The sequence below is a fragment of the Calypte anna genome, chromosome 3 (genome assembly GCF_003957555.1).
Source record: "Calypte anna isolate BGI_N300 chromosome 3, bCalAnn1_v1.p, whole genome shotgun sequence".
Classification (NCBI taxonomy): Eukaryota; Metazoa; Chordata; class Aves; order Apodiformes; family Trochilidae; genus Calypte; species Calypte anna.
In genome coordinates this window covers 22,658,021-22,802,199 of record NC_044246.1, presented here as the reverse complement: position 1 = coordinate 22,802,199, position 144,179 = coordinate 22,658,021, and the positions used below count along the sequence as shown (strand labels likewise).

The 144,179-nt window shown below is 40.2% G+C and overlaps 3 protein-coding genes across 6 annotated transcripts; 1 reads left to right on the top strand and 2 right to left on the bottom strand.

The window, feature by feature from the left end:
• Positions 1 to 26,493: 26,493 nt before the first annotated feature.
• NENF (neudesin neurotrophic factor) lies at positions 26,494 to 30,191 on the bottom strand. The gene is made up of 4 exons (XM_030447714.1): positions 30,029 to 30,191; positions 28,786 to 28,846; positions 27,543 to 27,646; positions 26,494 to 26,897 (listed from the first exon to the last, which is right to left on the bottom strand). Exons 1-4 carry the CDS (start codon positions 30,173 to 30,175, stop codon positions 26,721 to 26,723), a joined length of 489 nt encoding a protein of 162 aa, XP_030303574.1. The 5' UTR covers positions 30,176 to 30,191; the 3' UTR covers positions 26,494 to 26,720.
• Positions 30,192 to 33,030: 2,839 nt separating this feature from the next.
• On the top strand, positions 33,031 to 72,450 carry PACC1 (proton activated chloride channel 1). 3 transcript variants are annotated; one of them, XM_030448730.1, is made up of 9 exons: positions 33,034 to 33,184; positions 37,049 to 37,145; positions 38,754 to 38,963; positions 41,098 to 41,252; positions 42,755 to 42,897; positions 49,051 to 49,195; positions 52,229 to 52,333; positions 53,570 to 53,813; positions 72,381 to 72,450. In XM_030448730.1, the coding sequence occupies exons 1-8, from the start codon at positions 33,149 to 33,151 to the stop codon at positions 53,729 to 53,731; spliced, it is 1,053 nt and encodes a 350-aa protein (XP_030304590.1). In that variant the 5' UTR covers positions 33,034 to 33,148; the 3' UTR covers positions 53,732 to 53,813; positions 72,381 to 72,450. The 3 variants fall into 3 exon arrangements, with proteins under 3 accessions (XP_030304589.1, XP_030304590.1, XP_030304591.1); XM_030448729.1 differs by lacking the exon at positions 72,381 to 72,450 and having other exon boundaries at positions 33,031 to 33,184; positions 53,570 to 57,084; XM_030448731.1 differs by lacking the exon at positions 72,381 to 72,450 and having other exon boundaries at positions 38,862 to 38,963; positions 53,570 to 54,276.
• PPP2R5A (protein phosphatase 2 regulatory subunit B'alpha) lies at positions 56,838 to 103,640 on the bottom strand. Of its 2 annotated transcripts, XM_008496555.2 has the most exons (13): positions 102,613 to 103,637; positions 84,826 to 85,022; positions 79,624 to 79,725; positions 73,390 to 73,482; positions 71,054 to 71,184; positions 70,804 to 70,863; positions 69,477 to 69,585; positions 67,192 to 67,245; positions 62,352 to 62,402; positions 61,310 to 61,429; positions 61,096 to 61,223; positions 58,879 to 58,980; positions 56,842 to 58,082 (listed from the first exon to the last, which is right to left on the bottom strand). In XM_008496555.2, the coding sequence occupies exons 1-13, from the start codon at positions 102,761 to 102,763 to the stop codon at positions 57,950 to 57,952; spliced, it is 1,431 nt and encodes a 476-aa protein (XP_008494777.1). In that variant the 5' UTR covers positions 102,764 to 103,637; the 3' UTR covers positions 56,842 to 57,949. The 2 variants fall into 2 exon arrangements, with proteins under 2 accessions (XP_030304588.1, XP_008494777.1); XM_030448728.1 differs by lacking the exon at positions 84,826 to 85,022 and having other exon boundaries at positions 56,838 to 58,082; positions 102,613 to 103,640.
• Between the last annotated feature and the right edge of the window lie 40,539 nt (positions 103,641 to 144,179).

Below are 144,179 nucleotides of genomic sequence, written 5' to 3'. Positions count from 1 at the left end.
GATCTCTTTGCCTCAAAACTGGGTTGACTGATACTCATAATATTCTGGTACTTTGATTCTTTATTAATTTTATAACAGCTTTATTACCTGGAAGTAACATCAGACTAACTATCCATTAGGTCTCTGAGTCATCCTGCTGCCCTTTGTTATTATTGGCACAACATTAGCACTTTTCCAGTCAAATGGAATTTCCCTAGAATGCCTTAATTTATTAAAATAAACATGATTAGTTCTCGGGCCTTTTTAGTCTTAGCTCTGAAGTGTGAGGTGGATGAATTGGCTGATCTTAAAATGTTTATTTCTTGTACCTGTTGTATAATATTCTGCTTGGTTACTGAGGGACTGGAAAATAGCTCACCATAATCATGTGACATAAGAACATCTGTCCAAACAGGGGATAGGAATATTTCTAAAATCTACTGTTTCTCCTGTATTACTATTAAAATTTTTATCATTTCCATCCAGCAAAGGGCTTATATAACTGCTAGGACAGCTTTAGTCTTGATACTTTTTTCTTCATTCTTTATCTTACATTGGTCCTGTCAGCTGTGGACTTTCAACTAATATTTCCAGCTTGCCTTAGTGATTTTTTTCCCCTTCATAAATCCTAATTAATATGGATTATCAATATTTTTTATTATCTTCATTTATTATATAGTACTTTTTGTTATGAACTACTGCTCACTCCTGAGTAATGAAAGACACCATTTTTAGCCAAAATTATCTTCTCCTTGACTGTGCCATTACAATTTATCATCCTAAGATTTCTTCTTAAAGAAACTTGTCACTTTTGACTTCCCCACTCAAATTTCAATCATAATTTTAATTACTCTGCTAGGCTACTGAAGTTGCAGGTTACTGACGACAGTAACACATGTACCACATTAATGGCTTTATGCAGCAGTGTCTCCCTCATCTCTCCTACTCATTCTGCCCTCCTGAGGCTGCGGTTTTTTCAGCTTTTTAATCAGGTGAATCATTGCACAATGTTCACTAATCATAACGGTGTCACTCTTTTGCAGAGGTGGTAATTACATAGTCTCTGGCTGATTACCTCTTTCAAGCTTAATAAATAAAGGCCTGGAAGATGTCATCTATTAACACTCTTTGCCATGCACTGTATTTGCCTTCTTGCCAGCTTCCTCAGGTGTTACTATTTTGAACTTCTCCTGCCTACTCCATCTAAACTCCAGATCAGAAAGAGGTAACACTTGCACAGTCCTCTTAAAAAGTTTTTCTAAGAGGTAAGATTACCATGGTGAGTGGATTTTCATAAAAGCCCTGTTCAGAACATCTTACCAAGTCATGTATTTGTTTGTCCATCTGACCATACTTACTCTGAAGATAATCCCATCTGTTCCAAAAGTAATACTGCAAAAAGGAGATTTCGGATATATTTCATCACAACATTATGTTCTCTATGCAAAAATTTTCACTATCTTGCCTCCCACACCACTATACCAGCAGAAGACAAAAGTAAATATATATATATATAATTTTTAATTGGTTTTATACAACAGGCTCTCCTTCTAATTTTGTGCATTTTTCCTCTGTGAATCAGTCTTGCATTTGGAGGATGCATGACGTGTCAGTTTTTATTCCAAACTAGCATGCATTTTTTTTGTTTTAAAATCGTGTAAATTCAATGGGATGATTTAAAGGATGTTGAGGGAATTACAGCATCTGGCTGACTTGTTAGTGGTATTAACAGATGCTCTCCAGGAGCAGAGTGCACTGCATATTTTGCAGTGAGTGTTCAGATTTGGTCAGCATTCAGAAATAGTAGCAACTGGGAGGTGATAAACAAAAAAATGTGGCTTGGACATACCTCTTTCCTTTAGTATTTTAAATCAAATGCCTTCCAAGGGCAGGGCCCTAAGCAGAGCTCTTCCCTCCAACTTCCTCTTTCCTTCCTGAAATAAAATAATCATCACTGCAGGGTCTCCTGTCTGCAGCAGCTACTCCCAGCAAAAACTGTTCCTTTAACACATAAATGCTGCAACTGATCATTTCAAAAATTATTTTAATAATATTTCTGCTTAAACCTGCCAATAAGCACAGACTAGAGAGGAAATGAGGAAGATAATTGTTTTTCTAGGTTTTCTTATCTGAGAACAGATGTTTGGTAGATAATGAGCAGAGAGGAAAAGAGAGCTGACAAAGTTCAGCTGCATCTCTTCCTTCATAGGCTTGGTCTGTAACTCAGGTAGGAGAGGAACAATAAGAAAGCTTAATTAGAACACAGAAATAATTTTAAATGCAGGCTTTTCTTTTCCTAATTTCTAGCTATTTTGTACTCTGTTTAAATGGTCTTAATAAACAGATTTCATCTGATATTTTCCAGTAATAGAGACTCAAAACTTAATTATGCCTGAGTGTCAAACATTTAACCTGTGGCCTTGATATGATTTGACCAGATCATGTTGCTAGAGAAATCTTTAGATCTCATGAGTACATAAGAATATTGATTTCTTTCCTGAATGAAGATCACACAGGTACTTTCTCTGAAACCAGTACAGTCATACCGTGGCAGCAGTGTTACAGTTGACATGATAAATACAGAAAAAAGTCCTAAGAAAGAGCTGTAGCAGCTGACCAGCACAGTCTTTCTGAATCTACACTTGTTCGGATGTTTTGAAAGAGAAAAGGAAATTGTCACATGGCTGCTGATTACATAGTGACCGAATTGTTTCACATTATGTGTGCTTTGGGAGATAAGAGCCTGCAGCTGGGAAATCCCCAGCATGTGACTGGTACAGCTGTATTTGATAGTGTGATTAAGCTTTCCTGCAGACCTGAGTATTTCACTGTGTTGCATCTGTACCTGTGGGCGTCTGCCCATTGCAGCAGTCATGTAACTGCTAAACATTCCTGGTCTGTCAGAATTTGCTTCAGTATGTCAACACCTGAGCTGCTTGATCTGTGCTAGGTTTTTGTGCTGAAAAAAGCAGTGGGAAAACAATAGCAGCTGCAGCTGAGAAGAAAATGTCTCTGTAAGGGTGAATTTGGTAGCTTTAAGTCATTTACATTGACATCCTGTCAATGGACCATAAAAATGGTTAGGAAAAGGGGAAGATCGGACTTCTGTGTTTCTTCAAGGTATTTTTGTGCATGTCAATCTCCCCCTTGTTCCTATGTTTCCTCCTTCTGTGGCATCTTGTCAGCACCTGAGATGGTGAGATGTCTGGGACCGGAGCTCTTGGTTACTCTGGTACTGTAGCAGGATTTATAGGGCTCAGTTCCCTAGGGGGAGTTGTAATACTTTTTTGAAATATAAATCTGTGGTTTCGATTAATTGTTTGTTAATTGACACAATTTGGCCCCCTGCATTGTGTAAAATGTGGATGCATTAGGTCACATGAACTGTCACTGCATCCATGTGGGATACGGGAGATGCTGCACGATGGCATTGAAATGATGCCTTGGGGAGCTGCAGAACAGACATCTTGCTACGTGCTTGGAAATTTGGATCTATAACAATTGCAAAGCATCACTGTGATGACTTCACCTGGTTAGCACTCAACTTTCTCACAATTCTGCCACTCCCTGGAGATTTGCTAGCACGCTGTGGTCTCTCCTGTCTCTCCCAGTTAGCTGACAGTGAACAGCAAGCTCCATGACATTCTAAGAAATGATGTCCCTCAGTTTTAGGGTACTTAGTATATGGTCCCTAGAATACAATGATCTCTGACCAGAGTGAGCTACTGAGAAATACTTTAACTGATTTAGAAATAAAAATGCTCTGAAGCATCAGTTTACAAAGCTTTGTGTAATGTGAGAAAAATGCAATAGTTTTTACAGTGTGTGAAGTATTTGAAGGATCATGTCCCTTGAAAATATATTTAGCCTTTGCTTTTGATTATATCCTGTTAGAATCCATTGTAGCTCTGATTTTCCTCCTCTCACTCAACACCTGTGGCTTTGGGTTTGGATAATAATGGTACTTCTTCATTCATTCTTCCTGACAAAGCTTTACAATACTTTACAACACTTTACTTAAAATTTAAGGTACATTTTGCTCTTCATATGTGTCACTTTATGTTTCTAGTCATGAAGTAGGGCTTTTTCTTTAACATTTAATTAGTTGCTTCAAAGTGCCTGATGTAGTGAGATAGTAGTAGTAGATATTACTAGTAGGTAGGGGATTTTGGTCTGTTTTATTTTATACCTTTGATTTTTCACACTCCGATGAAAATATGTTTGTTGAAATGCTGTTAATCTTACCTTCCCTATTTCTGAATGAAAACATTGTGGATAAAAGTTGATGTTAGTGCTCAAGGTTGCTACTTACTAGCTTAACATTGTGAGTGGCAGATAGAAAAGTTAGTTGTACAAATAAATGTCACTTGTAAAATACAGAACTAGATTGTCTATCTGTAGATACAGATGCAATATGATTTATTTTTATAATTTTTTTTTAACTCTTTGCAAGACCTCCAGGGCCTGATCCTTCAAAAAGTGATGCCTTCACTCATTCCATAATGAAGAGCAGCTTATGCCTTAGTTGATGTGGTTAATTAGTCAAGGGATGGCAAGAGGTGACACGAGTGTGTGATAGAGTGAATAGTAAGGTTTAGTACAACAGCAAAAAAATCATGAGATGAGCTATTATTATTCCCCTGATTTGCTGGTTCCTGATTTCCATATGTTACATATATTTCTCTGTATCATGTTTGAGGAACTAGTCAGATGAAAGGTCACAAATGTTTTATGAAAGTAGGTGAATCATAGACTGATTCACTGGGTACAGGCAGTGGATGCTCAGATTATTTGGGCTGTGCATTCCTTTCTTAGTTTTCCATCTGTTCTACTGTGGGAACTGAAATTAAAATAGACAAATGGGGCTGCAGATCAGTTAAAGAGAAATGGTGCTGCAATATATGGGCTTGAATGGGAAGTTACATAGTTTAAGTTGCATTCTCCGTACAAATTTATGCCACATCCCCAAAATCTTTGAGATGTAACTTAGATGAGCAGGTGTTTGCTTGAGCAAGGTAGGATGTGGGGAGCAAGCCCCTTGCTTTGGTCATGGGAGGGAGAATGAGCTCCCTGCACTGACTTTTGGACTGGTATGCAAGTGTTGTAGCTTAAGGACATGTTGCCTCCCCAGATTCACATTAAGATACAGTGAAGTTGAGGCTGGGGACAGGATCTTTATGACAGCTTGTGTGTCCCAGGGCAGCAATTTTGCTCTTGCTTTCCCATCATTGGCACTGGAGATGGGAAAACTCCCACAGCTGGGGTTTGAGGAGGACAGAGAGAGAAAATCACGGCCCAGACAAAAATTTGGAGTAAAATAATCAGAAAAGATTGTAATCAGGATGATGGAAGAGTATGGATTAGTTAGTTTGACTTTAAGATTTCCAGGACAAAGTTGAGAAGTTTTTAGATGCTGTATCTGCCTAGTTATTTCCCTGGTGTGCCTAGTTCTCTGTTATGAGCAAATCACATAGCATGGTGGGATCTAGCCAACCTCACAGGCTTCACCACAGTGTGGTGGGTCACTTGAAAGTATGAAGAGCACAGTATGATAGATAAGAAATCTCGTCTTTCTACTTTCTCTCCCCCTGCCCCTTCAAAACAGACAATTTCATGATTGTGGGAAGATATGGTGCCAGCAGTTCTGGACAGCAACACTTTCCAGAACAGAAAACAGATACGTGTGGTTACACTGCAGACTTCCTGTGTGCTGGCATGGCAGCGTCTCCATTCTCATATGGAAAGGAAACCTTTAGGGCTGAAAAAGTAGTTCAGGCCTGCTCAGGCATTTAGCCCATTATCATTACATTGCTTAGACTAGTGAGATTTTAACACCTGAGAATACTGTGTAACTTCAGCAAGAGCAGGCAGGAGCCCAGGCCAGTGGTACTCATGTACACATGAAGCTTTGTCTGCTAGAAATATTCTAATTTGAAACAACCAATGTCCTCCTCACAAATCACACAGTCTTTAGAACTGACTAATAGAGCTCTAGGCCCAGATTTGATATAGAAAGGGGTTTGCATGTGCATTAAGTGATTGTGTCACCAGGTACTGCTATGTGGAGTACAGTAAAGAGGGAGATAGTCCTATTTCCAGTACTGGTAAATCATAGAATCATAGAATTGGCTGGGTTGGAAGGGACCTCAGAGATCATCAAGTCCAACCCTTGATCCACTACCGCTGCAGTTACCAGACCATGGCACTGAGTGCCACATCCAGTCTCTTTTGAAATATCTCCAGGGATGGAGAAGGCACTACTTCCCTGGGCAGCCCATTCCAATGCCGGATCACTCTCTCAGTAAAGAAATTCTTTCTAATATCTAACCTAAACTTCCCCTGGCACAACTTGAGACCGTGCCCTCTTGTCTTGCTGAGAGTTGCCTGGGAGAAGAGCCCAACCCCCACCTGGCTCCAACCTCCTTTCAGGGAGTTGTAGAGAGTGATGAGGTCTCCTCTGAGCCTCCTCTTCTCCAGGCTGAACACCCCCAGCTCCCTCAGCCTCTCCTCACAGGATCTGTGCTCGAGTCCCTTCACCAGCCTGGTTGCCCTCCTTTGGACCCGCTCCAGGACCTCAATCTCCTTCCTAAACTGAGGGGCCCGGAACTGGACACAGGACTCGAGGTGTGGCCTCACCAGGGCTGAGTACTATAAAGTACTTGGAAACTCAGTTTGTATTTGGGATCCTACCTAGGGAAGTGCCACTGAACTCTGGTATGACATTTGGCCACTGAAAGCTCAGCAATTTAATTGATACATTTTTGGACCAAGGCCTCGGGTTTCTTCTAACGGTGAATATAATTGCAGCTCCTCTGGTTTGACCTTTTGCTGGCTTTATGTAGGCATACATTTCAAGTTTGAAATGTATGAAAGTTGTACATTGTACAAAGGGAATTTGAGTTTGGTTTTTTCTTACTACACCTACAAGTGGAATGCCAGTGTGATGTGCTCAGAAGTGAAAATAAATGCTGGTTAGAACAAATAGTAGCACTGTTGGGCAGAAGGGTTTAGTTTAAACTTGGCACCATAACTTAATTCCTATAATGTCATCTCAAAGGTTGGTTGTTTATTTTTTTGGTTTTTTGTGGGGTGTTTTTAGCAAAAATAAATCTAAAGAAATCTGTTTCTCAGCTTTTCCTTTTCAGGTCATATAAGCTTAATGTATATTGAATCGAACAAACTTTCTAAGTTTGTACATCTTTGGAATTGCTACACAGCTTCCTTATTGAGTACTATTTCATTCTAGCAGCCAATGTGGTTTATTGAGCTAAAAGAAGATACTAAAACCTGAGCTGGAATATGAACTGACAACAGTAGGAAGAGAAAGCATGTCTCTCTGCAACATTTGTAATTATTTACCTTCAAATATGCAGCTGTTAGCCAAGACAGGATCTTAAAAGTGATCTTATCCCCTTTTCATAGACATGGAGCTTATCTCTTTGTGATCAAAATTAACAGTATTCCAGGGGGGAAATTAGGACTACTGATTCCCCTTAGATTTGTTTTTTCCCACTTAGTTGTATAAATTCTCTTTTCCTATGACCAGTTTAAGCTCTTTATTTCGTGTGTTATCGTATGCAAGGGGAAAATACAGATGAGTTAAGGATATGTGTTTGTAGAGGTGCTTGAATACTCCATTATTAACTAGCAAGGAGATTTTCTGAAATCAGAAGGTTTTACTGATGCCCTTTATTTTATGTAATTTTATGACACTCTAGCACATGAGCAGTTCTGGAGGAAAAAAAAAAGCTCAAGCTTCTTGGATGTTTGAACAACTTGGGCTAATGGGCAATACTAAGTAGTCTTGAGAAGGGAAGGAAGCACACGTACAGAAGAAAAAAAGCTGAGTTTGAGAACTAAAAGAAACAGAGCAGAGTGAGTAGGAAGCTTATCTTGGGTAAGAGGAAAGAAAAGCTGAGCAAGAGCTCTTGGGGCAGCATCCTCCTGCTTTGCCAGCTGTTTCATTTCTTTGATTCTTGCACATCTGGGAAAGACCTGACCCTGTAAAAGGGCTTTTCTTGGTTTTATCTTGAAAGTATAGCTGATAAATAAATTAGGGGTAGGGTAAAAAAAAAAAAAAAGTAAAGTCAGTTGTTGTTTCTGCCTTCTCTCTGTGGGGATTTTCTACCCTTTCTACCCCTCTTTTCTTCCCCTTCAGCTAGAGCACAGCTGAGTGGCTGAAATTGCAGTGAAGGGTGTAACAAGTGTCAAACAGTGACAAAAGTCTCCTAAAAACGACCTGGCATTGACAATGAAAGTTTCTGTGCTCTCAGCAGCAAAGATGCTACAGAAGAGTCCCATTCCTCCCTGGTTGCTCCCTCCTGTCCCCCAGCCCTGGAAAAGGCTGATCCAGCAACCTCTGCAGCAGTGCTGAGGCTGATGGGGTGAGAACTGAAGGTGGAAGTGGGTAACAGGCACGAGAGGATGGATGAATGCCTCTAAATGATACATTAATAGCAATTGTTAAAGCTAACAGTTAAAATTCATTATTATTTCTGAACTTGATTATAATTAAGCCAGTTAGTACTTAGAGTAAAATTCTATACCAGCATCTTCTGTGCAATGCTGCAGGCTTGGGGTAAAGTGGCTGGAAAGATGCACAGAGAAGAGAGCCAGTGCTGTTGCTGAAAGAGTTGTCTGTGAAACTACACCTTGTTTTGATGCAGAGAAGCAGGGAAAAAAAGGTGTAACTAACTCCTCTGGGTATTGCTGGGTTATATGAGGTCATTTTGGTCAGAACAGAGCTCTTACTCTGAGTGCTTGCAGCCCCCCATTCAGATCCCCCTTTTCTGTAGCAGGCTGAACAGGTATCTAGTTTCTTCTAAACTCTGGAAGAGTGTTCTCTGCAAGGCTGGAATGGGTGTAAATTTATTCACTGACAGAAAGGAAAAGAGCAAATATCAAAAACAACCAGTCTGAAACTGTCTATATAATACTATTGTTCTGTTTAATACTATTGCAGTCACCTCATTGTCCTGTTCTCCATTGTGCCCTGGGCACTGCTGCAAATGGCCCATCATCTGCACAGATGTTTCTCCCTTCCAGGTATTCAACTCAAACCTGCTGTTCCTTGTGTCCTCCTCGCCTGCAGTAGCTGCACAGTCTGTTCACTCCTTTCCTGAGTATCTCATGACTTCTGAACCATAATTCCCTCAGGTACAGATGTTCTTTGTCTTCTTTTTCCCAGATGTAATACAGTAAGGTTTTGCTCTGTATCCAGTGATTTGTACTTACAGTTCTCACAGCTAGGTAAGCACCTTCTCTTTTCTTTCACAGAAAAATAGACATAGGTGATCACAGCAGGTTGGCCAAAGTCACAGCCAGGCCTCCATCAGTGTGAATAGTTAAATAGCTCTCTTCAGGCCATGGCTCAAGTCATCTGCATCTTAACCATTCCTTCTGGCAACTTGATTTGCTTATTTTCATAGCTGCATGTTATGCTTCCGTGGTACGTATTTTTCACTGGATCATTAAATAATGTTAATGAGAGAAAATCAAGGTCTGCTCTATGTCTGCATGCATCTCTCATCTCAAACCTGAGACCATGCTTACCTGTCTCTTATTCAAGTCCCAAATCCTTGTGGTGCTGTTATTGATAAAATACCCAGTGCTATCCTTGTGCAGTGTAGATAGATGTCTGCTAAACCCCTTTGACTTTGTGAAGCTCACTTCATCTAGGCCCTAGGGAAAGAGGCTCATCACAGATTCAGAAACTCAGAAGAGCCTGCACTTTGACATCAGTGACTTGATTCAAAACCTTAACAGGATTAGAGTTCTGTTGTGACACAGTGAGAAGGTAATGATATCAAAGAATAAAGAACACTAATTACCCTCTGACATTTTCTTTATTATATTTATTATCAGTTTTATTACAAACACTTGTTGATCTTTCCCGTGCATACTCTGTTAATGGGACAACTACTCAAAACCTTTCTCCAGTTTTTACTCAGTTCTCAGCTGAGCAACTTTCCCACCAAAGCTGATGCCATTTTGCCTGAGTAAGAGGACGAGTAAAAAGGAGAGAGCACTTTAGGATTTGTGCCACATAGCAGTGTTAAGTCTTCAAGCGTTGGCTCTGCCTGGGGCTTGCAAGTATGCTCACACCCAAAGTTATCATTGCTGTGTCTCTATGAGGACTCTCCTGTCTATGTCCCAGTAAATGAGGAATGTGTCATTTTTTTTTTTCCTCCTCACTACAGAGTCCTTTATCTTCAGGTTGTACAAAGGCTTGAAGCCAGGAATCTCTGCCAAGTGAGGAAGCCTGGTACCTTACATTGTACTGTCCTCTAGTGGTAACATCTTCTGCTTGCAATCTTCTCTCAAAAGCAGGGTGCTTTCAGGCGTTCTCTTCTCTGTGTAATTCACACGCTAATACTGTTCTTGAAGAACCATCTGGATTTGAAAAGGTTGCCTAATATTAACAAACACATTTAGGAAGAAGGTTTTAACGGTTTTGTTTGGCTGTCTCAGCCATTCTTCTGTGTTGTTCCTTGAACAGACATGTGGAAGAATACTTGTTAGAGAAGTGCAAAACAAGATGAGGAATTAGAATTATTGCTCTATTTCAACTGGGAAGTGTTGATGAAACTTTGGATATCGGTTTTCCCTACCATTTTCTGTGTAGAGAGTGGAGTGACAAGAAAAGCTATTTCATCACAGTGTTTTATGGCTGTTGATAGAAGCAAGGTCCTCATTACAAAGAATATGCCATGTAAAACCAGTAATACATTGCTTGTTACAATAGGACCAAACTTAGCAAGAATCCTGTCTCAGGAGTGGTATTTTTTTTAATATGTTTGCATAAATTCAAGGTGAGGTCTTGCCAAATGTAGATCACTATTTTTCAGTTCTTTGCTTTTCAGTGAATTGCTATCTAGTATCCCAGACTCCAACACAAAATGAAGACTTTGTATGTTTAGGCCTAAATGATTAAGTTATTGATTAGTAAGTGTTAATCATTGGTTTAACCTGTAAAGAAAAAAAGATATTAATTGTTTTGACACAATTTGAAAGTAATAATAATTTCAAGTACTTATTTGGTCTCCATATAACTAGAGATATACAGGTGAAAAATTGACCAATTATTCTGCCACTAATAAGACTCCTATTAGAAGAAAATTCACATGCAGTTTTCTGCATGGGAAAAAAAGCATAGGAAGGAACTGTTCAGAAACTTGAGTATCACATCTAGCTGGTGTTACTTTTTTCCCTCAAAGGAGCAGTGATCTGAGAGACATTTAATCTCCAGAGTGCAGCAATTAGGTAAGACTTTATGATTTCAGGCATCCAGGCTGATGAAAAGGTGACAGTGTACAAAAGAAAAATCATTGTTCACATTGTTAACTCTTGGAAAGTTTTCATCTATAAGTTCCAGAAGGAGCTGCTGCTGACTAATTATAGCTCAGATCAGTCCAGTTTGGTTTATTTAACCATGAACATTAATTGTCCTGTGGCCATCAGATCGCCAGAAATTCAGTTGCCATTTCCCCATCACTTAACACTGACCCAAAATCTACCTGTAGACAAAGCTGCCTCATGGAAGACATATCCTGAATATCTTGCTGAACTGCATGACCTTGCCAAGAAGCACTAGTGCCAGGGTTGGAATATGCAAAGAGTCTGTGTTTCATTACCGAATTGTTACCTAGCAAAACCCAAATCATTGCTACAGTGTAATTTTGACATACAACAGACTGGATTTTAAAACGTGCTAGATGTGTTGTCCCCTAATACCTGTGTGCATGATACAGCTTTTTTTCTGTGCTTAGGCAAAAAGCCTGGGATTTGCCTTTAAGTACTTTGAAACTGAAGTGGGTTTTGTCTCTGTTTTCTGAGGCCACTGTTCAGGACAAAGCCTCAATTTAGGTCTTTTGGGAGAGGCAACTGGGCAGTTAATTTAACACTGATCAAAGCTGATGTGAGGGGTGACAGATGTATGCTAGATAGGCTGTAGCTCAGTGTGCCACTGTCGTTGCTATAAAGGCATCAGTGAAGGATTTTCTGCGGAGGAAATAGGAGTCACGTAAGTCTGTGATCTGTCAGACAAACCACAGTCTCCTGTGCCAGTGCCCTGTATTAAATTGCTGTTTTCTTAGGTGGCTTGCTTTGTATGCAATAGCTTTTTGACAGATGGGTTTTTAAGGCACTGACATGTTGCTTAGGCTGGAGTTACCTAACAACAGTTGTTCAGCTCAACATCCCTTCCAAGACTGGTAAAGGATTGAGGCTTGCTGACAAGTGGCTTGCTGCTGCTGAGGAGGTTTGAGATGAAGCTGAACATCTCACATCAGTGCCATGGACCTCCACCTGCATAAATGAATTGTAGGTAATGTTCACCAACAGCTGATTTTGTTTGATCACTTTCAAACACAAGACCCAGTATTGAAACCAAATAGCCCTCATGTACATCGTTAGCAGGGAGAATAGAAGCTGCACTGTTAGGTACCCCTGTGGGTGGAGGTGAGTGGGTGCTGACTGGGGTGTGCTAAATGGGTACCCAGATAGGTCCCCAAGGTCAGACAACATAAACAACTCTGCCTTGCAGCAAGTCCAAGGTGCATCGTCTTTAAAAAAAATTTCAAACTGAAAAATAGGTGTACTGCATGGCTAATAATTCTCCAAATGTCATCTTCTCTGCCTTCCTTAGATACCTCCTTTAAAAACATGAGAAGAGGAGCAATGTGTTGATAAAATATTTAAAAACTAGATCCTTGTCCAAAGGTGATTGGTAAAGAAGCTGCACTTGATTTTCAGAGCCTGAGATTCTGATTTCTGATTTCAGCTTTCAATTTCTCTTGATCCAGTTGCTTCAATAGAGCCTGCCTGGCTTTTCAATGACACCAAATACGATGTGAAATCATAAGGGAAAACTACTTGCTCTCATTTTTGAGTTGCAGTAAGGTAAATGCAGAAGTCTACAAATATGCTGATTTACAGCCTTTTTGAAAGTAGATTCTAATAATGTTAGTAAATGAAATTAACCCCCTTGGACATTTGGTAGTCAAGACATTTAGTTGTTTTGTTTAATTCAAACATAGAATTAATGTTGATGTGAAAGCTATACCAAGCAGTTCTTACTAAACAGCAGTAAGAAGTGCCTTGTGGACATTTCTTTCTTTACTTTTATTTATTTATTGTTTGTTTGAGTAGTTTTGCTGCAGCACAACCTTGCAAGGAAGTGCACAGTATTGTGAAATACTTTTGCAGGGTGCATGGTACAAGACTTGAGGCTTCCTCTGGTTGTTTTTTTTCTGCTTTATTTGGGGGGGTGATATATAATATACATATGTAACATATATATATATATATTACAGTTTGATATGTTGTTTGTCTTATATGTGATAGATCTTCCATGAATTTATATAGTAGAGAAGGAACCTAAATTCTTATACTCGATATGTCAGTTTTTTCATAAGAGGCATATCTTGATAATTTGGGGTCATCATTTCATACCTGTTTTCTACCTCATTTGAATACATGCAGTTTTCTCTTTAGAAACTGGGAAATTTGCTCATATCCCTTAACTGTATGCTTAGGACCTCATCCTGCATTGTTGTAAGTGAAGTCAACAAGCACCCACCTTTGTTTCTTCACTAAAGACAGAAGACTCCACCTACTCCTTACTTTCTTATTTTTTATACAGGTCTTTCAAGTTTGTAAGAGTCGAGCTCTTTAAAAAAAAATCATATAATTTAACTTGTAGCTGTGACAAAGTTAATTTTTGCAAATACATGATTTATAAATTAATATTGATAGTACCTTGTCCAAAAGTTCATCCCTATGTTTCTCTTCTATTTATTCATCCTGTCTTCAGATTTTTGAGTTTCTAAGCTCTTTTTTGCTGATTTATTTTTGCAAATAAACTGTATTTATATGTACAAGAAATGGTATAGATGTGACAGTAAAGACATTTTTTTTAAGTAAATATTGTGGATAATAATAATAATTTATATTACTAAATTTAAGCTTTTTCTCTGTTTTTGCATGAAGATCAAGGCACATAATACCAGGCTTTACCACTGATTCTCTTTAGTGCTGTATTAGTAATGACTGGGAAGTATGTTTACTGTGCAGATAAAAATAAGTAGGACAAATAGAGTGAAGGTTAGAGAAAAATATTTGAATAGAAGATAGTAGATGTGAATAAGATTCTGCATTGACACAAACCAGTATAACACCCTGGAAGTCAGACCTATGCCAGTTGACATGAATTGGCAATAAAATAATAAATTTAAGCTTAAGAGAAAATGAGAGAACTGCAGATGGGACTTGGAACATATAATGAGGAGGTCTTCAGGTTGCAGGGAAAATACAGAGCAGAGGTGACAGCAGTTCTTCAGCGCATGGAATCATTTTTTTTGCCTAGCCCTGTATGGCTGGTAGTTGGCACACACAGGGGTTCTTACACATGCAAGAACATAGGAACAGGTAAGAATGTCACTGAATTTCTCTCATCAGCTGAAAAACACTTGCACGTTCCAGCCACTTGGTGTCTCTCGTGTCCTGCCCACACGAGTGAGTGCTGGCTCTCCAGAGTGAAAAGCTACATCTGGGGAGGGTGAGTGGGTCAGATGGAGAGCCATCTGCCCACTGCTGGGCAGCAGTCAGCACTCTCTGACACCAGCAGGCAGTGGGAGAGCATCAGGTAGGTTTTCTCCATTCCTGCCAGGGGTTGCTGGCTCAGGTCACTCGCAGCTGCTATTAGCTATAGCTAGACAAGAAACAGGTTTGTTTTTCTTCTGGATAAGTCTACACCTTCTGTTCATTTCTCTGTTCCGAGACAGAATTGAGAGAGACACATGTAGATCTTCCTCTGGAATCCTTTTGTGCTCTGGAAAAATAAACACTAGGGGAGAATTCTGGTTACCGTGAGTCAAGGGTATAGGACCAGATCTTTATTTTGCTCAGCTTCATTGCTTAAGCAATGGAAATCTTTCTGTATATGTGTTATTGCCTCTTGTTTGTTTGATGTGTCAAAAATACAGGAGTGCAGGAAAATAAGAAATCTTTTTGAGATTAAGGACTTCAAGGTCTCTGACTTGTGTAGAACCAGAGTTTCACACTGCTTTGTAGCACAGAGCTTTCAAGTGATGTGTAATATGGGGAAGAACAGAGTGAAGCCTCAGGCAGTCATTTTGGAAGGACTTGTGAAGGTGAGTGCTGAGAAGTTGGGGCTTCAGTGATTTAGCTAGGATAATACAAGAATTTGGAGGTAAAGAGGAATGTAACACAGATCTTTACATTTCAAGGTAATGTGATAAGTAGATAATTTTTTCCATTCTTAAATTATCCATACTATTTTCAGAAAGATTAGTTTGTATATTGTGAGATAATATGTTTCCTTATTTTAGTAGTATTTGTTTAATTCTTTGAGTTAAAGCCAACTTAGCTTACAAATTCTGTATGCTAGAAGTCTAATATCTTTCAGAATTTTGCTGGATTTTGTTTGTATCTTTCAGTATCTACAAGGAAGCTACAAAACTTTTTACTTCAGTGGTTGGCCAGTGCTTGAGCTCCTCTAGTTTATTTCTGTTACAAATGTTGATATGAATTGATATATCTTTGTGTACATTTGTTGTAATCAAAGTGGGATTAAGCTGAGGTCCTGTTTCCCTGAATGTAGCAGGAAAAAAAAGACAAGAGGAAGCAGCTCCTTTGGCAGTAACCCAAGCCTCTGTTTCCCATCAGCACTGCACTCAGGAAAACTCGTTTCCTTTTTCTCTCTCTGAACAAATTCAGGTTCATTCTACAAAGTGTTTCGCTATTGTTCTGGGGGCTTTTGGGAGTGGGGTTGCATGCATATGTGACAGTTCTGGCTGGATCACTTCCACAGTTCTGCTAAAATAATATTTGCACCTTTATGTTTGCATTCGCATGGCTCAGATTAATTTTTTTTTAGTTGCCTGACTCGTGGCTAGTGCTTGGGAGCTAGTACCTATTTTCTGGTTGCCCACAATTGAATTTCAAAACCATTTCCCTATCTAGTACTGCAAACTGTTTTCATTCTACTCTGTTACCTGTTGGTTTTCTCTGTAGCCGTTGAGGAAAGCAGGCAGGGAAAGCATGCATCCACTTCTTTGTAAAAGAGAGGGGCTGATGAGCCAGTCTGTTACAGTATTTTGAAATGTGCTATTATCAATTCTTTTGAGCTTCACTTCTTTTTAAGGACCTAAAAGGCATTTGTCATCCAAAAAGTGTTGCTCTCTCTTATTTTGTACTGGGAAATTTTAAGAATATCAGAAATGTTAACAGTCTAAACTGAACCTTAAACAGGGCATGTGGTCATTGCCATGTTCTTAAAATCTAGGGCAGGCAAACCTGCATTTTGCTATACTAAATACTTCAAGGTCTCCACTCTTGGATTTTAGCTTTTCAAGGTTAGTATTGGAAATGATCTTTCCCTAATCCTGATTGCGTACAAAACCAATAATCAGAAGAGGTTATTTAGTGCAAGAGCCAAATTGTATGGGTCTTATCTTAGACTGACAGTGAAACCCCTGGAGAGTTATTTGATTTTGTAAATTAGCATGAAATTAGAAAAGGAGTTCTGCTTTCAGTGGTTAGAGGGTGTGTGTGTGTGTGTTGGGTTTTTTCTGCAGCAGCAAGATCAAGAATAAGCAGTGTTATAATGTACAGTTTCTTGCTCTAGCTTTCAGGTAGATTTAATGATTTCTTCAGAGTTAATCATTAATTATCCTATACTGTACCTTGCAGAAATATTTGTTGTCAAAACTTCCTGTTGTGTGGATCCATTAAAACCCTGCAAAAGGAGGCACAAGGGGAAGGGGATAATAATGGACATGGATGACTGCAGTACAGAGCTCTGGAGTTCTAGTGTGTTTTTAAGTCAAAAGCAAATGTCTGTCTAATTCAATCATTATGGAAGAAGAGTGGATCTGTAACTATGTTCATAATTTGAGAAGTCCTTTTTTGGTGTTTAATCCAAACAGTGTAAAATATGTAGGTTTCCAAGCACCACAGAAAATATAAAAACTAATAATGTAGAAAGTTATTGTGGTCCAGGGAAAGGAGGGGGAACTGGATTCTAAAATAGTGAAAATCAGTGTAGCTCAGTTGGAGCTCTTCATTTCTAATGATGCACAATAGTTAAAAATTGGTTTATGACTTCACGTTGCATAGAAACAAAGCAAACCAAAGAAACTGCTATGAAAACAACCATCTAGGAAAACACTGGAGGGAGAAAAATACAGTGAAACAGAACTCTTTCTAAATTTAATTTACTATTAAATTTAATAAGGTTGCCTAGTGGGGAGTTCCTGGAAAATGTGGACTGAAATGTGAAGCAAACTTTGCTTGCTCTTTTAGCTGCCTTGATGGTATATTTACAAGAACTGAATTTCTTTTTTTTTTTTTCATTACTTCTAAAGAAGCCTTCTAGAGAAAAATACCCGTGCTTCATAATAACCATGAGAAGCATTTGCTATGGATGTTACCAAAGGAATAGCTTAATAGTTTCACAGGCTCCTAAAACCAAGGAAAATTGCCTGTAGGTAATTTCTGTTTATAAAGAAATAGCTACTCTCTGAACTGAAATTTTCTCTAAACTTTTTCTCCAGGCCTGTTACATATTACTGTGTGCTTTGCTGTTCTGTTCCTGCTTCCTTTAGCTGTTTTGAATCAACAGTGGCTACAGCAACGTGTAATGAAATGTACTTGAGGGTAAAACATGACCTAACAAATTATAGAAAATAAACAATATTAAGTGTAGCTTGTGTCTGTAAGGAGATCAGAAACAGTCTAATAGGGACAAAGCTATTTTGAAAATGCAACAGCTATGGCACATCATCATAAAGCCATACTTATGGCTGGCTTTGAAGAAAAGATAAAATCATTCCAAAAATGGCTTCCAGAAAGGAGTCTGAGAAAAAATATTTTTTTATTGTATTGAGTTGCTATTTAGTATGCAGAAAGAGCTGCTTGTCCTTTATTTTTGCTGCATTTTTCCCCTTAATTTTAATGGTGCTAAAGAACCTGACAGTCTTTAAGTTGTTTTTTTCTAAAAAAATAAAATCACTAATAATTTTCTGCATAGACTTGGTAATGTGTACAAGCCACATAACAATCCTACCTAAACAGTTGCTCTTTCCTCCCCTTAGAAGTGCAGTAAAACCCAGCTGATAGCAAATTAATTTACGTTATGCTTTACTCTTCTTGCATATAGTATTTGTGTCATATTTGGGGGTGGTGCTTATTATTATTAAACACGACATACGATGGAGCTTATGAAAGGAAAGGAAACAGGCAGCATGAGCAGACATGCTAGAAAATTTGGTCTTTCTGTTAGTATTTCATAACAGGTTTTGAGTCCTGGTGAATTCTCTTCTTGTTAAAACTGATTTTACAAAAGGCAGCAGGAGATTGAAACAAGGTTGAGCAATGCTGGTTTATGGCATGGGAACAGCTTGGTGAAAGCTGTTGGTAAATGCCATATCACAAATGACCTTTTTATACCCAGAAAGTGCAGCTGAACTGTGGTTTAGTTTGGGATATCTGTTACCCCCTTTTAGGGGTGCCCACTAGGTGGTAACTAAGGGGTCACTGCCCCACTCATCTTTACTGTTCCTGGTTTTGGTAATTTCATTTTATGTGTAGACAGCTGTTCAGCATGTTAGATATTCGTATTTCACATTCCTCAAGTCTTCTAAATTCTTTGTCAGTGAGAAAGAAACATTCATAAAATTGTTTTTCTACTGGTAAGCTTTTGAAATCTGTTACCTGAAGTTTCATGAAGGAGCTTTTATCAAAACCTTTACTTTGGAAAGGTAATTTTAGAAGTACCTTGTTACTAGTAACACCCTTGGCAGAGTGGTTGCCTTAGGAAAATGTATACCTCCTGATGATAGAATCACAGAATCATAGAGTGGCTAGGGTTGGAAGGGACCATAAAGATCACCCAATTTCAGCCCCCCTGCATGGGCAAGGACACCTTCCACTAAATCAGGTTGCTCAAGGCCCCATCCAACCTGGCCTTGAACATTTCCAGGAGGAGGGCACCCACAACTTCCTTGGGCAACCTGTTCCAGTGTCTCACCACCCTCACAGGAAAGAATTTCTTCCTAATGTCTAACCTAAGCCTTCCCTCAAGTTTTAAACCATTTCCCCTTGTCATCTCATTACACACCCATGTAAAAATCCCTTTCCCAGTTTTCTTGTAGGCCCCCTTCAGATATTGGAAAACTGCTACAAGGTCACCTCAGAGCTTTCTCTTCTCCAGGCTGAACAACCCAAACTTTTTCATCCTGTCTTCATAGGGAAGGTGCTCCAGCCCCCTGGTCAGTTTAGTGGCTCTCCTCTGCCCACACTCCAGGAGCTCTGTGTCCTTCTTATGTTGGGGACTCCAGAACTGGACACAGTGCTCCAGGTGGGGTCTCACAAGAGCAGAGCAGAGGGGGAGAATCACCTCCCTTGACCAACTGTCTGTGCTTCCTTTGATGCAGCCCAGGACACAGTTGGCTTTCTGGGCTGCAAGTGTACACTAACAGCTTGTGTTAGCCTTCTGGTCCACCAGCACCCCCAAGTCCTTCTCCTCAGGGCTGTCCTCAGTCCTTTCTCCTCCAATGAATCATGAGATGTCACAATCTTAAGAGTGACTCCTTAATCACCTCAGCTGCTTTTGTTTTGACAAACCCATCCCTGATGCTCCTTTGCAGGGTGTAGTGTACAATAAGGAAATATCTTTTCTCCTTCGGGCAACAAGCCTCTCCTCCTTTCCCTCTGTTAAACTGTAGTTAAACAAAAGCATCATAGAAACTTAGAAACAGTACAAAGTATTTTTCTTCTAATCACTAGGTACAATATAAAACAAAACCTCTTTTTAAAAGGTTCATATTTTCTTTCTCCATATGCTAGTCTGAAAGAATAAGGCAGGAACTAACCATACAGTTAGGCTGGCTCTGGTCTGCTCTTAATCCCCTGCAGCTGTCAGCATAAAAATTTCTGTTCCCTCTCTCTTGCTTAATTTGGAGGGTCCTTTTATGCTCTTATTCTCCTACTTTCATTGATGAGTCCATCCTCCTCACGCCACTCTTTCCTCTTCTTAATTCTCTAACAGCTTCTCAGTTTGTTCCAGTGGGCAGGACTGGACCTACTGCATGTTTTGTTCTGTCTGACTGAGGGAGCTGAAACCCAGTATCCCTTGGATTTCCTCGGGTGTTGTGGAATTGAATTGCTTAGAGTGTTAATCATCATTTGATCATTCTGACATTCTTGATGAAAAAATATATACATTAAAATCATAATGCAATTACAGAATTTGCTTTTAGCATGAATATATTTCTTCTCGGTGACACTGAAATTATTTACTACTCCCAATATTTATATATTATTTTGACAGAGATGCAGTGGGCTATGAGTAATTTTAAGGTGGCACAGTTTACTCCATGCAGCTTAAAAGCAAGGATTTTCCCTCTCCCCTTTTGGCCCATCACATTTTATTATTAATGGACACATTTGAATTGTCAGCTTTCCCAAAGCATTGGTGTACAGGCTGAAATGATCAAATTAGTTTAATTGCTTAACCATGTTGTTGCTAACTAGGAGAACTGAACACCCTCTCATTCTTGCTTTGTCTTTTCCCCATCAGTTCTGAGTTTTGGGGTTTTTTATTCATCTTGTTTAAATATAAGAATTCCACACCAAAATAGTGTGCAATGTGGAAATGTAGGTTTCCAGGAGCTCTGTGGGCTAGGAATAAACTTCTGACTTTGTCTGGAGGCGTGATGCTAACACAGCTCAGCAGGCAGGTTAATGATGACTGTCATGAATATTAAATGATAAAACCAAAACAAAACTCCCAGAGAGACACTTGTGCACAAATCTTACATAGCAACACAACCAGCCCAGACAGCTGGCTCTCTGTAGACTTTCTTGAAAGAAAACAGTGCTGAGGCATATTAGGATGATTCTTATAAACCGGAAAGCTGATTTGTTTGAACTGTTTGAAAGTTACAGGTCTTCATGATTTGTAGCTCAAAGCAGAAATCTGTTCTCTGAAGTAGATAAATAATAGGTAAATTATATTAGTGCTGCTCTCCATTGTATGAAGTGTTTTAGAGTGTTTTTTAACTTTGTAATAGCTAAAAATGTGTATGAGGGGTAAATCTTCCTCTGAAGTTCTCATACCTTCATTGTCGGTTTGTCTTTTGTTCCTGCCTAAAAAGACCAAACTGCAGGGCACAGAATAATAAACTACAGTTGGTTTTGTTTCTTTCTCGTGAATTGTTCCAGACAGGGTGAGAGCTTGCTATTCACAGAGTTCCTTCTTCAGCCTCAGCTAACTCTTGCTACATGGAAAAACATTGCCCCCATACATGCAAAATATTAGCATTCAAGAAGTTTGAGTTTATTTGAAGTAACACCAACACAGACCTGGGATGATTCCAGTAACACAGCACTGCAGTCATGCTGTTTCTAAAATGGTATTTAAAGGTGAGACATTCTCTATGGCCCAGAAAGTAATCTTCATTCAACTACGTAAGTTGGAGTCAGATCGCTGTAATTTCCTTGATTTTTATGGTTATGTAAATGTGTATCAACTTAATATGTGGTTCAGTGATTTTCAGACACCAAAAGGAATGAGCTGAAATAACAGAGGAGGTTTTCTCAGGCAACTGCATATAGGCACGATCCATTTTGTGATGTTATTCTGAGTATAGAAATATAAGTAAAACTAAACTATTTTTAGGTATGATGAGTCAGTCTAAATCAGTTGATGGAAAAAGATAAAAATGAAAGGGCAAGGCAGTTAGAGGAAGTTATGGAGAGCAATGCTTTCATGGAAACATTCTGCAGAATTCATTTGGCTTTCCAAACACCATCTGCAAATCAAGAAGTGCTTTCCAGTGGCTCATGGAGACCTCTCTAGTTATGTGCTGCCAGCTGTGTTTGTTTAAAGTTCAATTGCATTAAAAACAGATTATCTATTTTTAAGGTAGAATTATTTATGTAAATTATTTATGTGGTTATTCCAGTGATATGCTTATGAACAGTGTGTGCAACCACAACTAAAATTGTAGAATCATAGAATTGGCTGGGTTGGAAGGGACCTCAGAGATCAACAAGTCCAACCCTTGAAGCACTACCACTGCAGTCACCAGACCATGGCACTGAGTGCCACATCCAGTCTCTTTTTAAACATCCCCAGGGATGGAGAATCAACTACTTCCCTGGGCAGCCCATTCCAATGTCTGATCACCCTCTCCATAAAGAAATTCTTTCTAATGTCCAACCTAAACTTCCCCTGGCACAACTTAAGACCGTGTCCTCTTGTCTTGCTGAGAGTTGCCTGGGAAAAGAGACCAACCCCCCCCTGGCTACACCCTCCTTTCAGGGAGTTGTAGAGAGTGATGAGGTCTCCCCTGAGCCTCCTCTTCTCCAGGCTGAACACCCCCAGCTCCCTCAGTCTCTCCTCATAGGACTTGTGCTGGATCCCTTCACCAGCCTGGTTGCCCTCCTTTGGACCTGCTCCAGGACCTCAATATCCTTCCTGAACTGAGGGGGCCAGAACTGGACACAGTACTCAAGGTGTGGCCTCACTAGGGCTGAGTACAGGGACAATGTTGTGAAGCACCTTTTATACAACCTCTTTGAGTGGCTAAAACAGAAGTACTGTTGGGGTCATCATGGTTTCTACCAGTATTTCAAGAAACAAATGGCCAGTGGACATGTAGGCAAATCCCATGTGATGACAGATGAACACGGCTAAAATATACTCACTTCAGCTGAAAGATGCACAACCAAGTGGTACCTCTTTGGAGTAAAGAATTAAAGCTAAAGCTTCAGAAAGTTGCATTCTTGGTATTAGGGTCTTGTGAGCCTAAACATTCAACCAACATTACCTTCTTCAAATGACTGAAAGTCCCAACAGGGATGAATGACAAAGGTAATTCAGGGGCAGCATCAGCTCATTTAGCAGCCAGGAAACACAGCATTAAGGAGTGCAAAGTTGTAGCGAAGCTGAGGATTGCACCATCATCTCTGTGTTACCAGGTCACCTCTCCAGCAGCAAAACTCCAGCCTTCTTTCTTAACATGAAAAAAATTGCTATGCTATGGACTACATAAGGGATTTGCTGTGAATCCAGACACCTGCAAGGTGTCAAAGCAAAAGGCATCAGCATTTTTGGAAAACAAGGTTGAGGATGTCAAGCAAGGAGCCAGAAGTCATGAACTGTTTAATTCATGCTGATTTTCCCAGAACTGTATCCAAGGAGGATGTCACACTTTTCCGTTCTCAAGTTCAACCTTTTCTCTGAGTGCATCAGCAAGTTTCACCTCTTCTGAAACTGTACTCTCCTGTGAGTTATTTATAATCTCCTGCTGCTTCCTGTAAGTAGGACTACACTTACCTTCCTTCTCTCTGCAGTGGATATTTCACTGATACGCTGCTGCTTCACATGCAAGCCTTTCAGCAGACTGTTTCCTTCCAGCTCCAAGACATGCTAAATTCAGAAGAGATCATTCAGAGAAATGGGATGTGTTTACCATTGGCAGCAGCAGTTTAGGGCCATTTGTAATATTTAATGTGTAGAATCACAGAGGTTCAGCACATACCCAAACATCCCTCCTAAGCATATGTCCTTAAAATCCTTTCAAGTTCACTAAAATCAATAGGTTACATCCCTCCTAAGCATATGTCCTTAAAATCCTTTCAAGTTCACTAAAATCAATAGGTTGGTCTTTTGCACTCTAATACTAAGATCTTCCCAGATATCCTTGTAAGATGCCACTATCATTTCATTTCTGTTGACAATTTTTGTTGTGTCAGAGATCAAAACTGCAGGGTGTTATTTCTGACCTGTTCGGTTTAAGAAATACATAGAGTAGAACACGTTTTAGAAAGACTGTAGGACTGTTGCCTTTGTGTAAACTGCTAGATCTGTCTGTTGTGTATGTCAGACACAGATGTACCTCTGTCTTTCTGTAACACAAAAAAAAGAAACCATCACAAATGCCTTGAAGGGTCCCTACCATTCTATTCTTTAAAAATATTGCATAACTATTTTGAAATACAGAGGTTGGTTAAACAATAAATAAAGAAAAATCAGTGATATTCTTGACACACTTCCAGGCATAATGATGGACACAGACCTGTTACTTAAGAATATAATCTCAAGATATAAGTGTAATCACTTCCATTACACTTCTACTCTAAGTATAGTTAGGTCTGGTGCATGGCTGCACAGCTCTGCAGTTCAGAATTAACACTTTGGTTTTTTGGGATCTATATTTCTTCTTTTTAATGAGACTATGGTTTTAGAGACTTTGCTCAAACATAAAAATTAATAAAAGGTTAAAAATAATAAATAAATTAATCATTACCAAAACGGAACTGCAGTTTAAAGTAACAGGTGTATGTATAGGCGTAGCCTCCAAGAGAAGAAGAGCATCCTAGGATATTCGTGGTCTGCCACAGCTATATTGAACCATTTATATTTAATCTATAAAGTTATCCTCTAGGCAGCTAATTGCTCAGTAGCTGAGACCTGCATATCCAATACAACTGATTTCAGTATCTCCACAAGTGAGCATACAACTAGGGATGGGCAAGTTTCCACTTGACACTTAATTCAGTTTGCCCAAGGGCCAGAAAATGAAGTTCCCTTTCCTCTAATGGCTGAAAAAAATGCTACCTGTAAGGTGGGTTGGAGTTTGGGGGGTTTTGGTTTTTTTTTTTCATTCAGAGTTTCTGTTGTCCATAAAAGAAGGCTGCAAGGCTGTAAATTCACCTCTGCATTCAAACATTCTTACAAGTTTAGGCCTGTTTGGGTTCAGTTCATGTGTTTGACTGTCATCACTGTTATCTCTGTTGCCATAATCTCCAAAGCCCAAGTATATATGCCACAAACTGGACTCAGATTTCCACAAGGTGAGAGCTCAAGCTCCGCTCTATATGCTGCTTTTGCACAATGTAAGAGAACTTTCAACAAAATCTGGAAGGTAAAATATGGACATTGGGACATCAATTTAAGTTGACATAAAATTATGTCGTATTTTGACTTTTCTTGGGTGGCTTGCAATGAGATTCTTATAAGTTTTCATGTTACAGAAAGATAATGTTCTTTTCCTTCACATCAGAAGGATAAAGGCTTATATCAAGGAGTGCTGAACAACACAGTAATCTGAATATTCTGTAACAGTGCAACATTCCTGATTGCAACAGCTACAAATAACCTATGGGCAATGTAATAGGAATTGTTTATTCAAGAGTACTTCCTGTGGTTCTGCAGGTCTTCCAGGTGCACAAGCTCTGTTTTTTCACAGAAAGTTAATCTCTGTTTCGACCTGTTATTTTGGATTTCTTGTCAACAAAGAACCCAAGCCAAGAAGATCTAAGTTTTGTAAACAAGTAAATTAGGACTCATACTTGTTTCTGAGCAGGAAGAAAAAAGCCCAAACAGGTGTAACATAAAGACCAAAAGATATATTTGACAGAAGCAAAAATAGGAAGCACTGTCTGTTACCAGACCTGCATGTACTGCTCTGCCAAATCTACCTTACCAGTATAAATTGTCCCAATACCACACTAAGATACATTCCCATTTCCCACTTATTCTGTTTCCTGGGTTAGGTTTTTTTCTTTTGTTGTTGTTATGCAAAGATCAAAATCATACCTCTGCTATCAGAGTGCTTGCAGCAGGGATGCCCACCTATCATACACCTTGTTCTTTGAGACTCTGATTTGAATAGAGTGGGGAACAAAGAACCATTTGTTACAGCAGTGATTTATGACAGCTATCTGAATAAGCATTCATATTTAGGGTTCTGAGTGAAGTAATTCTTAAAAATCTAAAAGCTAAGGGTATTTTTGTTTTAATCAAAGCATTCACAGACAACAACTGATTTTATTTGGAAACAGCCATTCTGTGTATGATGTAAGTAGTTTTCAGGCTATAGGTACATGTGTATTTATCTGAATATTAAACATGGTGCATGGATTTGTCGTCCAAGTTGCATAGTTTGTTTCTCTGTGGACAGAAAAACATTAAGCAAAAACATAAATTGATGATGGATAATAAAGTGTGTCAATCACGTCATCAGTATCTTGATGATAGTGTTCATAGTGCTCATCTGAAAATATACAAATCCTAATCAGAGCTACTTAGCACATCTTATTGATCTGCAGCTGAATGGCAGGCTTTTCACTCACAGAAGTAGTCTAAAGGTCTAAAAGTTTTTTCTCTCATTTTAACCAGATTAGCTGAAAAAAAAATAGTGTTGGAGTTCTTACATGGAACTTTTCCATTTTATCTTGAGCAGATGCAAACTACACCAAACACTTGAAGCAGAGAACTGATGTTAGCTCATCCAGATAATGCATTCACACTTTTCCAAGGAGTGGGAAACAATTTAGGATTTACAGAAATTCAACTATTAAAAACTTTATCTCTTCCAAGAAATGTAATTTTACGTTACACACTTGTAAACAGAGAAATCCAAACAGAACTAAATTTCCCATGAAAAACTGTCATAATTCAGAGAAAACAGTGCAAGTGTATGACACTAATACAGATCTGTTTATTTACACTTTGTAAAATGTGTATACATATATACATATTTTCTAAAAAAAGAAAAAGTTGTCATGAACTCCAGAAAACATGTGCTCTAATATTGCAATATAATAATTAATTTAATAATTATAATTATTAAAATAGGTACTCTAAGAATATAATCTAATATTCTATCTTGCCTCTCCCCAGGCATTCTATAGGTACAAAAATGTAATCAAAACTCATCTTTAATGTTGAAATGTGGCTGATCTTCAGGTTTAAAATCTAGATTGGGGCTGCCATCCTCATTCAGAATTCGTCGAGAAGTATAGCCAACAATTGGATATTTGGCCTTATAAACATTATTGAAGATATCATCCAGGGACTTCAGTTCCTCTTCTGTGAGCCCTGTCTAAAGGAAATATGGAAATAAAAGTCTTGTCACAAAGGAATAAAAATATAGGTATTTACATGCGTTTTTCTTTTTTATTGATTACTGTAAAACCTTAGGGTCAGCTTTTGGGTTTCCTTTGCAGAGCATGTTTAACAAAATTGGTAGTAGAAGCTGTAATTTTATTATTTCCATTCAAATTCAGCCTTTTCAAAACTTTTAATATATTCAGGTCAAACAAACTGTTAATCTCTCCTAATTTTCCCTGCATAAGTAACTCACTCCCCAAACAAATAGCAGCTCCCCTGCCACAGTTAGCATCCATTCCATGTCAATGCCACAGGATACATTAAATCAATTGACAAAGAAAGTAATTTCCTGCCTTTGGAAGCACCATTTTAAGCAGCAGGTAACTTCCTTTTTACCCAATTGTGTAAATTGCACAGATCACATCAGATCAAAAACTTTTAAAGGCTGTTAGCACTGCACTTTCCATGAGCAGTAAATAGAGACCCATTTCATGTACATACAAAACAGTAATGCATTTTGTTTTTAAAAGTGTGAATCGACTTCAATGTATTCACATGAACAATTTAATATTACCATTCATCACCTTGCAAAAGAATAAAACTTTGAAAAATAGAAGCAAACTAATACTTTTCTTACTATGTCATGTGTAAGATCTGCTGGATCCAGAGACATCTTTGCAACTCCTCTTGTTGAATCTTTTCCAACCAAAGCATTATATGGGGCTCCTTTTCCATAAAATTCTGTCAGATTAAAAAATAAAATCCAGTGACGATCTGACAATGTGCAGGGTATGTTCAGGCTCTACTTTTCACCAGCCCGCTACACTTGTCTTTAAAAGAAAGCAACGACTCAAATCTAAGACTCCTCTTTCCAAAACTGATTTTTGATTTGCTAATTTTTGATAATATATCCCATTTCTTAAAAAACAAAAAACCTACAAAACAGAGGTGGGGTTATACAATTCAACTGTTGGAACTCCTCACTGCAGCCATTATCTATTATTTAGGGAGCTATACCCATTCTCGTGAGAGGTTTGAAGACTCCAGAATTTGCAGTGGCAAGCCCTGTCTAACTTAGGATTTGAAGATCAGCCTATGTGTACATCCAGACAAGCTGCACTAACGAGCTTAGTACAAACAAAGCACCAAGACATTAGTTTGTTTATGATGATATTAAGGCAAGTATGCAGGATCCCCTTGGTCTCTTCAACCATTTTACTGCAAATCTGGATTAAGTAGCAGGAGTTCAAATGAAAACATCTGTAGTTCTTAGGGAAAGCACAAACAGCAAATACAGCAATAAATGGATTAGGTATAACAGATGACACAAGAAGCCTCATAAAATAAGAAAACTTAAAAGAATAAAAAAAAATTACTTAGCCCCTCGCTCTCATTATGCCATCACAGGCAGCTCTTTTTGATCAGGCCACTGGACAGCACAAAGGGAAAGATGAAGCTGCAGCAATGCTGATACTGTGTAGTGCAATCTGGGTAATTCAAGTTATCTTTAATCTGGTCACTTCATGTACCCAGTGCAATAAAATCCTATAGCAGCAGCTTCTGTGTGGCCTAGCCCCACATCTGGTGGGGGCCCAGGGGCCTTGGCTGGTGCCTTCAGTGATTCTGTTGTCAGTGCCCAAGCTAACTGAACTACTCTGGCTTCTGTGGTCTGTAATCTCAAACCAGTGTAAATTTTATACAAAACCTTAGTGGGGGAGGTGATAGGGGAGGAACATTGAGGGTTGTTTTAAAAAAGGGAAAAGTACATTCTTTTTGCTGCAGTCGAAGCACAGGCTTTTAATACACTGGGCATGTTTAGAAACAAATTACTTATTAATAGCATGACAACAAAGCAGACAGCAGAGGAGAAGCAAACTCACCTTTACCAGAAGTGACATCAAATACTACTCCCTTCACTGCCAGGTAAATGGGCTGCCCTTCCTGGAAAGAAATTCACCAAAGTATCATCGTTTAAAAGTAAGCAAATGGCAAGTAGTATTAGCTATAAAATCCATGAGCAATCATGACACAATATGATAATTTAATTAGGTTCTATGTTTTTTCTTGTTTACGTGTGTAAACAAGAATACGTATCTTTCTTTTCTCAAATTTGCTTACTTGTGCTTTCAGTAGTCCCCAAGATGTGTTTTGAGGATTTAAGCATGTGGAATTAGAGAATCTTATTAATGAAAACACCACAATCATAGAACACGTCTTTCTTCCAAGTCACCTCTTGTCAGCACACTTCTGTGCTTGAAGACAATCAAGGGCATGTTCCTATTCCTAATACAAATGGATATTTCTCAAGACAAAAGGGTTTACGGCCAACAGCATTCCTTATTTAAAGAGAGCTGCAGAGAAATACATAAACACACACAAATCTGATGTGTTGCCATCTATTTTAGTTAGCAAGCCACTGCTGCTGCTTTGTCTTTTACATAAGATATATTTTTAGTCAGATGCTGGTTAGTTTCTTGGAAATATCTAGAGAAGACCCTGCGAAGGTCAGCCAGCAAGTTTTTCAAAAGAGAAGACTGATGTATATCAATGGAGGATTTTCAAATGTGGAGTTCTGTGGAGATTTCTGCATCACAGAAAGCTGGAAACTCTTAAGTTGAAGTGGCTTTGTTACTTCTGTGATCTTGTAGAGGAACAAAAGGTCCAAATACATGGTTTAATTTATTATTGCCAGAAAATTACTTTGTCTCCAATTTACGGTAATCTGAAATTCACTGGCATGAGTACGTTGTCAAGCAAGCAACAAATAAAATAGGAGCGTGCCATCGAATTATCCGTACACAACTTCAACAGACCAAACCCAGCACCTGCCAGCAGGACAACTGAATAGCACGGTAGCAACACGCAAATGCCAACAACCGTCTCACGAATACCTAATAAAGCAACTTATCCTCTAATTGCTGGGAGGAATAGCACAGCAGCAGAGTACAAGAAAACCAAATTTTAACGTGGCTTCGGGGCACCGAGCAGCACGGAAGGTGACAAAGTTGGGGGCTGTGCGGGGCCAGGCCGGGACGCCCCTCCGACGCCCACCCCGGAAAGAACCGACCGGAGAAGCTCGGTTGCCCGGGCCCCGCGGCAGCTCTGCTCCCCGCCCGCCCCTACCTGTTGCCCGTCGTATCTGGCGAGCTCGGGCTCAGTGAAGAGCCGGACGGGGGCCTCAGCCGGCGGCCTGAAGCGCAGCTCTCGCTCGGCCGCAACCAGCAGGGCCGCCAGGAGCAGCAGCAGCAGCCGGGCCCCACAGCCCGCCATGCCGCGCAGCAGCGGCAGCGGCCCCTCCCGCCCGGCCCCGCCTCCCGGGCCCGCCGCAGCCAGACCCGGTCCTTGCTCCTGCGGTCGCGTTGGTTTGTTAAATCGAAGTAGGTGAAAAGAGTTCATGAAATGAAATAACGACTTATAAAGAGGCCGGAGCCGCTCGGAGGAAGATCCCATGCAGGCTCAGAGCTCAGCCGGCACACTAACGAGCAGCTGCTCATCGAAGATTGCTCCATTTCCATCACCCTTCCTCTCCGAAGTTTTTCTGCTTGCTGCTTTATATGTTAATCCACAAAATCAGCACTCGTCTGACAGGCTTCGTCGTTAAGAATAAAACAAAACCAAAAAACAAACCAAACCAACCAAACAAAAAAACCCAAATTACCATAAAAAAGCAAACTTATATTTTTAGCCTAAGGAAGAAGAAAATAAGTAGGAAAATTTCAAATGACGTGATTTCCTCATGCTATAAATACAGCACGGGGAAACATTCTGGGCTGGCAGAAGAATAAGCGGTTTGATGTTTGTGATTCTATATAGAAAGAACAAAACTAGAAACTTTTTACAATTTTGATACATACCTTGCATCCCTCACTGTAGTTCTGGCAAGCGAGGACTGAAGGAATTAAAGCCTGGATGTTTGATGCTGCAGAACCCAGTCTTCCTGACTACCGTGCTGTATTTCCAACTCCTGTTTGATACGTCTCTTCCTTGCACTGTGTGTTGTGAAAGCTGAACAAATTGAAGGATCCTTCTATCCTTGAAGAAGGATAGAAGTGGGTTTGATCTTTGCTTTAAGAATTGTTTTATAAACAATTCTTGAACTCCTCTTGAACAAAATCCAGAGGTTCACCTTGGAGAGTACCTGTTTCACGTTGCCTCAGGTAACATCTTTTTCCACAGGCTGTTCAAAGTTATGAAGTTCAAAGAACGCAGTTCTGTGCATTGTTGTAAGCAGAGCTGAAGTAGTTAGTCCAAAGCAACATCTCCATAATTCTCTTTTGGTTGACAAAAGCAGCACAAGATGAGAAGCACAGGGGAGAGAGGGCATGTTACCACCATGTAGGCATGATGACCAACCAGCGGGGCACATCCCTGGGTGAGGAGCTGGGCCAAGCCTGCAGGGCCAGCACATGGGGAAGGCGAGTTCCTGTGGAGACCTGGAAGCTGATTGCAGGAGGCTTCTTTCAGGTGTGGTAAGCTGAGCATGTTATGGTGATGGTTCACAAGATTGTTACTGTAATTCTCCATAGGCAGTGAAGTTATCCTGCACTTCCTGAACAACACCTGAGCTTCAGAACAGGGTTCATCCTGGCTATCATGTCCAATTGGTAACTCCACACACCAGAAGACAGACACGAAGTGTCAACTAGAAAAGAGACCTTTGGTAGGGCTTTGGACTAAACATTTAGCTCCTCAACAACGGTGCAAGAAACAGCTCTGGAATTGGCCTGGTTGCTCTGCCTGCAAATACCCTGCATGTCTTGCTGCAGAGACCCATGTTGTTAGGAAAAATGAAGAAGTCTAATTGGTCAGTTTGGTTGAAGTCACATAATAGATTTACCTTTTATTCTGAAATAATTATTTATTGGTGTCTCCCCAGGGGAAGGCTGCAAGTACTGAATACTAGCTATCATCTGTCTGATGTGTTATTGATTTGGGAGTTAGAGCCTGTCTTTGAATTGCAAACATCTGAGAAATTAATAATGACAACTAAAATATTTTCTTTCTGAAAGGAAAAGCTGCATATTAGGGTTGTTGTTATCAGAGGACTTGGACCTTGGCTGTTAACTTCCTAGGTTAAGGAAGTTATCCTGCTGTGCAGGGACTCCACTACAACTACAAGTGTTGCATCTCAATGCAAGAAATGTTGTGCATGTTTTTTCTTGATGATGAAACATTAACCACTACTTCCATGCTGGGGGAGAAAAATAGCTGTGTAAGTATTTGTGGGTGTATGGCCCCTGAGTCAGCTCTTACGTGGTTTTGGCTTTTATCCTCCAGGAGTGCCCTATTGCAGCTACTCCTCTGGTGAAGCAGCACGGGCGGGTGTTTGTAGGAGTCCTGGAGAAGTTCTGTCTGATTGCAAAATGAGTCTGTTGTTTTCATGTTCTGTTATCAGCCGCGAGCAGCAAAAAATAATTTATAAAAGAAAAAAGTAATAACTGGGTGCATCCTGGGGAGCCCTGGCAAAGTTGTGTAAAATTACTTTTCCAATCTTAGTTCAGTCTCACATCGCGGAGTTTGTGCTGGGAAGCGTGTGCTGTAGAAAGGACTCATTTCCTCATCACTACACAGGACTCAGTAGAAAACGTTCCAATAAAACCTTATAAAAAAACCCAAACAAACAAAACAACAAAACAACCAACCAACCAAAGAAACAAAACTACAAACAAAAAATAACAAACAAAAGCCCCCAACATTTGCTTACAGACGTGATAAGCAGCAGCCCTGCAGGGGACGGCTTCACGCTGCCGAGAGCGAGAGAGCTCGGCAGAACCTGCTAACCTAGCTCTGGGAGCTGAAACAAGCCCTGGCTCCTCGATGGCGTTGCAGTCCTGGTAGAACCCGATGCGCTTTTACAGCCAGGACGTGTAAACAGAGGTGAGGTCAGGTCAGGTCAGGTCAGGTCGGGTCGGGTCGGTCCGGTCCGGGCGGGCAGTCCCCAGTTGTCCGCTCACCGCAGAGCTACAGCCCCGACACCAACGGTCGCGCTGGGGCCGTTACAGCGGCTCGCGCTGGACTACGCCTCCCAGCAGCACCCGCGCTGCTGTGGCGAGGCCGCGGCGGGAAGCAGCGAGCGAGCGAGCGAGCGAGCGGGCGGGCGGGTGGGTGGGTGGGAGGGGGGTCCCGGCGCCTGCGTGGCCCTGCCCGGGCCGGGCGGCTCGGCTCGGTTCCGTTCGGTTCGGCAGCGGAGCTGTCATCCCCGGTGTGGTGTGGCGTGGCTGCGTCCCCGTCCCCGCCGATGCCATGCTAAGACCAGAGATCTCCGCATCCTACCAGGAGGTACGGGGGGAGCCGGGGGAGGGCCGGTGAGCTGCGGGCCCCAGCTGGCTGGGTGTGACTGAGGCAACTGCTCGGACGGGGATGACTGACCCGGGGCTTGCCGCTTGCCAAGCCGTTACACTCAGCGTCGCCGTCGTGAGCTCATTTCAGCTCTGGACCCTGGCTCTGCGGCTCGGCAGCGCTGGCCGCGTCGCTGCTGGGGGTATAGACCCGCGACGAAGCGGGTCGGCTGCTGCACGGAGCCCTCCGCAGCTTGAGGTGCCCCTTCTAGCCCGTCTGCATCTGCCCAAGCGCGGCCGAGCGGGTGGGTGCCGCCGTCAGGCCGTGTCCCTTCACCTGCCTGGTGCAGCCCCCAGGCCGCCTCCTTGCTGCCGGGAGACGGGGGTGTCAGGTCGCAGCCGCACTCATCTGAAAAACGGGTGTTTTGGGTGTGCTTCGTTTCATCTTTTACCTTTACAAGCGTTTAAAATGATCGGCAGCAGCTCTTTTTTTTTTTTTTTGGAAGTTGATGAGCTCGGCACAGCTGGCCGGTGAGCTCTCTCGCTGGGGCTTTTCTAACAAGGAGATAGTGTATCGGGCGTGAGAAGCTGATGTGGTACCAGAGCTCTCACGTGTGAAACTGAAAGCCTCATTATCACCCTGCCAAGAGCCCTAAGCAGCGCCTGGTTTGCATATCAATCCACAGTTCCAGTTCCGCAGCGGTGCAGGCTTGCAGCAGGTCACTTTTTTTTGCATATCGCAGGCGAGACGAATGGAGATGTTTGCCTTTCTCTGCTTGTGATGGGTAGTTTGGGGCTCAGTTTTAATACGTTCTAATTTAGTTTGGTTTCAGCTTCTGATTTTCCTGCCACGCCAGAAAGAATTGGAATGCAGTGGATCAGTGGCTAGCAAATGGCCTGTATGGACAAGTTCTCCTTTTATTTAAGAGGGCTTTATCCAGTAGGAAGGTTTTATCCTGTGATTACCAGGATGAAGTTAACTCATGTAAGAGCTTGCATTTAGAGGAGATACTTGAGAGAGTTAATGAAGTCGCAGTGGTACCTGCAGTACGGACTGGGCTGTGCATGTTACGTTTCTGCTGTGTGTGTCCGGCACCCCTGACACTACTCCATAAGTTTGGGATTGTCCCAAGCTCTTGTGGCACAAGTCTAGATAGTGTGTAAGTGGAGCATCTGTGTTTCTGTCCCTTTTCTGGCACCTGGGGCAATCCATGATTCTCCTGGCCTTGGCCAAAGTGCATGGAATTGCCTTTTTGAGCTTCTGTGTGTCCAGTGCCTTGCCGTGTGCAAGACTGAAAGACTGCTGGGGCATGGGCAGGCTCCTGTAATTGTTCCTCATTCAGCTGCACATGCAGAGCTCGGAGGAATGTGGGACAACGGTCTGTTCCATTCCCTTCCTGCTCTTGACACCCCATCCTATCTCTGCATCCTATTTCAAGGTTAACCACTTTGCAAGTTTGCATTCCTTCTTTGTTCACACCCTGCCTCGCTATTTTATCAAAAATAAGCTGTAGAAAGAGCTGGCCAGTAAGGGTGAATACTCTTTGCATATGCCAGGTTTACTGTTGTAATTTGTCTTGACTTGGGTCAAGTGTAGAGAATCCAGAATCCATAAGTTTCCTAGCTGTTGGATTTGCAGGTTTGTGCTGCCATGCTGACTCTACAGTCGGTGTGCTGCTTGCTGTGTGCTCACATGGTGGCTGAGCCATGCTCTTGATGGCTTCAGTGGGTTTATGCAGCTTTACCTCTTGTAAAATTAGGTGTTTAGAAGTTGCAGTGAAATAAATTGGTTTAGTTTAGGTGGTGTTACATAGCATCTCAACCTACTAACTGGACCTGAGACAGTGTCAGTACTCTTGCTTCTGACTTGCTGTCTTTCTCTGGTTTTATGTGTGAAAAGCTTATAAAATTACATCTGCCTTGTAAGCACAGTTAAGAAAACATAGTTGCATATTGTTTGTGGGTTTTGTTTTGTATCTAGGGAATACCGAACAGTTACATTTTATGAGTTTTTCTTCACTTCTACCTGTTGAAGAGTTGCTATAGGGCCTCTTGAGAGATTAAAGGTGCATACTGTGTCCTTGTTTAAACTTGTGTCAGAGATCTCCTTGCTATCAGGAACAGAATTTGTTTATCCTGCATAACCTCAGTCGATAAGGTGCCTGTACCTGGGGAGCCTTGTCTGAACCAGAGAGCTTCAGGGAGTCAGCTGAGAAACTGCAGTGACTTTGTAACTTACTAGACTTTTGGGATCAGCTTTGGTATAAAGAATTTGCATGAGTATAATTTGAACTGGTATAGCTGATTTAGCTTAACCAGTATAAGAAGTTCAGTGAATACTCTTCTGGTGTTAAAACATCTTATTTTGGGTCAAGTAAACAAATGGAACTGGTGTGTTTCTACAAAAAGGATCAGAGCACTACTTTTGTTTTATGTTGTTTTGTTTAAGATAATTGGAAAAAAAAACCAAAAAACACTTTGATTTGGTAAGTCTCATGCCAATGAGGCAGAGTTTAGCCTATTACCTGTTCACTCCATGCCTCACACCATAGGAAGTCGAGCTTTATTTATGTTCAAAGCATTTAAAAACAACTGTGTAACTGCTTTCAACTTGCTTTGCATGGTGGAAATGAATACAGAAATACAGCAGGAGGAGATGGTGACTTTACGTCAGACTTTGAAGACGTAAAATGAGTAAATGCCTTCCTAGTAGGTGCAAATGATGATCTATTAATGGTGTAATGATGATAATTTTAAGGTTGGGTGAAAGAAAAGCACTTCCTTATGGGTCCATGCACATAACTGTTGAGTAAGTTGAGAGTGTAAACCTTAATAACATTCAGTATGGCTGCTGTATTTACTGTGCACCCATTTTCCCTGAAATAGGAAAAAAAGCTGATCTCCCTTACCTAACTAGGTAGGTGATGCTGAGTGTTTAATTTGAACAGTTACTGTGCAACACATGATACGTTGTCAGCCTATGCCCCAGTTTGCCTTGCTGTAATTTGTGTGTTGCTCCTGGCCATAAAGGCAATTTGGCAAACATACATGAGACTTTTTATACATCTATATATTTTTTAAAAGTAAAATCTAATGATTCACTGTCTCTTGTGATGCTTACCTGATGTGACAAGCTTTTGTCTCTGATAGAAGTGTCTTGGCAGCAAGGGCCCAGAGCTCTGGATGGCAAACAAAAAAATATCTGATCTCTGTTGCTGTTTTAAAAGCACTTGAAGACTAATTAGTTGCATAATCACCAATATAAAATAATATGTACAGTGAGCTCAAGTAAGTATCAGATTGTAGTGATGTTTGACTGTTGTCTGGGGATTACCTACTTACCTGTGTGGCTGAGACTACATTTGCCCTAGTACCTGTCAAAATGCAAATCACTCTTTGTACACCTCTTTATTAAGAAGTGCTAATGCATTTTTTTTTTCCTGTATGTGCTGTGGTTTGTTTATGCCTAAAAATACATTCTTGAGTGACAGGATGAAGTTCCTGCGTATTTCAGAGGGCATTGCCCTAATTGGGGGTTTAAAGTGAGCTGAAGCTGCCAGGGTAACAACTACTTTGGTCTTGAAAGAAAAGATGATGTTATTGTTGAAGCAGCAGGGTAGAAGTAGGTTAAATTTAATGTGCCATCTTTCTTTTTTTGCAGCATACAAGTCTTTTAGTTTTTAGCTCTCCATGAATGTGGCTCTTGTGTTGTGAACAAGTGGAACAGATATTGGGTGCTCTTGGGTTGGGGGTGTGTCTTTGTGTGTTTGGTTAGTTGGAGCTTCTTTTATTTGTACCATAGAAATTCCAGCAATTGCAAGTTGAGAGCATGTTTGGAAATTGAACCACTGTTTTAACTATACAGCTGAGTGAAGATGTGGAGCGAGCATCTGGAAACCCAACGGATGAGAGAGAAGGAGAGATGGAAGTTCATGAAGATGCCAGCTCTATTATTTTACCAGGTGAGAACCAAAAAATTGCCAATTTCAAGTGCCTGATAAGCTGCTTCTGTGTCAGGGTTTTGTTGGGTGAATTTTTGTATTGCACTGCTTAAAGCAAGCAAAATGGTAAACTTTGGGGGGGGGTAAGTGCTAATGGAAAGCCAAGGAGTTTTTCCAAGGATGGAGATGAGAACATTGCTTTCTATAAGTTGTGCTCAATTAAAGAATATTCAGCACATCTGGTTCTGAGATAGCTTAGTACCTCATTTTCCTTGACATTGTATCATATCTGAGTTACAGTGTCTGAGAACAGTGGATTGCAAGGAAAGTCGGTGCCAGATTTATATGAGCAAGGTTCAACCCTGAACAGTTGTGCTTTTAGACTGATTTTAGTTAGACTCTTTGGACCTGCTTTTAAGAGGTGTAGGGCAGTGTTAAAAGGGCTTATCGCAGCTCAGATGTAGGCATTAAGGTAAACCAACCTGAAATGAGTATCCTCTGAAAGCTCTGCAGCTGTTCAAGATGTGCTCATTTCAGTTATGCATATTCATGCATATTAGTGTCCTAATTTTCTTGACTGCTGTCTCCTAGCAATGGGGGAGCTTGGGTACATGTGTGTGACTATGGACTTCTGTAAGGGGCTATTTGTTCACTAAGATTCACTAAAAGGCAAGTGATTGCTGTGGCAAGGAACAAACACCAAACCATGCTTTTATAGTTGAAAAGCAGAGCGTGGCATGGCCTGAAGGGGCCTGACTCATTAGATTACACCACAAGGAAAAGGCAGCATAAAATATGCCAACTTATCTATTTCCTTTCACGTGTTGGGTTTTAATGTGCTTTTTACATCTTCAGCTAAATGTCTTTCACAAGCAAAACATGACAACTCCAGAGTACACAAACTTCTTCCTTACAAGTATTGCCAAAAGAAACAGCAAATGCAAGGAGTATGAGGAAGGCAGTGCAAGTGAGGCAAGTGTGAGCTGCAGGGAATAAGCTTTCAAGGCAAGGAGACTGAGAGAATTGGATCAGTCTTTTTCTAGATGTAATTGGAAGAATCCTGTTGTGAAACTTTATGTAGTATGCACAAGAAGTTATGAACTGGAGTCCAAAAATGGGTCCAAAACCTAGTGACTTCTACCATGATGGAAATGCAAGGCAGATAGCTTTGTTACGAGCATTAGAATATTGCATCACTTCTGATGTGTATGCTGAGTCTGTAAGAATCGCTTCAGACTGGGAGGGGGAAGGAGTTGTTTTTTTCCAGGAGGAAAGATTGACCATCAACAGACTTTTTTTCTTAAGAACTTTGAACTTTGTTTCTAAGTTTTCCTTCTTCTTTCCTTCCTTTATTTTCTTCTTGAAAATAAATCTTATTTCCTGCCTGCCCTGTCCTTAAGTAAAGTGCCAAAATCAATATGGGAAAGAGAGGCGCAGTCTCTCTGCTTGAGAAAGAAGCATTTGTCTGACTGATCATCAAAACCAGATATAGTTGTGCATTTTTTTTTAATCAAGCTGAGTTTGAGGCTTACTTTCCTCTCAAGTGATTGATCTTTGAATGAACACTACATAAATTCAGCCCAAATATCTGTATTTTAAAGTCCTAATCCATATTCTGTTTGGTTCCAGATAGTGAACTGGGTACCACTGCCCCTTCTTTGCGTTTCAGCAAGACCTGCCTAAAGAATGTTTTTTCAGTAATTCTCCTGTTTATTTATCTGCTGCTCATGGCTGTAGCTGTTTTCCTTGTGTACCAAACCATCAGTGACTTCAGGGAGAAGCTCAAGTACCCAGTGATGTCTGTCTCTTACAAGGAAGTGTCCTTTTATGATGCACCTGGTAAGACTGGTAACAAACAAAATGGGTAAAGTTGTTGTTCACATTTATCTTGGATTGTTTTATATTTTTCTGTTGGTTGGCCCAGAATGCACATAATGCTTTGAAGCAGGTCTTTCACTTTTTCTTTTCTAATCTATGTTGTGTTAACTTTGCATGGCAATGTTAATATTGTAGGGCAAAATTTGGGGAGATTTTTGAGTTTTTCATGCCAATAACACGAATGACAGATAAATTAGTATTGTGCAACATTTGGTAGGTCAAGGTTTGCAGACTCCAGAAAGAGCCCTCTTACAGGGAAATCAGAAACTTCCCTATGGAAATACTCAAAAAACTGTATTGTTTAACAGAGTAGTACATAGGATGTGTTTCAGGACCTCAGTGCTGCACTGGACAGTAAGATGCTGTGGTCAGTAACTAAGGTGAATTTCTCAGAGCAACCACAAAGTAACCACAATGCTACTTTCTGCTTCTGTTCTGCATTGTTTACAACTTGGTATTACATCAGTAGGCAATGAAAATGTGGTGTGACTGCAGGGAAAATGTTGGCAAAAATGCAGCACAGCATCAGAAAATTGTTGCAGTTTGCAGGAGGGTTTAAGCCAAAGAAGCTTTTTTGAATAGTGCATTGTGTAATAGTTGTGTTTTTTTTTTAATTATCCAGTAACCAGCTGTGGTAACAAATGCAACTCTCAACCAGTCATAGGTCAGTTTCCAATTTACAAAATAATACTTTTGCTTGATGTGTTACAACATTTTGCAAATAACCACTGCAGTAATTGTGGCTGAAAGGTGAGTGTTTCAAGTTGTTGCCATATTCCTGTAGTTGTTTTTCTGTGTGGTCTGTTAGGCTCGGCTCTGAAAGTAGGTCCTTATGTTTGGACCGTATAGATCTGACTGTAAGAGCAGGCTTTTTCCCTTTCTCTCTCTCTCTCTCTCTTTTTCTTTTTTTTTTTTTTTTTTTTTTTTTTTTTTATTTTTATTTTTATTTTTATTTTTATTTTTATTTGAGCTCTTCATACAGCAACAGGAACAAAATGTTATTTAAAGAAGCAAAGTAACATACATATAAATCCACATGGGGGATTTACAGGGATTCCTCCTGTATCAGGGAACCTAAGTTAGTGTAGCCCTTCACTTCATTGCCCTATTAAAGTGATGAGATGGCAAGTTGCAAACACAGAGCACTGAAGAAAGGAATAAAGCATTTTTAGACTGATGCATACTGTCTGCCTTGATGTCTCATGTGTTTGCAGCCAGGTCATCTTAGTTGTGCAAGTTACTCATAACTAAGTATGAGTAGTAACCCAAAATCACAATTTTTTTGGTAGCTGGCCTAGATTATCTTTAAGCAACCTTGTTTCCAATATCAAATGTGGCATGTGTGGCATAACAGGGTTTTGGGTTGGGGGGCTTTTATTTGCTAGCTTTATACAACTGAGGTGACTGAGGTTTTGTCTTAATGCATGTTGTTATGAAACCATAGATTGTGTGGTATATATGATTTTCCATTCAAGTGAAGTAGTAGCCTGCCTGCCAAGTGATATAAATAACAAGGGATAGTAATAGTACTTCAGAGATGGGTTTCATTTTTATTGTGATGTACTCAGTGAACAGAAGATGCTGGATGTCCTAAAGAGCATATTTTAATTTCCATTAGATCAGCCAATGATCTTTGATCTGTTATGTATAGTACACATGTTATTACAAATTAAATTTTCATATGTTGAATGATAATATCTGAAAATATCTACATCCTGAAGTGCTACTGATCCATTTGAATTCAGTAGTCTCCTAACTGAATTTACACAGTTATTTCATCTGGGGCCAGAGGGACTGATGTATTCGCTGCTGGCTTGTAGGAAGACAAAGGAAACTTAATAACTTGTGTGAATCTTGGATTATCTTTGCTGAACATGAACCCTGATTCTTTTTGAACACATTATGGAGGCTCTGTCCTGATGCAGCTGGCACTGTTGTCCTGCTCCATAAAAATGCTGAGGAAGTAGTTTAATTTGATTGTTTAGCTGGACCTTGAGGATAGCTCAGTATCCTGCGGGATTTAATTCCAGAATAAAAATCTGTGTACTCAGGAAAGAAATCATCTCTCTTCAATGCTTTTTCTCCCCCAAAACAGGTATTGCCTTTTACCCAGGCAAGGCTCGGCTGCTGAGCTGTAAGCATCATTACTATGATCACATTCCACCTCTGATAAATCCAGGTCAGCCAGGAGAAATTGAATGCACCACTCAGAGAATCAACTACACAGATCCTTTTACTAATCAAACTATGGTAATAATAATATTATAGAACAAAGCTTATTCAGTGGGGGTTTTCTGCTAGTAATGGTATTTGAAAGTAAAAATACTTACTTAGTGCTGCAGGAGATCCATGCTTCTAGTGTTTTTCAAGCCATCTGTCCTTTTGTTTTCAGAAATGTGAAAGACCCCAGTCAGTGTAGATGTGTTATGGATGATCAGCTGGCATGTGGGTGTGTGCAGCATGAAAATCTGAATGGGATGAAATAAGTTATTTTTCACAATGAAATTCTAGTTTCATTCCTTTCCTAAATGAACCCGCAAGCATATTTCTTGATATAGTAAATGCAGCTTTGCTTGAAAGCAGAAGCAGTTTCTCCAATAAAGCAGGACAGCTTATATCTTCTTGTGTGTTTTCTGGGATTTTCGTACCTTTATTGTCAGTTGGAAAAATCTTAGCTGGTCACCAAAGGATTTGTTACACTGAAATGGTGTGAGCCAGTAAAATGGGAACATTGAGTGAGAGACTGTCTTAAACTGCCCTTAAAAATGCAGGGAACCTAACTTCTGTATAAATAAATGTTGAAGAAATTAAGTATTAAATATGGTAATTCATTTCTAAAGTGATTGTTCAAGTTATTTTAAAGGAAAATTAAATGTGAACAAACTACTGAAGTACTGGTTTGGTCAGCTTTTTTCCTCTTCATATTTTGCCTTTTGTCTATTCACCATTTCTTTTTGGGAAGCAACTTTTTAGTATATTTGAAAGTAATATTCTAGGTGAAAGTTTAATTTCTGTGACTAGCATGTTCTTTCTCTGTGTTTTAACAAACTAAGAACCTGCATTTTATTCTGCATGGCAGATTAATTTAAAAGCATGCTGATCCAATAAAGTATAGTATAGCTGAATGGAAAGGCACTGAGGAAGAGACCTCTGAACCACATAGAGCCCCATTCCAAATTGGCTGAGTCCTTTGGGAAGCAGCAGATTGCTGTTTGATGTAACAGCTGCACTCTACCTTTGGTTGCGTTGTGCCTGCTGATATTTTGTGTTGGTTTTGTGGGTTTTGTTTGTTTATTTTCCCTTTCTGTAGCTTACTTGAGGTGCTGGGGGCTATGAAGTTGTTTCTCTTTCCCATGGAGAAACCTGATGTTCTCCACATCCAGACTCCAAATTAACTTGCTTCCTTTCAAGAGATGAAAGTTCCTAGACTTTAATGCTTGAAACAGTTTCTGCCTGAGCTTCTACATAAGGCAGACTGTGGTAATTCCTTGTGGACCCAAAGATCTATGATAGGACTAAAGCAGAATTCTTAGGAAAAAAACCCAAAACACTTGGTGTAAAGACTACATTTTTAAACTAAAAGGAGGGATTCAATTGGCATTCTTATTAAATATTTTAATGGATGTATACTTACTAGCAGCCAAGAATTCTCTGTGAGTCAGATTTCTGTAGAGTATTAGTGACAGATGGCAAATTGATGAACAGGAAATGGGGATTTCTCTGCTACTCTCACCATCTCTATTTGCTTACAGAAGTATGCTTTGGTTGTTCGAGGCCCTCGTGATGTGAAGAAAAAGGAACTGGTGTTTTTGCAGTTTCATTTAAATGGAACAGACCAAGATTTCAGTGCCATTGACTACCTTCTGTTTTCTTCTTTCCAAGAGTTCATCAACAGGTATGCAAAAGGATGAGCCTGAACTTACTAGAACAACACTAGGGAAAGCAGAGCTTTTTTTTTTTTTTTTTTTTTTTTTTTTTTTTAAAATCAGTCAGGCTTTAATGTTCTTTGTTTTTTTAAATTTGAGTTAGGTTGATGCTCCTCTATGTCACAGATTACTAATCTTACCTTTTAGAAAATTATTTGAGGACTTTTTCAGTGACAAAAACTGCCCTTCAACTATATTTCAACCATTTGTTGCTGTGCTTTCTAGAAATCTGAAGTCTGTGCTGGCTTACTGCTGTCTGCTGCTGTTGGTGATCAGGAAGTCTGTGCTGTCCTTGACAGTGTGCTCAGGAAGTGCACTGAGAAAGCTTATGTTTCTGTACCTTTTTTATGTAAGATTTTACAGAATGATGTCATTTCATAGGTAGGGTTTTCAAAATTGCTTTGTACTTTTTTTACATCGATATAATTGGAGTGACTTATCAACCTTCTAATTTTACCATGAGTGGAATTAATCCTGTCTTGAGCTTTCTTGAAAGCCCCACCCTTTCTCCACTTTGTGAGAATAAATTCCATACTTAACTGTTTAATTTTTGCCTTAATTTAAATTCAAGTTCTGTTCTGTCTGTGATCCAGATTAAAAACTAGACAAGAGAGATTAGTCACAGTGAGACTTAATAGCAAGCCTTAATTTAGTGTAAGTCAGATGCTCAGTGAAAAAGGGTCAGGGAATAAAGGCCATGTGCAGAACAAAATTAAATGAGGGAGGGGAAGAGAAATAACCTTTTATTGTAACAAAGCATTCTTGGAGGCTTGGACATGATCATACTGGTGCTTTTCAGATGGAGCAGACTGGAAGTGTTAAGGCACAGTATCTCTGGTTAGCCAAAGACCAGTTATCTGATTTTGCTTTTACAAAGCATTTCTGCTTCAGTGAAGGAGAGCTCTTAAGTCATTAAGTACTTTCTGTGACTGTACTGAAACATCTCATAAGATGCTATTAATGTCCCACGTATTTTAGGCATGGATATTTTTGGGTGAGTAAAAATCGGTTAAGGAGTTAGTATGTATGTAGAAGGTGCTACTTCTGTGGGTTTTTTTCTCAGTTTTTGTGGCTTGTGCTGCAGTTAGCAGTATGTACAGTGGGACTAACTCCAGCAATGTGCACAGCTGCTTCTACACTGCAAGACACAAGTACTGCCTGAGACCAGCCCTTTTGAAACACAGAGCAGAAACAGGGGTGTTGTGCTTGTGATTCCTGGCTCTTTGCAGAATGAGCCTGTTTACTAAGGCACAATGTGGCCTGTGCACAAGTCTTGGAAGCTCTATTTCTGTGCCCATGGTGTCAATTTGCAGATAAACCACTGTAAAGAGCTATTTCTTCCCAAATTAAAACGTGTGTCCTACCGAAGTTGGTAGCATTTCTGCAAGCTGCAAATCTGCATGCTGCTGTCCCAAATGCTTGTGCCATGTATTGAGCAAAGGCAGGTTAGATGTGCAGAACAGAAATAAGCAGTATTGCAAAGGTCATACCTTAAGGCTGTGTTTGTGCCAGTGTAGATGAACCAGAAAGAATCATCTGTGAATGATTCTGAGAGAAACCTGGAGAGAGAAACCTGAGAGAAACCTGGATTGCAAGCCTCCAGGCTGCTAGGTCAAACTGTCTGGATGGCAGAATTTATCCCCAAAGAAATAGGGAAGTTGTCCTAGTGAGGAACAGTTCCTAGAGAAGCTCTCATCTTAGTGTTGGAAGGCACTAGAGCTGAAGCAGGGAGTGTGAAGGCTGAGCCTGGGTTATGTTTGGAGCTAAGTATAAAAAGGCAGGAAGAGGTAGTGTTTGGGGATGTATCCTTTGTGCCTGTTTGCAGCAGGGAGTAGGAATGTGAGTTAAAGCTGGTTTTGAACTAACCCAGATAACAAATTGGCAAAGGTATGCAGGCCTTTAACTTAGTAGTAAATTATTTGCCTGTCTAAGTGAAATAAAGTAAGAGGACCAGACGTGCACAAGAGGCCAGTAATGTGTCTTCTACAGCATCCTCCAAAGTCTGGTACAAATAGTATGGCCTGTCTTGCCATATTGACAGTGTATTGCTGTCCCTGTGGCCCAGAAAAAGAGCTTGGAGCAGGTTAAGAGTTTGTTTTCTGCTGGCTATGAAGTGCTTGGGAAATGTACTCATTCTGTCGATCTTGCAGCAGAAGAGAAAATAGAAATTATTTCCAGTTCATCAGTGGATGCTAAATATAGTTGATGGGAAGTCTGGGCTAAGATATCCATAGAAACTGTTGTGTATTGACAGTGCAAAATTTGTCCTTCCATCTGGTCTCTAAAACCTTCAATTACTGGCTGCTCTTAACTTCCCCTTTCCTGACAAAGTGTCTCGCTTGCTGGTTATGAGACCATATTATTAGCACTGCATCCAGCAAAGCATGTAAAATGTTAACAAAGATGCTAAAACTCATGAGATATCATCATTACCTTTACAGTTTTTTGCCATGGTTGTGAACAGCTTAGGTGGGCTGGGCAGGCAGACAGCTATAAAATACACATGTAGGGTATTCCATAATCTTAAATCACAATCCAAAACCCCTTGAAATGGGTGAGAAGAGTCCTTCTGTATCTACAGCATGGTTTCTGTGTAGACAATATTATGCACAACTCACTTTTGGTTTAAATAGCAATAATGATATTGGTGAAGGCTGCTGCAGGCATCAGCCATAAGCAATAATAAAAATGACATCTAGAGACTTGTGTCTTGAAATGTTTTTTGAGGCACAGCAAGTGCTGAGGACTCAAGGAAGGTCCAGGTGTTACTGTCAAGGGTTTTATGCTCTGCAGCTCTTGTGTTAAAATTGGATCAACTACTGGCAGGGCTCACTGGTCTTGTTCTGGCCTTCACAGAACACTGCTGAACTGTGTGCTATTGTTGGAATGTGAGTTGGAGGGATATTGCCACTGACTTTTCTATCCTTTTTTTTAAGATGATGGCAGCTGCTGTTTGTACCATATTAATTGGAGGGAAGGAAATAATGAAACCCTTGCAAAGTACCAAAGTGTAGCTAAAAATACAAGTTCCTTCCCTGAACTGTCATTAGTATAATATATAGGTTTAAGAAGAAAATCCTCTGGACATACTGAACATGTTGCTGACAGACTGTTGTTAGAGTAACATGTGAAATAAGTTATGGTCATGTGAGATGATGAATACCAGTATGAACAAGTCAGAATTATTTAAGGGTCTAAACAGAGCTGCATGTTCACATCCCTGATCTGTATTTCTGCATGCAGGTAAATAAAATATAGCACAGAAGTGTCTAGACTTCTGATTCCATGCCATCTGACCCTTTATTAGATCCTGTACTTGTCTGAGAATTTCCTAGTGTGGGGAAAAGCAAAAGCAATAAATACAAATTTGGTTTGTGGGCTTGGCTCTTGCTGTTGCATTGGAATCTTCTGGTGGCATGTCCTAAGCTGCCTCTGGCTCATGTGGATTGACCCAGACATGGGTGCTAGAAGGATCCATAGCAGAGCTGGAGCCCATTCCAAAATTAGGTTAGAAACTCCCACAGCTGGTGAAAATACATTCTCTTGTGTGAAGCTGATCATTTTGTGCTTGGGCAATGGGATCTCTGTTAGTGATTTGAAGTGTCAATGGTTACCAGAGAGCGCTGGCTGAGGGGTGACCAGGGCTTTGTACTTCACCTTTGTACCACCCAAGACAGTGGCCTCTTCTCCTTTGCTTTCTCTGATGTGATCTTGGAGTTTTTGCATGGTTGTCAGGTACCATTAATACCTTGGGGGAGCCAGGTGCCAAGTATTCCAGGAATGTTACCATGCATCTTAAGGACAGTGTGAAAGGTAGAAGAACTTACTAAGCAACAGAAAATAAAGTGCAGACTTTGCAGGTGGTCTGTCTCTGGGGTGAAGAGACAGTTAAAAGAAACTGCCTGGAGAACTGTCCTTAAGAATAAAATTGGTTGCCTGTCTTGAGTTCACTTAGTTGTATGTGGGTTTTAAGCTATGGTATTTGGCCATTGCTATCATTTGTGCAAAGCTGGTGCATCTTTTCTCTGCTCCCCCACCTCTTTTGGTTTTTTTCTTGACTCTATGGCAGTGTTCTGGATTATGGGGACACACAAGGAGATGCTTTCTCAGATCATTTCTCCAGTTTCTTCTAAGATATTATTAATCTTTTTTCAAGCTTACAATTACTGTTGAAGGCAAAGTATACTACTGCTGTCTGCTTAGCATGTAAGTTGTGGCTGTAACATTCAGCTCTGTGTCATAACTTCCTACCTCAACTTTCCATGTAGGTTTGGAAAGCTTTTCTAGGATGCTGTATTTAGTGATGTGTCAGGCATATGACTGGCTGGCAAGAGTGCTAATTATGTGTGTTCCTCTGAGTGGCAAAGCATTATACTCTTCTATACTGTCCCATCAGCTGTTCCTGTACCCACTTACCAAGAAAGGAAGAATTTATTGTCAGATTAGGTCTCTGTGTCACTGGTTTGTATGGTGAGGAGCAGGCAGGCAGTGGGATTTGTTTTCTGATGCATTGCTCATGTCTTTCATGTAAGGGCCAGGGACCTGCACTGCCATCCTGTTGGGGTCACTAAAAAAAAATCCTAATGTCATCAACTTACAAACTAACCCACTGTCTTTGTAGGTAGGTAGAAAAATGTATTAGTTTTTTAGTTTTTCTTTCCAGAAATGCTTCTCCTTTCTGTTTGTACATGTTGGAGCCTGTCACCTGGGGCCCTGACCTCAGAGCCATGGATTTGCTAAGTTTGTCTTCCCATGAAAATGTGTATATTCATCTCTTAAGCCTGAGCTATCAGTGGGGTACAGAGTAGCCCTCAGTCATTTTATTAGTCCATGCTCTTGCTGCCTTGTAGACAAAATACCTTGTTTTGCAGGAAGGATGCCCAGTTCTGGAAAACTAAGGAAAAAGACAGGAAAGGTGCAAATCTACTCAGTACAGGACAAATCTTCCTAATTTCTCTGTTCTTTGAGATGAGAGTTTGCTTCTTTATCACTGCTTTTCTTCCTCACTTCTTTGTATCTCTCTTTGATAAACTAAAACACCTTTATCTCCCAACAGACCTGGCTGGGCATATGAGCCATATGAGCAAAGTCTATTGCTTCTCTTCACCAAGGAAGATGGATTTAATCTGAGACAAAGCCCTTCCCCTTGTCTCAAGTACCAGCATACTCTGACATATCTCTGCAACCTGCAGTCTGTCTTTAGTAAAAACCAGCAGTCTGTGTATTAATGATTCATGACTCATTGCAGGGGTTTACCCCTTCATCTCAAATGAAACCTTGTTGAAAAAGCAGCTGCAGGGCCAGGTTTATTTCATAGAGATGACATGAAAGTGGCTAAAATCACAGTACCAAGGAGTTCCAAGTAAATAGCTTAATTAATACATTGTGCCCTGTGCAGTTCACAGAGATGGGATGGAGACCAGATATGCTTTAAAGCTGCCTCTCTAACACTTGCAGCATGAGGGTATTGGAAGCCCTAAAATGACATTTGGTCACAGTATTTAAAAAAATTACATCAAGCAGTCCTGTTTCTCTGAGGCTACAAATACCTGTGATTGTACATTGGGAAAACAGCCATCTTATTGCAGGTGGGAGACTTACAGCAAAGGTATAGCATTGCCAAAATAATAGGAATACACTAAATAGAAATTTCAAAGCATTTTAAGTATGTTTATCTTACAACCAACTTACCTGCATCCCAGAAATGGGGTGAAGCAATCTGCCTCTGCCTCTAGACTGTTCCTTCCACCTGTTGCTTCCCAGTGTTGTGGTGAGTTGTTTCCTGGGGTCCTGGCTCTGTTCCTTGCTGTCCCAGAGATGAGAGATGAGCAAAGGAAGGTTCCCTACAAGGCAGAACAATTGCTAGGGGCAGACAGAGCTCCAGGGTGATAGGGCACCAGGTAAGTCTTTGGTGTAAGTGTTGCTATTAATCAAAACATCACTACTCAAAATGTTTTAGGCTTGCTGAATTTTAGCTACTAGTTTAGTAGTTCCTCCTACATAAGAGGAATTGTGAACATATTGTAAGTGCCTGTAGGGTTGACATTCCTCTGCCTACAGTGCTCAGATACCACTCTGCTCAGGGCTCTGGTTACCACTCAGTAATGGTCTTTTTCATTTAGCCCAGAAAAAGCAGAATTCATGAAGGACTGTGAAAGTTCATACTCCAGCTGGAAGTTCTCCGGAGGCTTTAGAACCTGGGTCAGGATGTCCTTGGTGAAAACAAAAGAAGAAGATGGCAGTGAGACTGTTGAATTCAAACAAGAGGTAAAAATGAAAATAATTTTAAGAAATCCTCAGGAAGAGTTTTTTGGGACCTTCTAATTTGTTAAGAAGTAATTACTGCCACAGTTTTAATGGTAACTGGACAACTGAACCAGTTTATGGGGCAAATAGCAATATGAGTTGGAAGAAGATGGGTGGGTTGATTAGTTAAGTGAAACATCAGCCTATTTTTTGTTTCATTGCATCCATTCTGCCACTTGCCATTGAGCAGTCTTGGTTGTACAATTATTCCTTCTTAGCATGGAGGGCTTCCATAAAAGCAGAAATATCTTGGTGTGTGTGGCTGTTGGTGTAGCCTAGTGTCACATCTTGGGAAAAGACCTCCTAAGGGGGAGGCCAGAAAATCTGGGCCATTTAGGGAGTATGTTGTGAGTGTATGACAGAAGTAGTCTGAGGAAAGAGTCTGAAGAGACTGACACAGAAGTATTAACACTGCTAACTTCAGTTCAAGATGGGCAAAAATTGGCAAAGGGATTGTGTAAATAATAGGTAGGACTGGAAAGAGGTGTTCTAGGTTCCCAGAATAGCTGATGTTAGCATGGAGAGGTAAACATAAGTTTTGTATCCTTTGTAGCGTTCTCACATCTGCTTTTGCTTGGGAGTTTTATCTGTTGAGTATCCTTAGAAACATGGAGTAACTCAACTTCTTGCATAATTTAAAACTAAAAAATACACAGGTGAGAGATGCAGACCTAGCTGGAGAGGAAATGAGTTTGACTTTCATTCCTGTTCTGTTCATGCTATGGACAGGAGACTAGTTATGTTTTAAGTTTGCTATTTTGCTTCCAGTGTTGGATGGGGAGAAAGTTTCTCATTAGTGGCTAGAAACAAGAATTTTAAAAGCAGTCCTTTTCAGAGACTGTGTTTTGGAGACAGCTGTCTTGTAGTTTATGGCATACTTGGAAAGATTACTTTGTGGAGATTAAAATGAAGCAGAATCTGCAGTTCTCCTGTCTAATTCTCACAGTTTGGGTTTTACATGGCAAAGCCTTAAGAGAGGAGCAGAGCTGTGACTGAAGTGGGACCTTCTGCTCCACTGGAGTCGTACAAGTCCTAAACTAATACCCTAGTTTGGAGGAGAGGGAAAGATGCATCTGTCTTCAGCTGTTGCCATGTAAGCAACAACAGCAGTTGTCTGTCCTTCATGACCTGCAGCTCTGTATCATGTGCCATTTGGTACTTACCAAATGTAAGATTTTTGGAAGCTCTCCTTTGGGTACTCAAGTCTAATGTGCCTCAAAGAGGAAGAGAGAGGCTGATTCAGAAACTCAAAAAAAGTTGAGCTTTTTGTGACCATAAACATCCATTTAGTCCAGCAGTTATGAACTCTGATCATTTGAGTAAGTGAACAGTGTTCTTCTATTTTGTTTTGTGTTTTGTTTTGTTTTTAAAGGAACTAGGAAGGGATATAAACGTAAATTTTGGGTTTCAGATTTCTATTGTTAATACAGTAGAAGTTGAAATAGCTCAGACATAAATTTTACATGCTTTGTTTGATAGTACAACATCTGCATAAGGAAGTCCATTAGCTTTTCAAATCTAAAGCTGGGAGACAGCATACCAGAAAGATGGATACAAATACCAGGTCAAACAGCACAGTCAGTCTGCTAGCTAGCCCAGTAGTCATTACTTTGTCTTTTCTTCCTTTTCCATTGCCCTTGTATAGCTTTGTGTACTGTTTGCTTCCTGGTGTGCAGTTTTCTTGAATGAGTGTAGTTGTGGTGATGGTACAGTGCAGTAATTAAATGAGCCACAGAAGAGTGGGTAAGCCTGCAGCAAGTGTGTTTGCAAAACATAAGGTGGGGAAGTTTCCATCTGCTTTGGATGGACACATGTTTCTACCTTCTGCTTCTACATGTTCAGAGCCTGAAGTCTGGTCAGGACACAGTGTGTGGAGAAGACTGTTAGAAATCTTGAAGTATTTGTAAAGAAACTAAGCCATAATAGACAGGAGGTTTTTTTGTAGCAGGTCATCCCTCTTATGTTGTCCACTGAATCACTTTCTCCATACCCATAGTTCCTGTCACAGTCTGGAAGTGAAGTTACAGCACCGTGGATTCATTAGTTCCAGTGCAGGTTTAAGCTAACATAGGAAGAGCAGCAGTACTCCCTTGGGCACATACCAAGATGTAAATACACCACTGGGGGTTGGGAAAGGAGCAGTCCTGTCATCACTCATTGAGCTGTGACTCCAGTGTGCTTGTTTGTTAAGTAACTGCCTGGCTCCTGAGCAGTTTGTATTGTTTCCTAGTGGCAGAGGAACAGTGCAAACTGTGGTGTTAGAACCATCTGTAGTTCTTCTCTGGGCTAGGGGTGTGTGTTAATACAAGATAAATGATTTTCTGAGGCCTGATATCTTACTACTTTCCTTCTTTTGGTTCTTAAGACTGTGGTTTCAAGTGGCTGTAACATCCATCTGGTATCCTAAACTGTACCCTGCTGGAATTGTGCTAAACCTCTCTGGCAGTCAGCAGTAGTCTCAAATGGTAGCCTGGTTAATGAGCAATATGGGGAAGTATGGTTTTAATTTTTAACATGTAGGTTTCTTTCCCTTCCATTTTTTCATTCTGTACTGGCTGGCATCTTCTAGTTTATTCTACAACTGATTAAAAAAAAAAAAAAAAGTCTTCCTGCCACCATTGTGTAGTTGTCTGGTGAATAAAAAGTAATTTTGCATTCATTCATGAGAACTTTCCAAATGCTGTATCATCCCACGTAAATTAATTTTGTAAATTAAAGTCTTTTCCCCTCCCCTTGAAAAGGAAAGACTATGTAGTAAAAAATATGTGTAAACATGGTATTGCAGTGCTTTACTGTGTGAGAAATAGGAAAAGAATATGAGCACGAGACAGATGGAGGAAACTGCCCTCTCTATCTTTTGGGAAACTATTGTTCCATGTGCAGGAAGGCTGAATTGTAACTCTCTAAAGAGCCTCTTGCAGCCTTTTCTGCTGCAGAGAAGACTCATAACACCACTGAAGAAAGTAACTTGTACTTTTTTTCTCCTCCCTCCAGACCAGCGTGGTTAACTATATTGACCAGAGAGCTGAACCAAGAGGTGACCAGCTGTTTTTTGTGGTATTTGAATGGAAAGACCCTTTTATACAGACTGTTCAAGATGTGAGTAACACCAGTCCCTTTTTATAGTTTGTGTATGTGTGTGTGCATGCCCCTGTTACCTCACTCCAAGCAGATACTCAGAGGAAGAGTGAGGTTACTTCTGAAATTTCAGTCTAGGCTCTTCCTTATATCCAATAGTGCCTATTCTTGCAGGGGTCAAGACCACCTGATGCTTTTCCCTTGGCTTGGTGACACTTGGTGTTCTGTTTGCAGCTGAAGGTTCACCCAGCTAAGAAACACTGCGTTTAAAATGGCCCTACCCTGACAACCAGAGGTCCTCACCAGCAAAATCCAGTGTTCCTGTTTCTTTCTCAAAACTGGAGTGTGGCAGGAGCTCTGCAGGGCAGGAGCTTTGATTGCTTGGTCCTTTGCACTCCTGCTGTTACATCTGTGCTGGAAACAAGAACTCTTCTCAGTGCAGGAATCTCCTTGGTCTCGAGAGCACTGTCCTGTTCCAGGCACCTCTGGCTCCTCTCTGCCAGATGGGATTCACTCCTCTGCCATTTTGGAGCTGAAGGGTGCCCCTGATCCAGTGGACTGGGGTGTGCTTAGTTACCCTTGCTGAAAAGGCCATGGCTGACAAGCATGGGCAGGCAGCCCCGCTCCTTTCAGGAGAATTAACAAATGCAAAAAGGCTGTTTGAGGCCTACTACTGACTCAGGTGATGACCAAGTGGTGCTGGGCTCATACTGACTGTCAAAGAGTTGCAGACAACTCTGAAGAGTCCCAAAGCTGTGTGCTGCTGAAGAGCTGCTTAAGCCTAGCTCTGCTCACTCCATCTGAGATCCTAGAAGCCATCCTTGAGCCCAAAGGTGTGAGAATTGCACACTATACATAAACTTAACTGCTCTTGAACCAAATGTAGTTAAAAATAGAAACATAAAGCAGTTGCTGCAGGTCTGCAGAAACAGCTGCTGCTGTCAGAAACTGGTTTAGCATTACAATTGTCTTGTTGAAGCTTTCCAGGAGTTGCTTTTACTTTCTTTCAATGTGACTGCTTATTTTTCCAGGCCTTTAAATGATACATAAGTTAAATACTAAAGCCAGCATTTTTAACTGTATCTATCTTTCAAAGTTTTAAACAATTCAATAACCTGAAATAGTCTCTAACGTGAATTTAGCAGCCAGGAATATGCTGCAAAACACTTCACTTTGAAAAATTGAATTGTCTGTTGTTTAATAGGTTTAATATGTGCTGAGTCAGATGAGGGGAATAATATTTTTTATCTCTTTCAGATAATCACAGCAAATCCCTGGAACATGATCGCTCTTCTTTGTGGTATCTTTTTGGCTCTGTTTAAGGCAGCAGACTTTGCCAAGTTAAGTGTTAAGTGGATGATCAAAATCCGAAAGAGACATCTGAAGAGGAGGAGTCAAGTAATGAACCACATAAACTGAGACTGCCTTTTAACTATTCATAGCAAAAGGGATAGAAAATAACTGGAATAAACTTCAATCAGCAGCTAAAGGTGCAAACCAGGTAGGTTTTTTTCTGGAAAAATGACAGCTGGGGGACCAGCCTAATGAAGTGGCCTTTGAACTTCAGAAAGGAGCTAACACTAGGACAGATCTAACAAACTCAAACTCATGCTCTTCTGTTCCAAATTTAACAAGCTTACCTTGAAATATAGGGTGGACCTAGGGAGGAGAGAATTCACTGATGTTTAGAAAGTCAAACACTGTAGTGGTTCTAAAAAGCTTTAAAAAAAGTGGACAGTGTGTGAATGCTTCTCAGAACAGGAGACCATTTAATTTCTGCATGGGCTATGACCTGCATCCCTTACTGTAACACGGTTACTTTCTAGACTGCTTTTAGTGGAAGATGAACAGTTTGTGTTTTGGTAAAAAGGTAAAAACAGTCTGGCCTCCCCTCTCCAAAGTATGTGTTAAAACAAAATACACTGGAATTCTATTATGTGTAATTTTTAAAGTATAGTGACTTTAATATTAAAAAAAACAAACCAAACCAAAATAAAATTAAAAAAACCAATCAAACAAAAAAACCCCCAACAAACCAAAACCACCTTCAAATAAGATATTTTAACTACCTGCTCTCTGATTCAGCTGGTGCTTTATAGGAGGTAGTGCAGGTGGGAGTACTATGGCAAGAAGAATCTATTCTTCACCAGTCCAACCCAAAGTAAACTCAACCAGCTCAATACCTCAGCCTAGAGTTCAAAGTTTCTCAGGCTGTTGCTCAACCATCCTTCCCCAAGTCTCTGCTGAAGAAGTGAAAAATAGACTTTCATCAGCCTGGCATTTAAATGTGATCCTCTGTTACCCAGGGAATGTGTACTAACCAACTGTGCTGGGGTGGCGAAGTCTTTTTCTTCCTTATAAGTCCCTTCTTACAAGTCCCTTCTTAGGCATCCAGACCCACACGGCCTCGTGGAGGCTGCTGGGCAGCAGTGCACCCCTGTGTGTTTGCTCTGAAGGCTTTGTTGCAAGGAAGGAGCATGCCAAGCCAGATTTTGCTTCCATGGCAGGGCATCCAAAGTACGTATTCTCCCCCCCCGCCCCTCTTTTATTTTTTTCTTTTTGCCTCTTAAGCATTTTGGAGCAAAATTTGCTACTTGCAAGCCAATTTCCAGAGCAAATCCAGGCAGTGCATTGACCAAACACACCCTTAAGCAAGGGAGCAACTAATCACTGTGACAATACAAACAAAAGAGCAGCAGAGGCTGCAGGCACAGGGGCAGAGAGTGTGTTCTCCTGTGCCCAGGCAGGAGAAGGTTACAGCCTACCTGTCACTTGCAGTTACTGCTCTTGCCACTTCCCCAGCTCCTCTGCTGATGCTTCACGTGGTAGGCTCTGAGATAACTCCTCATACTCCTCTGGGAAAAAAAAAAGTTTGGATGCAAGAAGAGGTGGAGTTCAGCCAGCACTTTACGTTCAGTGTCTTGCAAGGGTGGCTCTGGAACGTGTCCAGCAGGGCCCATGGTGTACCTGGCTCAGGTGAGGGAGGTAGCGAGGGCATAGCAAGGGAACAAAGTTACCTGAGAGAGGGGTAGCAAAGACCAAAAACAGTGCACTTCTGAAGCAAACTGAGAACACTCTGCTACTTCGGCCCTAGCTGCTGATGTAGTGGTGTATGGGACAAACTCAGGGGGGGAAGAATCAGGGGAAGGATGACAAATCTAGACTTAGACCATCCATCTAACAACCACCACAACAAAAAAACCCTCAACAAACACAACCCTATTGTTGTGTAACAGCCTATGCAGCCCTCCAGTACCTGAAGACCCACAGGACAGCTGGGGAATAATTTTTTTTTCTAAGTGCCTGCAGCAATAAGACAAGGGGTAATGGCTTTAAACTGGGAGAGGTTAAATTGAGGTTGGAAATCAGGATGAAATTTAGTGTGAAGGTGGTGAGATGCCAGTTCTGGGCTAAGAGGTGTGGTGAAAGAAAGGGAGCACACCTTTCTACTATATTTAATGTACTTTTTTTTTTACTAGATTCCCCTAATAGACAGCTTCAGTCACTCCCCTTTAGCTATCATGAGTTCTTGTGTTTTAAGGAAATGCTACTAGAGCAGGCCAGCATGGTCCAGTTGAGAGCCCTTTCTTGTATACACCTATTTATAGGAATGATTGTAATAGCAAGTGTTGCACAATGTGTTTGAAACAGCCACTCACAGCTACTGTGTTGTTTTTCTGTTACTTACTGTAAATTTTAACAATTACAAATGCCAGTAATTTGTTCTTCATACAACTGCCAGGGGTTAGATTCCCAAACTGCCATACAGTTTATTTCCTTTATACTGTAAGGCAGCTGAAAATATCTTTTATCTGAAATTCAGGTTTTTATTATTCCATGAAAAAAAAGGCTAAAGATTTAAACTGAGGTGAAGGGTGTCTGCAAGACAGTCACCTCCCTCCTGATCTGGCAAAGCTTCCAGCCCCTCAAGTCTCTAACATCTGACTTCAAGGCTAGCATGAAAAGTAAAGGATGCTTTTCCCCAGAAATTCTGGGCAGCCTCCTACCCTAGCAGAGTCTGCTTTGGTCAGCTGATTATTTACTCTTTTATATAAAGCTGACATGGAAAGAGCAGCAACTGAGTGGTGTTGCTGAGATGGAACTATTACAAGCATAGGCCACTTCAGGCAGCATTATCCCCATTTCTCCTGTGAAACACAACTTCTTAAGAGACAAAACTGAAGTACCAATAAAAGTATAATAAAATCAATTCAAAACAGTGTAGTAAAGACCTTTTTTTTTTTTGCCTGGAAACTGCTTGAATCAAGTCTGTAAACCATCCAGGCTGTTGCTAAAACAAGCCCAGGACATCTGCCTCAGCTGTTGTGAGCACCACCTGCACTGCACAGAACAAAGCCTTCCAACCCTTCTCACAAAAACAAAGCCCCAGGGAGCCCCCAGCACTTTTGCCACAGGCTGGTGAAAAGCCACAGGTTACTTACACATACGTGCAGTTAAAGGTTGCTTGTAAAAGCCATTCTAATTTTCCTGGTCTTTATAAACACAAAGATGTGATATACAGCACTAAATACAAACATAAAGACTTTATTGAATGCTGCTCAATTCCCCAAAGATCTTTCATTACAAAAGTTTTCCACACAACTGCAATTTAAGAGATTGGAATGGTACTCTGATAAAGGATGTGAAAAATACTTGATCAAGTAAACAGACAAGACTTCTATTGTCAATCTTCCACCTTTAAGAAACAGGCTGCATTTTCTTTAAATAAAACAAGGAACTATTTATTGACATCCTTTCCTCCTAAACAAAGGGAAAAAAAGTAACCCCAATTTTGGTCTCGTTCTTCAGTTCAGGAGATGCTAAAACTAATGCAGAGATGTCCAAGATAGTCTCGAGGAGACCTGCACTACTCTGCAGGGAGTCCTTGGGCTGCTGAGAAGCATCATTGATGGGCTCTCTGGAGGAAGCTCCATCCTCAGCTGTAGCAGGAGGAAATCTCCAAGCAGCCCAGGACCAAGAGGCAGCCAGAATGGGGCAGAGGCACTCTCCAAGTGGTAGGTCACACCCAGGGACCCCCCTTAACCTGTTCAAGCTGACTTTCTCTTCTTACTTGGCCTCATTCTAACGTGAGCATAATATAAATCTAAATCCAATCACAAATTCAAGGACAGCACCATATCAGAGTTCCTTTCGGTGCTGTAAGGGGCACATACTGAATATCTCAAGTTACCAGTAACATACACCTTGGTTTTATTTGAGAAAATACAGCACAACTAGAAGCCTTTTCTATCATCTTAACCGAAGTATGCAGCAATGTGAAAAGCACATATAAAACAAGGAAAAAAAAATGTACATAGCAAACTATACCACCTATGTGCAACACAATCAGAAATTCAAGTCATAATTCTCACCACTCCCGTAATTATTTCACTCATTAAGGATGATAATTCAGTTCTGTGAAACGCTGGAAGTGACAGTATATCAATAATTAGACAAATTTACAATATGCTGTGGTAATGACATCACTTAACTGCTGTATTTAAATTCAAATCTTTACATTTGCCAGAGAAAAAATTGGCTGTTTCTAATATACTGATGAGGTTTCTTTTGCAAATCCTTATATATTTCAAAAGGGTACAAAAAAGTGTGTCTGCCGAGTAGAGGTGGTCATTTCTTTTATTTGGCACTTGTATTGTGTGCATTGAGCACATTGTGAGTGCTGTTCTGCTTTTCTGCCATCGCCTTCTTTAGCTTTAACTCCTCCAGCTTTCTCCACAGCTCTTCACGTTCCAATTCTTTCTTTTTCTCTCTGTAGAAAAGAGCAAAGTATCAATTGCAGATGTGTTTTAAGTGCAGTGTGGAGACACAGTCACGTAACAACTGTGATTTACATCTAGTAATTCCTCTGCTCAGTTTTTTTCCAAAGCCATTTTTAGAGGCAATTACAGTTCCCTCTATTAAAAAGCAAGCATACAAATTGCAAACAGTTAGTGGTAAAACTGTAACTCTGCTCCAACAAACTCAGACAATTGCTGTACTGTGGCTTTGCACAGATGACTGCAGTTCTGAGGAGGTTCTTCACCACATGCAAACAAATTAAGGCACTGAGCTTCTTTGCGGGGAAATAGCACAACCATTGAAAGGAGACTGAGCGTGTGGTGTCTGCTGGCCCGGGATAACATAGGCCCTGCCTCCCCTTGCTCCAAGAGTACTGCTCAGTAGGTTAGTGGGATAAGAGATTTCAGCTGAGCTATGCAATATTCTCCAGCTCAGCTTTCTTCAGACAACACAGCCCTGGAGCAGCAGAGGCAGCACCAGCAGCCTCTGACAGCACAGCTGAGCCCTGCACCCCCACACTGAGACCCAGCACCCCCAACACAGGCAGGCAGGGAGCTGGGGCCTCTCCCCGGGCTCCAGCCCCCCTCACAGCACTGCCACACACCCACCTGGGTGCTGCCTCAACTCAAGAGACACCCAGCAGCAAGAATCTCACCAGCACTTCCACTACAGAACCTCACAGCCACAACAGTTCAGTTTTGTCTCTTTTCAGCTGGCACGTTTTACAAATTTATTCATCCAAATGCATTTGGAAGAAAAATCGGTACCTTTGCCTCTCTGCTTTGTATGAGCTTGTGAGTTCATCAAAAAGCTTGCCATTCATTTCCATCAGGGTTTTCAGCACGTTGTATACCAGTGCCACAATAGTGCTACAACAGAAGGAATGCAGCCATTAGAATTACTCAGCACAACCTGAACTTCAGTCAATAAGTGTTCATTTCTTCTTTGGACTCTGACCTTATTTGTTAGATACTGCACTGCAAGGTCAGTGACTTTCTGAAAAAAAAAAAATCCTTAATTTCCTCTGTACATTAATAAACTGCATATTTAAACATTTTTTTAAATGGTTATTTAAATTGCTGACTCTTGTAACTGCACAGGATGTAATTAGTAACACTGTGGCTGTGCTATAAAGCCAATTGAGTTTTTTTAGCATTTAATAAACTGGGTTTTCACAACGATTTTGGGTAATAAAATATAATATTCTAGAAAAATAAACTTCTGGGTAATAATTAAGACTGGGCAAAAGAATGTGGCAGAGGAACCACAGGCATGTGGCTTAACACAGCTTCTGCAAGCTCTACCAGAAACACTTCTGGGCAGCAGACAGCTTTGCTGCACATGTCCCATTAGAGAAGCAAACTGGGAGCATCAGCTACTGGTTCCCAGTACTTTGGTTTCTTTGAGAAACTGAAGAGCTTGAGCAACACTGGCTGCATCTTGAACACCTGTCTGTATTTCCACATTAGGTATTACTCTTGTTTTTGTGAAGGCACAATATTTATGATAACTCATTGAAACATGAATATTACTTCCTTTAAGCCCATTCCTAGTTGTACAAAGAAATGCAAAAACAGCAGTAAAACCAAACATTTTAAAGGTGCCCATCATGAAGCTTATCACTCATTAGAAAACCAAGGAAAACTGTCTTCCCCATCTTTCCTCTCACTAGCAGAAACAGAGCAGTATTGATTGTAAAGCTGTAGGACACAGGCCCTGTGCAGCCTGTGTGACTTTGGAAAATGAGCGTAAGGAAAATCTAAGTAAGTAACCAAAGGACAAAGTTTGCTTTTCAGTCAGCTGTGCCCATTGTGGCTCTAGGAAATCCCCCAGCTGTTCATCAGAAGCCCTGTACTCCCCCAGAAAAGCACAGGACACTCTGCCTGCCTACACACCTTTTGTCTTTTTGAAAATCAGTTTTCACATGGTTTGAAAACAACAGCTTATTTGGGGTTTTAATTTTCTGAGGGGAAAAGCTTGATTTTGATTAAGTAGTTAAGTCCACATCAAACAGATAGATGGATTTAAGCATTTTAAGTTTCTCTGCCCTCCAAAACAGGTTAGATTTTCTTCTTGAGGACCAAACTTCCTGATCCTCAATGCATACATTTGTCCTGTCTTTCCCTTCAAAAAGGGGAACTGCTCTCTGCAGCTAGGGAAAGAGGGACATCCTTCAATGTTGTTAAGGTCCCACGTAGTATGAAAGCTCCAAGAACTAGTTATCCAAAATTCCTAAGCGGTCTCACCTGGTTCATCTGCAACTAGAGACATGCTCTAGATAAATTCAGAATAGTTCCAGAGCCCCCAAGGGCTTAGAAGAGGACATCTGATTTACTTCAACATTGTGGGAAGCTCCCTACTTACCCAGGCTTTTGCCTGTATGAGTTTTACATTCTACAAATTTGGACAAACTTTGCTTCTTGATGTTGCAGGGTAACTACAGATTCTTTCAAACATGATATAAAAATACTAACATTTAACTTGCAGCATTAACTATAAAGTGAATTCATCACTCATTTCTCATTCCTACCATCCTTTACAGTGGTAGGCAACTGCTCTTCTCCAACAGGATCTTTTCCCCTTATCATCTCTCTGTGCAGCAATAACTGCTCACAAAGACACTGACAAAATTCTGTTCATCTAAAGCAGTAAAGGACAATAAAGATAAATACAGAAGTATTCCTTGGAAATGTTTTTTTGTCTAAGTAATATTAATCTGCATTTTTAACTAACACATAATATCAAACATGATTACAGAATCAAGACCATCATCCAAGCTACTCAGTTTTTCAGTAAATTCCACTTCTTTAACACAGCAATACAGTGAAAGCATAGCATAGCTGAAGATGATAACCATTTTAGCACCCTTAATCTCATCAATTCCATCCAATTCAGGTACAAACAAAATTATATTTACAGTTTTGCAATCCAAACCCAAAACAGGGCGTAATTTATTTATGGTACTATAGATGAACATTACATACGGATTCCAGTGCTCTTTGGAGATCTTGTATAAACTGCCAAACATAATTGGTAGAATTTTATCAATGTTCTCCTCAATCAGGCTAAGAATATACTCATTGTTCCAGAAGTACAAAGCTCTTTCTGCAACCTGAAACACAAAACGTTGGGGTCAACAGCCACAAAACAAATTACTACAAGTTTTTGCTTTTTTTTACTACCTTTTTTTTTTTTTACCTGAAAATGTGAACTTGACACACACTTGGATATTTGCTTAAATAAAGGCTCTTCTATTTTTTTGAATTGTGTCGGTTCTATTACATCTAAGATTTCTTCAATTTCCCCTAAAAACATCACCTGTTTGTATAAAAGAAATACATCAAAAAGTATGAAAAGGGTTTTTACATTGGCATTGTAAACAGCAACAAACAAATTACAGCATATGTATTAGTCATGAATCCTGCAAAGAACAGTGTATTTAATTACAGTGCACTACACAGCCACAGGTTTCTTTGCAGCCTGAAAGATTTCAGCTTCAGCACCAGGTTACAGCTCTCTTCTTAGATTTCTTTTGTGTAATTGCTCTAAACACATCACAGAGCTGCTTTTCTGGGGGGTTTTGGGGTTAGAAAAACACTAGAACATTTTATTTCTTCAAGAATGGCTGCAGAGTTCACCATCATAGGAGATCAACAAAGTACCTTTGAAGTGTTAAATACTTAATTCCCGTTTTCAATTTCAACCAGCAGAACACCAGGTAGGTGGCACAGAAAAATTTACCACCACTCACAGGCAGAGACAACAGTGTTAAGGGACCCCCACTTTTAAGGAGCTGTTTGGGGGTGGGGTACGGTGGTGTAAAAATCAGAAGTTTGATTTATGCCAATTTTAACTACATATAAGAAATGAGAATATTTTTATGCTAAAGAAGTGTATATAATGCTTTACTAGACTCTGATTCAGTATCTCAGATGCTGAATCTTGTCACACTGCAGATGATCACCTTCTACCTGGTCTGTCTCTACTAAATCACTTCACCTTGGAAAAATTTCTCCATATCATCTTAATTAGAATGCAACTTTTAATGTAATTTTAACACAGTAACACCATAGTAAGAACAAAGTTGCATTGAATTGCATGACAAAGATGAGCACCTCCAGAAGCTTCAAGAACTGCAATTCTGTAAGATCTCTTGAAAAGCACAGCAGAGGCAAGGTCTGTGAACCTGCCACACCACATTTTATGTCACAGCAGATGCCAGAAATGAGAGAAAACCAACCTCTTTCTGACTGCAAGTTTTTGGCCAAAATTTGAGCAATCCTCTGATTACCTGTGTTAAAAATACAAACAAGTTAAAGCAGAACAGATTTCTGTTACATATTTGATCAAAGTTTATAAAGAAAGTACTAGGCTTTTATTGAACTCTGGTTAAGGAAAAGCAAACTAAATACAGCTAAATGCAGTTCCCCTGAAAATAAATACTGTGCTCAATTATTTATCTTGTTCAGGTTATCAGAATAATTTAGACCCTTATCACTTCACAAGTCTTTGATTATCCATTCACACTCTGATACATTAATTGGTAAGAGGTTCATGACAAAGTGTCACAAAATGAAGTTAACTCCCCTCTAGCTAGATTTCCCAGAATAGTTTTTTGTCTTCTACTAAATCACACTTTGGGGAGTCTTGGTGTCAAGGTTGGAAGCCCAAGAGCAAGCAGGATACACTGACTGCATGAACAGGGCATTCCAGAGTAGTCACAGCCTCTGCCACTGCCTTTTTTGTTCTAGAATTTGAAATCTTAAAGACTGAATATTAAAAAGACAAACTTACAGAGAAAATATATTCCAGTATTTATATTGGAATCTATCTTAGACAAGGCTGGAAAAAGCCTTTGGGAAACTTAATTAGAAAGTACAGCTCCCAAAAGGAAGGGACACACACACAACAAACAAAGGCTGAAGGCCTGTTTCCTAGAAACAAACATCTGACATGGCATCTAATTTACAAAATTCATGGTGGCTTAGAAAACAAAACAAAACAAAACAAAACAGAACTGCATGTTTCAACAACAGAAACATTCCCAGAGCCTTATAAGCTTTCAGCTTAAGGAGACTCTTATTTTTATGATGCAACAGCACCTAATTGAGGATATCCAACTGTAAAACTTATTCAATTATCTTAATACCTTCAGTGTTTGATTTTTGCTGTGATGATTCCTTTTCCCCTGCTTCCCAGCTGGCTGTATTATTCACAACTTCATGTACTAACAAAAGTGACTTTCAAGAGAAAAATTTAATAGGATTTTAAGTGCCCACAAGTCTTTATCCTAGGACACACACCCTGCTACTACAAAACCAAATGTCACTTCAAACGGCACTGAGCAAATGCAGAAACCTCAGGCAGCTGTAAGTCCTATGCTCACATCCACCAAAGGAATGCAAGTTCCATGAAAAGAACAGATCCTTCACAGATCCTCAACAATACAGTTCCACCTAGCTGGCCAAAAGCTGCAGACAACTGATACACTAATATCAAGACAAGCAAGACAAGAGGACACGGTCTTAAGTTGTGCCAGGGGAGGTTTAGGTTGGACATTAGAAAGAATTTCTTTACTGAGAGGGTGATTAGGCATTGGAATGGGCTGCCCAGGGAAGTAGTGGATTCTCCGTGTCTGGAGATATTTCAAAAGAGACTGGATGTGGCACTCAGTGCCATGGTCTGGTAACTGCAGAGGTAGTGGTTCAAGGGTTGGACTTGATGATCTCTGAGGTCCCTTCCAACCCAGCCAATTCTATCATTCTATGATCATCACCTGAAAGGTCAGGGGGGAGCAGGAGGCCTGGGTCAGCCCACACAGGTGTCATTTCTGCAGCCTGGAGCAGGGGCTGAGCTCCCTCCCTGACCCACACAGCCCGTCCTGAGTGGCCCCTGGAGACAGAGCTGGAGCCACTGGCACAGGGATGGGGGAAGGATACTCTGAGTTCCCCCATTTCACTGTAATGACTTGATCTGGCTGGTGGTCCTACACTCACCTGCTTCTCATTCACCCTCTAGGAGTCAGACTTGGATGATTAATTCCACTTGTTTTCCTAGATTCACAATTTGGAGTAGTCTGTGTAAATACATTTTACATGTAAGGCTGTTATCTGTTAATTACCTTGTACCTGCATGACTCACTTATGCACTGCTGGGATTTTGTGTTTTTAAACAACAAACCTGAACATTTACAGGACTGATGGTTCATTCTGCTGACAACTTCCCTTCCCCCAGAACAATGCAAGCAAGCCAGCATTTCAGACAAGCCCATTTGCCAAAGAAAAGCTCTGAGAACCTACCATACACCCCTAATGGAAGCATGGACTTTCCTTGTCTCAAAACCAGAAAACTGAGTTAGTTGGGACAGTCCAGATCTAGCACTCAGTTACTGTAGGAGTGCTGAACAGACACTACAGAGAAATAATACATTCTGAGTATAACAATAGACCTCAACAAGTTACCTACCTATTCCTTGCTCAATTTCCAGCTTGAGCATACTTTCATATTAAAAAAGCTGATAAATGGACATTTTCAAATATTATATTTGAAGAAATACTCAAAATTAATGCCAATCTGAAATTCTGCTGCTCTTACTACTCAAAGCTCTTGAGATCAACAACTCTCCCCAAGCTACAAAATTCCCATAAAACTGACAACAACAGGCACCTGCTAGAAACCATATCTGACACACAAGGACTGCATCTTTAGCCTGATTTCTTCAGTGTTGAGGCTGCTGCACTTCGCAGGGTTAGGTAACAAACTTTCCTTGTCAGCTCTGCAAACATCAGGGTTGACCTAAGGCTGACTGCTATACATGCAAGAGCTCAGATTCAATGCCCTCTAAATTGACCCTGAGTGACAATTCCTGCCAGAAAAATAACAGTAAGGTATTCAAGAAGACAGCCTTCTGATGGGGTTCTTAAAATATTTCTTGACCTAAAGCCAAAAAAAAAAAAAAAAAAAAAAAAAAAAAAAAAAAAAAATCTAAATTCCATTTTATCAGTTGTCCCAAATTTTAACATTTGTTTTTCAACAATTTCAGAAAGCTTCACTTCTTACCATCTTTTTAACTTTTATTCTGTCATAAAGTAAATTTTACCATATGCTCAGAGTAAGGACCAAGCACAGGCAGTGACTCTGCAGGGAGTTCTTGTATCTTCTCCCTTCTGAATTCATCTCTAATGATGAGGAGCCAACCAGAAGTGGATATATACTACAGTCCAGGTGAAGTCTCAGAACTGCACTAAGGCACTCCTGCTTCAGGAGTCCTGCCTTCTTCACTTCAGCATCTGGGTTTGGATCCTTCATCAGTTTTGTAAATTCCTATCAGGAAGCTGTCCTTGTCTCGTTGTCACCTCTTTCAATCTAGCAGATTTTATGAAATAATACACATTTTCTGCTCAAACGTCACCTTTAGCTGTCAAAATGCCTGGGTTGTTTTATCCCTTGGCTGCAGGAATAAGGCTCAGACACTTCTTTCACTTTGTCCTGTCCAACAGAATCATAGAATCATAGAACTGGTTGGGTTGGAAGGAACCTCCGAGATCATCAAGTCCAACCCTTGATCCACTACTGCTGCAGTTACCAGACCATGGCACTGAGTGCCACATCCAGTCTCTTTTTAAATATCTCCAGGGATGGAGAATCCACTACTTCCCTGGGCAGCCCATTCCAATGCCTGATCACCCTCTCCAGAAAGAAATTCTAATATCCAACCTAAACCTCCCCTGGCACAACTTGAGACCATGCCCTCTTGTCTTGATGAGAGTTGCCTGGGAAAAGAGACCAACCCCCCCCGGCTCCAACCTCCTTTCAGGGAGTTGTAGAGAGCAATGAGGTCTCCCCTGAGCCTCCTCTTCTCCAGGCTGAACAGCCCCAGCTCCCTCAGCCTCTCCTCACAGGACTTGTGCTGGATCCCTTCACCAGCCTGGTTGCCCTCCTTTGGACCTGCTCCAGGACCTCAATATCCTTCCTGAACTGAGGGGCCCAGAACTGGACACAGTACTCAAAATAATAAAATCTTACTGACTGACCAATGTAGCCAGCAACACAACAATCATAAAGGGGGAAAGGAGATGCTTCAAGCAGAGAAGGCAAATTTGTAGCCAGTCAAGTTGACCACCTTCCATCACCTAGAGGATAACCTGTCTGCTGATGAGGAAAAACAGTGAAGTGGCTGAGCAGAAAACAAGCTTCCACTGAAAGGCTGGTAAAATCCACAGTCTTTCCACAAAGCTGTTTATCTTTTATTCCTGTCTACAGAAACTTACATCTTGCACTAGCTCTTCATTTTTCTGTCACAAAAAGGGACAGAGTATTTAAATATCAACGTAACCTAACAGCAAGATTGCTGATCGTCCAACTAAACCCAGTTTCTGTTCTAGCTGTCCTGACAACCTGTGTCCCCATGAGCTGCTGTGCTGCCCTGAGCCTGTGTTCTTCTTTATGGGCACTGCCAAAGCCCATGCATGAAGCACTGCAAAGCCCTTTTTAGCTGAGCTGTCAATACGTATCATGGGAGACTCAGTCTGGTAAAAGCCACTGGTGCCTGAAGCACCAATATTACAGCTGCCAAGAGGCACCCGAGTAACAGAAGAGACAGAACAAAAACATCACATTTGGAATTTCAGAGTTCTTTCTATCTAAATAAAGTGGTGTTTTTCTTTCTGAAAACAAGTCAGAAATTGCAATTCCAATATTTTGTTTATTCCTCTAAATATTTTAGCTTATTACAGTGGCCAAACACAACCATCAGCACGAAGAATATTGACATTTTAATCATTATCAGGACCAAATAGTGTTGTTACATGCTTTCTCATATGAAAGACTTTATATTATATCAGTGGTTCAAACATCCATTTAAATTTTGTGCTGTCTTGATCATCAGTTAGAGATAATAGCACTTTTAAACAAAGAATTATTTGATGACTGTCCTAGATTTTAAAAAAAAAAAATCCAAAAGCCTATGAAAAATTAGTAAAGACAGCACAGACAGCACTGCTATGCAGTTCTAACAAACTACATTAAAAGATTTAGTCAAAATTAAAAACAGAAAAAAAATTAAACTGAAAAACACTTACAGGCTCTGTTAAAGTTGTATCTTTTTCCAGGAACTGAACAACACAGTAGGCAAGCTGGAACGTAAGTCATATGATTATTTAGGTTAAATAGTGTTTAGACATTGCAGCATTATGACATATCACAACTTACAATGGAAGCACTTCAGACTGGGGGAAAGCAGTGGGCAACCCAAACCACCCCTACTACAGCCTTTTAAAATTGTTCCAAACTAAACAAAACAGCAATTAAAGCAGCAAGATATACAGGCCTGCTCTATCTTAGAAAAACTTCCCAGATAGCAAAAATCTTCATATTTTTTCACCTAGTAGGAAATTACTTTTAAGCTTCATCAGTATTTCCCTATTTTTCTCAATATCAAGTCCTGTATCAACATGACAAAGCCATAATTTTCAAACATCTATATTGGTGTAACAAAAAAGTGCTATTTTCAGTAAAAAAAAAAAAGAGTTAACAGAGGTTTGACTGAGCACACACTGCTTGAGCATCAGACACCTACAGCACACAGCATTTGCTGGTAAGTGTGGCATCATGTGTTGTAAATTACTTAGTGTTTAGTCCCTTAGCACACCATAAAGTGACTAAAGAACCAGACCTCTGCCCAGCAGAGAAACCATTCAATAACCCTGCCAGTATGGTAGTTACAACTCTAGATTCCACTGAGACTAATTTAAAGTCACAGTATTTTTCATCTCACAATATAAAGCAAAGACAAAAATTACTTTCATGTAACGCGTGTACGCTTCAATACTTAGGATACCTGAATTCAAGCACTGCCTTTCCTGTTTGTTTTTCTGTTTGTTTCTTTCTTTGATTGGGGTTTGGGTTTTTTTTTTGTTTTTTTGTTGTTTTTTTTGTTGTTTGGTTGTTTTTTTGTTATGGTTTTTTGGGGGCTTTTTTATTCTTTTTTTTTTTTTTTTTTTAATCTGTTAACCCAAGGCTGATAACATCACTGCTGTAATTACTTGTCTAATTTATTTCTTTTGCCCTTAGGCTAAGGATGCACATGTGTATATTCAAAAGACAATAAATGTCACACATTAATCTCAAAACCCCATTATATATTGTACAGTAATGCTTTATTCTTCAAAGACACAAAGACTTAATTCAGCTTTAAGGCTTTAACTCTTAAGGGTAGGCTAAACTTCTACTGTAGCAACAAAGCAACCAGGCCACTCCTAATTGCAAAGCAGATTTAATGCTGGTTTACACCTCCAGGATAATATAAAACCAGTAAAACCCAGTGCCAAGCCCACATGGTACTAGGGGTTTTTGAAGGGATAGATGAGTAGCCTGGTCAATCAAATCAAATCAGGTACACTGTGCAGCTGAATTAACAGGGCTCTGTCATGGACCAGTGAACCAAACTCAACAAGGCACAGAAAAATGGATATTTTGCTGTACTGATCCACCAGTGAGAACACCTTTGGCAAGTGGCTCGTCCCTTTCATATCATTGATTCATTCCATGGTGCAGCCTATCACAAAAAAGTGATTTAATCAAATTAAAAATTCATATAAGAATTAGGAATTAACTGAGCTCTTGACTTGACCCTGTTTGTAGGCTATATGGTCACAATGATTTCACTTGAATTAATTTCCTTGTATCTTCAGTCTACAAGGAGCTGCATGAGTAAGCTAGCTAAGCTAACAAATGAAGTTTTTCATAAGCCAGGGCAGAATTACTTGCAAAGCTGCATCATGTGTATCCAACACTCAAGTGCCACGTCTGGAATGGATATACATTATTCCATGCTGAATGGAAACAAAATGCTGAATGTCTCTACAAGGTGCAAGTGTGGAAGTGGAGTGAAGAACTAAAGCATTCTGGCAGCGTGGCATGGATCTACATAATTTCTAGCTGCTATACATTTTAACCACTTGTATACAACATTCTCTTCCCCAGTGTCACTGGAATGGTTTTAGAATTAAAATGCACTTCTGAAATAAGTACCTACAGTGTTTAGGTCACATAAAGGAAGTGATCACAGAACAAGGTCCTGGGATTAAATGAAGTTTAAAGTATGACAGAACAATAAGGAAAAAAGCTTCCCACTTGAGCTGACATGACAGACTTGCTACTATATTCTTTCACTTTTAATAAATGCTAAGTATTATCTCCAAATTAACACTGAGACAAAAGATCAGTAAGGTCTTTAAAACACCAGTGACTGAATTTGCAAATATTTTAGACTACTGATACTGTAACACAAACTGCTTTGAATTTCATTAGTTTCAAATGCAAATATAAAAACCCCACCACTCTTAAAAAATAGGCAAAAGCTTACCTGTGCATGAAACAAAGCTAATCCCTTTGCAGTATGCATGGGAATCAGAACTTTCATAAGGAACTGTTTGTGTTCTGCTTTCAGTGGCAGTGCAAAACCATTGATAATACTGAAAACATGAATAAGCAGGATTTATTTTTACTAAAAAAAATATTTTTCCTAAGAAGCCAAAAATTTCAGTAAGTTCAATAAACACTCCATTTCTGATTCAATTTCTAAACCTGACTATTTCAAAGCCATAAAACAGCTCTACTTATGCATAACCTTAAAAGTGGTGGTAACATGCAAATTTATAGACTTTTGGTAGGAGTCTGAGAACCATAGTAGAAATCAAATAATACTCATTGGATGAACCCATTTTTTTTAATTGTGACTTAACCATTGAGTAAGAACACCTACAGTAAGTTTTACTGTCTAAAGTTTATACAGACACATTCATTTCACCCATTATCATAGCGACTTGCAGAGAAAAAACAGCATAAAATTTTGAACTGTTTTCACAGTGCTGTTGAAACATTTATTTTGAGATTGTTGAACAGCCTTTTCCCTCCAGAAACAAACTTAAAAAGTTCTCTCAGTGATTCAGTAGTCTTATTTTTAAGAGCTAATGAATGGCAGAACAAACAAAAGTCCTTCGGGAAGGGCTTGGGGTTCCACCCCACACCCCATCAAGCTGCATTTTAGACAAATCTGAGAAAATAAGGGTATCCCTTTCATTTCATTTTCATGAAAATTTGTCCCACAGTAATTTGGATCCACAATACAGTGGATATTCAGTTAGATATATAAAAATTTATAAAATTTTCTACTGTTAATTATATGTGACAATTTTTGGAAAAAACAGTAAAATACTACACCACATAGAAACTTAAGTTAAAAATTAAACCAGAGAAATAATGTCAAAAAAGACAACTTTTAAATCCTAGTAACTTGCAAAGCTTTCCTGAATAGAATTTAAAGAAACAACTCTGGTGAAGATTAAAGCATTTCTTCCAGCATGAGGGCAAAAGTTAACATTCATTTTCTGAATCAAAGAACAAGTCATCTATCACATAAGATAAGAAAGAGTAGATACTCCTAGCAAACAAGGAGCCTTGAGAAATATTTTCCAGTCATCCTTAAAACTTGCACTGAAAAAGAATAATTTATACTCTGCCTCTTAATTTGATATTCACATGGTAACCCAGACAGTATTAGATTATTCCTGTGACTGCACTTCACTCATTACCATAATAATTCTCTTCCCCCCTCCATTCCCAAAGCAAGAAAGCTGAAGCAAAACACCCACAATAACATTTCATTTTTTTGTGTGTCAGATTGAACTTACCTTCCTAATATCTCAAGAAGTTCAGCAACACCATTGAAGTGCTCTGTTTCATATATAAACCTGATGCAAAAAAAAGACAACCACCAAAAATCAAGAGAGGATCAGAGATTCCAAACAACCTTTAATAAACTTCAAAGATTTGAAAAACAGATCAGAGACCAAAACAGGTCTTTAATTTCAAAATAATTCACTAGACTTAGACCGTGAAGGAAAGATAAAATACTCCTCAACCTAGTCACACACAGCATACCTGAGGAAAATGTTGTTAATCTGTTTCCTGATGAATGCTCTTAAACCGAGGAATTTTCCATAAATTCGATGCAGAACGGTCTTCAGGAAATCACGTTCCCGTGGGTCTTCACTATCAAAGAGCTCCAACAACTTTAAAAATTAAAGTGAAATGGATTATTTTTGGAAGACTTAAATTTTGTTATGTTACTAGCCAATGTTTTAGCTTTAATTTGCAAGTTTCATTAGAAAAATTAGAATCAATACAAGAATTTTGCTTAGAAGTCAATACCGTATTTTCACATTTTGTTTTTTAAGCTGATTTTTTAAAAATAAACCCATCAGCTTCATTCTCTTCAAACACTGTACTCAGACATAAAAGCCATTCCAACAATTATTACACTATCAAAATAAACACAAAATTGTAAGAATGAGATTATAATACCTTAGACATGCAGTTCACACTTGGTCTTCAAGAAATCAGAATTAATTAAAACCATTTCAGATATTTATAATTTCTTAATTAAAATCCTGTACTACTCATCTTAAATCTACTTGTGTCTTGAAGGTTAAGTAAAAGGATAATTCTTTGCAGAATCATTTTGCAGGGCAAGTGGATGATAAAACTCATGCACATTTCCTCAGGGGCAAGGGAGGAGAGATACATACATTTAACAGAATGATAAGGCATTAAAATTAAGCCATTGGGAAAGAGAAAATAAACCACTGCAAGTACAAGTTGGTTCGTTACTGTCAAATCTATTCTCTGACTCCTTTGCCCTCCCCTTTCTTTCTTTAAACACACCTTTACTCTTATACATTCTGGATGATAAACATGTTTGATTTTATTCCTAGTCAAGAAATTTAACAATTAACGATTAAAGATGAGGAGAATTCTAAAATAAGCATAAGATACATAATAATTAACTAATTCTCTGCTAATACATCAAATGTTGCAATAAGTAAACAAGATTTTCCACACTTTTTCCTTGTAAAGTTTTACAAGGATACAGAAGGGCCACACATACTTCAAGGCAGATAATCCAATCCCATTACAGATCATTATTTTAGTTTTGTTCTTTTCCAGCATGTCCAAGTGAGAAGATAATCAGAAATTTCTAACATGTTAGAAATTTTTCTCAAGGAGTCACTACAGTCTCCTGCTCAGTCCAGGCCTACAAACTTAGGTTGTCTACACCAAGTGGCATAAAGGACTGGAAACAGCTGCTCAGGAACTTTGTTCAGGCTCATTTCATTTTTATATTTAGAAGGAATTTCTCAGGGTCCCTACTCAACCTTTTCCCCATGAATAGCTAGCTGCTCATTGCATTGTCTTTCTTGTACTCCAGAGAAAGATCAAGTGACATTTCAGGAACTGAACCTCTGCAACATTGCTCTGAAGAGCCACAAGTCAACTCGTGAACTGGGCACCCATGGACAATAGCAGCAGCTTCAGGCCTAAATTTCAAGGGAAAGTCAAATAAAACAGAGAAGAAGGAAACATCTATAAACAGGAACAGTACAACCAAATAAGCTGAAATTAAATGAAATCACTGAAGGTGTGGAAGGAGCGCCCATCTATGTTTTCACTTTTCATTCCTGTACTGTGTCAGCCTGCCAGCACTCTTCAGATACTGAGCTTTTTCCTTGACAAAACAAGTATTTTGACATGGTAAAAAAAAAAAAAAAAAGCCCACTGAATTAATCTTGGAGAAAAAATTGTTACACTATTCTATAGCCTAATTCCTTGCAAAGTTTGATTTAAAATGAAATTGCACTTTACTTTCTTGCTCAGTTACTTTGCATGGTCGAGTGTGATTGTTCTATGTACCTTCTAATTTGAATCTCTTATGGTTAACATACAATAATAAAAAAAATAACACTAGCTAGTTACAAGGTAGATGTTGGAACATCTTTTATTTACACTAAGTATGCTATCTTTTTAGAGGAAAAAAGTTTGCTTTAAGTTTTCCCATGATAAATCTATGAAAGAAACAAACACAAAAGCACTACTATGACAATTTAATCTGCACATTGTTGAAGTGACTGGAAGCTAAAAAAAACCCAAAACCAAAACACAACACACATAATAAAAATACCACTTGTATTTACAAATATAAAATATCTTGTATTGCAAAACACTGAAGCTGATATCTGAAAACAAAGTATTTCTGCATTTATTAATTATTCGCAGCCTGTGTGGTATGATACACTGTTTATTTAGGGTTTGGCAGAAACTGCTGCTGAAACAACTAAAATTTAACCCTCTGTCAACATGAAAGCCTTACTATATGTCCTTAGCTGTACAGTCACCTAGTAAGTGAAGCCTGAGGAGTGATAGAAGAAAGCTCTACTTACCTGCTGCACAAATTTCTGGTCAATGTATCGCTTTGCAATGCTAGGCTGAAAATCCGGGCTCTCCAAAAACCTCAGGAAAAATTCATACACCAACTACAAACAGTGAAATGAGAATTTTCATGTTAGTAAGGACACCATAACACAGATCTCAGCCCTGTCACCAAAGTCAGTGGGACTAATCACATGCTTAAAAGGTACAAAAGGCAAATGAAGCTTAGCATGTCACTGCTTAATTACTACTGGAATTTACTGAAAGGATCACAGTAAGCATCAAGAACAGTAATTCCCAGAAGAGTCAAAATCTTCATAAATAATTTACTGAAAATATCAATATTACACAAAAAACCAAGGTTTTAGTATTATATATTCACATTTTCTACTATACTAAGAATTGATTATGCAGAAGTGAGTTACCAAACACTTATCAGCCCTGAGAGTAAAGTGTTCCTGAAATGAAATTTAGCTGCAAATTCCAAATATTAAAAGCTGAATGAATACATCAAAACTCAGGGAGTTTGGCTTAATATTAGGTTTCTATATCCTGGACATAACCCTCTGCAGATTTATCGTCAACATCTTTTATATTTTGTAGTATGTTATTCCTATTGAGTTCGAGTCCCCATTTGCTAGGATTCCACAATGAGGTAGCAGAGAGGCAGGAAGAAACCAGAGCACAAGTCCCGTATTTTGGAGTTCAACAAATGCAATACACAAGATACTGTACTTCCATAACAATGGCAGATTTATAAAATACATAGAAGGCACTGCTTAAGTAAGACAGAATTTGAGAGCAAAGATGTCTCACATCTAGATACACTCAGGGCTGCATATGTGCCCAATATCTATTTCTCAACTCCATGTTACTTAAGCAACTGATTAGTAGTAATACTAAAATGCACTTTGGATAAAGACATCACTGACTCAACTCCTAAATAAAACCCACACAGTGGTCATACTCACAGCCATGCATTTAAACTGCTACCACTAAGAGTACATTAAACTGAGAGCCAAGACTTGAGTAATTCATAATTACAATTACGAAGTTCTCTTGAGAGAAGTGCTTGACAATATGTACTTCTTAGCTGGAACATTTGAGATGATGGTTACTTATGCATAGCCTCAAGGAGGGTATGCTGCATCTGCCAAGCAGAAAATCAGAAACACCAAGTTCCCCTTCAATTGCTTCTTTCCCTGACAGTATAGCAAGAGCTTTTCATATCAGCAGTTGAAATACACACAAATGTCATGTAACTGTATTAAACTGTCATGTAACTGTATTAAAACTCAAGCTTCCCTTGTACAGCTTTCATTTGTCATCTCCTACCTAGCACACACTTGCACAACAGACAGAATAGGACAGAATTTGTAAAAGATGAAGACAGGCAACAGGACAACAGTGTTGCCTGTCTTCATCTTTTACAAATTCTGGAGTAATGGTTTCAAACTAAAAAGAGGGTAGACCCCAACTAGATTTAAGGAAGGAATTTTTTGCAACGAGGGTAGTGAAACTGGCAGAGGTTGCCCAGAAAGGTTGTAGATACTCCATCCCCAGAAACATTCAAGGGCAGACTGGACCTAGCAGGTCCAGGACCAAGCAAGCTGGTCTAGTTGAAGACTATTCCTGATGATCACAAGGATGTTGGACTAAGCAATCTTTAAAGGTCCCTTCCAGCCCACACCATTGTATGATTCTACTGATCTTTCTCAAGCTAGATCAATTTGTTAGAGGTTTGTACTGAAATGGGAAACATCTGGCTGAAGGGAGGTTATAGGTAGAGCCTCATTCAGATTTATTTTGTAATGAAATTTCATGAAGTATTTCTGCAATAAATTCCTATATTAAATATTTATATAAGTGACCACAACAAAGAATACTAATAAATGATAACTGCTTCAATGATGACAGAATGGGAAACTACCACCACGGAAATGGTGGTAAATGAAAAAATCACTTTGGGTTATAAGTAAGAAAGAACAAGTTGATCCTGAAGGCCTGGAGTTGTATATACAGGACAAAACAAGGACTGTGCAGTCACAGTTGAAGATCTCAGAAAAACCTCTGCTAAGCACTTGCAAGCCTTTAAGATGAGAAAGAAAGGGATACTGGTTCTGAATACTGGTTAACCATAGTGTGGGTAAGATCCATCTACACAATGAAGCCATGTAAGAAAAAGATGAAATCCTGGAATATTCCACTAAGATACTGAGAGTACCAACAGAGACACATAGTCCTCCACATGTTTGAGGAAATCTATTCAACCTGCAAGGATACAGAGAAGGAGCAAACTACTGGAGTCATCATAGGACAGAGCAACTTTAATGAGTGAAGACTGATTTGGCATGGTTTGTTTCCCCTAAAGAGCAGGGGGAGGAAGGACAACTACAGCTTCTTTCCATAAAGAAGCATGGGGACTGCAAGCAGAACTAAGTCATAGCATAACATTGTATAATCTTGGTAGAAGCTGTGCAAGATTAAGTTTAGGACACTGATTAGAGTCAAAACCAAAGTATCTCTATTACATTAACATAAGATTCTCAATATATGATGACAAATTGCAATGGCAAGAGCAGCATAGCCAGGATTTCAGACCCAGCCAGTATGGGTTTGGGCAAGGCAGCTCCTGCTTGAGGGGACTGAGTGCTTCCTCAGGAAGTTTGCAGACAACATCAAGTTGGGTGGGTGTGTTGATCTGCTTAAGGGTAGGAAGGCTCTGTAGAGGGATCTGGACAGGCTGAATTGACTGGGTTGAGGTGAACTGGATGAGTTTTAACAAGGCCAAATGCCAGGTCATGCACTTGAGCCACAACAATCCCAAGCAGCATTACAGGCTTGGAGAAAAGCAGCTAGAAAGCTCCTGGCAGAAAAGGATCTAGGGGTGCTGGTCAACACCAGCTGAATATTAGCCAGCAGTGTGCCCAGGTGGCCAGGAAGGCCAGAAGCATCCTGGCTTGTATCAGGAATAGTGTGTCCAGCAGGAGGAGGGAAGTGATCATGCCCCTGTACCTGGCAATGGTGAGGCTGCACCTCAAACACTGTGCTCAGTTCTGGGCCCTCAGCTACAAAGACTTTGAAGTGCTGGAACAAGCCCAGAGAAGGGCAACCAAGCTGGTGAAGGGTCTGGAGAACAAGTCCTGTGAAGAGAGGCTGAGAGAACTGGAATTGTTTAGATGGAAAAGGCTGAGGGGAGGCCTTCTCACCAAAAGCAGGTTGTAGTGAGGTGGGTGCTGGCCTCTTGTCTCAAATAAGAAATGGCAGTACTAGAGCAAACCACCTCAAGTTGCACCAGGGGTGGTTTAGACTAGATACTAAAAAGAAATGCTTTCTCAAAAGAGTAGTCAGGTACTGGAATAGGCTGCCCAGGCAGGTGGTAAAGTCACCAAATCTGGAGATACTTAGAAACCATGAGGAGGCACTTCAGGATATGATCTAGTGGAATGGTGATTTTTTTTTCCCCTGGGTTGATGGTTGGACACAGTCATCTTAGAGATCTTTTCCAACTGTGACAATTCTGTGAAATTATTTAGTTATGCATCTCATACAGGGAGAATATGCATTAGTAACCATTTGAATGCTTCATATTAACACATTCAGTTCCAGAACTATGATCAATGCTATTGTTCTTGAAGAGCTTTCACAAAAATAAAAAGTTTTCAAAAATACAGTTTCTGAGCTGTGTAACAGGCAAGTTTTGTGCACTGAGGGAGTATTTATGTAGTTCTGATGCTAACAGAATTGTACCACTGCTCCTAGAACACATGCAACTGATAAAATGTAACAAGGAATTTTGGAACTCCTTGGGACTCTTGGAAAATTCATGAAGCTCTATTATGGGTATATCAAAAAGCAAGCAGCAATGACTATTTCTGGAGAGTCAGCTTCCTGGTTCTCCTGTATGCTCATGTTTGCAAGTGCAGAAGCACAAAAACTAACAACTAGTGACACAATAATGTTTTCTACCTGCAACAGATACTGGCTGCTCCTACCTAAAAAAGGCATCTCAAAATATAAAGGAAGCACTATCACTGGAAATACTCGTCTGGGGGAGAACTGTTGGATTTAGTCATTTAGTTTTGGTTCTCAGAATTGGTCTGCTTGGGTCAAAGAGCTGTGAAATGTAACTCTTACCACCTTGGTGGTTTGATCTTTTCTCACAGAGACCACTGGTCTTATTACTCCTTTAAGCTCACATTTCTACCAACCCCATAACTCCCTAACCTCCAAAACACACAATGGCTTTAGTGCCAATCTGTTCAAACAAGTCTGGCTGTTACAAACCATCCTCAGTATTGCTTTAAAGCAATTAAAGCTATTTAAAGCTATTAAAGCAATGCCTTTCAAGTGGTACTGACTTTATTGAAGGTCTGGAATCTTGAGTTGTGACTATACACACTGGTAACTTATGATGCCATTATCTATAATGTTATTGTTAAGTGAAATGCCAAATAGATAAATCCAGAGAAGGGAAGAGATGCTCTTTTTTTAGTATTCTTTTCCCTCCCAAACTGGCTATGTGACAGGACAGAATTCTGAATGTGTTTGTAATTGATCAATCACAGATCAGTCAGCAAAATATGCACACACACACCCCTTAGCAGTCCTTTAGACTACGCCAAAATTAATACTGGGTTTTAACTGGGGGGCAGGGGAGGAGGGGCATGGGTATACACATTCCCTTCCTTCATGTCCAAAATTTGATACTTCCAGCACCTTTGTGTCCCTGGAGGGCAATTAATAAGTGATCAAACTCAGTTTTCTACCATCCATTAGCACATGAACTGTAAAAGAAAAGAGCAGCACGGGCTGTTCCCTTGTGCTACAGTGAACGTTATTCCAAGGACAGAATGAAAAACTGATGCAGGAGAGGGAAATCAACAATTAGTGATGAATCAGCCTGGCCAAATCACATTTAGAAAAAGGCAAAAGAACAAGCTGAGAATAAAATTTCAAAATAATACTGCGGGCTACAAATCTTATTCAATTTATCTTGTAGAAGCCGTAAGCACAAGTGAACTGGTCACAGAAACCACAAGTCTTTTTACAGAAAAATAACATTTTACTTGTGACCTGAAGCACACCAAGCAAACATTTACAAGTTTTATTTCTGAGAGACAGGGACACTTGAAGTCAGATGCCACTACTGATACAGAAGACATTTTCCTAGCCCTTGTACTCTCCCATCTCTCCAAAATCAATCTCTCATCTAGTTCAGTTATAGATATTTCTCCTCTGAATTAGAATCAGCTGTATGTTAAGTGAGAAATTATTATCACAGCTTTTAGCCTGCAGTTATATTTTGTGATAACTTGTTCCTCACTTGGTTTAAGTCTCAAACAGCATTCTGAACATTTTTGCTAGCCTATATCTTTTAAGTCCATTTTTATACAAGAGCATTTGTTGATACGGTAGAACTGTTATATAATAGGAACTGAGAAGCATTTTAACTCCCTTAAGAGATGGGAGAGAATGGTCTGCAGATGTGTGGTAGCTATTAACCTTCTACCTACAACTAGAAATTGCTACATAACTCTTATTTAATAATTAAGTACCTGGAGATATGAACTTGGATGATTACAGTTGATTTAGGTTTCTTCAACATTTAACAGTCAATTTAAAAAAAAAAAAAAGTAAAATTAATCAGTATTTCAAGTCAATCACATGATTGACACAACAATGCTTTAAAAATAACAATTGTGGCACAGGAGTGCAACAATAGCATAACTAACCAACTGTTACTAAACAACAATGTTTATATTGTAAAGTTTTTGTATGGAGGAAGGGAAGAGGTTGGGAAGAAAGAGGAGGGATTTCTTTCTTGCTCAAAACAGTCTATTGCTCCATCTTTTATTACTGTCACAAGAAACTGACCTGTTAGCATCCACTTATTTTATTGAAATCACACAAGGAAGTTGCTCAAGTGCAGAAAACAAGCCTCTCAAGTAAAGAGCATAATTACCTAGAATATCTATAGGTATTTTAAAGACATACACACACTACACTGGGACACTGCCATCACTCAGCTAAAAACCAAACAGCATTTAAGCATTCTAGAAGATTTACATTCTGCCATATATATACATGTTCAGGAAAGCACCATTTTTCCCCCTCATAAGTAGAGATATTCAATTTTATTATAAAAGCAATTTTGATGTTCTTAACAAAGACACAAAATGACTCAGGTATCCACACACAGCTCCTGCCTTACAAGAGGGCTTAAAAATAAAGGAATCATGTACCTGTATGTGGGGCCATGAGGCTTCAAGAGTTGGTTCATCTTCTTCTGGATCAAAATCTGGGTTATCACTAGGTGGAAGTGTTCTAAAAATATTAGAACTAATCTGCAAGAGAAGATAAGTGTTTATCACTTTTTACACTTCCACAGACCACAGCCTGAAAAGTACTACATTTATCCTAAAATTGCAAGAAACAAAATGAGATTTAGAAAAAAAAACCAACCACTTTTATTCTCTATCTTTTAAAAAAACTTCTAAATACAAACTGGGAAAAGTCTGCAAATGGACAGTGCAAATAACATGAAAGTAACTTTTGTTACTTAGCTAGACATGGTCAAATTTAAATTTTTTATCTGAAAATATCAAAGAAAATTTCAGTTTCCTCTTATAAAGATCAATTTTTAACTTTGTGACACTGTGAGCTGAGGTTTTATACAAGACATCTATTGAGTCTGACTAACCAAATGCGACTTAAACAGAGTTCTCTTCATATGTCATGCAGATAATTCCCCAAACAAGTCTAATGATAGAGGTCTTCACAAGTTAAAGTTATTTCTCACTTTCAAATAAAAAAATGAAGAAACATGGCTGTTGAAAAACTGTAAAGATGTTTCAAGGTTTTGGGAAATCAGAAATGACACAATTGTAACTTTTTGACTTAATACAAAATAACTTTGAAAAAACTTAAAGTAAATTAGTAGCTATTTTTTAAAGTATGCTGTAGTCCTACCAAAAAATTCAAAAGAATGTGTTTAAAAAGGCTTCTTCAGGGATTTTTGAAGTATATAGGAGACCAGAGAGAAGATCAATCTTTCAGATGTCAAAAGAAAAATAAAAGTAATTTCTATTGCCAGATGTAACACACCGTATTTTAAATCTCTTTAACACAAAAGAGAACATGTAGTTAATTTCATTTCTGCATTCTCTAGGTTTAGCCCAGCTTTTCCAATCATCTTTCAAACTCCTCAGCCTTGTCAATCAAATCTGTTTCTAATAGCTACCGAGCACCCAAGCCTAATAAACACCAAGAAAAAAGGTTTGGCAGGTTGCAGCAAATGCTACTGCTCAAATTCCACGGAATCTCCAAGGTGTTTGAAGAATCTTGCAAAAAGGGCTTGAAGAGCTCCTGAAGTCACCCAGCTGGCTCTTCATAGAAGAATGTGCTGCTTCATTAAACAAGATACAAAGCTATTGCATAAACTGACTTTTCATTTCTTCCTGTGTGCTTCACTCTATGTCCTGTCACTGTCTCTTGTTGGTGCAGGGTAAAGCTGCAGACACTGATGCTCTGGAGCAGAAGGACAAATGACATTCCTCATGGATGGGCACTACAACAGTCTCTGAGTTTATGGCACAGCAGAAAAAAAACCAGCACAATTGCCTTTTCATGTTGTAAACACAAGGGAGCTCAAGAGAAACTGGCTTGGGGGGGGGGGGGGAGAAGGAAAAAGTAGTCTGAGAGAGAGTGAATTTTCATCAAGGGCTTTGGAAGGAAAACCCAAAACTGATGTCTTAGTTCTATTTGATATTGTCTGCCCTTACTAGAGATTAAGCAAAAACAACCAACATACAAAGTAGTCCCCTATGGAGAATTCCCTACCTCTGCTTCCAAGCTGTCTGGTTATGCCTCTTGAGAATGCATCCTTTTATTTCTAGATGGACTTTGCTGAACTGAACCAGTCAACCCTTTAGCACAGAACCCCAAGAGTACAAAAAGCAGAAGTTGAGTCGAGAACAAAGGTATCAACTTCTGAACATACTCTGACAGCAGAAACAAATAGTGAGCCTCTCATCTCCTGAGAGCATACAGAACTTGGAACAAACTCTGCACCCATTTTTATGTATTAGACTGCATCCTCTAAATAAGTTAATTTACTTGATTATATTTTAAATACTTTTGCTTCCTGTCCTGTTTGCTCCTTTCTATGTTTTCCTAATAGCACTGATTAAAAAAAAATGTGGTTTGGGTTAAAACCCCTGTTGTTTTCTAGGGGCACATTCTTACCTTTATCTTCTGGTATTATTGAAAAAAATTCCTTTTCCTTCTTAAGTGCAGTCTTAACCCAAAACTGTGATTTGAGAAATGCCAGTTGTAAAAGGCTTTTACAGCAGGACAGGTTTCCAGAAAATCCCAGTATTAGAGCTTTCTAAATTAAATCTCAAAAAAATTTGTGAAAGTGACATCTGAAAACACGGTAGCTAAGGTATTATGATAGAGAAATGACATGTTATTAAAACTAAACAAACAAAAAACCACACAAACAAACAAACCAAACAGAAAAAAAAAAAAAAAAAAAAAAAAAGGAAAAAAGAAAAAAGTCCTTTACTGCCTGTATACTTCCCAAAGAGCTAAGCATTTGGTGAGTATGCAGATAGGGATACCTGATGATTTTTGAAATTGTGAATCCACTGCTTGTGCAAGCTGCTGGGACAATCTCAATTACATTCTAATTTTATATGCCAGTGGGAAATAAATTGTTTGGCAGGCAAAAGGAGGTGGAAGAGTAATGTGTACTGGTGGGACATTTCTGATATCGCCCCAAACCTGACAAATGACAGAGCTTTCTAACTAACCAGAAGTTTTAAAACTTCAAATACTCCAAACCCTAATTTGCTGTTAGCTTCAGACTATTTTCAGATGAGAATTTCCAGACAGAGAAAACACTAATTTTAGATGTCCTACAAAGGAGGTGCACAGACTGCTGTGATACCTCTTCACAACTATCTGTAAACAAAGCTCTTCCTGAGCTCTTAATTCAAAGTCTTTGGCAAAGGAATGATAGGAAAATCCAGTCATCTGAAACACCAAAAAGCATATATCCTGGCATCTGCCTAAACAAAGATACACTGGGTTTTTTAATCATATTGTTTCATGCTTGGTGACTTGAAAAAACATTGGTATAATTTCACCTAGCACTGCTTACCTCAGGATACAGGTATGGACAACTACACAAGCCATTACTGTGTGGCACTCACTGGCCCAGCAGCTACCATGGTAACAGACACCATGTGAAGGAAAGGGATGCTACAAGACCACCTCACCTCCAGACCTTCCCTAGGCACTGGCCTGGAACAACACTGAGGTTTTTTCCACTTGATATCTGTAAAGTATTGTTGGCTTTGCCTCCTCAAGTCCTGGGCAACTCCAAGGAAACTGAGGTGCTTCCTCTGCAGGCTGGAGAATAGGGGTGCCAGGCCTAGGCAAAGACAAGGGTCTTTGGAAAGAAATTGTCTCTGTTTCCTCCACTAATGCCACTCCAACCTTTTTTCAAGGAATTCAGGTAGGTTGTTCATCCTTTACTACCAGTCTGCTGCGCAGAAGATAGCTGTGTTTCATTAAGGCCAATTTCTATTTTTTTCATCCCAGAAAAACCATACTTCCAACTGCGAAAAAACTCTAAGGCTTTTTCTTTTAACACCGTAACACTATCCAATATTAAAAAAAAAATAAATAATAAAATTAAATCTCATAAGTTTTGCTACAAAGAAGGGCCTCAAGCCTGACACACTGTTATTTGGAGGGACAGATCTATCCAGAGTTCTTTCTCAAAGCTGGTACTTAGTGCTAATTCACAGCAAAGACTTTTTCTGCTGCCAGTTGCCAGGGAGACTAGAAATACTATTCAGGCTTGGAGAGATCTTTTGTCTCAAGCTCTGAAAAAGCTCTGACTGAGCATTTAAGGCCTTCTTCATTTTCTGTCATTTTGGAGAAAAGGAGACGGAAATTTGTTATGGAAGGAAAAACAAGCATCCACAGAGCCCAGTCATTTGCACAACAACAATAATCTGAAAAGAACAGCACCACAACACCTTATCTTCAAGAAAAGGAAACAACTCTAATATTAAAGAAAATCTCCCTTCAACAAGCATGATAGGCTAGTTAGTATCCTCTTTTCTTCTTACAGGAGACTATAGAGGGCACAAAGAGTAAGAAAATTCAAGGATTCAGTCTTGTTGCCATCAGCAGCTAAAAAAAAAAAAAAAAAAAAGAAAAAAGAGAGTAACCAAAGAAGAGGTGGACATACTATGTCCTTTATTATCTTGTGTAAAGGACATTTAGGACAGAAACACTGGTCCTATAAAACCATGCAAAAAACCCCAGTGTCCTAGATCTTTTGTAAAACTTAATAAGCATCTCGTGAAACAACAAAAATTATTGAAAGGGTTGCAACAGTCCTAGCCCTTCAGTATATTGGCAAAAGTTCTATGCTTATTTATACTAAAGATCTGATCATCCAAATCAGCCATTCACAGAGGAAAAAAGCAAACAAAACCCACCAAACCTCAAAGCAAACAAATACTTCGGAAAAAACAGCTTACATTGTATAGAAAACTACAAAAGTCATAGGCCATATGTTTGAACCTGTCTGCTACTATTAAGCTCAGCACTGTGTCAATGTAAACATAACTGAAGTTCAGAGACCCGTTAACCTAAATGTATAGGCACAAAACACATGGGTTCTACATTTCAAATTTCTAGAAGAGAGATTTAAAATATTTCAGATTATTGTCAAATGTCCTTCAGCACCAGTCACTGTTCATGGAGTACAGGCAAATCTAAAACATCACTGACAGCATTTGAAAATGCATACAAAAAACCTGGGAAAGTCGGCAGATAATGACCACAAATGTTTTGTTGCTTACACAACAAGCCACTTGTAGAAAGTGCACAGGACAAGTCATCCTGTGATTTACAGCTCAAGTATTACCACTTTAACTACTCCAGCACAGCTCTCCAAGGCCCCAAACAGAAAGACACAAAAAGCATTTACAAAGTAGTTGCTTTCTTACACTGATAAACTTTTCTGTTGACGCCAGCACGCACAAGAATCTTCATGAGAAAACTTCAGCCTGTCACTCCACTGCCATTCTTAAATAAATAAAGACAGGCAGCACCGATATATTTCCATTTTCTGAATAAGAACAACTTCAAAGCTTACCCAGACTGCAAGCATCTGCAGTATACCAGTTCTCATTTTAATTAACCTGAATGCATCATATTTAAGACAATAATTAAAACTTAGAAGTTGTTTGTTTTTACAAGCCTTTCTAAACAATCTTGCAAGCCAAGTTATCACCAGCTAATTATATTTTAGAAACAGAATAACCAACAGCAATTCTGAGCTAGATGCCAACACAGATGTGCACTGATTAACTTAAGATATTTTATTAAAACTCAAAAAGTAATAAAAGCATTCTACTTACCATTTTCACTATGTCAGCATAAGCTGATTCAACGATTACTCCACGATTTGTTGAGACATATTCAACCAGTTCATTCAGTGTTGCTCTCTTAATTTCTTTGCTTTTCAGGTCTGAAACAGAGTCCATGAAGTCAAAGAGTATACAACACTGTTGCAACTTCTGACAAAAAAGATCCTGCTGTTCATTGAAGGTGGCATCTACAAAAGAAAAACAACACCAATCCTTAAAACTAGAAGCAAACTCAAGATTTCTAAACCTATTTTGCTAACTAAAAATTGCAGAGCTGTCAGATTTTTATTATGGGTACCAGTACACTCTATAGTCAACACATTAATAAGAAATATTTTCAAAATTGAAAATACCTATTTAAGTGTGTGAGAATGAAAAACCCACCATTCACAACTTGTGTTTCATACAAGAAAAAAATGGGTAAGTGTGCAGCAGTAGACATTTATTGAAAATAAGTTCCTGAATTAACTTGCTTTGAAATACACAGGCATTCATAAGTATCCACTCTCCCTCATCAAAAGCAGTGCATTATACTAACCTTTCATTCATCTGATTTGTCTCATTCTGTTCCCTAATCCTGTATTATGTAACCTGCTTAAAAGCTGCAAAATCTGCTTTGAAGGAACCTTGTCTTTTTACCCCAGTGCAAAATGCTTCACATACTCTCAATATCATGTGATGTTTCCCGTAAGAATGAACTCCAATATTTTAAAAGGATTAATCCTGAATTTTCATGATATAGTAGAAATATTTTATGACTATTTTAGTCATGTAAGACTTAAGCTTTTTTGGCCTATTACGACAACATGTTTGGCTATGACTTGGCATTTTCATTACCGTATAGTTTCCCTGATAAGCAGGGATTCCTCCATTAACATTTCATATTAGGTCTTAAAAAAAAAAAAATTAAGTACTTACTGTATACTTACCAAATTTAATACATGCTTAAGACATTGTAACTACTCAAAAATCTGCATGATTACAACAAAAGCAGCATGGTTTTAACCAAGGAATTGGTTTAGTGAGTCTTTTGTTCTTGTTATTATTTGCTTGTTGGGGTTCTAAGCCACTCCAGCAAGAAAGCATCACCTCATTTATGAGTCAGCTGAGATCTCACTTGTTTTGGTGAAAAATTATTTCCAGTTTTATCTGTGAATAAGAAATGCCCTCCCCCTGAAGAAGAGACCTGGGAGTCTGGATTGACAGGAAGCTGAACATGAGCCAGCAGTGTGCCCAGGTGGCCAAGAAGGCCAATGGCATCCTGGCCTGTATCAGGAACAGCGTGGCCAGCAGGTCCAAGGAAGTGATTCTGCCCCTGTACTCAGCCCTGCTGAGGCCACACCTCGAGTACTGTGTCCAGTTCTGGGCTCCTCAGTTCAGGAAGGAGATTGAGGTCCTGGAGCAGGTCCAGGGAAGAGCAAGGAGGCTGTGAAGGGATCCAGCACAAGTCCTGTGAGGAAGGGCTGAGGGAGCTGGGGCTGTTCAGCCTGGAGAAGAGGAGGCTCAGGGGAGACCTCATCACTCTCTACAACTACCTGAAAGGAGGTTGTAGCCAGGAGGGGTTGGTCTCTTCTCCCAAGTATCTATCAGCAAGACAAGAGGGCATGGACTTAAGCTCTGCCAGGGGAGGTTTAGGTTGGATATTAGGAAGAAATTCTTTACAGAGAGGGTGATCAGGCATTGGAATGGGCTGCCCAGAGAGGTGGTAGATTCCGTGTCCCTGGAGGTTTTAACAAGAGAGTGATGTGGCACTCAGTGCCATGGTCTGGTAACCACAGTGGTGGTGGATTAAGGGTTGAACTTGATGATCTCAGAGGTCCTTTCCAACCCAGCTGATTCTGTGATTCTGTAATTTCTAAGACCTGTCTATAGCCAGACTAGTAATACCTTAGCATCATTTGTTCACTGCAGTACTGATACTGAGATTCACTGCTGTTTCATCATCAGGAAATTAGCAAGACAAGAAAGTCATCTGCCTTGTAATACTGAGTATTGGAAATCCCAACTCTCACTTTAAAAACTGGAGACAGGGAGTCAGAAAAGAGACCACATGCTTCTCTTGACTATTTTATGATTATTCTAATCAAACAACCTAAATTTTAAGCTTGTAAGTTTTACAACCCAATCACTCTTTGATAATGCCAGTCCCTCAAGTTTCTTGCCAAAACACCTTCTTTTTAGTAGATGGAACAACAGCCTTTAATATTCAATAATTGCCTGATATAATTCTCTCATTTCCATAAGCAAAATGTGATTGCTAAAACGGACTGAAACACCTCCACTGTAATCACAACCACTTGCTCTGCCCTAGAAGTTCAAACACCAGAATATGGTACTGTATTGTATTTCCTTACCCCATCTGACAGTTATGATCCTATTAACTGAGCATAACAACTTCAGTGAGCTTTTGAAAAAGCCAGCAATTACAACTCCCTCACAAAGAACAATTCATACTTTTACATGTTAATTCTGCAATTTTAACCATTTTCTTTTGAATAAAAATCTTGCAAGATACTTATTACACTCAGATAGCTACAAGGACATGAACAGTTACACCCTGCAAAATAATGAACATCAGCTGTAAAAACATTTGTAAATTACATAACATTTCAGCTCAGATCTTCTAATATTCTACAAGGGATTACATGAGTAAGTATTGTATCATAGCAACAAGGCAATAACACTGACATGCTCAGGATAAAATCCAAAAAGCCTAATTTAAGGAACCAACACAGAGGGGGACAGCTTTTTTTTTTGGCAATAGCCCCAAGCTGATAGCCAGACTCAAAGGCAAGTCAAACCTACTCCCATTTTTCCTCTCTACAAACTTAATTATATTCCATGCTACAAAGCCTCACAACAAGGCACAGTTAATACAATGTGTTTATCTGATATTCAGTAAAATGAAACATTCATCAAAATTTACTTAGGAGCTGAAGACCAGAAGACAGCATCTGAATAGTGCTAAGAGCAAACTGAAGTCCTAAGGTTAAAAGCAAGTCACAGGAATTCACACAAAATAATCAAATTACTTATTATGGTCTCTAGAATATTAAAGAAATCTCTGCATTAGCCATTTTTAGACAGACATTATAGTAACAGAGATATATCTTTCCTGCCAGTCCATTTGATTAGCAATCCGATTTTTTCAAATGAAAAACCTGTCCATTAATCTGTTTTGTTGTTCTTATAATTTGAAGTAAAAAGAAAGGAAGCATTTTATTCTACACATGCATCCACCTTCCATACTTAAATGGAATCACAAAACAAAGACATTTGCAAGAGATGAAAAGTATGTGCATCCACAGCAATAAAGTAACAAGAAAGGAACTTTGCCACCATAGTTGCACCGACACCAGAGCTTTCAGCTTTACTTGTTTAACAGCCCATGGCAAGACTTTTAAATCAGCTTCAATTTAACATCTATGAAGATCTACAACATACCACTCAAGTTCAAGATAATTCTTTTCTTCAAATACACTTAATCCCATAAGGACCAGGGAAGAAAATGCATAGTAGATAAGGAGGCAGTGGATGCTTCAATGAAATAACCCTCATGACAGGCTGTATTTGGGGGGGGGGGAGGAAAGAGAGAGAGAGAGAGGGAGGAGGGAGGGAGGGAGGGGGGGAGGGAGGAAAAAAAAAGGAAACAGTCTAAATTCTATTACCAACCTGTCCCTAAATTGTTCCATGTTGTTGGAAAAGACACTTTAGAAAAAGAAAAAAAAAAAAAGGGAAACAAAAATTGAAGAAGCCTAAAGCAAGGGAAAAAAAGAATCAGAGACATTTAGTCCTATTTGGAAGTGTCAAGACATATACATTAAACTACACACAAGAAAATGGCCTCTACATCATCCTATCAACATTAAAATGTAACTGTCTCAACTTCTTTTCTAGCAGATGCTCAACAGAAGTGTTATTTAGGAAAATTTTGAAATTCACTGCTCACATTCTTTGATTTGAGATCCTTGGGAAGATAGTTATAAGATATTAGGGAGCCAACAGAAAGCAAATGCTTATTGTGATATGATGGCAGGAAGTTTCCACTGAACACCATAAATTTTTTTTTAAGTTATGACTCACCATGACTCTTTCTAAGGATATTCATTCCCTCTGGTCATTTCCATGATTGACAGTAAAATGTTTGTGTCTGATTCAAATAGTTCACTGGATTCTTCCACTTCAAAATACTGACATATTCAACAAACTATTTCTACTATTTAAGAAAACCTGACTACAGACAGTAGTCACCATATCAAAGGATAGAGAGTTACAAACAAGTTGAATTGGAAGTTCCTGTTGAACAGAAGTTGTTTGAGATGAATGATTATACAAATTTGTTTCTTAAGTGAATGCTTTAAAATTTATAGGGTCATCAATCCACATCCAAGCATGGAACATTGAGTTGAAATTATTTGTTTGTTTATTTATTTTTAGGGAGGTCCCAAACAAAATATAGATCAGGAAAGAGAGGTCGTATAGAATGACACCTTCCCACAGTACATTTATCTCATAAGTTTACAGTCTTTTCCTGGGAGGAAAATAGATACTTTTCCTTTCTTAACAGAATTGTTTACCCAAGACATTCTCTACAAAGCCAGAGAATCTAGTGTAGTCCTTGCTTTAGTAGGAAGAAACAGAATCCAAGTCCTCAAAAACTCCTCCTTCAGCTATACAAACTCTAAGTTTTAAAAAAACAAAACAACCAAAACTTACTTTCCCTGCCAATACAAAATAAACTCTTACACATTGCAAGACATTTCCATTTATCTTTTTTTTAACATCTCTAAATATTTCTACTTTATCCTGAAAAAGCTACCCCAGATATATGCAGAGGTCAGAGAAACAACTGCAAAGTTTTCCTCTGACCACCTCTTGAAGCAGTTCACACAAAGCCCTTCCAGGCATTTAGAAGACAACGATACTATGGAATGAAGTACTGCACCCTGCTGTACACTAAACTGAACCTGGTGGTCAATCCTGCACTTGGACACAGTTTCCTGATGAACTGAAATACAGCCAATGATTGTGCCATAGTTATGCCACACTCAACATCCTCCATTTCCCAGTTATATTTGTTGTGCTGTATCCAGCTGCACCCAGAGGTGAGGAGGATCTTCTAGACCAGAATGAAACCTTAACACTGACATGAGGAGAGAAGCACACATACTATGGGGTTAGTTTGCTTTTCTTATTTGGTTTGTTGTTTTTTGTTTTTTTTTTTCCACACAATAAATTATCAACACTGTTGCACAACCTCTTCTTTTCAGAGATACTGTTCAGTCTGGAAAGAGTCAGTCTGGTGAACCTTGCCCTACCCTACATAATTCAAGCATAGGAAGTTCCATTTAAGCTAAATTTAAGATTGATTTTTGTCCTCTGGAGTTCTCCTGTGCATTACTGTTGCAGTCTCTCAGAGCATCTGGGTGTTTGTGTTTATGTTACAGGCACAATAAAGCAGTGTTAAGAAACGGAGTTCTGATGCAATCGATGTTGTAACAGGGGACAGAAAGAATATGTTTCCAGGTTCTCAGAAGCCTGCACCTGCAGCTGGCAGCTGGTAGTGAAAAGGAGAGAGGTTTATCTCCACATTATGCCCTTGCCTTTTATTCCTTCCTTCCCTTCCTCTGCTCCTCGTCACATCCATCCCTCAACACTGGCTCTGGAACTTGTCAGACTTTTCTGCAAGCTGCTTTAACTCAATAATACGGCCACATTAGTGAGGTTAAATGACTTCTGGAGGAGCCTGATGTGCATCAGCTCTGGTACAAGATGAGTGATGGGAGGAAAAACTCCTTTCAGCTGCAGTGAGCTGTTTAGTTGGTTTACTGTCATTTGAAACAGTATAATCCAACTCTAGAGGTATAACTGAAAAATGTGACCTACACATTAACTATTTTTTTTTTTTTTACTACATTTTAGATTTCTGGTAGATTTTCTTGGTTGATTGAGGCTGGATGCTTGTTTTGGGTTACTTTTCCTTTTTCCTTTCCTTTTCCCTTCCCTTTCTTTCTTGGTTTGGTTTTTTGGTTTAAGCACTTCAAGCAATTTTAAAAAGAAAAATGCTGCACCTGTATAAAATCTCACAGTATACATGGCTCTCCTGGTAGTCTGTAACATTCTTCAGTAACTCTGTACACCTGTAAGTGAAGTTTCCACAACGTCAGCTTTTGGCAGCTCAACAGCTCAACTGGAACTGGTGAGGCTACTTGAGTGAGCACTCAATGCAACACCTTAAGTATCCAAGGAATCTTGTCATCAGTATTTTCAGGCTTTCCACATATAAAACCTGGCTACCCTAAGAAGCAACTATCATTTTTTAATAAACTAGGATTATAGGTTCAGAGTTTAACAGCATTTACAAATTACCTGTTACCCCCAAAATCTACAGCTGGGACTCTGAAATGGGATGAATAAGTTCCTCTGCATGTTTTCAGTAGACAGAGCTCTGATTTTCCAGGTCAGATAAGGGAGAAGATAGAGCATTATATATCTTAAAAGTTAACCAGCTCCTTACACAGTAGTCGGTTTATTCACAAGAGAAGGAGATTTGGGAGACAACAAAGTAGAATGGTATTCTTCATAAGGAAATTCATTCTACATATAGGAGATAACCAAAACAAAGACTTGGCACAGAATTAAAGGTACAGAAGGCACACTGGTGAATCCTGTCTGGGACCATACAAAGACTTCACCTCTTCAATTCAGAAATCAAAAGGACTACAAAGGAGCAGTCAAGATAACAAGCTGAGTTTCTGCTGTACTTCACATCACTTACAGGTCAAATTTCTGCAGACAGTCATCAGGCAGGGCTTGCCCTCAGAGATCCACAGGCACAACACTTGAAACAGCTAAGAAATCACAAGTTTGGCTTATGAGAACTTCCTGGATTTAAGATTAATTCTGTAATACATACTAGGAAAGAAGAAGGAAAAAAAAATAGCACAGAAGTAAAACCAGATGAGGGTATCAATCAATGATGATTTATATTCACACACAGCATTGCAATTTACAAAGTCAGTCACGAAGCCTCAGCTACAGATAATTTTAAGGTAGTACAAAAGTACTACTGGAAAGCTATCTTCCATCTAATAACAGGTATTGTTTGCTCAGTCTCATCTGCCACCCCACATGACCAGCAGTTAACCTTAAAAAAATCAGTCCAGAAAATCTGAAAAGCCTGTGCTGATCTAACAACATCTGTCACAAATTCTGTGACATGACTCCTTGCAGTGATGGTAAACTGCAAATGTTTTACCTAGATTGTTTCTACCATCTTCCAAGCTTTCTTACCATCTCATACAGTTAAATGTCTCCAGCCACTACCATCTTAAATCTCTTGATTTTAATGAAGATTTGTCAACCAAAACATTTCAGAGCACAAAAGTAACTTTTGAAAGTGCTTTCATATTAATAGCCCTATTTCCTACTTTCTAATTACAGAAGACAACACACAGTCAGATACAAAAAGTGATAACACATTATTTTCTTGGTACCAAAAAAATTAAATAGCAAGACTGGTAACCAGAGCTGTCACTATTCAGCTCATTTCTACCACACTTTCTCAAAAAGGAAGACTGGATTAAAGTACCACTGTTTCCTTAAACAAGCCAACAAACAACCCACCAACCACACCAACCACTGGAATGGGAACATAACACCATGAAGTTATCCCTAACAAAATGTACAACTTGAACACCATGAAGGTTTCCTGAAGAGCACACCATTAGTTCAGAATCTAATGAAATTTTACCTACCTGCAACAACCACCAAAAAAATATCCAGAATATAAAAAAATTGTTTGATGACCTGACACAATTGAATCAATGCTGCTTTTGAAAGAACTGGGAAGTTCAGCAATTTGTGTATGGTTGTCTTTGTTGAAGTTATGTTCAGAGGGACACTATATTTGTTATAAAAGGCAAAGAAATTTGGCTTCTACAACTAAAGCGTGTTAAAAACCAAACCAAAACAACTACTATTATGTTACTGCTATTTGAAACAAGCTTTCTTCCACCACTAGCCAACTATTATGCATTCATTTGCATTCATTTATGTTTTTGGCATACACTGCTACTGTACTTGTTGTCTTCATTTAAAAACCATCAAGCAGTTTTAGTGACTGATCATATGCCAGAATGGGCCTATCTTGAATATAACCAGAGGCTCTGGGAGGTTAGCATTCTCTCCTGCATTGAAGACATCAGCCCAAACAATGGTCTTACTGGCTTTGATGAAGGACTAATAGCTCATGATTAGTAAGCAATAGTGATCTTAAAATAATTTAAAATAGGAGCCTCTTTAAGCAATACAGTGCTAATTTAAGGGTGATGAATCCTATCACGGAATTAACTTGCACAGGTCATTAAACTGAGAAAGAGAGGACACCAATTGATTTCTGGAACGGGAAATAGTTTCTCAAAGGATGTAAATACAGAATAGATGCAACCTTTTAAGTTAAAATTATAAGAGCTTATACAAAGCCCTGAGAATTAAAACTGCTTTCCCAAAACTGAAAATACAACTCTGTAATAGCTTTTCTTATACTGAAATGAAACAAAGGTTATTTTTAAGGTGTAACATGTATGTTTTCAAGAAGTCCCCCTACCAAGAGGGCAAATAAAGATCAAGGGAGAGTCCTGGGTATACAAAGGTCCTTCTCTAAATTCTAACTCAGGTTATACTGTATTAGCAGAAAGCACTCACAGAGAGGCTGGCACACAACAACTTGTTACTTCTGGTAACTCGTTCATGTGCCAGGAAAATTAACCACCAGGAAGATGCAAGAGTCTCCAGACGAAGGTAAACTAGAGATCAAGTTTCTGAGACTGCTGAATCAAAAACATTTGAAAGGACAATCAGTATGATGTTCCTTGTTGCTGACACAGAAACTGTTAACTCTGCTGTTCCCTGAACACAAAGATTTGCTCTTAAATAAATACTATTTAAAGTGTTCAGTACAAATATTTCAACTCAGTTCACTATAAGCGTTCAATACAATTCAAGATTGTATTGGTGTTATTTTGAACACGTAAGACAACCTTTCAGGTTGTAAGAGGTTGTCTCAACGAACTGCTTCACATCTGTCCTGCTAAAAATTAAGAGCTTTCTCTGAGCAGTCCTCCTCTCTGTTTTACCCCCCCTCAACAGCTATACTGCTCTGTACCTACATTACCAGGGGCTAAAGACACCTGAAAAGCAGGTGACAAAGCTGTGTGCAACACAGACTCGGTAAAAACTTCAGCCCAATGGCCATCATAGAGGTCTGTGTGAAAAACATTTTCTATTTATAAGAACACAAACACTTTGCTAGACCGGAAGATCAAAACAATTTCATTTACATCCTTTAATCTTGAAAAGGCAGAAACTGTATTTACCAGCTGAATAGGTTCCCTTTTTATTAAGTCAACTGCAAAACTCATGAGTGAAATTTTGCCATTATATTAGTAGAAAGCATTGATAATGAAGTTTGCTATAAATGGATCTGGTGTGGAATATTTTTTTAATCTATTTACGTGCAGTCTTCCCCAATTATTTCCTCACCTTACCCAAGAAAATTGATTTTGAATCAGATGCTGAAGTTGCTCCAGTTTAGCATCACACCAGCAAATGCAAGTCAACATTACAAATCAAGTTTGTATGTATTTTCCCCACATCTGAAAAAACACTTGTCATTTCCACATAGCAAAATTAGCACCAAGTGCAATGGAAAAATGTATTTTATTTGAAACCAAGAGATAGCTGTTAAGCATTACTTCACAAAGTACACTAGCTCATTTTGCAGTTAATTTAGCACTTCATTATTTTAAATGTGTGAAGAGGATGTACAGGGGAGTAATTTAATAGAAAGTCTGTGCCAGAGGAAACATGCAGTCTAACTTTTCAAAAGCCAAAGAAAAACCTCCACTCTCCCTGAATCCCTGTGTAAATCTAAGTAGAAGTCACAGATACTGGATTAATTCCTTGGCTATGATATATACTTTACAAATTGGCTAAGCCAGTGTTTTGAAATTTTCCAAGTTTTCTCAGACAAATAAGAGGAGATCCTACTGTAACACCACTATAAAGTAAGAACTAAGATTAAATTAAGACTGGAAACACAGATGAAACCCAGGTTCTGCTGCGTTTGGTGGCTCCTGCCAAACATAGCTACGAGCATTTGCAGGATCTCTTCACCCACTTCATTTTAGTTAAACATCTGGCCTCAAAGACAAGCCTGAGCTACTTTTTTCATCACCTTTAACCATATGCTTAACAGTTATGTGCCTTCTATCAAAAACTGTAAACACTGAGTCTTCAGTATTGAGAGATCCTACACCTAAATATGTTCCCATTTGGCAAAATCTCCTGTTGCCCTCCACTGGACCCAGCCTGTGCCTCTCTAGGAGGTTCTGACATTTGCAGCTTAATTTTTCATCTCAAAATAATGACTGTTTTCCTACACAATGCAACAAAGGTGAAACGCACAAATTTATTTCACATGTATAATTAAAAATCTAAGTTCAATTCTTATCATTTGTTGCTGCTACCTACACATGGAACCAAAATCGATGCTGCTCAACAGGACTTCAGTCTTGTAAGATTTTCAATAGGCATAGAACATGTAATTAAAAACAGCACATACTTTTCAAAAGCCTTACTCAATTACATTAATTTTATTTTTTTTAAAGCCATTTTGTTCTCCCTCACTTTCCCATGGAATTTTACTTGGGAAGAAACTGGTTAAATAAACATTATGCTTTTATTTTTTTAAAGGACCAACCATATACAAAAACAAAGCAACCTACTAAATCACTTCTAAAAGTTCACTTGTTGAGGCAGTGATGAACCCTGCTAATTCTCAAAAGCAGATGCTAATTCTCAAATTCTCCTCTTTGTCTTCAGATAAATTGGTATGATTTTTATTATTTTGTATTGCTTGTTTATGATTTTTTAATGATTTTTTTTATTCCTGCTCTTCTTCAGGTCAGCCTTCCTGATCCATGCTGCACTATCCTTCTCTATCACTCTACTTCCTCTTTAGTTCTGAGGAAATCTACTGTGCTGCTACAAGTCACCTACAATTCTGATGAGACTACTGTCTCTCCATAGCCTCAATGCTCTTAAAATACTTAAGGCCTGATAGTATCCTATAGCTACATTTCATCAGCCTTTCTCAGCTTTACTCCTGCACACCCCCAACATACAGAAGCCAGAAGCTGTAGTACTAAGCACAACGACTGAAAGAAAATTTCATGCTCTAACCATGGCCATTGCAGTTATTTTCTCCTCATTTTAAGAGTCTCAAAAACTCATCTGATGAGCCAACTCATCTGCAATCAATTACTGATTTAGAGAACTAAAACTCTAGACCCATGAAATTTCAGGAAGATCATGGGAAGTTCAAAAACCACAGTTGCAATGAAAAACTATGAAGAATCTTGAAGAGAGTATGAAAGAAACATTTCATAAAGTTTCAAAGCCAACAGGATTGTTGATATTCTAAGTACTGAGCTTACTGGCAGCTACTGGAGAGGAGCTTCTGCCCTCCTTCCCACTTCTCTAATCAGCCCATCACTTCCATGCAGTTCCCTCACCAGCAACACACATCTGGGTTCTTGCCTGTAGAAGACGTTACCAGTTTTCCATACACTTAGTTGCCATACTTAGCACTGTTACAGAGAAAAAACCAAAGAGAGCCATGCACAGCAGCCCACAGTGTGCAGTAGGTGAGAGCAGCATAGCAGGTACTGAACATCAATACAGAATAGCACAGCAAATCCTCAATCATCAACCTTTCTTCTGAGTAGACCTTGGTATTCAGACCAAATTTGATCGATTTTCATTAAGAACCACGTGCTAAGCTCCAAAGTACAGCAAACATTAAAAACTTCAAGACAGTTAATTGATTTTTTTTAAATACTCATGATACACAATTTATTTTTACTACAGCCATAGAAGCAGTTTGAACTGTTTTTGCTGAAACTAAGAAAATTAGCCTGACGAACAGTTCCAAATAAAGCTGTCCATACTTGGCATGGAAAACTTCAGTTGAAACAGTTCAGCAATGCTGTACGCAGCTGAGAATAAGGTCTTGTGAAGGAGAACTGTAGGCAACATTACTACTATGAGCTCTGCCTTTAAGTCAAAAGTATACTAGGAAATAAGCATCTTGTAGACAACATACTTTGTTAACCATGAACACTGCGAAACTTGAACTAGTTCAGTGACTCTCCAATAAAAATCAATGATTCAGACATTAAAAAGAAGCTGTCACTCTCGGTCCAGTGAGTATTTTGGCAAGAGTCTTCTACAACATTGCATTATTTACTGCCTATTCATCGAGCTATGCTGTGGTTCCAGCCTTCAAAATCCACACACTTATCAAACTATAAATACGATTTTCATCTGCCAAATTAAAACAGGAGTTGGGACTATGATGGCATAGAAGCTGAATTTTATATCCTTCAAGAGAAGTGTCTCTTTTCATAAAAACACAACACCCACCCTTCCTATGCTTCAACAGAACATTAAACTGCCCAGATTTGTATGACACTTTTGAAAAAGTACTGAATAATTTTTAGGTAGATAATTTAAAAACTGTATCTGTAGATAAAAGTAATCTTCTTTTGACCGGGTAGCCTGCAACAATAAGTAATTCCATTTGTATTTTCTCCAGCAACTAACATTAAACTCAGCACCTGCAAAACTGACTAAACTAGAAAGCAACTAATATGGAAAAAGAAATCTGATACTAAGCTGGCACACAGAAGATATGAAAGATTTAAATAGAAAAGTTCATGTGAAGACCGTCAATAGGCTCTATATTTAGGAGCTGCTATTGATGGAACTACATTCCAAGACCAAAAACTCTTAGTTTAGACAAAAGTCTAAGGATAAAAAATGCAAATTTAAGAATTAAAGACTAAATGTTCCACTCCATGAAGCAGGAACAGTTCCTTAATATAGAAAAAATTAAATAGCCCATTTGTCATGGAACTACAGTAGAATATTAAACAAATTCTTAAAGCTGCTTCAGCTATCATAGGTTCTCTATTTCTCAAGATTGTAACTTCACTTAACAGAAGTCTTCACTACTCTACAGTGTGCCCCCCTGAGATTATACATAAAAGCTAAATCTATATTCCTTAGAGAACACCCTCCTTCTCCATCCAAAATAAAGATTACCTCTCAAACAAAAGCTCAACTAAGATAGTAGTTGCAAGGGATGTTTAAAAAAAAAGGCAGAAAATGGGAGAATAGAGAAAAGGATGTATTAGTGGATCATCAAAGATACAAAACAACAACAACAAAAAAATGGGACAGAAAACTGTCATTTTAGCTTATAAATCTCTATTAAGGCAGTAGTAAAAATAAAACATTGTAAAATTTTGGAAGGACCTTAGGGGAACAAAGTCAATGTAATATGAGAAGTAGAGTTAAAAACAGCTGAGAATAATTTTCTCATTTTGTGTCTCTGAAGTAGGCACCATATGAAACCAAACATTCAAAGTTTAAGGTTTGAACTGACTCTGTTATTATTATGCTTTCCTGTAACATTTCACAACAGTTTAGCTTTAAGACAGCACCTGGTTTTCAGTCAAACCCAAGCTCTCTCCCCTCCAGGGTTCAAGTAAAGAAAATACTACGGGTAACACCCATTTTAGACCCCATATTTAAATTCTGAAACTACACACCAGAAAGTTGTCATAAAAATGTCTTATTCTGTTTCACCACTGTAATTCTCAGCCCCACAGAGACTGCTATAATCATTGCTGGGTTATGGTTGAAAGATCTTTGCACCACTTTCCCCATCCTTCTGCCGTCAGGGCCAGAGTTTTCTCTGGACAGTTAAATCTGAAAGTGAATACTAAGAATTTTTTTTAATATATTTGTTCTCTGAGCATGATGTAAGAAATAAGCCTGTAAGGACATGCCCCTTCCCAAATAGACATTGACTACTGAGATCACAGAAAGACCTGAGAAAATTGATTCATTCGAGCTGCGCTTGACATGTTTAGTACACAGAAAAAACAAACAAACAGAAAGTATATTTGCTTTACAATCTGACAGACCCTATTAACATAAAAGCAACAAACTATGTTTTCTCTTTGCAATTTTTCACATGCTTCTTCAACCAAAACCAACAGAATTCTTCTGCTGTAATAAATCAAATCAAGTTCCAAGGTCAAGTTTTATCTCTTTGTCCAAAAAAATGGAAGGTAACTGCATATGGTATTACAATCTTTTAAAATTACTTGCTATTGAGATGAAATTCCCACTGCTTAAGATGCTAAAAATAACACTTCCTTTGCCAGATTTCTTTAAAGACAACACTTTCAGAATTGTCTGTGAAGTGATAAAATCCTGCTGCTAACTAGCATATTATTTTGGGTGCAGGTTTTTCAAAGGATTTATATTATTTAAACTATAAAGTAACATAAAGTAACAAAATGAAAAGGAGATAGGGGAAGCAGCTTCAACCTCTAGCAGGTTTAACAAGCTGCTTTTTTTTCCCCCATTTTCTTTAAAATACAGTCACTGGGTCTTCAGTATTTCTTATTCAGCTTTTAAATAAAGTAAAATGGACACTCTCTGGAATAACAAACACATTGGAAACCTGCTAACTTCACTGAAGAACAGATCACTAACTTATTTTATATATCTTTGTATGAGGCAGGTGTTGCTGAGCTTTTATCCAAAAGTGATAGATATCATCACACAGAAAAATAAGCTGAATATTATGACAACACACAATCTCAGTGCCTTTCTTCTCCATCTTATTACTCCAACAAAACCTCTGAAGTCAAGGGCACCTAATATTTGGGACTGTTACCGACTCTTTGTAGATGTATTTCTTTTCTCTCCTAGCACTGAGCAGATGTATTTCTTTTCTCTCCTGCAGCCAAACTAAAGAATTTTGATAATACACAGCAGCAGTATAATTAACTTCAGAAATTTAAGATTATCTGTCTACAGGCTTTCAAACAATACAGCTATGAAAACATGTTACACAATCTGATCCGGTCATTTCATTGGCAAACAACCAACAGTCCCTAGATAAAAGTAAAAAAAACCACAATGCTATCAACTCAAGAAGGTATTTTTTAAACATATATGGGTAAGTTTTGGTTTTCTTCTGGAGCATCTTTCCTTCCAGTATAATATACACAAGTATTTTTGACCAGTCTGACAAGCCTATTGAGGCATTTCAGAATACTGTCCATACTTTCTTTATAATATTTTTTCTTAAATGTGATGAAACAAGACGGTAACTGTAAGCAAGATGAAATATTTTACAGCAGCATAATACCAAAACACTTTTTCAGCTACAAAACACTACTTTTCTCCCAATACAGTCTTCAAACACCTCAGATTTAACCACTTACTTGCAGGTAACTAGAAATGCAGAAAGTCTTAATAAAATTTTGTAAGAATGTGCTGAGCACCCTTAGGCATCACTATAATGACTGCACTTTCTTTTTCAGCCCCTCCCTGGGAACGCTGGCTACTGCTCTGTAGATGACTCTACACTGGCAGCATCACAACTATTGCTGAATTCCATACTGGCTTTAAAGAATAAAGCTTCATCTTCCCAAGACACATGGGATTACAACAAGAAGTTTTACAACATGATACGTTTATAGAGAAAGCAAACACTTTCTCTCTAGGTTTTTAAGATCAGGGGATGGGGGGGGGGAGATCAGAGAGGGGTGGGCAGGACAGGTTCCAGAGAGAAAGAGAGAGAGCCTCAAGCAGATGGAGGGAAATCATCTTACGTCCTTATTTACGTTTAGGACACATCTAACATCACAGTGAGAGAAATTATGCAGAAGAGTGCCACCCAGCTTCCTGCTAACTGTCTGGCGGGGATATTATAATGCATAAAAGCATATTCAGCCCACAATTTATGTTCTGAAGAAGGTCTAGAGATTAAAGTCTTTAAAGTTAAATCATAAGCATAAAGACAGAAGTGATTTCCCTTTAAAAATTTATGACAACTCAAACTACTATAAAACTCTGCGTAACTGAAGAAATTTCTGCTTTGGCCTCATGTTTCCAAACATCTGAGCTGCTGATGCCATGCAAAGTTTCTCTGCATTACATGTAAAAAGCTGTAAAACTGCAGTCATAAAACTGTAAGACTTATTCATACAGAGCTGCAAATTTAGTATTAAGGTCCCAGTTCAGCAAAGAATGTAAACTTGGAAATTTTGCTGATTTAAGCTGGAATTGCTCCCTGCAAAAAGTCTGCATGCTTAACTGTTTGCAGGATCGAGATTCAAACTTTCTGAAGTCTGCCACCTATGTGTGGTATTTACCAAGGTGCCAAATGTGGTTGTATTAAAAACTACCTCTAAGGAAAATACCCTATCTAAACAGACACTAAACCTTGATTTCACATTACTCCACTTATAAATTCCTAAAATCAAACTAGTGTATCAGGACAGGACACAAATTTCACAAAGAAACCCCAAAACAAGCACCAAGAATACCCGTTGTTGAAAGCTGCATCCAAAGCCACAGCAACATATATATATATATAAAAAAAAAAAAAGCCCTCCCCAAGTTACTCTCCTGCCCCAAGCTTATTTTGTCTTTAGAAACGTTACTGCTAATGAGCTGTTTTATGGTTAACCCATATCTACAGCTTAGAGTAGAAGACATTGCCTTTAAATACGACAGACATGATTGTAAAAGCCATAAATATAAACAGAAAAAAAAATCATTACTTAGCATCTAGGAACTTTTCATGTTTGCTGTATTTCATTCACATTTTGGATATCTGCTGCAAATCAGAGTTTTTTTCACCATCACATGCTGCGACTTCAAAAAGCTTAGAACTTCAACACCTAGTGAAAGTGAAATTCATTTGCCAGGTCATGTTAAGGTAATATGTCTCCCTTGTTTTTCAGGTCCCTATCAAATACTTTAATAGCAAATTTAGATTCTCTGCCTAGTGACTTTTTAAGGGACTATATACACATACATTTATTTTGATATTCAAAAGCAAGGGAGGTTGTAAGCAACTTTTGTAATCTAATGAATTGAGTAATTTCAGATTTTAGCTCCAGTAAAAGAAATAAAACCCTCAGTATTTATTTTAACATCAGCAATGCCAGAATCTATACTTTTCATTCACTTGCAAACGTCTGCATACAGCACTAGGCTGGAGGAGGTCTCGGAGGCAACTGTTGATCATTAAAATAAGCCAGGCAAAACGTCATTCAAGCACTGTCCAAAAGTGACGAGAAGGAACAAACAAGCCAAACGCAAACTCTCTCCTGTAACTCGGGATATTATGCCACAGGCACAGAGTTCCTCTTTGCAAGATCCCCTCGTGGGAGGAGCCACCTCTGGCTCCGATGTTTTAGCGCTCGGTTCCCTGCACTCCCAAACTCAACTTACCGTCTACATTTTCGGCAGTAAGCCCTCAGAAAGCACACCTACACTTACTCCTGAGTTACCCAGAAAAGGGGTGGAGGAGTCAGTTCCCGAGGCAGTAAACGAGAACCGACCTGCACGCCACACGTTTACACGAGCAGAGGAAGGAAGGCAGTCCGTCCGCACACAGAATCACCCCGGTAAAGTCCCTGACTGGAGAGCACCGAGAGCAGGGGAGGACACGGCTAAAGGGCAGAGGGTGCGGGGACAAGGCCAGGACAGGGCAGCATGGGGCGCACTGTGTCAGAAGAGTCGGCCCCGGGGCAGCGGAGGACACCGGCACCTGTAAGCCGGAGGGCCGTGGTGGCAAGGGGGAGTGGTGGGGAGGATGAAGGACGACAGACGGGTAGGTACCTTTGAGCTGGGGCAGGGGCGAGAGCTCCACCTGGCTGCCCTGGCTGCGGAACTGCGAGGAGCCCTGCGAGCGCTTCTGCCTCTGAGCCTTGCGCACCGATTTCCGTGTGAAGCCATCCACTTTCTCCGCGGCAGAGATGGCCGCCGACATGGCTGGGCGGTGAGGCGGCGCGGGGGGACGTCGCTCTCCAGAAGCATATATTAAAGCGGACGGAGAAGCGGGCGGGCAAAAAAAGGGCTTTAAAAAAATTTAAAATACAGAAATAAAAAAAAAAACTGGGAAAAAAAAAAACCAAAACACAAAATCCCAAATCAAGTCCTCTCTGCCCTCACGCCCGTCCGAGAGGAAGAGGGGCGGGCTGGAGTCCGAGCGGCGGGTCGGGCTACTGGCTGCCGGGCACCGGGGAGGCTCCTGGGTCCGGGCTGCCGCCGCTCCTCAGTTCCTGCTTCCCTCGCAGTTTCCTCTCCGCGCAGAGCCGGCTGAGGAGAGGAGGGGGAGCGCGGCGGGGGCTGAGGGAGCGGAAGGGGGGGGAGGAGGAGGAAAAGAACACAAACAAACAAATCCAACGACAACTTTGCCCGGAGGGGCGGACGAGCGCCAAACTTTCCCGGGGCGGGGGGCAGACGACCGGGCTGCCGCTCTCCTCAGGGCAGGCGCCTCGCGAGCGGCCGCGGGCCGGGCTCGGCGGTATCGCTGCCCTGCTCCCGCCTCCTTCGCTTCACGTCCCCTTCAGCCGGGCTTCCCTGCGCCAGACCGCGCCGAGCCCGCTGTCATCGGCCGGACTCGCCCCTGGGCCGAGCTCGCTGGGGAAGCCGCTTCCACTCCCCGCTCTCCAGTCGCTCGCTTCCACACGCCCCTTCGCCTTCAACCACAGCCGGGTGCTCCCCGCGCCTCCGCCGTCATCCTGCCCCCTCCTGCTCCGCCGGGGGCCGCCACCAGTGTCCCCGCCCGCCGCTGCAAGCCGCGCCGACAGAGAGCCGGCGGGGGATCGGCCGCGCAACTTGGACCGAGTGGAGTTGAGGGAAGGAGGGAGGTGAAAGGGGCGGGGCGAGCACGACCGCCAAAGGGGCGAGAGGAGCGGGCGTTCCTGGCGGCGCTGGATGAGTGACGACGCCGAGCAGCCAATTAAAACAGAGGCTCATGGAACACCCATATTCCCCCCTCCTCCCTTCTCACGCATGGGCTTGGGGAGGACGCGGGAGCTGGGACTGGCACCGGGGACGGTGTGATTGACACCGGGCGTGTCCAACCGAGAGGGAAGGAGGCGAGGTGGGTGGGGCTTTCCTGGATGACGTCAAAAGCGAGGGAAGGGGAAGGGGTGGTGATGGCGGGCGGGGCGGCTGCTGCCCAATCCCCGCCTTGGGGCGGCCGCGGTGTTGGCAGGGAAGCGGCTGGCGGCGAGGAGTGGGGACGTTGCGCGGGCGACGTCACGGTTGCCCCGGAGCCCCCTCTGTTGCCCCGGGCGCTGAAGGGCTTTTCTCCTTGCAGAGCCCTAACCCTCTCGCTGCCTCTTCAGTGAAGCCCAGAGCCGTCAGCAGGGGGGGGAGGGAGGGAGGGAGAGGTGCAGCCGGGATCCCGAGCCGGGGCTCTCTTCTCACCATGCTGCACCGGGGTTCGGGTTGGGAGGGGATGGGGGTGTGAGAGCGCGTTTGTCCCGGGGTCCCGGGCCGCCTGTGCGCTGAGCCAGTCGGGGCTCCCGGCTGCCGTGTCCCCTGCGGAGTGAGGGCTGCCGGGCAGGGCAAGGGGCTTGCCCGTCAGTGTTGGAGCTGCTGGGAATCAGCAGTCGCACTTGATGGTTTCATCGAGCCTTTGGCAGCCGCACGCAGTAACTGGGGATGCTCCTCACCGGGGAAGCTGCGGGAAGGGTGTTTAACGGGGAGCGGTGCGGTCTTGGGGCCTGGGCTGCGTGTGGATGCCTTTTATGCCATCTTCGGGGTGCTTCTGACCTCTTTCTTCCCCCCCTTTCGCCACCTTGGCGTTTTTGGTCTTCCTGACATCTCAGGATGAATTTGGCTCTTGGGCGAATGTGTTACCGTGGTCTTGACTTCCTCACACTGAGTCGGAGCCTCATTTTGCAGGGTAGAGGCACAAAATAGCGTGAAACAAGCATGTGCTTTAAAGGAATGAATATTTATGGAGTTACTAATGCTTCTGTTTTGTACCATTTTTTAATATGGTTCAGGTTGAATTAGGCAATGGGAACTGTGACTGCTGCAGCACATGAGAATTATGATTGTGCATGCAGTACGTGGCTGCATTCAAGTCTGACTTTTGATCGGTGCCATTTCCATATAGGAACAGCCCCCCCTTTTAAACTGCAAACTTGTGGGATGCCTTAGCTTGTAGTCATTCATGTAGACATAAATTTTATGCCCATCAGCACATTTCTTCTTAGTACGTAGCTTTATGTACCTATTCAACAAATAAGTATTTGTAGTATTTTAAATACACACTCAAGTTGCAGTAGCTGGGGCAGGAAATAAATACTATAAAGTAATCATATGTATTTGTTAAATGCTTTAATGAGTTAATCCTTATATGTATAAACTATAAATAAAAAAAAATTAAAAAACAAGTGTAGATTATAGCTTTATGTGAACATAGAAGACTAGGACTGCGGAAGCCTGTCCAATAGAAACTGTTGTCAGTGTTCCTGTCATTCTTTCCTTTGTCCTCTGTCAGCACAATCTCTACCAAGTTTTCAGTGTATGATTACTTGTGTACTCCTTATCTTTTTTGCTTTTGGTGAAATAATCTTTAGTGTTTGAAAATAGGTGGAGTGCTCAAAGAGAATTGTGTATACTTTAAATACATTTCTGGATACAGCGGAAGGAGAAATGATAGGGGACAAGTGTAATACATGGTTATCTGTCTTGCAGGTGTGTAGACTTTTTTTTTTTTTTATGTTACAAAATCTATTTTACAGACAAAAGAGCAGTCTGCAGGCACTTGTCCTTTAAACCACCAACACACTATTCATTGCAGTAAAGGAAATTCTTTCCTTACCTGATTAATAGGCATTTTGCTTCAGGGTCTTGAAGCAAAAAGAGGAACTAAAAGAGGACTAAGGCCCAGACCCTGTATTGGTGTGTTGTTCTGTTCCTATCTGCTGTCCAACAGCTGTCATTTTCTTCTGCACCCATTTTTAGAAAGTGACACTGCCCAGTGTGTCCTGTGTGCTGTTTATTGGCAACTCAAGCCTTGCTGCATGTTCCTCCTGTAAAAGAATCTACCTTAAAGTTTCATCAATAAAATTTTTTAAAATTTTTAAATGAAAAGCATTATGTAAGTTCTAAGTAACATAGATTTGGTTTTCCAAGACTTATAATATTTTCTTCAAGGTTTCTAGGCTTTGGGATGTTAATGCTGTTAAAAACTGTTGTTGTAAAAATCTATTGGCAGTTGATATTAGTGACACAAAGACCTCAGTAAATAGTAGGTGTAGCCTTGCAATGATGGATTTTCATATGCATTGCACTGGAAGATGTTTCCACACTGTATCTTCATGTATCACTTGGAAGAAACATTGCTGAAATCCGAGTCAGCCAAACAAAAAGAAACTCTTTTATTCTCTCAAATAAATAAAAAGTATTTTTAACTTGAGTTTTCTTTTGTCTTTTTAATGCAACTCTTCTGTTTTGGAAGCGAATCAGCAGCAGCTTTGTAGATCAGCTACAGTCTCCCAAACTGAAACGATAATGTTAGACTTAATGTGCACTTGAAGTCAGTGGAATTACATGGATGTATCAAGTCATTGGAACATACAGGCCTGCAGGACTGGGGCATTCAAAGGGGAAAAAAACGAAAGTAAGAGCTCTGACTCTGAAATAGCTACGTTTGAGAAGACTGAAGATTTCCCTTCCCTGCTTTCTGCACGTACTGCTTCCTACACAGCTGTCGGAGCTGCTCTGAGTCAGCTTCTGAACCCCCTAGATTTTAGAGTGTATTTAAAGGCACACAGCAATGGTGCCAGGTTATAAGCCACTGGCTCCAAATCCAATTCATAAAAGTCTGAGGTGTCAACAGAGAATGGTGTGAATAGTAGCTTTATGCCCAGCTCTTACCACTCTTAAATCAGAGCCCTCAGTATGCTCTGAATATTGATTCTTTCTTTTTCAGACCTCGAGTACGTATCTAGCTTGACTTGGAATAAAGCTCATTATCATTCATGATCATTATTCAAACTGGAGAACCAACATTCTGGAACAGATTTAACTAAAAGTCACATTTGCAGTTCTTCTCATTCAATCATAGAAATGTATTTCCTGCACCTCTTAGCATCTTTTTACCCAGGAGTGAGGCCTTTGGAGAGGTGAATGAAAACATGATCATCAGCTTTCAGAATCTTGACCAACTTGGCTTGGAAGTGTGGTGCTTTGAGTACCAGGTTGCTGTGGAGTTTTTGCTACAGGGAGTTGCCTGATTGCCAACAGATGAGGAGTTAATTACAGCTTTGCTTTCCCGTTCTTCCCTACATATGCTTACTGGCCAAGCTACAAGAAATCTAGCTCTTCTCAGAGACTGTGGGAGGAATGTTTTAGGAAAGAGGACTCACTGAGTGGATGGATCCTCAGCCACAAAGGTTTGTGGAGGAAGCTTATGAAAACTTCCTTCTATTTCCTTCTCAAAATGAAAAACTTAAAGGAAAATCCCTTTTGGCTGCAGCCATGCTAGTATTTACTACTTTTCTGGGTATTTCAGCTAGCTTAAAATACTTTCTCTAAGGCTGCACTCTTTCAAGTATGCGTGGAATTAAGTTTAAGGACTTGGACTGTCCCAGTAAAACCAATTGAGCTACTCACATACTTTAAGTTAAACCGTATGTTTTCATGGCCTGTGGTATGCTTTGGCTAGTCCCTATCTAGCAGTGTTCCCAAGCCTTTTACTTGATAAGTCCTTGAATAATATAGAACAGGTTGTCTCAGGGACCATCTCTATCTGTCACCTTCCCTCAGAGCAGGACTTGAAATTCTAGGATTGGAACTGAGAGATTAGACAGCAATAGCTTTGTAAAGGCCCTAAATTCAATGTTATTCAGCTTACCTATTACATTATATACAGTCTTCCCAGGCAAAACTACGTGTATCAGTATGTGCAGGCAATGGGTTGTTACAACTAGATGTGATTCATGTTGTTATTTTAAAAAAAAGTTATATATTCTGTCAGAAAGTCCAGCATGATTGTGTTGCAAATAAAAAAATGTATTTTAAGTTCATACACACTGGGACACACACGCAGACGTAAACTGATTATCATAGCAGATAGTCCAATGCAAATGTACTCCAGCTTAACTCCTTCATTCTGCCTGTGTCTTGAACTGTCATTTTGGGTAGAAATAGAACTGTCTGAGAATGTAGCAGAAGTCTTTCTGGCTCAATAACATGCAAAGCATCCCTCAGGGATATAGGCTTATAACTAAGCTTTCAAAGTCAGTTAGCATCTTTGCCATAATGACATTTCCTTAGCAAAAATCTATAGAACACAAGGATTTATGTATTTATTAATCTGATCTCTGTTCTGAGGATTTGTTTGCATCTGTTTCCCCATAAAATAAGGAAAGATCTTCAGCAAGAGGAGTGGATTCATTGGATTTTTAAGTATAACAACCGGGGCCTTTATTTACTGAAATGCAAAAATAAATCCCCCAACAACCAACCACCACCACCACAGAAAACCACCGTAGTGCTTGCACTACCACTTTCTAAAAGCTTTTGTTTCTGGCAAACCAGACCTCTGTAAATGCCAACAAGCACTATCCTCAGCTTCACAGTCTTCTGTAAAGATTGTTCAACACAGCATTTAGAAGATAAAGGAGAACAATTTTTGTTATGAAATGTTTGCATTTGAAAGCAAACACCTGGAAGCTTGAGTTCTTTCAGAAATAATTCCTAATGCTCAGTGAAGGGAATTAAACAAACAAACAGCAAGGTTTATTCTGTCAGCTTCTCAGCAGGCTAACAAGAATTACTGCATGCTAATAATCAGCTGCTCTTGGAAACTTAATGACTGTGGCAGCCAGAAAAGTACAAAATGGGGCCAAAAGATGTAAACACAGACATTTAGGCTGTGGCAAAGAGAAATGAAGAGGATGGGGAAATCTCTCTGTAAATCCAAGGTGGAAAGGTTTCCCTGTACCAGGGTTTCCAAACAATTAGACAGTGTAGAATACTTTCTGTAGGGTTTTGGTTTTGCATCTTGAATTGTAATTCTATTCCCTAGTAATCCTATTCTCCTTGGAGAATAATGGCAGGAAAGTATTTTTATATTTTTTTCTGTCTGTGCTGTGATCTAGCAACTGGAAACAAAGAGCCAATTCTGTCAAATAGCCAGTCCTCCTTAGCCTGCTAGCAAGTGGGCTGGCACCCATCATCTGCAAATCTGCCCTTTCAAACAATTCTCAATTTCAAACTATACCTTTTCAGGGGCTTTTTCTAAACTAATTTTTGCAAAAACAGAATGAGTGCTACTAGTAAGGGAGAGTCCTAAATATTGATTAACAATAATAAACCCTTCCATTACCTGGTTAATGAATGAGACTAAGTCACATGCACTTGTGGATACAATAATTTGTCATGTAGTTGACACACAGCTTCTGTGAGCACTTGTTTTATCTTTTCAAGTTTTTCTCAACTGTTTTGAGAAATGCAAAAGAGACATAAAAAAACCTGCTGTGGTCCTTATGTAATAATGTGATTCCCAGAACTGGATCTCTGTGGGGCAGGAAAGAAGTAAGACTTGAGAGAAAGGGAAAAGCATGGGTAAGTGCAGAGGAGAGATTAATGTGAGCTTTAGAGAGACATAAATAACATTTGTAGTAATTTAGTCATTTGTCTTTTGTCTGTAACATCCACTAAGATTTCTTTTTGCCAGCAGATTAAATAGATGGTAGATGAAAAAGATGATATAGATGAATATGTGAAATAGATGGTACTGAGATCTCAGAAATATGTGTCTCCATGTGAGGATTTGTCTACTTGGGGGAAATGTACTGCCTTTCCTGCGGTGATAGAGCTGCAGTGGTCCAATTAAAGCAGCATAGAAATGCCCATGATTTTTCCTTGTGTAGGTGTGCTCTCAGTCAGGATGGCAGAGGCACTGTGCAATGTGACATTAGAGCAAACGTTGTTTCTCACAGGTCACCCTCTGGAGCAGGGTCCCAGAGTTCTCCCTGCACCTTCAGTGACCTGACTTGCTCTCCTTCCATCGGATCCAACACCACAGTCCTTAAGCACAGACCGTGCAGCAAGCCCACTTAATCCTGCCCAGTGAACACATGAGCCACAGTTTGTGTTTCAGTCTGTAAATTGTTCTTTTGTTTTGCAGGCTTTACTGAACACAGTTTTATTTCATGTGACTGTGCTATTTATGGAGGAGTAAATATTGCCGGGGGTCTATTTAAGAAGGCCAATGACCTGGATTTTTTTCCATTTGAATTATCTCCAAGAGTCAGACATGTTTAACAACCAATTTTTTCCCTTGCTGCTGCAGATTGCGATGATTTCTAACATCTTAGATCAACACCTACTCAAAAGACAAAGATTTTGAGAGAAATAAAAACTTTATGTACTGTGAATGTGGTTAGACCTTGCCATTTTTGGAAGAGATTAATTCCATCCTGAATTATCAGTTTTCATCATAGCATGCTCTTAACTTCTGAATATTTGCCTTTTCATACTGTTGCAAAAATTTTTATTCAAAACTCTGGTTTGTTACCTTTTTTTTTTTTACTTTTTTTAGTGTGTTTTCACATATTGTATATAAATAAGTAAGTCACATTTTCAGAAAGGGAAGATTTAAGCAGAGCAAATGTTCTTCTTACTGTTCTTGCAATCTAAATAGCAGTATTGCTTTACTGTTTAAGAAGCAGAAAAATAAACATTGACAAGAAAATAGTGCTATAATTTCACTTTCAAGAAAGAGCTTCGTAAAAGCAAACAGGTAGCCAAATGTCAGGATTATGAAATATATTTGAGTACTTTTAAAAGATGAGCTAACTGCAGTCTTTTAATGTATAACATTTTTAGCAGTATACAATGAGTTGGTCACAGTAAGTGTAATGGGCTTCAACCTGAAATTTTGCTGTAGAGGTACCTAGCTTTACCCTGGTGTATAAAGCATGAAAACTGCAATTTTGTACTGAATGCCATTCTATGCATGTTCTAAAGTCTGTGAGGTTTACTATACAATTACAAGGTACCCTGCCTTCAGTGCAAAGCCATTTTCATAAGTCAGAACCTCCTTCCTGCTCTGGAGAGGTACAGAAGGTGGATGAGGTTGGGCTTCTCTCACGTCAAAGCCATCATCTCACCTGACTGCATTTCATCAAAATGTTATCTTTAATGAGGAAGGAGCATACTGGACAACAGTTAGATAATTCAGCATTCTTATGAGGTAAATGATGAGCACATCTTTCATATTGTTCTGGTTTGAACCCCTCTATGCCATAGAATAGTCATGCTACACAGCTGCCTGTGCACAAGTCCTACCAGTCCTGCTGAGCTACTCAGGAAAAACCCAAGAAGCAGCAGCAGAACTGCTTGTCCTGGTGATGTCTCAGGAGGGACAGTTAAGGTGTTTGGATGAATATTCCCATAGCTAGTCAAACTAATAGAAATTTGCATTTCTCTAAATGAACCAAACTAAATCCTCAGAAAATATGCTCTACAGAAAATAAACCTTTTTTTTTAAGGCTTTCCGCTCAAGCCCACCACTTGGTACTTCAACCTTCTAATTTTAAGCATCCCTTTTCAAACATCATAGTTTACCCATAGGTTATTTCACACTTAAAGAAGATTTTGTCTTCCTTGAGTGAAAATTCTTACTGTGAAATGAACTTCTGTTGGTGACACCTACAGCCTCCATTAAGATGAGCCACACAAGTGCTGTTTCATTCTCTGTTGTGAAATGGTTTTAGTTCTCATTTGTATTACTAAAAAAGAGTTTTTGCAGATGCTAATTCAAACCATCTTTCAAAATTAAATTAGCTAAAGCCTTAATTAGTCATCACTGATCAGAACAGATTGCAATGACTACGGTTGCTTATCTCATCTATCCATTAAATAGCTGCCAGATTTTAAGGAAAGAAAAAAAATTCAGACTACTTTCTGTTTTAATAGACCTTAGAATTATCTAAGGTGAAGCAGAATAATTATAGTATAACCAAGCACTGCTATAGTTCCTTGCTCATTTATTTCTTACTGATTAATGAGTTAGAACACAAAACAAACCTTTAAGGAAAAAAATGCTAAACTATTTGATTGTGTATACCTCCATTCAGGAATATGTCAGATGCTTCTTCCATTTTTCCCCTCCTTTGAAAACCAGTGGCCTGATTTTTCTCTACTTTGGTTTTTGAAGACTGTAGAATTGCCAAAGTCATCAAAGTTACATTGACATAAAATGTACTAACTTACATAATTAAGAAGCCTGAAGGCCAGATTTAATAATTTAAAATTAAAATTATAGTTTTATGAAATTAAAATTTCGTTTAAAATACTAAATTTTCCTTAAAAATAAAATTAAAATGGGTGTTTGGAAAGTTAAGCCATCTGTTTTCTTGCAGAACAGGTAGGTACTAGAAGTAAAAGCTGACCTGTAAGTAAAGCTCAATGATATGCTAAGAGCACTGCTCTTAAGGGCAACTCGTGATCCTAATCTTGCCACAGTTAAAAATGCCAAATATATAGTGGGATAGGACTGGGCTAAGGTTAGACATATATACAATCTTAAGTATAAATATTTGGTATATATATTTATGTCTTCTGCAGTACATGTACTTTGGACCAGGACACCTCTACCTCTTTGAGTAGCCCCTGTTTTGTCTAACTCCACTGGTCTGGGTTAGACTTCTTGCTGGCTAGCACAAATTCCATTGTTACTGCCTGTCTGTATATTCTATTCTAGTTATTCCATTAAGATGAAACTGAGCTGAAGACTCACACTTGATTTGACAGAATAAAGGGGGCCTACAGTGTTCCTTTGCACTGTGCCACTTGAGCAACTCTTTGCTTGGTTATTTGCCTAATAGTAATTCCAGAGTTTTGTGTCTGGTCTCCCAGCTCCACACAATCCTGAACACCAACAATATCTGACAAAGATGCGTTCACTGCAACCTTTTGCAAGTGAATGAAATGGTCTGTAAGAACTTTGTCCCACCATGAGCAGGCTATTGCAAAAAGCACCTAATCCCATCCTTTCTGTAGCTGGTGCCTAGCAATGCTCAGCCCTCACCCTGTGCCCATCCTTCCTCCCCTCCTTGCCTTCAACATCTTTGGGCTGCTGCAGGTCTGCTCTATCCCCTCCCTTTTACACCCAGGTGCTGTCCTGCTTTCCCACCACTACCAGTGCTGCAGCTATGATGACTTCTGGCTCCAGATGGAAAATTCAAATGAGTCTGTCCTGAACTTTCTCTTCCCGGAGCGGACACAACTCCTGCAGAATTCATCAGTGTTCTTTACACCTTACCTGTGTTACAGGTGTTCAGTAGTTGGCAACCAGTGTAGCATTGCACCTGGATCTACTCGTCTTAATGATTTACAGGGATTTCTTAAGAAAAATAAATGCAGTTACCTTCCTGTAGGATGCATCATGCTGTCACTGCATGCACTGCCTGCTCTCTACCCCACTGTTTTGGGGAGCCACCACTGGAAGGAAGTCTTTGAAGCATCTTAGAAATTTATGAAATAGGAGAGCATTTCATAGTTGATCAGTTAATGTAATCAAGGAAAAACACAATTGGGTTTGGACATGGGTTAATTTGTAGATTAATGACATTTACCATGTTCTTATCACAAAATAGCGTCAAAGCACCTGAGCTGATACTTGATAAGATGTGTGAAAAATAAGGCAGAAAAATCTTAAGTGCACTTTCAACATAATCCTTGGTAAAACAGGATCTACACTGATCCCCAAATACTCAGTGCTGTTGCTGATCTCAACATTAAAGATAAACGATTCAAAAAATGTACAGTGTTGCATAGACCTTGTTTCTCCTGCTTAGCCCAATAATGATTATTCTGACTTTTGCATTTTTATGGCTGCTAAGAAACATCACTAGGAAGTTTACTGAGAGTTGTCATAATTACTGTTGCCATGCCCTGAATTTCTTGTGTCCTATGTTTTTACTTTGGTTGTGTCAACAGCTGTACTGGGCCATGTGTCAGGTGCCATGCTGTGAAAACTACACCTGCTTTTCCACAGTGCAAATTGAAGTGTTCAGAAAAAAAGGGGAATACAGTTAAGAGCATCTTCCAGTTTTATTTGATACAGGCATAGTTAACGCTTTTTCTAGATCACTCTATAGATAGAAGATGGGATCTCTTCTTTCAGCAACTTCTCTTAATATTTCCTTCATTTCCAAAATAATGTAGAGAAATTGCTATAATAACTATGTATATTTGGCCTCTGTGGTTGGAAATGACCCATTCATACCTCTGAACAGATGTCCTAGATCAAACATGGTTTTCTGTGTTCAGCAATTTTTACCACAGAGGCTTCATAGAATGTATAAGTTACCAGCTTTTTATTTTAAAAATGTCTTCACTGAGTCCAGTGTTGAGTGTGCTGCTGTTTACACATGTAATTATTAAACAATACAAAACTATTGTCACTTAAACATCTTTAGTATTTGTTCACCCTATCCAACAAGGTAGTGGGGATTTCAAAACACATTTATTCCTGCCATTTTATTACTGCCATTGACTACCTTTTTTGTAGGAAAAAAAGGGTGAAATTTCAAAATGATTGCTACCAAAGTCCTACTTGCATGTGTGTGTTAATTCACTTGGCTAGTTAGCTGCTCTTTATGAGATTAAAGTAGGCTCAGTCCTGCACTGTGCCCTAGAAAAACCCCTAAAGTATCCCTCCTAAACAACTTCTAAACTCTGTTTGATCCCAGGCATATGGGGTGGCCAGCATGTTCTACATATCTTATGAATTTTGGACAATGTTATTATAAATGTTGTATTTTTAATGTGGAACAGACTGTTTGCTGACTGGGTCTATCCTGCATATTTGTCAGAGTGACAAAGAGCCATTAATATTAATGGCTCTATGAGATAAAGTGGAAAGTTCTCAAACAAGAAGGAACAGAAATTAAAAGAATGGTGTTTCCAGAGGGACTCAGAGAGAGAACAAAGGGGAAGATTTATTAAGTCCTTCAAAGGTTTTGAATAGGAAAGAAAAGCGATTTTCTGAAGCGGGAGAAAATAGGTGGGATTTAACTGTGAGACCCCACAATGTCAAAGAAAGACAGCACAGTTTGAAAGAGACATGGGGAGATGCAAGAAACTTGTAGATACACTACAGAGGATATCTGACTTATTGCCAGACAATACTCTGAGAACTGAGGCTTGGAAAATATGGTTAAAGTTTATTACTTTGTACATTATTGTGTATTTCTTTCGTGACCGAGGTGCAGTCATTTGTTTTAGAATTTAGTACAAAGCCTACACAGCTATGAGTTCTACTTTGCACAGGCACCCAGAAACCACACAGCTTGATCCTACTCAGCTGTAGACATCCACCTGAAGTGCCTAAATGTTAAGCCTGCTAACCAAGGAGCTCTCTAGTTGGTCAAGTGAGCCAGATCTCTGTAGTGGAAAGTCCATCTCAGGTAGGCTGAATTGCTGCCTGGAGACCCCCTGTCTTTCTTCTCTGACTACAGAAGTATCTTACCATGACCACCATCCTGTGCAAGCACTGAGTATGACTTGACCTGGCATTTGGCTTCTAGAGGCCAGAACATCTGTGAAGCTGGAGCTGTACTAAACAATTAATGAAGGTCTTCAGCAATGTGAATCTGACTACATGAGTGACTTAAACAGTGCAGGGACTATTACTAGCTACAGGGACTCTCACATCTCTATTGCTGATTTACTGGAGTGGCACCTTTATGTTCAAGCCTCCAGTATGCCATGCACAAACAGTGCCCTAGTTTTGAGGTTAGGAGTATTTTCTTAGTATCAGGAACTGGTTCCAAAAAAGTTTAATTCATCATAATGTAAGTATAATTAATCTATGAAACACTTGGAAATCAGTTCATGCTCATTTTCATCGTGTGTTCACACAGCCTACAGTTACACCTTCACCAAGCCATGGTGTAATCCCAAACTGTAAGACCTGTATCTCTTTGTCTGGCTGTTTTCCCTTTAGGAAGCGATGCTTCCCAGGCACTGGCTCTTTGTTTCTCATGCCACAAATCAGCTTTCCACATGCTTTCCACGAGAAGTACTGTGGGTATTAATAAATTTAGAAGTCTGCATAGATGATGACGGGAGGAGACTGTCAGCAGCACTTGGAGGAACAAGGCTACTGGGTTTGTAACTGGAATAGACAGCTCTGTTCATCTGAGCAAGAGTAAGCATATTGTTAAAAGTATTTTTCTTTTTCTAGACAGTGGAAAGTGAAACAAGTTCTCATTAATTTATTTGTTTCCCTCTCCTTGTTATTTTCTGACCATCCTAGTTTCTAATAATTGTTTTTGGCTATTTTCTTATTTCGTCATTAAATAAGTTCGTCAGCTTCACTGAAGATACTGATTTACAACAGCTAAAGTTCTGGCAATGTCTTCAATCTTAATAAGCTTTTTTTTTTTTTTTTTTTTTTTATTCTTCCCCCCATTTATTACATGTGCTGTTTTCACTGATCACTGGGCTCCTTTAACTGCAAGCAATCTGTCACTGTAGGAATTGTAGCACTATGTGATTTAGTGTTGCTTTTAGCTCTGCATACCAGAGTTTAAATTCTTTGTATTACTTTTGAAGGTCAGAGCATGCTGAGTGTCTTTAATCAGATTGCATGCTGCTACCATTTTGTTAGGCCTTCAGAGAAGTAAGTAGTTTTAATAAGTTTAGGTAGGTTTTAATAATTTGGTAAGAAAAGGGATCTTTTATGGATGAGGTAACAGTAGGACAGCTATTTTCCTGTGCACAAGAACATGCAAGTTAAAAAGTTTTATTGGGCGCAGTTTGGTAAAGGTCTGGGAGGAAGGAAGGGCAATAAAACCAGAGAAACTGAGTTAGAGCAGTAGAAAGTGATGGGCACAGCCAGAGAAGTATCAGTTGTCTGGCAATGTTAAAAATAATTTTTAAAAAAATTAAATAAAGAACTGAACTAAGTAATATTGGTCCCAATCTCTTTGCCTACATAAAATAAACTGAACATTTCCAATTCTATTAAAAAAATGGTTGGAAGAAGCAGCACACTGTTCTCATTGCTGCCTTCCAGATTCTGAAAGTTGCCATTGCCTTCTCTCCTCAGTCAATCTGACAGAAATTGGTGATTCTGTTGATTTCCTAAGGGCACAAAATCACATCCTCCTGGGGTTGGTACCAATAAGGTGTGATGCTTTGCTGGTGATTAGGGTAGCTCTCTGCAGAAGATGCTGGTGTGGATGGGGAAGGCAAGGAAACACACATTTTTATAGTGCTTTCAAAGCTAGAAGATGGCCTTGGCAACTAACTGCAAAGGGGTGCTAGTATGCTCCCCACATTTCTCTTAATGCTTCCTTCAGTGCTCTCTTCAGTTTTCATTCATTGCTGCATGCAAGTTAGAGGCCTATAAAGTTGTAGTTCCACATAGAATTCCAGATAATAGTAAGGCAGTAGGATTTAGTTTTTTAATGAGAGGTTCAGAATGGTAATCATATAATGTGAGCATCAGAAGTTACATCAAGATAGTATGTAGTTGTAGTTGTAGTACATCAAGATAGTTGACCTGCTGTAATATCAGTGTGATGCACTTGAAACTACTAGACATTAAAATGGTGGCTTCTTGTCAACACTATCTTGCAAACTTCATCTCTTTTGTGACTTTTAACAAGGATCTTTCTTCTGTAGATTAACTTAAAGAAAGGCACAATAAGCTGTACCTGATGTGGAGACTGGTTTCCCATATGTGTCCAATGTCCTACAGCACTTCACTAACCACAGATCAGTCCCTATGACCTCCTGGGTGCCCCAGTGCTCCTGTGCTCAGAACACAGATAGTCCCATGTCTGGTTCTGAGGTCTGCTGGACACTGAGCAGCCCAAAACCCCATGGCTGCTGAGCTCTCACAGTGATCTCTTCTCATGCTGGAGTAACTTCTGTCGTCTCCCCACCACAACCCGTGTTCCAATTTGTATGACACAAGGAAAAACCTTTATCTTCAAACTCCTGGCCTTCTGTCAGTTGTGATTAAAACTGGCTACCAGACTGAGGATTTGTTGTAGGGGTACCTCTAACAGACACGCTAAGAGATGGTGTGATTTCATAAGTCCCATTTCCATGAGAAAGCAGGCAAAGTCTATAGGCCATAGTCTAGCAACTGCAACGGTGGTTCAAGGGTTGGACTCGATGATCTCTGAGGTCCCTTCCAACCCAGCCAATTCTATGATTCTATGAAGATGTAGCTGCCATCAGGTTGTTCTTGGAGTAATACTACAGCATCCATTTTACATACTAGCACATCAGTTAATGTGAGGCTAGAGGTGGCAGCCAGGGAGACTGAGGAATGCTGTGCTGGGACACAGTTGGCCATCACTGCCCCTATCAGCCCCACAGAGCTCAACACTGACCTGAGATAAACCTTATCCATGCCCAGCCCCAGCCATTATGGCTTCTCTTGAACCAAGAAACCCCATGGGGCCTGTTCCCCAAGTGTGAGGTAAGTGTGAGCTTAAGTGTTCTCGTGGTCGAAGAACTGTAAAAATATAATTGTACACAGTTCTTGTCAAAATGAAATTGCCAGCTAAATGGGATTATACTTTTCAGAAAAGTAAAGAGGCATCACTCCTCTGAAGAGAAGGCTTGTTTCACTTTCAAGGATTGTGTGCTCCTAAGTCAGACCTGTTAGTCATTTTTTTAAAAAAAATGAGCTGATTTAGGAAGATACATATGCTGGACACCCCAAATAACCCTAGTTTATGAAGTTGCTTTATTTCCACTATACAGCATTTCCAAATGTGTTGTGAGACTTAGCAGCATCTGGTGAAGTTTCTATATTATGTAGTTACATGACTACCTAAGAATCATTATCATTTTCAAAACTTGATTATGGAATATGAATGCTTTATGCTGGACAGGGAACCTCAATTCAATACAGTAAGGGCTTGGTCTGCATGTTCCATAGAAACATCTTTAAGTCTCATCAGCCTTGTCTGTGTAGTTTAACACAACTACCTATGCAAAATTCAGTGCAGCCACTTATTCATAATTATTAGTTTATCTTTAAATGTTACTTTTCTTAAGTCAGAGTAGACAGTGTAGAACTTTATACCATTTAGAGAGTATGTAATATATGGGCTAATGTTGATGTTAGAATACATCCTTTTTTTTCTTATCCTGGTTTGCCTCTGTGACAAAAAATACATCTTTCACTGCTTCTTACTACCAGTGCCATTCAGGACCAAAGAGAAGCAGTAGTAGTGTTCCCACAGTCTTGTAGCAGGAACCAGAAGTCAGTCTTGCAAAATATTTTTCAGCAAGGAAAACTGCAAGGTAATTAATTTACTTTTAGATCCCTGTCATTAAGTCTGAGCAACATAGGTGTTAAGAACAGATAGCTCAGGGAAACTCTGAATATCTGTATATGCCAGTCAGTAAGAGCTTGCATCACATCCCTGATACCTTCACAGCAAACCATCACTGGCTATGAACTGCAGGGACAGGCAGAAAGGGAATTTCAGAAATGGGAACTGGATTGTATTTTTAGCTGTTAGGTCAGTTTGTACAAAGCCCAGAAAATTTAAATGCAGATAGAAACTCACCATGATTTATAGTGTGTGGCCAGCACTAGTTCCTCATGTTCTAACAGGGAGCTGCAGTGTTTAATATTAGATCCAGTTTTATAAGAGAAGAGTAAGATAGCTGGGCAATGGTGCTGGTTGGGTAGTTTCCACTGAATACTGCTGATCTTAGCTGAGTATTTTGGTGGGGTGAAAGAATTGTGTGAACTCTTGTACTTTTTTTTTTTTTTTTGCTTGCTTGTTTGCTTATGTTACCACCTGGAGCTATTTTCTTTTTGTTTTCAGCTTGACACTTTTTTCTTTATAATTTCTTTTATCTTATGATATATCTCCTTCTGGAAAGCAGTTGGTTTTGCTTTTGTGACATGCCATCCTAGAGTGTTGCTTCAGCAGTTGAAAAGAGGTGTGAATTTCAAGACCTCATGGCTGCAAAGAGGTTTTAAACAAACAAAACAAAATCCTTGGGCTGTGCTCACTGGCTTGGTGCACAATAACTATACAGGGAGAAAAAACCAAAACCAGGTGGGATTCCAGAGCCCAGACGAAATAGAGATGAAGGTAATGCTCCTACACATAGTGGTGAGAACACTCCATGATGTTGGACATTGACATCTGACTTTGATAATGGCAAGTAGAGAGCACACCTAATTGAGAGCTCATTTGTATGTTGGGTCAAGTAGAATGTAGGATCCAAATTGGCCTCTTTTAAAGACCTGGGATATCTGTTTATCGTGAAGCCTGCATTTGACAGTGGGGTTCTAAGAAGCAGAACTTCCCTGAGGCTGTCAAGGACTCCTTGCCCAGGGCAGGTTTTCTACAAGGGCCTGAGTAGTCTGCACTTCTACATCAGCCAATGCAACTGCATGTGGTTATTTTTTGCTATATTCCAGAATAGCACCAGGTCCATTCCCCTGGATGCTGGATAAGTCCACAGAAATACAATAACTATTCAAAAAAGATATATATATGTGTGTATATATATATATGTGTGTCAGACTCCAATACTCATATGGATTGACATACACAACTGCACGGATTCACACAAACTAATCTTGAGCATGTAAGTGCCTGAATTAGAGTTCTATGCTCTCTCTAGAGCCAGCAGAGAGAGGCAGCTGATAGATGGGCTGAAGTTGCATTCTTGCAGCCTCTTGGTGAGCAGGGGGAGATTGGGTATCAATGTTTAGGAGGCTCAAATGTTTTGGAGTCCATTGGAGTTAAAATTTCCAACTCTGAAAGATGCAGTAAAAAAGTGAGGGAGAAAGGTGACTGTGTCACCTTGGGTGAGAGGCTGTTGTGCTTGCATTGTGTATGCACAGTCATGCTAATGGCAACCAGGAATTCCACTGGAAAACTATGTGAGAAGCAAGGTAGGTAGGACTCATAGGGACACGACTGTAGGAGAGGCCCCCTGGAGTCATAGTCAGATGAAGGCAAAGGAAAATATGGTATTTCAGGCAAAGATGTGGTCTGGGGTGTTCAGCTAATGTCACATCTGAGTTAACAATTGTCTTTTTGTTGTTGCTTTTTCTCTGTATTTGACTGGTAATAACTGGAAAACTAGTGGAGAGCAGGGGAGTAATGGGGAAGGGAAGAGATCTTGTGGCAGGAGAAGAGAGGAAGGGCCAGTGGGATGGCGAGTACGGAAAGATATAAAGCAGGTCTTAGTTCTGAAGCTAAGGGGTCAGGATATGAGGATGGGAAGCCTCTCATTGCTCCTTGTGCTGGGCCTGCTGGAACAGCTGGGAAGGCTAAAGCTTGTCAAAAAGGCATTGAACCTCAGTCCACTTGTGAGGTTTCCAGGGCAGGTGACAAACTCTAGAGAACTGTCAGGGAGGCCAGCAGGACCTCAACATGTCTTTGTTTCTGTTGCAAATATGGGCAACTACATATGATGCCTATTTAGAATTACCAGAACATCCAAAATGTTTGCAAAACCCTTGCTAATAACTTTATTAATTCAAAACAGCACACCTGATAATTGCCAAAAATGTAAGTAGGCCATATGTTTTGGCTATAGTTTTGGTACAATTTGTTCTCTACAAATTTGAAAGGCTGCTATTTTTAATAGGCTTTTGAGAACAAATGAGTACCATGTAAACATAAGAATGAAGCCACTCACAGATTCGAATTATCTTCTGCTGCTAAGGACTGCTACTGGGTTTTTGTGTTCTTAAATATTTCCTCTTTTTATCTGGGCTTCTCTGCTTTGGGTGTTGAAATCCACTGTGGCTAAGTGATTTATGGGGCCCAATGGCTTTAAACAGGGGATCATCATTGGCTGAAGTTTCTGAAAGCTATGGCCCTTTGAGTCTCTCTCTGAACCAGCTTTTATGAATAATGTAGGCTAGCTCCATTTTTTATATTCCTTAATTTGAAACTCTGAATAATGTTCACTGGGTCTCCATTCTGAGCAGTCATTTATTTGGGTGACTTGGGACTACCATGACATTCTATTGAACGTTCAACTTACATTCAAATGAAGTAGTCTTCACATCTGCCTTAACATTTTACTATTAAATCTCCTAAATCCAAACTGCAAGTTGTCAAAGTGGGGTTAATTGTTTCTATGTCATGGAATTACTCTTGTAATGTGTTTCTGTGTGTACATCCAAGGTAAGGCTACCTTCTAGAATGCCAGATTATGTTAAATATTCCGGTAGCATTTCCCCTGCTCAGGGACAAGGACAAAATGTATGCTGCACTTGTGTGCTACTCAGACGCTCAAAACTAGGCTTCTTTGCAGCTTAAGAGATACATAGAATTTGCAAAGGGTGGTGTATTTAGTTTCTAAGTCCTTGAGGTCCATTTTTGAATCAACAGATTTGCAAAGAAAAGCAGGCTGATGTTAGCATTGGCTGTTGACACCAGCTACCTGCAGACAGTAAGTTCACTCATGATCATAAGCAGGGTTCTCTTACTTTGTGGTTTCTTCTAGTTCACACTCTAGTTACTCTTTAAAGCTCAGCCTTCTTTGCAGCATGGCAATTTTGTTTTAAAATCACTCCTGAGCCCTCTGATCATTATCATGAATAGGAACCAAAACCACTGACAGCCTGCATCTAGGAGAATAAGAAGGGTCCAGAAATAGAGAGCACCATAGTGCCAATGGCTCAGGAGGGTGTCTTGCAGACCCCCTTGCTGTGCACTTTGCTTTAAGGCATGGTATGTCTGTAAATATCATGAAGTGCAGGTTCATCTGTAAATGGCCATAGCAAGACACTGCTGCAGGGCTTCAGACTTTTCTCTCTTTGAGTACAATGAAGAGAAGAGAAGAGAAGAGAAGAGAAGAGAAGAGAAGAGAAGAGAAGAGAAGAAAGAGAAGAGAAGAGAAGAGAAGAGAAGAGAAGAGAAGAGAAGAGAAGAGAGAAGAGAAGAGAAGAGAAGTAAAAAAGGTGAAACTGCTGAAGATGAAGCATTTTGCTCTGTGACTTGCTACTTTCTGTTTTCAGACATCTCTGAGTTAGGAAATGAGTCAGATGGTTATTACTTACTCATCTACTCTGCAGTTTCTGCTGTCTTAATCATTTTGGTTGTAGCTGGGAGTGTTACCTTCTTCAAAATAAAGGCTTGAAAGATGAACGACTAATTGCAGGCTTCACTCTTTTGATTACAAAACCCCAGTAGGTACAAGGCTGGCAGCCATATTAGTGCCTAGGATGATGTACTTTCCTGCAGTGTTTAGAGCGATCCCCCAAGTGCTTAGTCTATAAGGAGAGTTAGAAGATGTGCAATTAATAATACAGGGCTATCCAATATGGCAAGACCATAGCTCAAGGCTTCCTACAGCCCCTGGCATGGATGGGCCTCAAGCCCTGCCAGCTTCTGTGCTCATGAGTCTCAGGAGTCATAGCTGGTCCACAGAAATGCTCTCAACCTTCCATCCTCACTGCCAAAGCTTAGACTGCTCTGCTCTACTGTATCATATGCCGTGATTCGTCTCTTCCTAAACCTAAGTTAAAAAGCCCTGCCATCCTCTTTTCTGGTCCTTTAATGGTCTCTAAGTAGTCTCTCCCTCTGCATGATATGCCTTGCAGTCTTGTCCCACTCATGTGAAAATGGAAGGAGAGTTTCACAGTGGCAACCAACTACAAAGTATTGTCTAAGTGTGTGTATGTCTGTGGCAGCTACCACTGTGGGATCAGAAAACCATAGCCACAAGCTCTAACTGCTCACACTAAGCCTAGATGTAGGCTTAGAAAGTGTGGTATATTTTGAAGTTACATGAAGTTTGAAATCACTTGCAACAGTGCCTGACTGGCTTGTATCATCTTCCTTCTTTGTGCAGTATTTTCATAGCTTAGTGTCTTGTTTGCTTTCATTATCAAAGCAGCATGGTAGAGGTATGAGCTTTTCTACACAGATTTCACATTCACCCACAACTGCTAGCTCTGTAATTTTTCATTTGATAACAAGTGCTGTTGGTGCCTTGTTTGCTGTCTCTATCACTGTCACATAACTGTACTACACGTCACCACTGGACTACTGCCCTTTCTATGTGTGGTATTTTTCAGTAACCATAAGACCCATAAGAGCTGTGGTATGAATCCAGCATGCAAATCCATAAAAATAAGTTGTCCCTGCCCTAGTTAAACAGCTTACAGTGTAAGTCATAAAAAGGGCAGCTGATGGGAGAAAGTTAAGCCATTTCTGTACTACTACATTTCTGACGCGAGTAGCATTTAGCATCCTGATCAGAATTGTTGGCAGGATCAAGATGCTACAAGAGTCTAAGTGTTGGTTCCACACATGCTGAGAAAAAGTGGGGAAAATATATTAATCAGTAAGCCAAAATGCTCCTCTTTATTGCATTATGTACACAAACTGCAGGCCAAGTATCACACCAGCATTAAGTCCTAGCTGCTTTACCTACTTCATTAATTCAAGGATTGAGGTCCTTTTAATCTTCATGATCTGGATCATCACAGGATTCAGGCTAATGTTTGAGTCAATACAGGGCTTCAGTTCCCACTTTGTGTTTTGCAGTTTGTCTGTTCTCACTTGAGTGCGGTAAACATAAAGGAAGCAAAATCCTGAGGCTTCTTTTTTTTCTTGAATAGTCACATCAGTCGGGTTCTTTCCTTGGTTTGTCACCTAGGTTGCTTGAATGACCAACATGCAATAATCAGAGATCAAAACCCCACTGTACTCAGTACTGTGCAGCCCTTTGCTTCCCCAGGTCCCAGAGATACAAGCTTGAAAATACTTCAGGTCACAGCAAGGTTTCTTGGCTGGGGCTGTGGATTAGTTCCCCAAGCGATGTTTTACAGCAGTCTGGTACCTACCCCATCTGCAAGGACTCCAATGAAGTGCAGGTAGTTCTCTAAATGCTTTTCTCACTCTTCCCCTCTCCAAACCCAACTGCTTTTGCAGCTGACACAACCAGCAGAGAAACAATCCTCACATGTACCAATCCAAATTGCTGCAAGAGATCTCCCTGGACAGGTAGACTGGTAGTAACATAAATACACAGTTCTTCATACTGATTTTTAACAGGTGAGCCTGGGCTCTCAGACTCCTCTTCAAACTACTGATGCCAACTGTGGCATGAAAATGGGGTAGCAGTCATTGCTTTGGATGGAAAACTTCCTTCTTTTCTTGCCTCTAGCTTGTGATTGCCTCAGAAAAGGGTGTATTAATGTGGCTGAGGGGATGCTGACTCCCCTCAGGAAGCACGGAGGAGTTATTCCAGTAGTGATCTCCTGTAGTTGGGTGTAATTATGTTGCTGCTACTAGCAAAACAGTAGGGAAGATAGATATGGACACATAGGTACCTTATCCAGTTTTGTGGGGTGGCTATTAGTTTTGAATTCAAATACCTGATAAATCTATGTGCAAGAGCCTCAGAGAAAACTTGTGTGGGCAAAAAAAAAAAGGATCTGTACTTAGGGAAACCTCTTAGCAATGGAAAATAGGCTGGTGAGGCAGCCTGATGGTAAGAATAAAAAATAAAAAAACCTCTCTCAAATTGTATGCACTCCCTATCTTCCTATATACAAATGCAGGGATAAGCAGGTAACAGTATTGTCTCACACCCACCTGTCTTGCTGGAATAACTGGACTCACATTGGCCTGCTGCAGCTGATTTGTTACCCTATCTGATAGGAAAGATGAGGAAGTGACTGTTAGAAGGAAAACTGGAATTTAGATGATCATACCCATCGGTTTGATCTGAAAGTGTTGCAAGAGGACTGGAAGGAGCCCAGCCTGGAATCAAAACTGGGAAGAGATTTGGAACCACAAAGCTCACACAGAAACACAGCAAGGAGGCAAAGGGGCATCATGATAAGAACATCCCCAGAGAAAAACCCCAGGAGAAATGATAGTGAAATATACAAATTCAAGTGCAGATGACTTTATTTGGGATTTAGACCTAGCTGACATGGAGGCTTTTATTAACAAGAATATGATTTTCCTGTTGAGATATATATTGCAGTGAAAACTTCACTCTGCTTACAGGGCTATAAAAAATGATATGCCAGTATACCCTCTTTTGCTGTGTGTAACTGGACGAAACCACACCGGTGTAATTGCTACTATGCCAGAAAGGCATTTATGCTGCTCTGTATTACCATAATTAAAGCAGCAGAACTTGTAAACTTCATAAATGAGTCCTTAAAGACCGTGGCATCTTGTTTGGAGTCAGGCAGAGCTGCTGGTCTCATTTGAATTGCGTTGCTTTTTAAAATACTTTTCTCTTTTGGTTTTTGCACAGAAGTATTTCCTTACTGCCATATAGTCCCTCTCAGAGTACCATATGCACTTAACAGTGTACTCTGGTTTGTTTTGAAAGGTTTCTCCTTAATGTGTGGGGCTGCTGAGGCTTTGAAGAGAAATCCCGGAACATTTTTTTAATGAGGTGTAGAAAGTGAACTATGGGAATAAGTGGACTTGGCTGGACTGTAACTTCCCTAAATCCTCTGGGAGTTTTGGCTGTCCAAGAGATGCAAGAGTTTGATGTTCATAATATACCAGAAACAAGAAGTTTCTGAAGGAAATACTAATCATCATCAGATGCATCCTAAACCTTAGTAGCTCCTGAGATTACCAGAATTTACACTGTGCTCCTTCCTTCAAAGGAAATGTGCCTGAAGGGATTAGTTAGATGATTCACAATAAAGTCCATAAATATTACAAAGGAATAAAAATATGTTCCAAAACAATTAATAACATTAACATTAATAACCTGTCAGAAATACTGTAACTTCAGCAAAATGTTGGAAGGTTCTCACCTCCCTCATCCTTTTAGAAAGATAGAAGCACTGTCCTAAATACTAGGGAAAATAATAGCAAAGAAGAATCGTTATTCCTCAGCCCTTGGGAAAGATAAGCTAGATCCAGAAAGTATGAGAGGCATTTCTACCCACGTCAGCGCAGAGAGGGGACATACTTTTCTCTGAAGCACTTTAAATACTTTATCTGTTTAGGAGGAGTTACAGCAGCAGTAATCAATGAAATGCTGGTTAAGAAACTTGTGAAGTAATTGAAGGGATTTTAGATGAAGAAAAAAACCCTTGAGGTTCGTTTATAGATGTCACCCATCTTTCTTGGAAGAGAGTGAGAAATTACTTTGTTCTGTGGTCAAGTACTGATAGAGACAAATGGACTCTCTCTTAGCTCACATGGGAAGGATCCTGCTTCTCTAAGCAAGAATATTTGGATTCTGCCTGGAAGGCAGAGTACAGCTTTGCATGCTCTGTGTCTGCTGAGCACGCAGCTGGATACCTGTGAACTGCTGGGCTACCACAGACTCATTTCCATGTATACTACAGCATTCCTCTGGGAGGAGAGGCTCTCGGTAGGTCTGTTGGTTATGGCCGTGTAAGCATGCAAGCTTTATTACCTGCCTCTGCCAACTCACCAGGAAAGTATGCCAGTCCTGCACTGACGGATATGTATAGCCCGGGCTGTTAAGTTATCATGTGGCTGCTCTGCCAGAAACACTGGCTCACTCTGTCCTTGGGCTTTTCACTGATATATACACAAAGCAGGAGCCTCTTGCTCCTCTGAATTGCTACTGGTATTATTGCATCCACTGGAGAAGGGGAAGGACAGAGCAGGGAAGTGTGAGGCTCTCTGCTTGCACAGGAAGTTGGGGAGGTGCTGATTTTACTGCAAATCTGTGACTTGCAAAGTCTGTGCCTTTAAAGTCTATGACATTTAAGATACGATAATTAAAAAAAAAAACAAAACACAACAACAACAAAAAGCAACCCCTCACACAATGCATTTAAAGGGCTTTCTGAAAACACCATCCATTATTATATTTTACACAGTAGGATTTAGTCACAGTATTTTTCTCTGCTTCTTCCCATGCTTGCAAACTAATGCTCTGAGACAGACCTGTAGTGCTGCCATTTTAGTGCTGTGCAGAAGAAGTCTGATTACAGAAATGCTATTATGAGCTTGAGAGGCAAAGAAACACAGCAAAAGAAAGTTGAGGGATTAAGAAGCAAAGAAGAGAGCAAATCCCAGCCAAACCAAAGCCACAGGAAATGGAGTCTGAATGTAAGAGCAGGATTGAGACAGAAAAGAATTTGGCAGGAGAGAAATCATTGCAAGGACCTAGAATGGAGAAATGTGAGGCCCGGTCCCATAAAAACTAATGCTTATGGTTAAGTATTCCTGCAAATACACCCACTTGCATGATGCCACTATGGTTTGTAGGTTTAGAATGTTAGAAAAGTACTGTTTGTTAAAGAAAGGGTAAGAGCACTGGAAAGGGACCAAAAAGTAGGAGCAGTGTAGTGTATAGAGGAGAAGGGATTGCTGGCTATAGCTATAAGCTCTCTCTGGCTGTGTGCGAGGCTCATATCCACAAAAACAGGTAGCAACTGTTCTTTTTCAAATGGGTAGGGTGTTTGTTGGGAAAACAGTGCCTCTGGTTGTGACAAAAAAGGGTAAGTTTCACATATGCTTACTTGCCAGCTCTTCTGTTTCCATCAGGATACTCCTTGTGATGCTGGATTCTTTCCCAGCCTCCTGTAGATTTTGGAAAGTCTCCCATTCAGCTGCCATGTAGAAGGCCTTGAATTTAAAATGGGAACAGCTGAAACGCACCCAGCTCTGAGGGGACCCTCACAACCCTCTCCACACTCCATTTTCCGCACCAGGACCACCAGGAAGCTGGCAGGCACCATCCTGGTTTGCAGTGCAAGGTGAAAACTTGTGAAGATGGAGGCATAGATGTTTAATTGGAGGTCATTGCTTGATTAGTTTTTAGCATGTGATCAATTCTTTCTGTGGAAAGGTGGGTGATGCCCTGCAGGAAGGGCTTAGCTGCTCAGGGTCTGATGAAGAGGCACCTGTCCCAGAGCCGTAACAGCTCGTGGAAAGGCTGCAGAGAGATGTACTCCATTATTGTGAAAAAACAGGTAACATTATATTTTGTTTATAAAAAACAACAAACTACTTCCCCTTCAAGCAACAAAAACACTGAGGAAGAAAATGACATCTGTGCATCAGTTCCCCTGGATCTCTAAGTGTGTTTCAAGTCAGGAGAAGTAGAACTGCAAGCTCCTTAGCTGATAAGCACGAGCAGTTAATTTAGCTGTGGCATAAAGCAGGTAAGTCTTGTATCAGTGTGAGTTGTATGCAGCTAGATCTGACTCATAAAACAAATATAACTTTGTGCAGCTACCCAGTAAAGTTCTATCTTGCTTTGTCTCATTTGCAAGCGTAGTCATGGCACTGATGTGTAACATACTTATTTGTCAACAGGTCTGATGTTTGCATATAGGGTCTGAACTAGAAAAACAAAGAGATACCTTGAGATACAGTTAATATTGCTACCGATATCCTTGATACACCCACCCAGTGCTGTGTTTACCCCGCATAGCACATTTCAGAAGATCCCCTTCTCATCACCCCGGGGAGCTGCAGAAAGGTGTCATTTGGAGGGAGCACAACCACCTGCTTTCTTCACTTCCTTCCTCACACTCTTGAGTAAAGCTGTGGTCACCAGCACAGAAGAAAAAAATAATGCATACTTTTTTTTTTTCCTTTTTTAAAAGGCTTTATCAGACTTCATCCTTGATGCAACAGAATTAGGTTTCAGTTCTGGAGGAGAGACCCTCACAGTTGCATGGGCACCACAGAGCTACACCAGACTGGGCAGAGCATTGGGGAAGGATAGGGGATCCCACCCTCAGAGTTTGCCTGGGAGCAGGGGCTAAAACAACAGATTTCAGCGATAATGTAAAAAAGTATCCCATCAGCCTGCAGGGATTTCTTGCCACTTCAGAAGCAGCTACTGTGTAATAAAGGGTATCTCACTCATGAGAGGTTTGAGTCATGCAGGAAATTTAGACATCACAGGGCCAAATACTGCGTTGTTGGTGGGCTTCTGGGATTTAAAACATCCAAGATAAGAGCTTTGTTCCTCAACAGAATACATGGGGGAGAGACAAACATCTAAATGAACAAAAGGGGCAATTCAATAATTGTTACTTTTCTAAATTTTCCACAAATACAACTTTTTTTCCCCTTCCTGCGTATTTGAGAAATAAATTCTTTCGGTTTTGTTCAGATATCAGCTTGGTTCTCCTGGTCAGAACCATGCCTTGTTGCTAAAATTCTAGATCTTGCACAGAGATAATGGGCTAATTTATATATCAGAAGTACTGATCTTTGAAAACTCATCCTTATGAATACATCAAGTTTACTAGCCCAAGCCTAGCTTAGGGAAATATGCTCTGACCTCTTTTCCTTCAATAATATAGAAAAAAATGAGTAGATTTTAGACTTCAAAATGTTTGCTTGCCTTTTCTGATAACACCCAGTGGACCCTGTCTGAATACTTGAGTAAGGGAAGTGTAATGTGGCCAGTCCCAGTGCATTGTACTGTTGTTTCTATCTTCCATCACTTCACACATGTTCCTGAAGGAGCACACATCCTCCCAGTGAGATGACACATGTCTGAGCTAACAAACACAAAGCTATCCAGGAGATTCATGGACTCATTTCTCACTGTGCATCTTGAGGATGCATCTCACTCCACATCCTTTAGGAAATGTTAGATACTTATTCTACCTCAACCACCCAGAGGAAGCAATTCTGGCACAGTACAAAGATTGCTAGAGCAATTTGAGAACAGAATATAAAACTCAAAGCAATCAAATTCGAGGGATTATTCTGTTGGGTTGTGTTTTTTTTTTTCTTCTGGGATCTCCACTGATGGGCACTTATATTTGTATAGATATGCATCCAGGAGGAGAAAAAAACTGCACTGAAGAGGTTTCTGAAGGAGAACTGTAGGGAAGATAATTCACTAGAAGCAGACACTGAAAGAAGTTGCTATGTAGTTCTCTAACTTACTGATATTTGAGTTCCAAAAATATGCATGGGCCAAGTCCTGATAACTGTAAGGATATCTTGCTGCTACACTAAACTAGGAGCTCTTTGAGTTACCAGCATTGATTAGACTCTGTATAAACACAGTAATATCACCCAATATGTCTTGAGGGAGAGGATGATTTGCTGACATTGTGACAGTGGAGATCCAAGCTGCTGCTGCTTGTGGACAGATGTGTCAGAAGGGCCCTTTGCTCTTCCAACACATCTGCCCAGGAGACAGCTATCACTCTGCAGGCCAGCTAAACTCACACCCTCTCAAGGCTTTGTCTTAAAAACAAGTATTAGTCATGTGAGAGGTTTGAGCACTGTTATATGAAAAAGTACATAATTAAGGACATTCTAAAGCATGCAGTGTATCCGTTTCAAGCTACAAAGCATTTGAAAGATCAGCGGTCAGGGACTCACGAAATGATTTATTGTGTCAGCGACCACTTAGATACTTTAAATCAATGGATTATTTTTCTCTGTCACAGGAAGAACATTTGTTTTCATCCAGGGCCAAAACCTGAAGTCATTATTCATTTTATTACTTAGGGAAAATTCTCATTAAAGACTTAAGCCTTTGGCTCAAGGCTCAATATTTCAAAGGAGAACAGAAAACAGCAGAAAGATCTTTGTAAAAATCCAAACATCTCTTTAAATTCATTCTGCAAACACATTAAGTACGCAGCAATGCAAACAGAGAAAGCTAATTCAGCCATAATTCCCACCCTTCTTCCATGCCAAGAGATGGATCTGTTTATTCCTTGTGAGGATAACTTTGTTTATGCTCTCCCAAGCTAGCCTTAGCACCTCCCTTCTTCATCTTCAGCAGAGGTGAGCCCTTGTAGCTTGCTTTACAAGCCTGCTGGGATGCTTATCATCTCCTTGGCATCCAAGAAGATCTTGGATGGCCTGTGAGTGGAAACAAGCAAGAGTGATACAACCTTTCAAGTGTGCTGTCAGTGAATAAATTATGTGGTCACAGAGGGAGCCTTCCATGAAAATAAACAGAGTCCAGATTTCAAATTGGCCTCAGGACCTCCAGAGAGATATTGAAGCATTATAGTGAATCCTATCAACAACATCACTGGTGCACACTGGACATACATATTCTCACCTAACTCAATTAGAGAAGCCATGTCTGCATAAATATGAAGTACCAGATGATTCTGAAGGTATTTTTTCAACTTTAACTGGACACTTTTGGAATATGGAAGTGGCCTACCTGTAATATATTATACTTTCATCAGTCTTTAACTAGATTTGACAATTCCTTAGGGCAGGAATTATCTTTGGTTATGGTGAATGTATGGATGGCAATTAAAAATTTAGAAACATATGAGAGGAGTACTGGAAAATAGTGTAATTTGCTCTGGTTTTCTGGAGTCTTAAAACTTACTTTTGCACACTGAGACTACAGTAGCTCTATCTTCATTCAGAGGTAAGCTATCAAATTTCAGAGGTTAGTTTTCACTGTTAGAGTTTCCTCACCTAAATGATAGCACCTTCCATCCTGAAAACACATTTTCCCTCTTCATCCCTATATCAAAGCCTAAGAATGACATTATCCCTTGAATTCTCAAAATTAAAGTGATGAGCAGGAATGATTTAGGGAGGAGTGGCGTGAGTTTGACTGGTTCCCTTCTTGATAGCAAAGACAGAGAATGGCTTATCAAGTGTACAAACCAGCATGAGGATGAAACCTTCACTCAGTACAGCTTTGAGATTCTGAATTCACATCATCCAGTATGATCTATTGCTCAAGAGCACAGAAAGATGTTTTATTATTCAGTGGTTTATTCCCCCTAGTCAAAATATCGTTACCTGGAATGACACTCAGGGCTGTTCATCCAGAGATAAATGTGTATAAATACTAATTTCACTTCACCTGCAGGGTGAATCTGAGTAGATCACAAACACTGGTGCACAGATGTGAGGCAAAATAATCATTCAAATAAAACATGCATTTGTTAGATAACCTCCTACTCAGAAGTCCAGAAAGGCCACCAGCTATGGTCAGATGAGATTTTTTTCTCTCCCTTGTTTACCAAACTGTTGTAATGCATTTGTACAGCTGATTTTCCCATACTTTATTAGCCTGGACAGCACTTGCATATTTCAGGTATTCCAAAATAAGTCTTTTCTGTGTGTTCTGGGAAAAATGCATAGCAGAGAGAAATGAATGGTCTTCAACACATGATTGTTATATTTAACATACACCACACCTATGGTATTTAATGTCCTTTTAGGCCCTTTTTTATGTCAGAAAGACAAGTGCTCAGGCCTGTTGAAATGCCAGATTTAAAAAGCCTGCCTATAACACATAATTCTATCTCTTCGTGCATTTATTTGCAGTGTCTCCAACTGCTGTTTTTTCGCAAGAAACTGTAACTGGGTACAACTTCCAGATTCATGGAAGACGTTTTCCCTGCTGAGCCAAGATGAGCCTTGTGGGAACAGGGCATGCACTGCCAGGGCTGCACAGCCACTGCATGACAGTGCCGGGCCCACGGGTTTGCTTCTCCTGGGAGAGCAGTGCGGGCAGAACTCTGGCAGAAAAGGCAGCCAAGTGCAGGGCCTTTGCACCTTGGTTGTGACCACAGCACTGCAGATGGGCAACTCTCCTATGGCTCCAAAGTGTGCCTTCTGCCTTCCGTCCTCCTTGCTGCCTGAGTGTGTGCAGGCTGTGCAGGCACCACCACCCTGCCCAGGAGCAAACACGGGCAGTGTGCTCGGGCACTGGCTGTACCCAAGGTGCTTTTGTAAGCTCACAGGGGAGATAGTAAGTGAATTTAGTTTCCAGGGCAGCCTCTAGGTCACCCGTAATAGGTCACTCCTAACAAATGGTGTTGGCACAGAGCTGGAATGGTGGCGGGTGAATGAAACTTAGCTCTCTCCTATTTGAGCAATGGAATTTATCCCCGGCTCTGACCTCGCGCAAACTCTGTTACCATATTTATCACGCGGAAAGAATGACCGCAGCCCCTGCCAGCAGCGTGGGCAGGAGGCCTCCTCAGCAGCAGCTCCCAGCCTGGTACACACCAAGGAACTGAAACGCACCCGGTGGTGTTGGAGGGAAACAGAAATGTTCCAAAAGGCTGCTGACCCCTAACATCACAGGGGATGTGGAGCTGCGCAGGGTGCTGAGCTCTGCTGCTCCCATGTTTCTCTTCTCCCATCCCCTGGCTGCCTATGGGATCAACAGGGCACTGCCCAGAGCTTCACCTCCAGCAAGGGGTAAGTGGAGCTGGCCCAAAGCCCTGCTCACTCCAGCAATGCCATGGCAGCTGATGGTCACAGGCCACAGGTCACTGGCCACAATCTTCTCTTTGCCCCCGTGCTTGCATCTCTGAGACATGGGTGCGCGGTAAGAGATGCTGTGCTTGCTCCACTGGCTTCTCAGGGTGACAGAAGGAAGAGGGATTTCTGCACGAGAAAAAAAATCTTCCCTTCAAATTCATACCTCCTCTTGTACTGGCAGGGGCTACTTAGCTACTTGTACAGCAACTGCCCATTCCTGCGCTCCCTTTTCTTCTGCCTGCCCCTCTCTGCTGGGAATCACCAGAAACAGAGACTGACCTCCCTGGGTATACAGGAAGCATCACGCTAAAATAAGAAAGCAGACCATGTGAACAGAGTTAAACTTCCCACAAGGTGTAATTTTTCTCCCTTTGTTACTTTTAAATGCAAATAAATCACAACAATACAGAGGAGGTACAAGAGAATAGGGGAAAGAGCCCTTGGGATCTGTCTGCTTTGCATTCAGATATCCCAGGCCTAGAGAGACATTTGTGCTGAAGGTTATTTCAAAGTAGCTCAAAGGAGACACTCTTAATTAAGGATTTTTGTTAATCAGCTGTGACGCACCTCAACTCATTCACCTCTCCAGGCTCTATCTGAAATAAGTCCCTGTTTTTCCAACCCACTGTGCTGGAGGAAGGAAAGTTTCTATTTTGGTCAAAGCGTAGATTCTGGTAATAGCAGTGACAATAAAAGCCGAGCACAAAGCGCAGGCACAGCAGCACTCACACGGCTGCTCAGCAACCCACAGGGACACTGCTGGAACCAGACAGCCTCCTGGGAACACCAGGACAGGATTTGCCATGGATGAGGGCTGCGGGGGGGGGGGGACTCCCAGGCTCAAGCCTGCTTTTTAGGATGGCTGGTGGCAGCACTGCAAGAATAGGCACAGAGCAAGAAGGTGTTTTTAGTGATTAAGCACTTGCTAATTTGGACCATAGGACATTTTCTGAGTAGCTTCAGCAAGCCTAAACCAGTATAATGAAATGCCCACCATTAAGAAACCATACTGTGAGGCAAACTCCTTGTTATTGCCTTAAGATAGGATTGAATGAAACATGATTTAAAGGCACTACTATAGTGCTACCTTCTTGGCTTTCCCCTCCCCTCACCCACAGCAAATGCCAGAAGGGAAAGTTTGCTGTGAAGCTTTTTTGTTTGTTTTTTGGAACCCCCAGCTAAGACAGGAACACTATGGTTACAATAACTCCTTGGATTTGGGGGGCAATACACTCATTCCATCAGTTAATCTGGAGCTGTAAAGTGTATCTGCAGAGATTGCCCTGAGCACAATGATTTTAAAGAGTTTTGCAAGTGGCAGAGCATTGGAGAGACAAAGAGAGGAATAGCTTCATCTCAAAGGAGAAACAAAGGCAAAAATATCAAATAACCTGCAGAAAATTATGCTTTATCTGCAACACCAGCAAGAACAGGGTTCATCTCAAGCCTCATGTCCTGTGGGGATCAGCAGGTATATGGTGACCCTGGTGGCTTGGCTCCTTGGGGTGTGCCTGACATGAAGCAATACACAGTGCTTGAGCTGATGGCTCTAATGACTCATTTGTGGGCTTGTTAAGCAAAAACCATTATCTGTGATGAATCTGAACACAGACCATAGCATCCTGCTATATGTGATAGGTACAGAAACATAAGACGATACCAACAAATTGCAACCATAGTAGAGGAAAATTTTCTTGTAATTATGATCCAACGAGCAAACCTTTTCTTCTTCTGTGGATGTTTCAATCTTTCTGTTTCAAGATGCTACTGAAAACTGCACTTCCTAGTTGGCTGCTTGCACTGTGATTGTGTCAAAGCTTCCCAGAGAAAGCAGAATTGCAGCTGAGATACAGCTAAGCAAGATTAAACTGCTCTTTTTGTTTGCACTGTTTATCTTTTCCCTTGCCAGTGCACTTCCCCGCATTCCTCTGGTGCACTTTGGAACAAGTAAGCCTTTTGCAACCATTCCCTTAGCACACAGAGACACCACGCCAGGCAGTCATCAAAAAATCAGGCTCAGTGTAAGTGAGGCATACTGGTAAGAAAGCACAAAGGTGAAGCCTTTTGCCTTGAAACAGTGTGAAGCTAAATCTTGCAGTCTGTTGCAGAGGCAAATTTATTTATCAACGCACACACAAATACAAGCAAGTAAAGTACCACAGATGTTCAACACTGGCAGTACATCTCTTTCTTGCTAGTGATATGGTACAAATGGTCCGAGGGTTAAAGCAGACAAGAATCATAAAAGAAAATTTATCTACTGCTTTTCTGCCTTTCCATTGGATTCACGCAAGGCTGTCTTAATCATTCTTCTTAGTGTCAATTCCCATTTCTTTAACATGGGCCTTCTACTTGCCCTGTGCTCTGGCTCTTTGAAATGCTTCCACATGAAGCATTGTAGGTCTCTCATATTTAAAGATGAACACTGACTGTAGCAGTATAAAAAATACACTGGTACTTAGAGTTGAGCTGGGAAAAAAATGCTTCTAAGGGATCATTATTTTGCCATGATTGGATGCTGCTGTGTCTTACATATTAATGTTTGATTTACCACAGCATGCTGTTGGTGGAAAATGAGCAATGTGCAAGTGCATCAACACAAAGCACAGAGAGAGCAGCAAATCTTTTAATGCATTGATCTGTCTGACAATTTGATAAATCAGTAAATTCTGCCTTCGAAATAATATGAAGGAATATCAGAGGTATTGATGTGAAGATGCTAGTCCTTTCTGAGCTGAGATTTTTGTTCTCTTTAACTCAACCTGCACAGTTTTCTTCACTGAAAAAATAGTTTCTAGTTTGATGATGACAGTGCCTTGACTGGACATCTGGGCAGGAAGGCAGGTGGCAGCAGTGGAATCCTAGCTCCAGTTACACTAGGAACTGCTGTCAGTGGTACCTGTGCTTACAGAGACTCTGTGAGGAAATTATGGCTCCCTGTGCTGATCCTGTTTGGACATAAGCATGTGGAAAATAAACAGCTTTGGTCCTGCCAGGTTTGGTTGGGAGTGCTTCCCCTTTCAACAGCTATTCAAATGCCAATCTGTTTTTAGCATTCCAAATACTTCTACAGCACAGTTTTGGCATCTATTTTCATACCATAACTTGGAGGGACAAAGTTAAGGTTTTGCTTTTACTTTTTAAAATGAAACCAGAGGTATAATGCAGTACCCTCTTCAGCCAAGAGCCTACCAATGAGTGATTTACCTTGTAGTGGGATAGAGAATAAATATAAATTAGAATCTATCACTTGAAATACAGTGAGCAACACTTTCCATTAGTGTAAATGAGCAAAGCTGCAGTGTGAGTGGAGCCTGGGTGATTTATATCTGTGGGATCCAGGCCCTTTGTCTGTGCATCTCACATCAGCCATGGCTGGTAGGTCCCAAAACAGTCTGATTTTCTGCTCTTGGACAGAGACTTTCTCCTGGCTGCCTTGTGGGATTTAGCTGATCTACTGCACAGACTCAGAGCTAATCCATCAGGGGTGTGCTTTCCCTTTCTGCATGACTCTGTTCCTAGCAGGTCACCTTGGCATGGAAAATTGCTTGTCTCCACAGGTCTGTGCAGGGCCAGATCCTGATTTTGGCTCCCTGCAATTACCCCTGTTCTATTTAATGACATATGCCTTAATGTTGAAATGTTCACTGGTGCCAAAGGTCCTTGGAAGACAAACTCCTGCTCCTAAATACCACTGCAGAGCCTGCCTGGAAACCCAGTGGATGAGGGCTCCTCAAGGATTCAGGCTCTCCTGGAGATGAGTAGGAAGGTGGGAATCAAAAGTGCTGATTTCTGATTTTCTCACCTCCTGCCCACATTGCTCTCCTACTCTGTGTTCAGTGGGGTTTTGGGGAGTCTTATTTTTAATTTACCAGGATGCAATGTGACAGAGGGGTGATTCGTGTTGTCACCTGTCAGTGGGCTGCCTGTCAATGGTGACAGATGTGCTGTGCAATGGTCACTGTCACTTGGTATTGCAGAAGCAATTGTGATGGTGTATTTGTGCTGCATGGCAGCATCTCAGCCCAGAATGGGAGACTCTGTTCTGGTGTTGACAAGTCTGGTGAGCCCCAATGTTTTGATGGTAACTCTCATACATGGTCAATGTGAGACTGAATTAATCACAGAATCACTGAATGGTTTGGGTTGGAAGGGACCTTAAAGATCATCCAGTTCCACTCCCCTGCAGGGGCAGGGACACCTCCCACTTGATCAGGTTGCTCAAAGCCCCATCCAACCTTGAACACTTCTAGTGAAGGGGCAGCCACAACTTCCTTGTGTCTGCGGTGTCTCACCACGATCACAGGAAAGATTTTTTTTACTCGTGTGTAACATAAATCTGCTCTCTTCAAGGTTCAAACCATTTCCCTTTGTTGTCTCACTATGGATGTGTGTAAAAAAACCCACCTCAGCTTTCTTCAGATATTGGAAGGTTGCTATAAGGTCACCTCAGAGGCTCCTCTTCTCCAAGGCCAAACCCCAACTTCCTCTTCATAGGGAAGGTGCTCCAACACCCTGATCATTTTAGTGGCTCTTTAGTGATCATTGTCCTCTGGACACATTCAAGGAGCTCTACATGTTTCTTATGTTGGTGGCTCCAGAACTGGGCACAGTGCTCCAGGTGGGGTCTCACAGGAGCAGAGCAGAGGGGGAGAATCAGCTCCCTTGACCGACTGTCTGTGCTTCTCTAGGTGTATTTGAATCTTGCTGTGGTAGTGGGGTTTGCAGCACATGGGTGTTGCTGAGCAATGGAAAAACTGGCAAATGTCAGAGCAGAAAGGAGCTTTTCTGCAATGGGTAAATCATGAGCAGTGTTACAGCACATTTGGTAAGTAAACAAAGAAGTTGAAGCAAAGCTAAGATACTGTCATACAACCAGAGGTGTTCAGGAAACCACAAAGCTCTGGCTTTGTATAATTAAATAGCTGCCCTCTTTCAACCCAGAGGTGTTTAATCTTCAGCAGCTGATGAACCACTTCGTTTATAATAGACAAAGGCAGCCTGCAAAGGGCTTCACTTAGATGCAGAAATCATATTGCCAAAGAGAATAGTACTTGATTACTAAGAACTGGAGTCCTGTCCAGAAACAACACATCTTCAAGTCTATGCCCTTATGATCAGAAAGATAATCTATTCATAATAAAGTTTTTAGGAAGAAAAACTGGAAAAGCAGTCTATGAGCAGCTGAGACTGCATTCTGCTGGGTGCTGTTGGTGAAAGGATGCATTATCATAGTCCTCAGCACTTAATCATTGAGTGGAATACACAAAAATAGCCAGGGAAGTTGCAGGCTGTGCTGAATGGGTTGAAAGGTTGTGGGAACATGTTCTGGCACACCCTCGTGCTGTGGTGAGACACACGACGAGGGGGGAGGGAGTATTTTGGTGGGCCAGGACAAAGGGCAATATTCTCTTGTTTTCATACAAATCATCTTCTCTCTTTCTGTCTTTTGCTCAGCATCGTTTTACTTCCTGGAGCAGAAATAATTTCCATTGCTCATTTAGGGTAACACTTTTCTAATGCATATGCTATGAAAATGTCTCAGCTGTCAATTTATGGTCCCATTCAAGCACTTGGGAAAAAGCTTTAGTATATTACACAATAAAGTATTTGCAAACACAGATGACTTGAGTTTAAGAACTTTGGTCAGCTGCAAAATAAACCAATACAGCATTACAATATGACAACAAATGAGCCAGGCAGGGAACCTGCCCGCGGGTCTTAATAAAACCACCACCAACTCATGAAAAAAAACAAGCCCTGTCACTGGAGAGGGTAGAACAGCAGGTACCCCAAGGAAATGAAGATGAAGAGCTACTTGGTTGGCTACCTGTGATATATATTATTAAGAAAAGGCCCATAAAACCCAGTCATCGTGCCACAGCTAATATTGAGTTAGCAGCCTTGCTGCCAGACCAGCCAAGGCATGAATACTAATGCTGCCCTCAGCTGTCACAGAAATTGTCTCTTTGCATAAGAACAACCAAGACCTTTTGTCCTTAACTCACTTGGGCAGGGACCAAGCCAGGAGCTGCAGCTGCATCTGCAACCAGACAAGCTCTGCTTAGCAGCACTGAACTCGCAGCATTATATTTAAAACCCTCTCTGCTCCGCCGCCCAGGGAGAAAATGACAAAGGAGGCTGCAGCCGCGGCCTTTGGTAGGGGTGGCCCTGAGGCGGTGTCTCTGCTGGGTGCGCAGCAAGCAGATAAAAGCACGGCCAGGACCTGCTTTTCTGAGCGTTTTTGCAAGGGGATGTGGCCACTGTGGGAAATACCTCCCCTTAGGGTGGGTCTGCCTGGTGTGGGAAAGAGGAGCGATTTCGTAGAGTTGCAGCACCTGCAGCAGAATGTCACCAGCCAAGGCACAGGTTGTGTCACTCACCCACCCATGGAGCTGTTCTCAAGGTCGCTGTTTGAAACCTGGTGTGGCTGGGGGTGCTGAGATGAGAGAACAAAGAAATCAGTTTTCAAGGAGAAAAGTTTTCCTGCTGCCTTGGTGCTTGCAAGTATCCTCGGTTTTATGTAATAACACCCAGCAGTCTTGCATCACTTTCCTCAAGAATCGCCTACGTGGTGGAGTTCCTGTAGAGCTGTTAGGTCAGCATAGCTGTTTCTGAACAACCCTGTCCAAAACCAGGCCTATTCTGAAAAAAGAAAAACTTATTCTGGTTGATGTGAATACTCTGTCTATACTCCCTTCAAAGTGGGAATAAGGTGGAAATCAGACAAGGTGGAAGAAGAGGACCCACACACAGAAGGACCAGGGATAGCCTTCAGACTCACATCCTCTCTTTATCAAGGTGAATTGGCAAGCATGGACAACTGCCTTAGACAACAGAAAAAAATGTAGAAAAAAAATGTAGACAGAAGTCTAGCCCTACTATTTCTTCTAAGTACATAACCATTAGTTTCTCCCACTGGTCGCAATTCTTGTGCAACATACTTTATTCTTATATCGATTATTTTTTCTCCTGTTACTTCTGTGATCATCTTTTTCTATCTCTCCAGTCTTGCTTCTTAAAACAACTGCGTGTACAAACACCTGATTCCTTATGACACAACACTTCCAGTTTTCACACAACCACCTTGTTACCAACTACCTGCAGCAAATCAGTCTTTCCAGCAAATAAGGGCTCACTGCATTTATGTCAGTAACATGTTTTCAAGAATCCATTTTATATCCTGATGTCACAGTAGACACAGTCACTTCCTGAATCAGTAAATCCATGGAAATTAGCAGAACCAAAATAATGGTGACACTGAATAATTCATTGATATACTCTGACAGTATCTACTAAACTGTCAACACAGCCTACTTTGCTGTTGCTTCAGCATACAGCGTAGCTGGCTTTACAGTCCTATGAACTATAATTAGCCTGGTTTTGGGATGCTTAACACCTTTTGGTAGAAAAGGAATAGAACAATAAACTATGATTTTATCATAATGGTGTTAAAACTAGAAGGACAGCACCCGAACCAAGCAGAAATACACAGATATTTTGCCACACTTGCAAGGAAGTCAATGTAAAAAATAGATTGGCTCTACTCAGCCTGAGCTTTGCTACTTGGATTTGTGTGTCCATCTCATCCTTTGCCATGCTCACAATATGACAGTCTACTTGCAAGGCAACCAGGGAGTTAGGTAATCTGAGCCAAATAAAAAATCCAGGTATGGCACAGCAGTGGGTGGCTGAAGATACTGTACCTAACATTTCAGCCACTCTTCTTTATAAAAGAGGGCAGAAGTAAATTCTAAAGCTGAGGATGAGGGAAAGACACCTTGTGGATTTGTGTCAATATGAGTGGAGCTACTACTGTGGCACCTTAATGTAAAGGAATGAAGCACTTCCATAGCTGAGTCAGGGAACTGAGGCAATTAAATTTTTTTTTGTTTTCTTTGTAGTTGGCTTCCCCAAGGGGTTCTTAAGTCAGTGCTGCTACCAGAAGAAATGCTTGCCAAGGCTTGCTGACTGTGCATCTGTACAGATCCTAGGAGTGCCTCTTCAGTGTTGCCAAGTCAGGTTAGCTCAAGTCACTCACATGTTACTACTATGTTACTAAACTGGTTGACTGTTCATAGTTGGACAGTGAGAGGCATAACTTCCAACATGGCACTATTGGTAAAGTACCATCATAAACTGTCATGGTCATTCCCAAATCCCACTTGGCAATTAGAGGGCAAACACTGAGGACAGTAAGCAGTATCCTCTGCTGGGAAAAAACCTTCAAGTTACATAAGGTGGGATTTGTATATACACACAGGATTTGGGAATAATATCTAAAAAGCTTAATTTGGTTATAAAACATGGAGCACAGAGTTTCTGTAAATCCTTTAGAAGGAAAGTTAATTCAGAGGTACAGCTTGCTAGCTCAAAACAAGAGTTCACTTCTCTGAATATTTAGTTCAGCAAATCTCAGGTAAAGACAGCACTGGTTACCTTAAACCACTTGGCATAGGATTTGCATGAGGAATTATTTTTCTAAGCTTTTGCAATGATGATTTTATTATGGTAAGGCCAAGGCAGCTGGATATAGAAAAATATAAGTTTCAGTTAACTCTCCTAGGCTGTGAATCAGGCTGACATCAGATTAAGATGAAAGAAATTATGGCTGGTGGTCTGTAAAACAATTTGTTCCACTAAACTAGTTGAAAGGAAAAAATCTCATAGCCCCACACAATATTATTAATACAAGTGGCAACTCATTAGTGTAAATCATCCCTAGGTAGACATTCAGAAGATACAGGAGATAATGGTTTGGTGACAGAACATTTCTGGAGGAGGAAAATGCTGTGAAAGAAGTGGAGGAACATGAAATTCTATTGTTGAAATGTCTGACAACTCTCACGTACTTCAATAGGGTCCACATCTCCTTATTCTGCAATCTCTTGTTTACAAATGTGTGTAAGAATCTTGCATGAAATTTCACTATAGCCAAGGTACATTGTAGCCCACACAGTGGCTCTAATAGTTAAAATTCAGTCAAAGTTCAATCCCAAACCTACTTATTTTAGGTTATGTTTCTACTACTTCCATCTACCTCAATATCCAGAAGTAGGTTAAAATTAAACTAAAAAATTTTTGTATTCCCGTTCTGCCCCAGATACCAGACCTATTCAGATAATCACTTTAAAAAAATCCATTTTTCTTAAATAAGAGTAATTTTTAAAATACCTGAAGCACTAACTTACCTTTCCTACTTTCTTAATAGCATCTCCTCAAAGCTCATGGGGTGATGGCCTGCAATTCAGTAAAAAGGAGGAAGTTGTTCTGACCCCTATTATGTGTGTCTGAGTGTTTTGCCAAAAGATGCAGCCTGATCATGGCTATTTTTCTTTTTCCAAAAAAGCACACTAATCATTTCCTTTTGCTTCATAGCTGTAAGAGACCTTTCAAAAAAGCCAGTTTCTCTCAAGTCATTTATTTCTTTGCAAAATACAATCTACAACATGGAATACAAACCAGCGTGCTTTCCTCTTACCCCGTTCAGCTACCATACTACTCAATACTACTGTAAGGCAGCTGTGAAAATTTCAGATGGAAAACATCTTAGTTGGATCAAGCCCCTTCAAATACCTTAATTCTTTTGCTGTAGGAAAACTTTATAGGGATTCAGAGGTCTGGTTTTCTTGTTGTTTGGATTTTGTTTAGTTGTTTTAAAGATCATATGAACTATTATACCTGAAGACAAAGTAAATGCTCCGACCTAAGATATGGATCTTCTACTAGCTCCCCCTGGGGAAATATGACTGAGGAGTTAGTATCATTACCCAGCAGGACAGTGATCTCATTTCAGTGACCTTGTTCTTTCAGCATCAGTGACAACTTACAATGGCAGAGCATTTAATATTAATATGTAAACTCTGCCAAGTGCTTCTAAAATATCAAGTGCCCCTCCCCCATTTTTACAAGCTATTATTTTTTAGATATTGTATCATGAAAGTATTATAAAGTTGTTATAAGCAGTTATTAATGCTTCTGCTACAGGCTGAATCTGTAAGAAGTGACCAAGGAACTGGCTGTTACTGGATGCCTGTTTGGGATGGATCAAACTAATTTTTCTAATGCACTTTGCCAGTATTCTATTTCAGGGAAGTGACAAGCTTGGTCTTAGCAGCTGTAGTGCTGATGGCTCAAGAGCCAGCAAAGTCTGTTAAGACAGAAGCTTTCAGACTGGGAAAAGTACAGGAATGGCAAGAGGAG

What these genes read in the sequence shown, in the direction of transcription:
- NENF (XM_030447714.1), bottom strand. Translation starts at nt 30,175, where the DNA reads ATGGCGGGCTGTGGGGCCCGGCTGCTGCTGCTGCTCCTGGCGGCCCTG. An exon ending in CCAGATACGACGGGCAACAG is followed by an intron (nt 28,847 to 30,028) that starts GTAGGGGCGGGC and finishes ATTTCTTTCCAG; the next exon opens with GAAGGGCAGCCCATTTACCT. An exon ending in CAGATCTTACACATGACATA is followed by an intron (nt 26,898 to 27,542) that starts GTAAGAAAAGTA and finishes TATTTCCTTTAG; the next exon opens with ACAGGGCTCACAGAAGAGGA.
- PACC1 (XM_030448730.1), top strand. Translation starts at nt 33,149, where the DNA reads ATGCTAAGACCAGAGATCTCCGCATCCTACCAGGAG. An exon ending in TCTCCGCATCCTACCAGGAG is followed by an intron (nt 33,185 to 37,048) that starts GTACGGGGGGAG and finishes TTAACTATACAG; the next exon opens with CTGAGTGAAGATGTGGAGCG. An exon ending in CAGCTCTATTATTTTACCAG is followed by an intron (nt 37,146 to 38,753) that starts GTGAGAACCAAA and finishes GTTTGGTTCCAG; the next exon opens with ATAGTGAACTGGGTACCACT.
- PPP2R5A (XM_008496555.2), bottom strand. Translation starts at nt 102,763, where the DNA reads ATGTCGGCGGCCATCTCTGCCGCGGAGAAAGTGGATGGCTTCACACGG. An exon ending in ATGCTGACATAGTGAAAATG is followed by an intron (nt 79,726 to 84,825) that starts GTAAGTAGAATG and finishes CTTCTCTTGCAG; the next exon opens with ATTAGTTCTAATATTTTTAG. An exon ending in ATTAACAACATTTTCCTCAG is followed by an intron (nt 70,864 to 71,053) that starts GTATGCTGTGTG and finishes TTTTTGCATCAG; the next exon opens with GTTTATATATGAAACAGAGC.